At 44.6% G+C, this 123,943-nt stretch overlaps 2 protein-coding genes across 3 annotated transcripts; one reads left to right on the forward strand and one right to left on the reverse strand.

The window, feature by feature from the left end:
- Positions 1-14,027: 14,027 nt before the first annotated feature.
- Positions 14,028-38,223, forward strand: CIART (circadian associated repressor of transcription). 2 transcript variants are annotated; one of them, XM_068253524.1, is made up of 6 exons: positions 14,028-14,751; positions 25,791-26,291; positions 29,031-29,106; positions 32,905-32,983; positions 35,229-35,373; positions 37,207-38,223. In XM_068253524.1, exons 2-6 carry the CDS (start codon positions 25,806-25,808, stop codon positions 37,744-37,746), a joined length of 1,326 nt encoding a protein of 441 aa, XP_068109625.1. In that variant the 5' UTR covers positions 14,028-14,751; positions 25,791-25,805; the 3' UTR covers positions 37,747-38,223. The 2 variants fall into 2 exon arrangements, with proteins under 2 accessions (XP_068109625.1, XP_068109626.1); XM_068253525.1 differs by lacking the exon at positions 14,028-14,751 and adding an exon at positions 22,025-22,614.
- Positions 38,224-79,367: 41,144 nt separating this feature from the next.
- Positions 79,368-119,340, reverse strand: RAB25 (RAB25, member RAS oncogene family). Its single transcript, XM_068253526.1, has 5 exons — positions 119,082-119,340; positions 101,979-102,174; positions 98,856-99,052; positions 93,414-93,494; positions 79,368-79,963 (listed from the first exon to the last, which is right to left on the reverse strand). The coding sequence occupies exons 1-5, from the start codon at positions 119,116-119,118 to the stop codon at positions 79,827-79,829; spliced, it is 648 nt and encodes a 215-aa protein (XP_068109627.1). The 5' UTR covers positions 119,119-119,340; the 3' UTR covers positions 79,368-79,826.
- Positions 119,341-123,943: the final 4,603 nt, after the last annotated feature.

The raw sequence follows: 123,943 nt of genomic DNA on the forward strand, positions 1-123,943 counted from the left end.
GCCACTGTGCCTTCCACTTAGGCGCAAAAGTAATGGGACAATTGGCTTCTCAGCTGTTCTATGGCCAGGTGTGTGTTATTCCCTCATTGTCACAATTACAATGAGTGGATAAAAGGTCCAGAGTTGATTTCAAGTGTGCTATTTGCATTTTGAATCTGTCGCTGTCAACTCTCAAGATGAGATCCAAAGAGCTGTCACTATCAGTGAAGCAAGCCATCACTAAGCTGAAAAACAAGAAAATCCAGTCAGTCCCAGTACTTCGGAACTTATTTTTCTTTCCTGTAGGCAAGGAAACCCCTCCTGTTCTTCTCGTTTCTGGTAGGGTAGTCCTAGGAGTCTTGACCTGGTGAGCACCAGGCAGCAATGTAGTCTGCCACCATTAGGGGTGATGGCCCATCATCCCTTGCGGGATGAGCTGTTGAAGAACCGTGCTCACGTAAGACTCCATGCCCTGGGAGTACCCATATCTATTACCAGTGCCGAGATCAATAGGACCCTTACTGCCAAACATTAACCCTGTCGGGGAGGAGAACCCCATTGAACACTTGTACAATGTGGTCTCCAACCTCCATTCCATGACCCAGAATCAGCAGCAGAAGATCCTCCTGCTGGAGGAACACCTTCCAGTTTTGTCTGTTTCCCCAGAACTAACGTCTCCCCCAGTTCCTGTGCCTGAACCTAGGGTGCCTCTTCCAGATCGGTTCTTGGATAATCACTACAAATTGCCTCTGCTTGTCACTTATACTTTTCTATGTTACCTAGGACTTTCTCAAGTGAGAAACTAAAAGTGGATATGATTTTCCTCTCACAAGTAGAGCATCAAGGTTGGGCCCTTCGTCTATGAGTTCAGAACCATTTAGCAGTTCAGTCGGTAACCACCTTATTGACAGACATGGCCTAGCTTTATCATGACCCTGGATGTACAGCATCCACAGAAACTGCTCTGTGATCCCTCTGGCAAAGGTATACCTGAGCCAATCCGTGCCTGTGCTGTTACAGCCCCGTCAGCAATCATTCTCTAAAAATGCATACAGGAAGTACATAGCTTTCTGTAATGATCGTGCGTGCGCACGTGCATGTGACCCACTCCCCCCTTACTGTAGCAGTGATATGTCAAAGGGATCATGTGATCCTTTGACCCTTGGGGCTGCAGTGATTGGCACAAGGAATCGTGTGTTCCCTTAGCCAATCAGTGTCCTTTCAGTCCCTCAATGATCCCTATTACTGCTGGTAGATCGCAGTACCGTGCATGCACGCTTTAATCGCGCATGCGCAGTACTTTCACGCCGGCCGCCGTAATGACGCGAGGCGGCCGGCGTGTGGCGTCAGCCGCGTCATACACGGAAGGAGCAGCCCGACACTCGGCCGAGTGTCGCCCGGGCTGCAGCCGGTCAGCCATTCCGGAGCGGGGAGTAGGAGAGGAGCCAGGATGCCGTCGTGGGACCTCCCGACCAGCACTGGGCTGGAAAAAGCACCGGGTGAGTACAACTTTTATTTTTTAGATGAGCTCGGAGTCCCTTTAACAAGCTACATTCTTTGCAATTAAAGTATACCAGAGATCAAAAATAATAAAAGATTTATACATACCTGGGGCTTCCACCAGCCCCATGCGCACGGATTGCTCCCATGCTGCCATCCTCTGCTGCCTGCAGCTTCGGTATCGGGTTCGTTACTTCGCCCAGTCATGGCTGAATTGGCCCAATAGGCTGCCTGTCAAGTTTTCTGTCAAGTGACAGGCAGCCTATTGGGCTAATCAAAGTGTGGGGATAATGATTGGACCCGCAGGGGCTCAGGGCAGGAAGAGTGGAGCTCTCGTCATTGCCAATTAGCAGGCATAAGTTTGTAGCACTCGCTATGCTACTCTGATAAGGCACGTTAACTCTGATAAGGCACACTAAGCATGCAGTAAGGGGAGAAAAAGGAGATAGCAAGCGTTACAGGAGGTAACGCTTGCTATTTTTGTTATAGTGAATGAACCCCATAGATTGTTACCTTAGGGACTTTTTAAATATGTATGCCATAAAGGGTATATTACTGTTATTTTTGCAAATAAGGGCTTGCAATTATTGCTAGGGTACATTGAGAAAACAAAAATCACAATATAGAAAAAATAAACCTTTATTTCCAGATAATATATTATCCCCATATATTGCACTAGGGACATCATTTAAATGTTGGGATGACACGGATACATTGGCAAATAAATGTGTGGGTTTTTAAAATGCATAGAAAATAAAATAATTATTTAAAAAAAATCACCTCCAAAAAGCCTAATTTGGGGCGAAAAAAATAAGATATAGATCATTTAGGTGTGATAAGTAAGTTATTGACGAATGAATAGGATCAAAATTGGGGGAAAGAGGTGCCCTGGTAGATAAAAGCTTTTAAAAGTAGTTTAAAATTAAAAAGGGAAACGAGGTAGCTTACCTCAATGACAAAATGTTTGTATTAACAAAAGATTTTATTTAGCACAGACAACGCGTTTCGCGGGTCTAAGCTCGCTTCCTCAGGCCAATAACAGTGCCAACTAATAAAATCAATCCAGCATAGGGAGCCTCTCTCTGCTGGATTGATTTTATCAGTTGGCACTGTTATTGGCCTGAGGAAGCGGGCTTAGACCTGCGGAACACGTTGCCTGTGCTAAATAAAATCTTTTGTTGATACAAAGATTTTGTCAATGATGTAAGCTACCTCGTTTCCCTTTTCAATTTTAAACTGCTTTTAAAAGCTTTTATCTATAAGGGTGCCTCTTTCCACCAATTGTGCATACTAAACCCCTGTACATATCCTGTTCGAGGGGTGGTGACAGAACACATGGTGGACATCTGTCCCCTGTAATGATCTGCTCTGCTTTTTGACCATTTGTTAGGTCTGAGTGCTTCAGGTCCCTGGAAAAGAGACCTGTCTCCACTCTGCAAGCGGCAGAGTTGCTGTTCTGGTGAGGAATTTGCATCCACTTGTCATGCAAATTGCTTCGCTGCTTCCTCTGATGGCTTGCAGTATAAATACCATTTCCTCCCAGAATTCCTTGCTGGTCATGATGATTTGTTCCTGCTAACTTACCTGGAGTCTCAGCCCTTTGCTTACTGTTTGCTAATATTGCTATCTTAGAGTAGTTCCTTGGGAATGCCCTAGCATTCCTGTTAGCATAGTCAGGTTGTTTGTTACCTGTATTGCTTTGTACTGTCTATCTGTTGCGATTGTCTTGTCGCCAGCGGCGGTCGACAAGAAATCGTTCTGTCTGTTGGAATCGCATTCGCCCTAGCGGTAGAGGCGGTGGTTCTTTCTGTACTCTGTCTGGGAGTGTAGCCAGAGCAGCGGTTGCTACTGGCTGCCCCATCTGTCTGTCTGTAACGAACGCTTGCTGTCATCTCGGTGAGGTAACCGTTTAGCAAGCGTTCGAGTTCTCTTTTGTTTTCGTGCTTCTTTGGTTAGTCAGGGTTGGTACGCTTTGTCGCTATTGCGCTTCTCGTGTGGCGACCGTGCCGTGCACGCGCTTTGTCGCTATTGCGCTTAACGTGTGGTGACCGAGTGTAGTTAGTACTGTCTGCTCCTGTGTGTTGGATTACTGTTTGTTATCAGTCCTGTCTTTATTCTGTTCCTTTGCTCTGTATTACTCAGTCTGGTGTCGCTATTAGCAATCGCCATTCTTGCGATTGCGTTCCCACTTGGTTTTCGTTGTTGTGTGTTCACCGTCGCCGGGTGGCGACTAGATTGGTGGACACACATACATTCTGTCTCTGTGCTCTCTCTCTCTCTCTCCAAGGGCTATCTTGCCCTATATTGCTTCACCTCGTACAATTTCCACCTGGCATCTGTGGCAGTGCAGAGGGTTTATTCCTCTGCACTCCACAGCTCCATCTGCCGGTGGGAATTTCCCTCTACAGGTGCATAGCACCATAGCTGGGTTCTGTTATTTTATACGCTTGTGGAGGATTTCCGCAGTGTCAGCGCGCATCTTGTGCGCTGACCACGGAAATAATTCCCCAATCGTTACAGTATGACCAGCCAAACCGAAATTCCCAGTGTAGAGGGAATTTCCGATTTGTATGATTTTTCTCAGGTTTCATTGCCCCAAGCAAAAGCATATGTGGATCCTATGATAGGCAGAATTATACACTATATTAAAGCAGTAAGAAAATCTATGCATGTTCCTGATCCCAACCCGTATGAGTGTTTCCTTGATAGAGGGTTGTTTGAGCCTCCATTCGCTCCGTGGGAGATTGGGGCTTTGATAGAGGAGTTCGAGTTTGATTGGAGGGCGTTTTGCGATTTTTACATCGCAGAAGGCGAAGAGATTCTTAATGCTTGTATCGATTCTGTGTACACTTTGATTGAATCTGATGAGTGTGACGAGTGTGTTGTGGATCTGGTGATTTGTGTGTGGCAGACGATTTTGGATAAATTGCACACACATCAACCAATTGACTCCAATGAAGAGACACCGTTATCGGATGATTGTTCCTGCCTTTCTGGGGTAAAGCAAGTGAGTTTAGACACTGTGCGATCTGAAATGAATGAAACTATGATGTCCACTTGCACTGACATTTGTGACTCCCTTTCTTGCTCTGAAGAAAGTACTGACTCCCCACCCTGTACTCTGGATGAATCAATTTTGCCTTGCATAAAATCTCCTGCAGTAAACCTAGAGGCCCGTTTGTGTATTGCAACTACTCTCACCTGTCCTTCTGCCAGTGTAGAATTGCAGTCTAGTTTACCTGCTCTGCAGGATTTTGCGTGCAGTGAGATTAGAGTCAGGGAGTCAGTGTTTGTTCCTGTAGATATTCCTGTGCATCCTGTTCTTGATGATGAAATTCAGTCTCAGCATACTGTAGAACCATCCCTGGGACATTTGTCCAGTCTGCAAGATGTATTTGATGTTTTGCCCTGTATCATGGATAGTTCAGAATCCTTGATGACTTTGTCAGAGAACTTGGGAAATGATGCTCCTGAGGTTTTGTTTGATGTTCTGGAGGTCTCCAAATTCCTCCAAAAGGGTGCAGAACTTCTGGGAGATGCCTCCTGCCCCCCGGGTTCTTCTGAGGTAATGCCCACTTTGGTGGGCATTGCTGTTGTGCTGACTACCTTTGCAGCTCTTGTGGAGCTTCAGTCATGCGTAGTCAATGATGAGTTTTTGGTAGATACAATTACAGTCACATAGACTTCTGAGTCTGAGTCCAAGTCTTCTTTTGAAAGACCAGTACTTGTGACCACTGCTCATGATGATCTTCTGCCCGGTCCTGGTTTTGGTCTTGTCGTGACGGACTCTGACGTTTGCAGTTCCTCGACATGTCCTGAGGTTTCTCTTGTGCTAGTGTACCCCGATGCGCTCTGTGAGCCAGAATGCCCAAGTGTGTCTCAGTTACCAGCATGCTCAGATGCTTCCTTGGTGGAGACATGTTCTGATATTGCCTGCCTGCCTGCATGCCCAGAAGGGGTCCCTGAAAGCCCTGATTTTGATGCTTGTCCTGGTAATCCTGAATCCAGAATTGTCATGGGTTCCATAGGGGTTCTTGATAGTTCTCCATGTGAACCTAATGAGCATTCTGGCCTTTTGGGATCTCTACGGAGCTTCAAAGTGTTCTGGGAGATTCTGGGAGAAATTTTTTTGGGTGCCTTGGATGGGATCAACAGTGGCTTCTGTCTTGATAGGGACACTTCGAATAAGTATTGTGGAAGGTTTGGTATTTTTGGACGGTCCCTGGAAGGTGGTGGGCATTGCTCGGAGAGTTTCGATGGGTTCTTTACTGGCACTCGCAGTTCTGATGGGTGTTACGCTGAGGCTTGTAGTACTGATGGGCATGTTTCGATGGCTTCTGCTTCCGATGAGTTCGGTTTCGGGAGGATTGACTTTGGAATTGGGCCTTGTCGGGCTGACCCGACCTTCATGAGTGTTCAGTCAGTCTGTTTTGTTGAAAATATCAGTTTTGAGGGACGTCTGGAAGCCGTCCCTAGAGGGGGGGGGGTACTGTAATGATCTGCTCTGCTGTCTGCACAGGCAGACAGCTTTTTGACCATTTGTTAGATCTGAGTGCAGCAGGTCCCTGGAAAAGAGACCTGTCTCCACTCTGCAAGCTGCAGAGTTGCTGTTCTGGTGAGGAATTTGGATCCACTTGTCATGCAAATTGCTTCGCTGCTTCCTCTGATGGCTTGCAGTATAAATACCATTTCCTCCCAGAATTCCTTGCTGGTCATGATGGTTTGTTCCTGCTAACTTACCTGGAGTCTCAGCCCTTTGCTTACTGTTTGCTAATATTGCTATCTTAGAGTAGTTCCTTGGGAGTGCCCTAGCATTCCTGTTAGCAAAGTCAGATTGTTTGTTACCTGTATTGCTTTGTACTGTCTATCTGTTGCGATTCTCTTGTCACCAGCGGTCGACAAGAAATCGTTCTGTCTGTTGGGATCGCATTCGCCCTAGCGGTAGAGGCGGTGGTTCTTTCTGTACTCTGGGAGTGTAGCCAGAGCAGCTGTTGCTACCGGTTGCTCCATCTGTCTGTCTGTTTGGATCGCATTCGCCCTAGCAGTAGAGGCAGTGGTTCCTTCTGTATTCTGCCTTAGGAGTGTAGCCAGAGCAGCGGTTGCTACTGGCTGCTCCATCTGTCTGTCTGTCTGAACGAACGCTTGCTGTCGTCTCGGTGAGGTAACCGTTTAGCAAGCTTTCGCGTTCTCTTTTGTTTTCGTGCTTCTTTGGTTAGTCAGGGTTGGTACGCTTTGTCGCTATTGGGCTTCTCGTGTGGCGACCGTGATAGCACGCGCTTTGTCGCTATTTCGCTTAACGTGTGGTGACCGCGTGTAGTTAGTCCTTTCTGCTCCTGTGTGTTGAATTACTGTTTGTTATCAGTCCTGTCTTTATTCTGTTCCTTTTGCTCTGTATTACTCAGTCTGGTGTCGCTATTAGCAATCGCCATTCTTGCGATTGCGTTCCCACTTGGTTTTCGTTGTTGTGTGTTCACTGTCAACGGGTGGCGATTAGATTGGTGGACACACATACATTCTGTCTCTGTGCTCTCTCTCTCTCTCTCTCTCCAAGGGCTATCTTGCCCTATATTGCTTCACTTCGTACAATTTCGATCTGACATCTGTGGCAGTGCAGAGGGTTTATTCCTCTGCACTCCACAGCTCCATCTGCCGGTGGGAATTTCCCTCTACAGGTGCATAGCACCATAGCTGGGTTCTGTTATTTTATACGCTTGTGGAGGATTTCCGCAGTGTCAGCGCGCATCTTGTGCGCTGACCACGGAAATAATTCCCCAATCGTTACATCCCCTTTTTTTCCAGGAGAGCGACTGCATCCAGGTCCCTTACGGACCCAAGTGGAGTCGGTTTTATAGTCTCCACCTGCTTCCTGTGGTCTGTTGCCCCCTTGCAACCCTCTTTTGTGAATAGTTGTCACAGGGCCCCTAGTGGCTGGACCGCAAAATGCCTTCCATTCGGTTTCAGCACACAGACCATGCCAGCTGTGGTCGCAAACCGCTGGAATTTTGGCAGAAGACCAACTGGAAGGGAGCCTGGGAGTTACGGTAATACAATTTACACACTATTTCAGGGTATAACTGCCACCACCTCTGTTACCATGGGACAGAGGAGCCCACTGACTGGCTGATTCTAGACCTGCAAATAAAACGGTTAAACACACTCTATTCTGTCTAGCTAGCAACAATAGTAGCAACTCTTCAGAAGCCCGGGTATAGTTTGTGCGGCTGAATAATAGGGTAGCTGAACAAATAAAGGACGTTAGCGTTGTTTATTAAAAACACAATATAAATAATTAATGTATACAGAAATTCTTTAAAATCGACAATTATAGAAACATTAAAAGCCAGTATGAAAATAAAAGGAAGGTGTAACGATTGGTGTCAGCACGCAGAGAGAATCTGATTATTGGTGATCTGCAGTATCACCAAGAATGCAGATATATACCTGATTGTTGATGATCTGCAGTATCACCGATAATCAGATATATTGCTAACCTCTGGACACCTAAGGATAAGTGAGTGTTTGGTGTAACAGTAATACTTTGAGTAATGTACCTGCTGAGCAGGTGGTATACAATATAGCGACACAGCTCTGGGAGAACAGGAACTTTCCAGCAGCCTGAGGCTCTTCGGGGGGGAGGAGTCAGGCTGGAGACGGGAAGGACATAGTAGTGAGTGACACCTAAGATGGATGTCACTATCTGATCTGGAGACTATCTCTTTTAAGGGGAGAGATAGCTCTCGAGGTCGGGCACGCCGGGTCGGCAACACACTGACAGATAAAGTACAAAGACAGAAGGCTGATTCGGTGTACAAGTCAAGCAGGGTCTTGCAACGGAATATCAGATATATGAGGTACCGAATCAGAAGACAGAGGAGTAGTCAGAAAAGCTATAAGTCATAACATATATCAAACAATGCCTATTCTGGGTGCGAGGTCCTTGGTCCCAGCACCCCAGAACTAGTCTGAAGAATACACAGATGATAATACAGTATTCCCTAGACTGGGTGCGAGGTCCGTAGTCTCAGCACCCTGGAACTAGTCTGAAGTATAACACAGATGATAACACAGTTCCCTAAGCTGGGTGTGAGGTCCTTGGTCTCTACACCCTGGAACTAGTTTAAACATAAACAGAATACAATTCAAATAATCTGGCTAAGTGTGTATTCCCAGGTCCACCTGGTTCAAACACACTGAGGATCTGACTAGGTCTGAGTGCTTCCACGTAGTGATTGCAACGGCAGACAACTTGCAAGTGACCAGCAGGAACTATATATGGAGTAGTGCTCTCCAGCACCACCCCTAATTGCTCAACCAATAGTATCCCGCTCAGGAGTCAGCTGATCGGCGTGGTCAGCTGACTCTTCCTGCTTAGTATAAGAATTCTGCCTCTCAGCGCGTGCGCGTGTATTCCTAAGTCTATGTGCACTAACAGACTCAGCCACACCAGACACACGCTGCCGCGTGCAAACCGCCACGCTGGACGCGGAACCAGCCGCCTTACTGTTGTTGCGTGCAGCGGCTTTTCCGCGTTCTGCCCTGCTACCAAACACACGCTTCCGCGTGCAAACCGCCGCACTGGACGCGGAATCAGCCGCCTGCTCAGTAGCACATGTGGCGGCTTTTCCGCGATCTCTCACAGAAGGAGAAAATACTTAGGTTTGTGGAAATATGTCCTTTCTGGGAAAGAAATGCTAAGTCCTTAGTTTCAGAGTGGAGGACTCAGTGTCAAAGTCCAAATAAGTCAGATGCCAGCATGTCCTCAAGCTGGCAAGGATTTAATCAGGATGATGTTTCAAAGTAGAGGACATTGATTTTGGGTCCTCTGCCATTCGTATACCCCTGATCCAGTAGGAGGGAGTGAGGGCGGGAATCCCACACCCCCTTAGAACATAAGATGAGTCCTCCCCTTCTGCTGGGGAACAAAAATCATATCTAACCATTTTTGGGCTCTATCTCACAGAACCGTACAGGTCAGGGCAGATTTACTAACATTTTCAGATCTGTCTCGATTTACCCAGCACCCTGATACCAAACATGAGTGGTAGGACCCCTGTGGTATCACCAGGGCACTTTTGAACTGCCTAACTGACAGCCCTTACCTCAGAATGTTCTGAAACTTTCTCAGTAACAGCGCCAGGCAAAGCCCTGCACGCGCTTTGAGTTTGGAGGGCCTACCAGCCTTGTAACACAGGAAATATGACAAATATAGCAGTTTATAAATTATTATAGACATCTACGAATTACAGCAGGTCAGTTCTAGGTGAAGGGCTCTTTGAAGCTAGGACAGCAGGCTATGTGTCGGCTTCCCTGATGAGATCGGGGCCGAGGAGTCTCACTCTCTCTCCTCTAAATTGGTTCTGTCAGGCTACTTATCTGACTTCATCTGATGGATGGGCCTTAGCACAGCTGGGTGCCTGGGACAGTCCCTGCTGAAAGCTTACTGCCATTTGGTAAAAGAAAAAAAAACTGTCTTTTAAAAGAAGGAATGTCATTCTGTTCGCTGCAATGACTGCCCAAATCTAACCAGGAAGCGATCAGAAAATTGACTGCGCGAATCCTCTCGATTCGCCTGCGTTTCTCACGGCTGTTCCGTGACAGTAGTGTCTTACTTACTTTTTGTCACGTTTACATTAACCTCCCCAGCGTTCAATTTCCCCAGGATTTCTGTGCAAACAGTGATAAAATTTATTTTTACAACTTTTTTTTCTCTGTAACTTGCCAAAATGTGTCAAGCAAGGGTCTAGTATACAGTGCAGGAGAGTATTGATGTGTATGCATGTTTACACTGTTCACAGCATGTTTTTTTTGAACTGACATTTCTGTCCATACCGCTAGGGAGGTTAAACATACTACACTATTGGGCTCCTGTCTTTTGTCTCCTGTGCCTTTTCCTACAAGGTGTCAAGACACCCCCACCACACTATATAAATTAATGGGAGTGCTGAAATGTGAAAATAACTTGCGACTGTAAGATGAAAACAATCCGTGAGCTGAAGTGATTAACTGCTAAAGTTGGCACCATTGACTTCAATGCAATTCACCCCAAAATCTGCCAGTGAATTCACAATAATGTAAAAGGAGAATTTTAAAGCAAAATAGGTGGCAATTCGGCAAATACGTTCGGTAAATGAAAATGGCCCAATTTCCTGCAAGATCAAACTTCTAAAAATATGCCAGCTGAACCCTAGCTGCACACAGTAACGCTAAATTAGCTATTTGTTCAGCTAACAGCAAACCAGCAGATATCTGTCTCTCACTAACCTCTGAAAACACACACAGTTCTAGCTATCTAAACCTGCACACAAACAATCCGGGCTGTTTTCCACTACATGTGATTTTGCATTGTAAAATAGCATCAACATTTCCTATTACATTTTGTAGTGTAGCTATTCGTTTGTTGCATCGCATACAGTGAAGTACACTGAAGCATACAGTCAATGAAAAGTATTCTTTACTGTCAATGCACCTGTTTTTAGTTAATGCAGTGCATTGAGATACTACACGCCATTATACTGCAACACACCCGCCGCACTGTAATCGTCGCACAGGTGGTGCATTGCATTGCGTCAAGCCTCTTTACAAAATAGCTGTTATGCTGCAGCGCAACACATCACAGTGAACGTAACCTAAAACTAGCTATACAATACAGCTAACAAACTATCTGCCCATGCAGCTGAATCAATTTCTCTCTGTCTCTCTATCTAGATTTTAAAACAGTGAAAAACAAAGCATGGGATAAAAACCCCTCCCTATCCCCTCATTTAAATGGCTGTGATGGGATCTTTTCGGATTATCTGCTGGGACTTTCTGTGCATGCTGTAAGCAAATGATTTGCCCAGCAGATGCTCATTCCACACTTCCTGCTGAAATTTTCCCGATATCCTGTCTCCTGGGCTGTGCCAACCATCATTAGGCAAAAAAGTGACCACGTGGCAAATCTTATGGTCGATCTTGCCACAATGTTCAGTAAGCAAAAATGGCCCAATTCGCCATGAGATTGAACTTTATAATCTTGCTTCCTCATCCCTAGTGCTTACAGCTGGCTGCAAGCATCTAGCATGGTGGTGGCCAAACTATGGCCTGCGGCCCCTATAGGTTTTCCATCCGGCCTGCTGATGCAGGGCCAGATTTACTCTCCTCTTTTTCTTCCTCCCTGCAGAGTTGTCAGCGCTCCGCTGTGATTGGAAGACAGGAACACTCATCCCATCGTAGCTTCCAGGCCGCTCCTCCCCTCGTCAGTCATTGGCTGCTCCCCACTGTCCGTCAGTCCAGCTTTACTTGGCACCAAGCCCCTCTCTCACTGAAGTCGCAGAGGGGGCGCTGAGAAAAAAAAAGTTCAGGGCCGTCATGTTGGTTTGGCGACAGCGGCTGAATGGGACAGAGAGGAGGTGATGGAGAGTCTGGCCAGTGCTGCTGACCAGCACAGATTCCCCTGCACTGGCCACCAGTGTACAATCACTTCCCCTAGCTGCACTAGGAGTCTGTGTACAGCCGCTTTCCATGTAATGGGAGTCTGTGCACAGCCACTTTCCATGCACAGGGAACCTGTGTACAGGGAGCTCCTCATTCCATGGGGCCCTCCTACCTGCTGCTGCTCACCTTGCAGCCTGCCGGGGGTCCCCCGCCGCAGGTGACCCACAGCTCCCCACCCCCCTACTTCAAGAGACCCGAGCACTTCATTTTTAAAAAGATTTAAAATGATCCTTCCTCTAAAGATGGCCATAAACTATACAATACTCCAGATTGTAATATCGATTGGAAAGTTTTGTTCAGGCCCACTAAAGGAATGAAAGCTGTTGTCCAATTGGATCAGACAGATGGAACCAATCTAAAAGATGTATTGATTTAATTAATCTCATCTAATTGGATAGCAGCTTTCCTTCCGTTATTGGGCCTGAATAGTCTGGAGAATTGTGTTGTCATTGGCCCGCTTTAGGAGAAAGAATAGTCCGGAGGATTGTGTTGTCATTGGCCAGCTTTAGGAGAAAGGATAGTCTGGAGAATTGTGTCGTTATTGGCCTCCTTTAGGAGGAAGTTTGTTTAAAATCTTTTTTAAAAAATTAGGCGCTCAGATCGCTTTCACTTCGTACCATGTGCGGAGTTACAGGATACATAGGTGCAGCCAACAAGCTGGCCTTCACCCAGTTCTTCATATTCTGCTCGTAAGCATCCCCCATCCCAGCCTCACTATCAGCTGTCCCTGGAAATGTCCCCTGCCACCGTATTCCCCTTCCCATGCCTAGCTAAACTTCAGCTGTGCCTTGCAATGTCCCCTGCCCTGCCACCGTACTCCTCTTCCCATGCCTGGCTAACCATAAGCTGTCCCTTGAAATCCCTGCCCTGTTAATATATTTTTCTCAACCCATGCCTGGCTAACCATTTGCTGTACCATGAAACGTCCCCTGCCGTGCCACTGTATTCCTCATTCCATGCCTGGCCCTAGTGTATTCCTGGAAATGTACCCTGTCCTGCTACCGTATTCCCCATGCCATGCCTGTCACCTATGACTGATCTACCAATTGCCCTTGGATTTGTCCTTGGAGAGATGTCCCCTAGCCAAATGTTCCCCTGAAGACTAGGGGCACATTTGGTTTTGGGAAAAAGATTGGGGAGGGAGCAATGTCTGCTAACTATACTGGTCCGGCCTCTTTGTCAAATTTAAGATCGCTTTCTGGCCCATGAGTCAAAGACGTTTGCCCAACCCTGATATAGCACTAAAGCCACGTTCGCAATGGCCATTGCATTCCTCATGACAGCAGGAACGCAACACAATGTTAAGCTTGCGTTGTGTCGGGTACAGTGTAGCATACAATGAAAAGTATGCTTCACTTCTACTGTTAACACACATGCAATGTGTTACCATACCGCAACCTGGTATACTGCAACGCTCCCGCCACCCTCTGAGGGTCACATAGGTGGTGCATTGCGGTGTGTCACATCAGGGCGCAGTTACACCACATTGCACCACTGTGAATGTGGCTTAAAGCATCTAGCCCTATCAACGGTATCAAGCATACACATCCGAGCTGGCGACAGCAGCCATCTGCTAAACAACATGAGGCATTTTTTCACAGGACAGTAACCACGCTGCATATCAGGCGATAATAAATGCTCTCACTTGGTACTTTATGTTGCAACCAAAAGGGATGCTCACTCATGTCAATTCATCGCCTAAATAGTTTTGCCATCCATCTGAAAGGGGTCTTATTGAATAAGAAGGCATGGATTCTCTATGAAAACACACATTTGCTTGATACTATCTCTGGCGCTTGTAATCTCGTCATCCTTTCGTTTCCTGCCTATGATTGGTCTTTCCCTCCTAGCCTTGCCAGTATCCCCACCCCTCACATTGCACTGGAGTACACACAGTGCTGCCGTGTGAGTCCACATGTATGGGAGTGGCAGACACTGGGCCTTCCAACCTATCGCATCGGTTTGCCACTTACTGGTAACGCCCCTCTCCATGCTTAGCCTTTCTGCTGGCCGCAGCGTGTTTTTTCCAGCAGAGTAGGCGGAGACAAGCGACCAATGAACGTCCAGACACGAGTATACAGGGGGAGGCACGTGCCAGCCCGCACGTGTATGTGTGTGAGTGATCGCAATGCTGCCTGAGACACTGGCGCTTGATACGCAGAGACAGCAGCCAGCACCAAGAGACGAGAAGGTAGTTCAGCGCTAGCAGAAGCGTCTGTTGATGCTGAGACAGAGAGAGACCATCAGAGACATTCCTTGATTTTGGCAGAAGGGCATCTTACGCATATTGACTGTTAGAAATAGCCAGTGATTGCTTGAGATTTATATTGCTAGGCAGCTTGCGAGACATCCATCACTGACACCGAGAACACTTTGGTTTCTTATTAGACATTCGCCTACAAATATATCTGTCAGGTGCAGAGAACTGCCACTGCTGAGACGCCTGCAGGTCCAGGCAACTTAGCTTTAGGAGACCTACACACATTAATAGACAAGAGACAGCTACATTCTCTAGAGACCACTCCTGCAAAATTCTGCATTCTCCTCTAAGAGACACTCAGCTTCAGAGATGAGAGTCCTAGAGACCGAATAGCGATTCTACACAGCAAATACGAAGAGAAAAGGTGCAAGCATCTCTTGAAAGAGACAGCCCAGGCACCTGCGAGACATCCATTGACTGGGAGGAGACAGTAGAAGGAGATACAGCACAGGACACCACCCAAAATAGTGACAGACAGAACAAAGAAGCTCCAGACATCCCGCAGACAGGCGGCGGAGAGCAGACAGACATAACTTGAGGTAAGTGCACCCTGTACACCTGCAGAACAAAGAAATAGCCTTAACATTCCATCACATTTTCATTGTTGGTACCTGATTCAGAATTGCATTAGATACTCCCTGTTTCTTGTTTTTTCCTCTCTATAGCAGCCATGTTTAACTCATTCAGGCTTATTTAGCAGAGCAGTCATAAATTGGTCATATTTTATCTGTTTTATTACTGAATTATTTTTTTATTGGCACAGGACAAATTACTGTAATGTTAAGGGCGAAGATAGCCTGACCAGTTTCAAAGCATGCAGACAATTTTGAATGCAGGCCTATAAATGTCCAGATAACACCGTGTTAATTAAATCAGCCCCTAGAATATTGATTCAATTTAATGTTATCCGTTTCTTTGTGCATACACAAAAATATAATGGAAAGTCGCATTATATGTTATCGATGCGACACATACAGTACAGAATACAGTTGATAGATTTGTACTTGCAGCGAACCCAGAACCACTTGCGTCACCCGGTAACATGCTGCCCTCTATCCCTAGGGAATGTGTTGCACCTCGAACAAGCCAGCCATTGAAATATAATTGTATCACATTTCAATGCAACTACATTTGTCGGTTGAGCTGTGACACAATGCTCATAGTGTGAAAGGGCCTAAGGTCCTTGTTGTCCAGATGTCAGGTTAGCAGTGCCTAGCAGGGACGGTCAATGAGATATAAACAGTTCAGAGTTGATGCAGGTTTATGCAGCTTGAAAATAAGCCAATAGAATTCCACATTGGCAGGATTCAATTGGTCCATTTCAAGCTATATAAATATTCGTACAGAATTTGCATGATCCTGAATTGCTTGGACTTCTTTTCACCTCATTGACCATCCTAGTGCCTAGGAACTAGTAGAGAACGTGACTGAATTCTCCTACGGAGGCATCAGCACCTAAAAAGCATATATTAAAATCCTAATACGTTGATCTGCTCAGCTGCAGGAATTAACAACAGGCTCTGATGCGATTGGTGCTACTTGACTCAGCATGGTAGCTGTCAAATCAGAGCCTTTAGCTGTAGCAGTCTGCCAGAGAAAATGGCTGTTGTTGGCATTTCTACACGCTATGGTCATACTTTGCCCGATGTACAGTTTTTCAGTATGGGCAAACAGACATGTCAGTGGATAATATGTTAAGTATAGTATCCCTTCATACACATTCACTGTGTTCATTGCAGTGATGCTACTGTCCTTCACGACTTTTCTGGAATCCAGACAGATATTAGGCATGTCATGGGTAGCATGCCATCATTGACATGGCCATTATAGTGGATACCAACAGACATAAGGAAAATGAGGGTTTGCATACTAGATTGTACATTGAATACGCTGTGACCGTCCACTCATTGGATCCAGAGCGAATGTGAATATCATACTGTCAATTGAAAGTGAGGTTAAAGCTCATATCGATGGATAGAATTACACTTGACATAGCCATGAAGAAAAATTCTCATGATTTTTAACACTGATTTTAATACATTATTTCAATCCTTTTGGCTTCCTGAGTCCTGGTATTTTTCCAGGCATGCTTCTACACATATCATAAGTGGCCCACTGGCTATGAACTATATATGTTATGATTGCACTACATCAGGTATTTGTTCAAAAATGTTTATCTTGCTTAATAAGTAAACAGGAGTACCATCTTATTTTTGCATCAATCTTGCTCCATATTTGGTACCTTCACATGCAAAACTGCAGTCTAAGATTAGATTTGCACTGGTGACAGTTACCGCATTGCGCACAAAAATGGACACTATAGTAATGTTTCTCTGTTTGATGGACACATTTTTCGTATGGTGGTTTCCTCTTCCATGAAACTCCCTTTTTGCCGAAGTGACTGACCAAAAAATGGCAGAGGAATGTTGTAGGCAGCATCCACCACATGTGACTTGGTTAAACATCAGTGTTAATCCTGTCATAGAAAATGTGAATCCTGCCATAGAAAATGCATTTTTTTTCACCATCATTCACACTGCATCAGTTGCATTGCAGAATAATTCTGCATGTCACCTTGCTGCCCATACAATTCTATTCTACTAACCTTTTGTTCTACTGGCAACAAGAGTGACAGGAAAATGCCTGGATTTAAAGCTAGTGTGAATCCAGTCTAAGGAAATCATAAACGGTCTTCACTTGCACAGCATTTGGGGTATGTTCGCTTCAAAAAAAGTTTCTGTATTGTGTTAGCCAATAAAATTGTGTAGGTAGAAAAAAAAGCAGATCTGCTTATCTGGGGCTTCCTCCAGCTCCTGGCAGCTTATGTGTCCCTCGCCACAGCTCCGCTCCCATCCGGTGGCCTGGCGTCCCCTCCGTAGCAGCAGCCGACCTGGCAAGGTTGGCAGCCTTTGCGCCTGCGCAAGCATGCAGCTTTGCTGATCGCGATCCTGCTTACGTATACGAGAGCATTCTGCACAGGTGTAGAAGTACTGTGCCTGCACAGAGGTTGCCGAACTCACTAGGTCGGCTGCTGCAACGGATGGGCCACTGGCTGGGAGCGGAGTTACGAGGAGGGAAACATAAGCAGCCAGGAGCTGGAGGAAGCACCAAATAAGTAGATCTGCATTTTTTTTTTTAAACACGGATGTATCCTTTAAAGGGAACATTAACTCTAAAAAAAAAAAAAAAGAGTTTTACTTACCTGGGGCATCTACCAGCCCCCTGCAGCCATCCTGTGCCCTCGCAGTCACTCATGGCTCTTCTGGTCCCCCGCTGCCAGCTAGTTTCATTTTTTTGCCGACTGGGAGTCGGCTGGCCGCCATGCGTACGTTTTTACGCATTCCTGCTGGTGCAGGAAGCTATTGCAGACATCAACAAGTACATTTTTACGCGTTACGGGTGTAATGCGTAAAATGGTCCCCTGCATTACACCCGTAACGTGCAAAAATGTATGCAATAGCTTACTGCACCAGCAGGAATGCGTAAAAACGTACGCATGGCAGCCGGCCGACTCTTAGTCGGCAAAAACGAAACTAGCTGGCAGCGGGGGACCAGAGGAGCCATGAGTGACTGCGAGGGCACAGGATGGCTGCAGGGGGCTGGTAGATGCCCCAGGTAAGAAAAACTTATTTTTGGGGGGGGAGTTAAGGTTCCCTTTAAGTTATGCAAACTTTTAGGAAACGGGTCCCCTTCTTCAGGCAGATTTCCAGATGTTGGCTGAAGTAAAACACTGTATGTGTACACAAATGGTAAACACGTAGATTACATCTTGTTCACTATTTAACTTTATACAGTGTTTTACTTCAGGTAACATCTTAAAATCTGCCTGAAGAAGGGGGCTAGTTCCCTGAAAGTTTGCATAACTTAACTTTATCAGTTAGCCATTAAAAGTGGATAAAGCTATTACTTTTACAAAACTTTTTCTCAGGGCTGTGGAGTCGGGACAAAAATCTTCCGATTCCTCAGTTTATGAAACCACGACTCCGGGTACCCAAAATGGCTCCGACTCCTCGACTCAGACTCCTTAGTTTAATACTTAACTGGGCTGTGGATTTTGTACAAAAATCATCCGTCTCCCGACTCCTCAGTTTATGAAATCAACGACTCCGACTCCGGGTGCCCAAAATTGCTCCAACTCCGACTCCACAGCCCTGCTTTTTCTACCTGCAAGTCTAAGGGAAATCCTATTAATCAGAAAGTATGCAAGATAGGCTAGGGAATGCTCTGAATTGTGAATAAAGTACTGTGAAGTAGTTCACTTATATAGTTTGAGGTTCAGTATATATGTAGTTGTTGTAGAAGACACCATCCTTTTTTATCTTGGATCACCTGCAAACTACCTGAGCTAGGCAAATCCAGTGCTATCGAGTAAATCTGTTGGAAAAGTGACACAATCTGCTTGTCGAAGTAAGGGACATGCATATTACTGTATAGTATGTTTTAGCTTTCAGTGCTTTCCTTTATCTGAAATGCTGCCTGTTTATTTACATTGGGGCTGCCATCTTGTTTGTGATGTCAGCAGAATGCTTTGCAGCTTAGCAAATTCCTGTGCATGGTTTCCCTTTCTCTGTCCAGTGATTTGCTTTATCTGAAGTTATTCTGAAGACAGCCATACACTATGTTACAGTTTAACAGATTAGCTGTGTCATTAAAAAAAATCTATTGAAAGCTAGGGCTTTCTTGATTGATTTGAACTGAAAAAGCAATTGCTTATGGATCAGTACAGGCTGTTTATCTTCTATCTCATACTGGAGTATAGCAGAGGTTGCTGACAGGTTTGTAAACTAGTGGTTGTGCTTTTACACTGAGAATTTTAGGTTTAGTTTTTTTTTTAATCCAGGACAATTAGGCTTAATTACCCCCCCCCCCCCCCCCAACACTGGCCTGAGCCCTACCATTATCAAATTTTTGCCTAACTCTTCCCTTCTTACCGGTCACCATATAACCCGCACACCGACCCACCACCACCACTGTTCCTGAACACGGACCCGCCCCTACCAATTCATTGCCTGTTACTAACCTGACCCCCTCCTGTTACGTAATGTTACCCATAGTAACCTAATCATTCCCCCCTCCCCCACCTTATTACCTAACACTAACCTAACTCTCCAACCCCGTTACCTAACACCAACTTACTCCATCTCATTGCTTAACGCTAACTCGTGCTGTTGTATAACACTGACCTAAGCCTGCCCATTTCTTAATTCTCTCCTACGTCCCCCTCTTTTGTCGAACACTAATCTAACTCCTCTTGTTGCCTAACACTAGCTTATCTCCTCCCATTGCCAAAATCTTATGTGCTCTTCCTGTTGCCAGATTTACTCCTCCCATTGAACCATAACTCTATCCTGTTACCTAACATTAACAAACCCCTCCACCTGCCTAACCACCTCCTGTTTCCTAATCAAAAATGATCTTTGGGAAAATATTGAACACAGAGACCTTGTTTGACATCCGCAAACCTGATGTAGTTATAAGAAGGTATAAAAGAGGAAGATTGCCCTCATTACCCCTGCAGTCTAACGTCTTACTGCTTTCAGATGTACCTAGCTACAATGTTTCTAGATTTTTTTAATAGAAAAGATTTAAAAAGCCACAATGGCATAGGCTTAGCTATAGGAATTGGACCCAAACCGTCCTCATTCTTGTTGGCAGTGAAAGGCTTGGATGGCCAATAGGATAATGCATCAGCTTCCTAGCCAATAGCTATTTGGTTTATTGCTAATCATAAACTTATATAGATTTAAAACACGCTGATTTTTGCAAAAAAAAAAAAAGGTCCGGTACTCCACTTGGATCTGATGAGCTCAATGCCTTTTTAATGAGGTGCAGACATGTCAAATGGGCACAACGTTTCGGTCTTGTTGACCTTTTATCAGCACTTGATCAAGGTCAACAAGACCTAAATATTATGCCTGTTTGACATGTCTGCTGTAAAATTAACGAAAGCCTTGAGCTTATCAAATCTAGGTGGAGTTATGGACCTTCTTTTGCTTTGTGCACTGTGGGCTGCTGTATGGTGGCCAGAGTGGATAACTCCCTGGTGAATATGTATTAAATTGGGTTGTAGGGTCAGCCTCACCCTTGCCTGTTTGGATGCCTTCTTTCAATAATCATGAAAAATACATTCGCGTATTTAAAATATAGAAGTCTAAAGTACCAAGTCAGGAGTCAGTCTTAAGGATTTATGTACTGACGCCACAGCCCTGGCTACCCATCAACATTATTTGTGTATTACCCTACTCTAACATGCGTGGTACCTGGCCCTATATTTTATCTAATGTGATGTCCAAATATCACACTTTTGTCTCTGCATCCTCTGCTGGGTTATTTGCATATCCTTTGTGCCAAAAGAGTATGATTTGGCATAAAGGTGGATTAGGGCAGAGGAGTGTGCCAGTGCATTGAGGGCTACTAAACCTGGGAAGACCTGAGGTCCAGGAAGAGATACGGCACATCTATAGATCTGTTCAAGGATACTAAGCTTTAGTTGTGATTTTGGAATTGAACATGTCAGCACTATATAAATAAAGAATAACAATAACATTGTGTTAAGTTGTCCTTTTGTGCTGGAGAACTGGATGCAGCAGGTCTATCACTGCACTGTTTTTGAAATGGCAACATTTTATACATAGACTATGGGGTCTATTTATAATATATTTGTTATTTATACCAATATTCCTATTTATAAATCAGAAAAATACATAATTTATTGTTACATTGCATTGCTTTATCATGACAGCAGCTGGCATTGGTTTATAAATCGGTAGGGATTCTTTTCATTTCTGGGGCAGTTCTGCATTCATACCTGAGTGTAGCGATGTCAATGTTTTTTGTTTTGTTTTCTACTTCAGTTTCATTGGGAATGTTAAAGAATGTGAATGGCTTTTTGGTTTTGCAACATACAGTATCACAATTCTCATTCCATTATTTCCCTTTTATATAAATATGTAGCATCCGATGGCAATGTGCAGCACTGGGCAGTAAAATTGTAAAGGATCATGAGAAAAAGTGATGTACCTTGGGAAATAATGTTTCAGCTTAATGGGTGCTCTCTTATCACTGTATGCTTTTCGTACCACTGCTGTAGCATTTCAAAGCCAAGCATAAGTCTCTATGCACCCACTGAAAAATGCTTATTGACATATCTAGGGATGTACAACAAGCCGGACCAAACTCGTGTTACAGAACAGTGTAGTTACAGCACCAGAACAGGTTGTTTTAGGTTTCCAAGTGGGCTTAAAGCATGGATAGATTTCATCCCTACTTCTGTCCGCCCTCTGCTTATCTATAGGCAGCATTATAGTCTGCTTTTTGTTCCTGTGTTAGTATAAGCAGCTGCACCCTGCCAGGGAGAACAGTCTGGATTACATCACCACGGTATGTCACATGCTTGGAAAGGGCTCCACCAATCACTGATTTCACAGCATAGCACTGGCTGTTGACTTCTAGTTAATGATGAACTGCTGTTCTGTGGCTGGTGTGATGCAATTGTTGTATATCGGGCACGAGGCTGCTTGAATGACTTCATGTGAGTGTGCAAATGAACAGAAAAGACATTTCAATGGGTTTTATTCTCCTTGTGAAACAAAGGTTGCCATGACACAGGCTTTGCCAGCAACGTTGGCCAAAACTTTCCCTTTGCTTTTTACAGAGTGGAGTAATTTTAGGAGCCCTGTTAAGTGTTTAATGCTGTCTGTGTTCTGCTGTCATTGTAACTCCCCACAGTGAGCACCCTTTCTCATCGGTTTTATAAGCATAGTACTCTGGTTAATATCATGTGGTGAAATGCGGCCACTTCATCAGAAGCAGACCAGCTGAAGGAATGAACAGCAGGATCTGTAGGTTGTGCTCTGCATAATTTGGACTGAGCACACTGTATGGAATGTTTCACCAAAAAGGGATTGCAATTAGTGATTTTGGAGTGATTTTCACAGCGCTCTTGCTTTTCCATACTTTCTACAGAATTTCAATGACTACAAAAAATGCTAAATGCAGTGCTTTTGCTATTTAACACCCCCATTATGGGTGACTGGGATTGATATTCAGGAAAGTGGGTGGAGCCTACAACAGCCAATCAAAATTCACCTATTGATTTTCAAGGGAATATTTAAATTGCTGCCATTCTTTCACTGTTACTGGCAGAGGTCTCAAACCTGCTGCAATCGGTCATTGGGGGACTGGCAATCAAATTCAGAAAAAGGAGCGGAGCCACAAACAGCCTATCGGATTTATTTGATTGATACACTGCTTCTATTCTCACATTATTGATTCCAAGGACGAGATACATAGTCATTCCCATAGGCAGTAGTCATAAATCCCTATAGCGCTGTATGGAGCCTGGATTCCTGTCACATTTGTGAACATTACTACCCCCTGTTCCTCTTCTGCAACCCACGTTTGTGAGTATAACTACTCTTGTAATATTGAGCTAATTTTATCCTACGATACTGTGCTTCCTTTATAGTAACAGTCCCTACTTCTACACTGAAGACACAAAGGCTTGCCAGCTCAGGTCTTAAAACTTTTGGATTTTTCTAAAATTCATGACTTAAGGCATGACTTATAGAATTTCCACCTTTTATCAATTGCTAGATACCAAATTGAACAACTGTTACCTCTTCGACTAGCTACCAGAGATATACAGTGTCCATTGCTTCAAGGCCTTGTAATCCTGCAGAAACCCATCTTTTTTGCTGGGGGAATCTGTATGGCATGATGTCATTGTGCTATGTCCCCAAGGGCTGAATCTGTGCTGTAGGGATGATCAGATGCTGAGTTTTCCAACTAGATTAACATTTGTTGCCTTTAGCGTACATCTTAGAATTAGGTCAATCAAATGCTTTTGCTGCAGATTTCAGTTGGCCTGGTTCAAAGCTTTATACACATCACAGTCAAACATCTCAAAACAGCAGTTCTGTGTGATATCAGACTTTCCTTAGCATGTATTGTTCTATTTATGAGAATGACTGGTTTTGCTTAATTAAGAACAGTTCAAGCAGCACAATTATATCTGGTCTGTAAAACACAGAAAAGCAATAAATCTGAGAAAATGAAATACAGAGGTAAATAGTACACCAAAGATAGAAACTCAATTAAGCTGCAACATATGAGCTAGTGAAAAGGTTACTTTAGAAAGAATAAATACTGAATGTATCAATCAAGGGTTAGATCCTTTGTCTTGTGTATTTTTTTTCCTCATCGTTTTGCAAGATCCCACTTGCTTTCTATAGTGGTTAGAGTTGCTAGAGGATTCTCTGCCTCCAGAATCATTTTAATCCTGACCTTATGTTATACCTATCCCCTCCACACAATCTTTGTTACCTAATCTCATTCTGGCTATACTGCAGCGAATAGTAGCAGCTCTGACTCTAAGAAACGCTGAATATCTAATTAAATGGTTTTAAGTTACATTGTTGGCAGTGTTTCTCCTGCCGTAACATTGCTGTGGTTTTAGCCTGTGGACTTGGATCAGATTGAGGGTGTGGTGTGTGCCAATTCAATAATGTCGCTGCAACGCCCTACGCACATGTCCCAGTCAGGACTGTTGCAAAATCTCATCAGGTGTCCTCTACATGCCTCCCATCTGATCGGAGCAAAACCACACCTCCTGCTAAATTCACACCCTCTCTGGGCTGTCGTCCTCCCACTCTTTGAACGGCCCCTCCTGGAGGGATGTGGTCAGAGCTGCTGCATGGCATACACTCGAGTAATGTGATTGCTTGGTTACATAATGCAGATGTGTATTTGCTCGTGATGCATTGCTAAGCTGTGCTGTAATGGTGTGTCAGTTTCCATGTGTAGCACATGTTGGAACATTGTGTACTGCTGTTATGTCCACAGGAAGTGACTGTCGCTGAAGGGTAAATTATTACCAGCACAATCGGGAAGTGTCTGGATGTGATCCTGAGGCTGAGAGTATTTTTTTTCATCCCAGATCAACAGAGGGAATTTATAAAGATCAAATACATATTTTACAGTTTTTTTAATATGAAATCTTGTTTGCGATGATCTTTACTTTTACTACTTTTTCTTTTTTGACACAGACAGGTGATTGACTTCAAATAGCAAGGGTTAAGTTTTTCTTAAAGGGTTACTCTAGAACAAAAATCTATATAACATGTAATCACTAGACAAGTCATTTCTGTAAGCGAATGGCAGTTATTTTTCAAATTCGGTCTGCATCTTCGATAACGGTTTAGGGAAGTTTCATTGCAACGTTATACGGCTTGGTGTGAAAGTTACCCAGAAGCCTGTCTCAATCTGTCATAAGTCTGGAAAAAGCAAGACGTATACCACGTTGCACCTAAGTGACAAATGTTTTTAACAGGGAGGAGAGAGCCTGTGCTCCTGCAGGAATTGTGACCGGGGTGGGAAGATCATAAATTCCGTTTTTTCTAGATTTAGTATGACTTTGCTCAGCAATCATTATAGCTGAGTCATTATAGCACAGCCAAAAGGGGGCAGGCTTGGGCTTGAAAAGACATCAGAGAAGACAGACTCAGCTATAATGATTCCTGAGCAATGCTAGACTGAATGCTCAGTCAGGGATTTTATCAGGGCTGATAACAAGCAGGCTGAGCTGTGAAAGATGAAACAGAGAGCAGGGTAGGTGTTTTCTCTAATGTTCCCATTGATATATATGGTAAAATACATGATGGTACTTCGTCTCTGGTTCACTTTAAATAAGGAAAAAGCCTGTGCTGAGGGAAGTGGTCCATTTACATGCAAAGAATCATTAACCCTCTGCACTCAAAACATTCATAACCAGCTGGAACGCAAGTAGAAATTAAAACAACTAGGTTGTAAAAATTGAAGATCTTTGCTTCCAAAATGTACTGGACCAACTCCCCATGTTGAGATTCCCTGCTTACAAACTGGTCCTTACTATAGTCACTCAGCCCATTTATTTAATGGTGTGAGGGGCTCAATTTTGTTTCTCCCTAGAAAAAAAAGAGACTGATTTATGTGCATGCATGTGTTCCCTTTGTTGAAAGCTATAGAACCAGAAATTACCTCAGCTCAAGTTCAAGAGCTTGAGGTGTTTGCTTCCTTGCTCACTGGCCTTGGTAAAGTTTTCCTTTCTGGTTGAACTTGATGGACAGATGTCTTTTTTTTTATCAATTAAATTATGTTACTAAAGTAGGGACTAATTCCAAATGCATGTAAATGAGGAGGAAGACTTGCGGTGAATGATTGTAAGAACTCTATCTGCTTTTCAAATTAATTTTCTTCGATATTCAGTCTAGTTGTGTCTTAAGGGGGAGGGCCTTCCTACTGAGGGTTTTAACAGGAGCACCTCCCTCCCACCACCGACACAACACACACTGTGTATTTCGGGAAGAAAATATTGTTTTGATGTGCAGCTTTCTCTGTAAGCAACTTGTGAAGTACTTCATCTTCATATGCTCATCCAATACTGCCCATGATCACTTTTGGGGTCAGTTTCAAAAAACTAAATTTCTTTAACACAATTATAAGTATCTCATCACACATGTTTATGGAGATAAAAAGTGTATTAAATCCTGGTTGTATTTGTGCTCAATTGATAAACATATTTATTTATTTTAACCCCTAGGCTCCTGGTTTACACATGGATGACACAGAGTCCTCCGATTTCTTGTCTTCAGGCTCCCTCTATTCTGCAAGCACCAACTCTACTGATCAGGATAATCCAAACTATGTTGGATTTGAGGTCTTTCAGTCTGATTCTGTGAGCCAGACTGTCACAGTTGAGCAGGACTATGAAAATGTGAGGCTGATTCCAAACTCCAGGCTAAACAGTTCCAGTCATCCTGTCCTGGTGCGATTGGAGAACGAGTACCAAGCCAGGCGCTCCTTTTGGCAACAACATACAGCCCAGTACTGCAGATACTCCGCAGATGTGGAGGAAAGGACTTCATGTCCAAGTAAGAGTAACGAGGACAAGCAGTTAAAAGACTTGGTGTTTCCAGATGGGTCCCATCAAGGACTTAAGAGGCAGAGGAGAAAGGACAACAAGTCTCCAGAAGACTGGTGGAAGGAGAGGAAAGAGCAAAACCTGCCAGTTTCAGACGGAGACCGGATCTTTGCTCAGAAAGTAAGTCAAGAATGTCTTTGACCTAACATAAAGTAACATATCAATTCTGTAAATGGAACTTCAGAAAACGTTTATCTGATTGATTACTAGGGCATATAAATCTGCAGTTCTTTGATTCCTGATTATTCAATTTACCCTTTTGTGGCAAAAAGAATACAGATGATTTAAGTCTTCATATGACTTATTTTATTTGTGAGGATATCTTCCCCGGAGCTGAACAGAATGAGAATGTAACAGGGTTAGAATTGACCGAGTGGCTCGGAAGTGACATCACGTGGTAGCCGGGTTGGTGGGGATAAAATGCACTTGGCCTAATCAATCTGCCAGGCTGATTGCTGAACCGAGGGATGCTGGATGCTGCTGTACACTGGATTCTTGGCAGAGGGGGTAGTTATCGGCCTCAGGCAAGTTTCAACTAGCGTGTACACAGCTAAAGTCTGGAAGGAATTGATACGTTGCTGAAAGGAATAGAGAAAACTAGCACTGTCCCCAGCATTTCAGGAGATTTGGTAATTTGAAGAAGAAAAATGCACTGAAGAGCTGCATTGTTTTGTTCAAAGGGTGTAACCATAGCAAATTATATGACTGCTCTGTAGCCTCAGAACAAGAGGCTTTGATGTGCCTCGCTGTGTAGTTATTTCGAGTTCAGTACATTTTTATTGAGAAGACCACAAGAAGCGCTGCTGTCAATCAAGTCCACGTTGTCCGCAGCAGGTTTCTTCCAGAGTAAAATGAGGCATACATTACTTTTCTCCTATGTTCCTGTTGCTTACAGTGGGTAGTAGAGATCTGACAGAACCGATAGGTTTTGGACTAGCCCATCTCTCCATAGGGGATCCTCAACATGGCCTTTATTCTTTATAAAGACACTTTCAGAAAAAGATTTATACAGAGATGCTGGCCAGCCTCCCTGCCCGCTGCACACTTTTTTGGCAATTGGACGGGGCAACTGCCATTCACCAAGTGCTTTTGAAAAGAAGTAAAACCCTGAGAATCCCCATGAGGAGATTGGCCAGTCCAAAACCTGTCGGTCCTTTCAGATTTCTACTACTTACTGTAAGTGACAGCAACATAGAAGAAAAGTAATTTATGGCTCATTTTACTCTGGAAGAAAAGTACTTATTATTTGTATGTTTTATATGTATTTACATTTTTGCAATTTTCATGATAAATACATTTTAAAATGCAATTTAAGGAAACCAGAGACTAGTTTAACTAAAAGTTTTCTACATACCTGGTGCTTCCTCCAGCCCCATGTGCACGGATCGCTCCCACACAGCTGCCATAGAGATACGTAGAGGGCGCACTTCTTTTGCGCAGACTGGCCGCGACTGGCTGAAGTTACGGAACCCAATACCGAAGAGGGAGAAGACTGAGGGCAGCGGTGTGGGAGCTATCTATGCGCATGGGGCTGGAGGAAGTTCCAGGTATGTATAAAACTTTTAGTTAAACTCGTCTCTGGTACACTTTAGGATTGCAGTTAAAGTTTTAAATTATGGTTTTTGATAGAAAGGGCTGCGAAATTATATTTGTCTTTGTCTTCTGACCAGATAAGAAACAAATAGTTCTTAGTGACCTAGTGAATGAACGTTGATGCAGCTTAGGCTGCAGACCTGCTGTCATACACAGCAGGATTGTGCTCTATCCTCACAGCATTATATTAATCCTGGAGGTGCACAGTGTGTGCAGCGTGATACTTACGTACGTTTTCCATTCATGCAACAGAGGAATCAACAGCTTGTCACAAGCAAATACTTATAACAAAAGAGATATACTTATCTTGCAGTGCAGTTCTACCAGGAGGCAGGGAATGAAAGAAGGCAGCCATTCTAAGTGCTAGCACCCCTCTAATGGAAGTCCAAAAGTCATGTGAAGAGGTGCCTTGTTTTAAAGTTAACCTGAAGTGAAAATAAATTGAGAAAAACAATTTTATGTATAGTCCTAATTCTAAAAAGGATCCTGATCCCAAATTCCTGATCCTATAGTCTAACTTTGCATTTAAAGGTTAACATCAAAAACTACCTTTGTCTACCTGAGGCTTTAGATTATAACCAGCTCCCACACAGACAAATTTTGAACTGTTAAGGTGGCCATACATACATGATTTGGCGGCCAATCCACCATCCGATTTACTAATATCAAATCCGATGAAAATTGGTGCCGCCACAAGCATTCCCTATCAACAGTTTTAACAGTTTCGGTCCAAAATTGGTAGAATATTTTGATCGGACATGCTGGGAAATGTTGAGCCGATGCGAGCGATATTGCGAGGAATATGCAGCTTAACATATTACTGTCATGCTTTTAAAGGGCTATTTGCTTGGCTGTTTTGCAAACTCATGTTAGTTTAAAAATGCATTGCATGTGGTTTTTCCATAGAAAATTAGCTTTCAGACTTTTGCTTTTGAGTTTTTTTGTTGGTTTTTTTTTTTTTTGGCGCTATATTGCTTTTTTAAAAGAGGAGTATGCTTCATTTTTTGAGGAAATGGCTGCCTTATAGAAGTTGCATACCTGCACTGATGCGCATTAAAAAAAAGTTACATGGATATAAATGCATTTTAAAAACGTGAACAAACCCTAAGCCTTGTCTGTTCATACTTGATCCAGGTTTGATTCAGAGATCAAAATAAAAGCTTCAGTGTTTGTCTCACAAGTTCCTTCTAAATAAGAAGATGGTTTAAAAAGAAAAAGGGCTGGGGCACGCTTTACCTCATACTAATACTATTTTCTTTTTCTTAGTGTCGGGAACTCCAGGGCTTCGTAAAACCACTGACAGAGCTTCTGAACGGCCTGAAGAGGGGCAGATATGACCGAGGTGAGTGCTGAAAACGAGACTGTACTTGCAGTGGCCTAGCGTATTGACCACTGCACTCCAAAGACCTATTACAAGTGAATCTGTGTCCAAAAGTAAAACAAGCATGTGAAAATCTGATACATATTACCATCTTATGAATGCCCATGTTTGACTTCACTGTAATTGAGTCTTAGCAGTAAAATTGCTTTTTTCCCTCCTGTATTTGGAATAAGGGACACAGATGGCTGGCCTGGTTGCTATACGGTTCATGCATATCTACCAGGCAATGACTGCCACCTGGTAACTGTGTAATGCAAGCATTTGTAACCACATGTGTGTCAGTGGTTGACACATGGTATGGTCACTGAGCAGCTGAGCAGCAGGAAAGGGCTGCATGCCATGTCTATCAGGCAGCTGCTGTACACCCTGATATAGAGTACAAGGACCACCCCTCTGCTGCCCGCGAGTGCCAAGCAGAAAATGACTCATCACTGTCAGATGCCTATTTGAAAGAGGCCTAACTGGGTAGTGCCGAACTAGTCCTCAAGAATTTTTCTGTGAGTTTCTTCACTTTGGGTTTACCTGACATTAAAACAAACTTAACAGCTTGTTCACACTATAAGCGCTTGTGTAATCAATTCTAATGTGAGTGTTCTGACATGAGCGGTAAGCTCTCTTTCCAATCGCAAACGCGGGTCCTGAACCGTTTTCTGGGCGATGGCGCTTCAATGCAAGGTATAGGAATTAAATCAGAACAACGGTTTCGTGAGCGTGTTTCAAGCAAAGGTTCCAGTTCAAGATTGCAATTGCAAGATTGCGGTTCCTGCTGTCTGCTCAACGAAAATCGCAAAACAAAAGTGCTTACAAAATCGCTTCCAAAAATGCAAATCACACAAAAAACGCTGGTAAATGCTTTAAAATATCGCTCACAAAAACGCTTAGAGCTTGCGATTTGTTGTGTGAACTAGGCCTAACTGCTGTTTTTTCTGTGAGGAAAACATCCTGGCAGCTGTAATTGTGAAGAAAGTCTCATGATCAGCTGAGCAACCACTGGAAACAGTGATTAGAGATTACTCGTCTACAAATAGGAATGTAATATAAAAGAAATGCAATAGTAATTGTGTGGATAGTGCTAAAGGACTCCATTAGTATCTATCTACCTCTTCTATAGGTGCGAATACACCTGTCAGTGCAGGATTAGGTAGCTGTGGTGTGGAGGCCGATTCCATCTCTGAATATCACAGTGTACTTTGCATTGTAAATAGGTTGCGTAACAGGAGAGAGAGGAGTGTTCATTCACATGGCACTGCGGGAGACTTGCCTGAAAGAAAACAGCTCACCGCCCAGGATCAGGGAACACCTCCTCAGGTGCAGTGACATGCTCTGAACACAGGGAACACACACCTCAGCTGCTCTATTATCAGATGCAACTGCTCTATTACACTGAGTTTTATTAACACTGTTTAGCAGCATAACCACTACTTAATTTATATGGAAGTTTTGTAAAATTGTTTGCAAATCTGCTCCTCCTTCCTGCAAAAAAGAAGATATATTTATATGTGTATATACACATATTTATTATGTTTATTAATTAATGCAGCAGAAGGTATTCGTAAAGGGAATTGAGCACCTCAACTATAAAAATATTTAAACTGTCCCTCCTCTAATGGGGGAGCTTTACTGTAAGAGAAAATTAGAACATTGGAATTGGTTGTGACTCGGCTTTTGGGAATGTAATGTATACTGATGGCTGGATTTTAAGGTCCTAGTTTTTATGTCTACATAACATGCAAGTCATGCCTGGGCTGGTTCAGTGACCTCTGTTAGGCCTTGTTTGCACTTCTCAGCACTGATGGCCATGCGATTGCAACGCAATGCCCGCACCATCTGCACTGCTGATCCCATTTACTACTGTGAATGGGTCAGTGCTGCGCTTTGCCGACACAGCGCATGTATTCTGAACATGCAGTCTATGCATTTCTGATGTTCCTGTGTGTCGCACACTAAATGCACTAAATGTGCACGGCAATGCATATAGTGTGGCCTTAAACCTTGTACAGGGGCCAGCACTAGGTAAATATGTGAAATGCCTACTGTGTATGTTGCCCTTGTCATTTGTCACAGCTGCATCTCATCAGCTCATTCCTGGTGATACAGCACTCTGCACTGCACCATGGTCTGGGATTCAGGCAGCCCACAGGGGCCATCGATCACCGCAGCTGCAGGGGGCTTTCAAGTGTTTAAAGTAATAAAAGATGACTCGGCTCTAGATCAAAGGAAAACAAGGATACCGGCAAAATGAGAAAAAAATCCATGAGAGAAAATGGATTCGATGGGTAGATTAATAAGAACTACCGTAGTGTGCGGGATTATGTTCCTGCATATAAATAAACTATTATATAATACATCACAGAGCTGGGCATTTTTATGAGATGAACAGGATGGCTAATTTCTCCTTCCTGCTCACAAAATACAAAAATCTCCTCTGAATTTAGATTTTACAAACTTAAGTTGCTGATTTCATTGTAAGTAGCTGTTACACTTGAAAGCGTAAAGCACACAGGAAAAACGCATTCGTAATTCAGTCGGTTTGTGCAATTGCAAACTCACATTCAGTTTTAATGTATGGAGCATAAACGCAATTATGCAAACAAATGCAGCGTGTTTGCTGATTGCAGAAAATCAAACCACACTAGTGAAAATGCTGTGCTGCGATTTACATAACCTCACTGGCATTCTTTGAATCGTCAACTGCATGCATTCTGAAAATCATATCAATATGCGTGCAGTGTAAAAGAACCCTGTTAGATTTCTTTTTAAATGTTAGATAACTAGGGATTGAAATTGCTGTGAGATGGTTCACCAGCAGTAAACTTCAATGCCATAATGCCCAGCATGACCTTTGACCTGAAGTCTGCTAGCTTGTAGCAATAATTTTGTCATGTGGCTTTTTGCTGAAAGCATTCACTAGTTTTTTTTTATTGTTATATGGTCAGTTCATATCGCTCAGTTTTACTTCATGGACACTTTAAGGTACCATTTTCCAATCCCGCTGTCTTGCCTTCTGCCTGTCCTTACCTGACCCCTTAGAAGACTGCATGTGAATGTTCTTCCTGTACACGTGAATCTGAATTAATAGCTATTTTGCAGATCTTCTGTGTACTATTACCCAATTAGTAATCTTATTTTAAATTGCTTTATTATTGCCTACTAATGAATTCTGTAATTGGAGTTATGCCGCAGTTTCCCCCAGGGTATCTACAAAATGTGTTCCCAGAATAAGTTGTAGGGAAAAGTTGTAGAAGGCAGCTGTGTTTCTTTCTTTTCTTTTTTTTCTTTTTTTTTTTTAATAAGAAAAGTTTTTTTTTTTTTTTTTTAAGTTTTCTATGTACAGTATGATATCATCATCATCATCATCTGTTGGTAAAGTGCCCAATCTTAGTATTACAACTGTATCTCCGGTCACAGAAAGAGGACAGTATTGCTTTCCATATGGTTGAAATAACTTATAATTATTTGAAATAGTTTTCATTGTATTATGATTTTTTTCTGGTCTATACCCCAAACTTAGAATAAACTTAACTAAATGCATGACCACCAAAAACTGTGCCTATACCAAACAAAAGGGCTAGCTGTGACTGTTCAGGAATGTATAAAGGAGTTCCTAACAATTGCTGTGCTATTAGTGATGGCTTGAGTGCTAACGTGCCAGGCTCCTGGGGACGTATATAAAGTATGGAGGGGAGGTTTTTTATTTATTTTTTATTTGTATTACGGACGGCTGTAATTGACATTATATATTTTATCCTGTGGTTTCAGGCCTGAGCAGTTTCCAGCAGAGTGTGGCAATGGACCGCATACAGAGAATTGTTGGAGTTCTACAGAAACCCGAAATGGGGTGAGTGTTACTGATGAAAGCCTTGTGCCATTGTCACTAGCCATAACTGATCACAACCCACATCTACAACACAGCTGTGAATCTGGACAATGGCCTCAATTCACTAAGATCATGCAGGAGATAATAAGGCAAGAGTAAACTTGCCACAGCACAGTGAGAGAGTTATCTTATATCTTTATTCCTTAAGGGTGCCCATACACTCGTCAGATTGGCAGCAGACAGATAAGAAATGCATCTGATGATCTATCTGATGCGTTTTTAGAACATTTTTTACCAGGATAGAATTCCAATAGATTTCAGTTTGAAATCTGTTGAAATTCGATCTGATGGCATTTTTTTGCCATCAGATTTCCATTAAGGCCAATGCAAACTGATAAGCAATCTCATCAGATCGACCTAAATTTTCCACCCTGCTAGTTCGATGGAAATCCATCGAAATCGATCGAAATCGGCCGTCGATCGGTCGATTGGCCAACCGATTTGCGATCGATCGATCGATCGATCGATCGCGATCGATCGGTCGGCCAGAAAATCGGCTGAGTGTATGGGCTGCTTAAGTTACCTCCTCTGTAGATAAGTTTCCTCCTATGTAGTTATTTTCACACACAGTTAATTAACAGCCTGTTTTTAACTTAAGAATTCTGGAGTAATTTTGAGGATTGAAGCGTTAACTTAAAGACAGAAGAGTTAACTTTAGGCTTGCCTGAGGTAAAATGTTTCCTGAATACTACATGCCTCATCACCATGGTGATAACTCTAGAAACGTTATTAAAGACAGGAGATAAGCTTAGTGAATTGAGGCCAATTGTTTCCAGTTTTATCATGCTTACTTGGATATGCTATCAACTGAACTTCTCACTGTGTCAGTATCCTATACACTGTATGTTAAGTAGAAAGAACAGGGTAGTATGATCAGCACAGTTCATAACTTGTCACGGGAGAAAAACACATAGTGGGGCAACAACCATGACAAGTTATTAACTGCTACATTGCTTGGCTAACAAAGTACGGTGATAGAGGTATTCTGCAGCAGTTGTTTTGGCAAGACCAAAAACAAAAAAGGTTTCAGGTAGGACTCAAACAGAGAAGGAAGGGCTGTCTAAAGGTAGGTGTGGCTACATACCTAGTGCATTGTAGCTTTCTAGCACAGTTCAGGTTTTTTAGTGCACCAAAAGTGCATCCCACTGTCTCAGATTCCTAATGTCTTTAACTGGAGTGCTTGAATTTGTAGTGTCCCCTGTAGTGTCTGCCCCACTTTTTATCGTCCTCCCCCACACTTTCCAATGATGTCTATAGCTTTACAGTGCTTTAAGCATCTGCAGCTCCACTCCGGTAACTGACCTGCAGTGTTTGGCAGGGAAGTGTTCTCTGTGCAGTTGACAAGATAACATGCTCTTCCTTTGACAGCCAGCAGTACAGCCACTACCCCACATCCTTTCGCCACAACTCAAGCTTATTTATACTGTACATGTATAATATTTAAAGACTGGACTGGATCTTATTTTTCATTGCAAACTCCACTGCAATTTGCAGTGGGGTTTCCCTACTTCCTCCTGACCCTTGATTTGAACCAGCAGGTCAAACGATGAACAAGTTGTGTCGCTCAGTAATGTGACAGTGTACCAAAGCCCTTAGACTGTACGTTGCTTTACCATCGCCATTCATATATCCATCCTCATCACTACCTGCATTTTCTACATACGATTTCTAAAATTATTATGGTCCCACGGTTTCCTCCCAGTCCACTCCATTGTGCCGCTGTGCACCTTCAAAAGCTGGCCGCCTGGACCAGTTGTGGGCTACTGCAGAAACATGGCCAGATCCACCCATGCACAGTAGCCTGCAACGGGCAATATACTGGAGCACAGCAGCATGGCAGACTGAGAGGAAACCAAGGGACCTGTCAGGCTAAGGGGGCTGGAAGAAGCCCCAGGTAAGTAAAATAGAATTCCACCTCAGGTTTACTTTAGCTTTTATACTTTTTTAGTCAAAGAAGCATTCTATGGTGTTTTATTGGTTTGGCCATTGCATAAGAATAACTTTTGTCATTTAGATCTTTTTCAAATATTTTTCCCTTACATAGCTCAGTTAACTAGACTGGGAATATTAAGAATTTCTGTATCTGATAACGTTCACACTTGTTCCCCTGACATTATTTGTAAACCCTGTGCAAATATTATGTACCTATCACCACTTTTGTGTCTCTGTGTAACAATTTTCCCATTCCAATTTATCTAATTTCTAGAGAGCGTTACTTGGGCACCTTACTTCAAGTGGAAATGATGTTGAAAATTTGGTTTCCTGGTGTCGCCAGCTCTGCTTCTGCTTCTTCATCTTCTTCTTCCTCTTCAGATTTTGAAATGGAGGAACCTCAAAGTAAAATTGCCAAGGTAAGGACAACTCTTTTAGCTCAGGCGACTCAGATCTTTATTTTATTTTTTTGCTCTGTTTGTAAAAGATCTTTATACTAAAACACCTTGCGCTGCTTTACAGTCCACTATATCACATAGCACATAGTCCAGATACTACTTGTATCCGCACGGTTTTCAGGACGAAGTCTCTTGACATAAGCCCTCAAAGTAAAAAGAAGAAGTTTTCATTGCATAGGCCATCAAAACATATGGCTCCTTCACCATACAAAAACGTTCCCCTGTGCGGTTTTACTGATAACCACCACGGCACTCGTGTCCACGGATCTAGACCAAGTTGCGCCTGGGGCAAGGTCAGGTTTTGGCGCCTTAACTGCCATTCCCCATCCAAATTTTGCCGCCTTTTTAAGAATTCAACAAACTGCGCCTGGGGCAAGATACCCGTTTGCCCCCCCCCCCCTAGATCCATCCCAGTGTCCACCACCTTCAGGGACCGCCCTCATATTAGTACGTCGCTGCCCCGGCCTACAGACAGCAACCACAGCACATGATATAGATCCTGCGATTTTTCTCCTCCGCCCAGTCTCACTCCCTTGAACTCATAAAACAGAAAATACACAAATCATTGCGCAGACTGCTATTTGCTTGTGATTCCCCAGAACCTCAGGTCTAAGGGTGTCACCCTGTGTGTCTTTTAGTCGGGTCACCCTACAATCCTTGTGATCTACACACCTACAGGGACTGTGCTCACCTTACACATTGGCTGCCCAGACCAACAGGCAGCAACACAGCATGGGTACACAGTCCTGGATCAGTTCATCCCTTGCGTGCCTCTTGCAAAAAAAAAACGAGGTTCCCGCAGATGCAAACTGTAATGCTAAACAAAGACGCTCATCTCCTAAAACCATTTATTAAAGTATAAAAATTGGTAGCACTACTCACAAACATTCGAAGTAAAACAGCATGTAACAGAGGACATCTCCTCTTTGCACTAAATCCTCTCCTGCCCGTGTAGCCAAGCCCTACGCGTTTCGTCTAATGACTCATCAGGTGATACAAGTAGTATCTGGACTATGTGATATAGTGGACTGTAAGGCAGCGCAAGAGGTTTCGTACATCCATTTTATTGTTTGATGTTATTTTTTATGACATTTTAACCTGTGCAGCATACCTTCAGTAGGTGTAGGTTTAGAATTAGAGGGGGGAGCGCACCTTTTGCTATTTATATAATATCTGTTTGTAAAAGATCACTTAGTTTCCTTACCACTGGTGTACAGAAATCTCTATTCCACATGAGTGTGTATTGTATTTACAATTGTCCTGACATTTATTTTTTTCAATTTTGCTATAAATATCTTTTAAATGAAATATTAAAGAGTACTTGAGGTTTAAATGACAGACTCAGAATGAGCACAGATGGGGGGGGGGGGGGGGGGGGGGGTTACGGGGTGAACTATGTACCTGTCCTGGTGCCTTTGGGGCAAAGGTGACACTAGCACCCCACTTCAGCAGTGTTTCCAAAAACTGATGAAGGTCTTCAGAAACCTCTTCCTGCGTGGCCGTGGCACTCAGGTGGACGTTGGTTGAGCTTGGAGGCGATTTCGAAAAACAAAAATCGACAAGGGCATGTTCTGACGGAGTGGAGCGATCACCTGCCTGAAAGGAACTCATCAGGACAAATGGGTATTTAACCCTGCGACCCCCTCAATCATTCAGACAGTGCCTGTAATTACAGGGTCTATCAGTGTAGTTTTAGGTACTCTTTAAAGCTTGAACTGCTGAATTTTAACCATCAACTCATTGTAATTACCCTTGAAATCCCTCATCTTGTCTATCTCTTTTTCACATTTTCAGCATCCAGAAGTTGGAGCCACAGAGCAGAAAAGTTGCCAGCTAAGACAACCTGCTAATTTGAACATTCCAGTGACAAGTAAACAATCACAGTGTCATGCTATGGCCCCGGCACATACAGACTGTCCTTGCTGCAAGGAGAGGATTCAAGTCCTGGCAGAGTGGCCAACCATGAACTTGACGTGGATGCACACAGCTCCCATCTCCAACCCTGCTTTAAGCCAGATAGATCTCCATCGTCTAAACACAGCTTTAGTTCAAGACTTTTGGCCTAATGGAAACAACTGTGGCATCATTTTCTTGGTTCCTAACAGTCAGGCTTCTATGTCGTCTACATCAGAATCTGTAGTCAAAGGAGAAACTCCTTTAGACCTTTGGCAAAGCAGAGAAGAGACACAAGATCAAAGCCCTGTTCGCAGCCACAGTGCTCCAGCTGTATTTGTCTTGGGTGATAAACCAGATCTTGAGCAAATGAAAAGTCACTCACATTCACTCCCTCACCTTCCAACGTATACGCAGACCTCTGGTGGAGAAAAAACCTAAACTGTCCCGTTACTTTGTCTCCAAGTCAATAGAAAGATCATCTGTGATCCAGTCTTGGAAGTTGGGGGTACCAAGTGTTCACTATGGGGGAAAACAAATGACTGGACGTGTTGCCTTTCACTGTTCTGTGTGAGGCCACATCTGAGGCTTTATGTTTTTGTTCGGTTATACTGAGCTGAATTCCAAAGAGATGCTTGAAGCAAGATGGACCTCCTGTGGCCAAAATAGACATTTCAAAGGGAATCCAACAGCAATAGTTCATTTATTTCTAAGCCTACGGTCTTCAAAAAAGCTTTTTTCAATCTGTTATCTAGACAGTTTTAGAACTATAATGCGGCCAAAATTTCAAAAACCTCCCTCTTTTTTATAACTGTTACAAATAATGGTGTGTTATCAGAGGAAACTTTGATGCATGTTCTGGCGATATGTAGGCTGATAATATGTGAGTTTGAATAAAGTGTACAGTCTTTGCTTGTCCATCACGATGGGAAATTTCTGTGTTGATAATACAAAAATGGCAGCTCCCCAAGTCCCATCTTTTTACTTTCATTCTGAAGATGTTAAACGTAAAAAAAAAAAATTGCATGGAAAACCATAGTCAAACAAACTGCTTGAATATCTTAGCTAATGCTACACCGTACGATTACGCCAGACAAAGTGACCTTTGTTAAATATTATTTATGCAAACCAGAATGCATCAAAATTGGCATCACCTGTCCATTGGCCAGGCTGCCATTTTTTTCTGCATAGTTAGCTATGAATATGCAGGCTGATCCCCAGACCGTATTGGTTGAGTATTTTGGGTAAAATGTGGCTGTGTCTACAAAAGTAGCTTCAGCTGTTTAACAGCTAGGCAGGCCACCAGTCATACTTTCTGCCAAATCTTATCAATGACTGTTTTGTGTCCACAATTCCCAATACTGTAAGCAATATAAGATGCCCAATGCATAGCTTCCATCTCCTGCCCATGCCAGAATTATCATAAGAATGTTAATTAGAAGATTGCTTCTTACCTTTGAGGACTAAGGAAGTGGTTACCTTTTTATAATTAGCAGTGCTCTGTGTTCTCCAATCCCCCACCCAAAGAGGTGTATGGAGTACTGTTTTCTTTTCCATAAGATGGAGCCCCCCACCTGAAAACTAAAGAAGCTGGAGGCATGAGAGCCACATGACCACTTCTTGAAGACACAGTATGTTTCTACTAAGCATATTCATTTTGAAAACCCCCTTGCCCAGTCTCTGCCCTGGTAGTGCTGCACTAGGCTACTGTGTAATGTTGGGATCTCATGATACAACAATGTGTGTTGAGCTGAGGACAGAACAGAAGAAACAGATGTTGTGCAACCATCTATCTCTATATCTGATCTATGAGCAGATAAAGATGAGAATTTTAAGTGACCCATTAGTGACAGGAATAGGAAGGCTGCCATATTTATTTCCTTTTAAACTCTGCCGGTAGCCTAATTGTTCTGCTGATCCTTTACCGCTGATACTTTAGTCCACTGATTTAGAACCAGTGTGAACTCAGCATCTGCTAAAGTTTGACCACAGTAACCGTATGTTTATGTCAGGTGTGTGATTCAGATTTTAGCCAAGATTGATCACAGCACAGACAAAGAACAAGAATTGTTTAAAATAAAGCAAATATGGCAGCTTCCTTATCCCTTTCAGTACAAGGTCACTTTAACCAATAATATTGCCTTTGTAAAAAGGATGCCTAAAAGTTAATAATGTACAGAAGTTAGGGTGACCAGCTGCCCTCAGCTATAGGCTATGCTGCTTATGCAGAAACCTGCCCCTGAAAAGCCCCAGGGAGTTAACCATTTTTTTTAGCTTATTGACTGGTAGAACTGACTGACTGTGCTAAGTTTCAGTCTGTTAGGGCAGGTTATGGTTAGGTGGGTTAGTGTCAGGATCTCAAAGATGGGTGAACTATAGCCATGAAAAAATGAAGATGTATATGGAGGGTAATACATTTGCATTACTTTCACATTCAGTTGCTTCATTTGCACATACTTGGAAAACATGCAGGTCATTTAGGGCAGTGGGCACAAATAGATAACTAGCTATAAGGGATGTTTCACACTGCACCCAATTTTATGCATTTTGTGATCCATTTTTAACCATTGGTGAATGGCAAAATGCAAGGACACTACAGTAGTTGTATAACCTAAATCACTCGGTGACTGTGATGCAATTTTGCCTGATTGCAAACGTCAGTACTGCTGGATTTTTTGAGCATTTGCACTTATGTACTAAGTATAGGAGCACAGGAAAATCGCATTGCAAATTATGGTGCCATAAGATTTTTCTTGTGATCTCGCAATTTAAAAATTCATTTGTGTAGCGCAACCCATCAAATGCACACTAATTGCATTATTACGCCCGCATTCTAAATAGAGAAAATCAGAATCACAATCGCAGCATGTTTGGGGTGATTTCCAGTATGGAATGGCATAATTATGTTTTATAACATGCAAGTCTGTAAGAGTGGACTTGTTAATGTTCTAAAGGCAGCTATTGACGTCCCTTTGTCTCACAGGCCCATTGAGAAGGTGAGCAAATAAAACCTTAAGTGCTAGTTTAGATACAACTGTTATGCTGGGAATACACGTTTCGTTTTTGCCTTCGTTTAAACCTTCGTTTCGATTGTGCCTTTTGTCCTTCTCGATCCCGAAATAATCGATCATACGGTTAATATCACCACCCACGGTTTCGTTTTTTTTTTTTTTCGATTCTGATGGTTTCGTTTTTCCAATGATCGAAGGCTGCAAAGAAACGAAACGAAAATCCCTTTTTACAGGGACGGACTAACATAAACGAATATATGATCGATCTGAACAGCCATCAAGCCTACCAATGGCTCGATTAGATGGATAAAGAGTGATAATATCAAACATGTTCGATCACTAGTCGTTCGTTTTTGGGGTCTATTAATCGAAACTATAATGAGATTATGACTATTTTCACATACGTTTTCAACACTCAATTCGTTTACCGAACGAATCGAAGGCTAAAACGAAGGCCAAAACAAAACGTGTATTCCCAGCATTACACTGAAAGAGGTTTTCTACTCTAAGTAAAAAAACAGATTAGCATGTCCTTACTAAATAGAGGAGTGACTTATTAGCCATGCAAGATTTTTGGCAAACTTTATGCTTTACAGTTAGGTGCAATTTAAAGGGTTATGGCTTGGGTGGCTGGACAGTTTTATTGTGCAGCTGTGAAGGAAATGGTTAATGTTGGAAGTCTAGGAGGGCTTATTCGGGATAGGCTCAGGGATTCCAACACAAACTATACACATTGTATGGCACCAAAATAGTTGTCAAGTACTGGGCATTTGAATGACATACATGCCTGACTAAGAATGGGGCGCTCCATGTTCACAGCTTCACTGCTAAAATGTATATTTATATCCTTAGTGCTTGAAATCACAGCCCCCTGGCCCTTTAATGACAGAGTTCACTAATGGAATTGCCTGTCTTGGGTGTTAGTATTTTATTATACAGTACGATGTAATGAGTCAGGTGTTTGAAGAAAACCATGCATGTGTTATTTGCAGAGGAAAGCATGTGGTTTTTGCTTTCAGCCTAGAAAGTATAAATCCAAAGTTGAAAGCTGGCCTTGAGGCTCTTTGTTATACTGCACAAAACTCTGCCGGCTAATTGTAAGATGTATTTTAGTGATGACTTTGTCACATTTGACAAAGGGGCACTAAAAGGGGTAATTCAGGTCAGCAAATTGAATGAAAATACGAAACACTTTATTTTTAAAAGTGTAATTCCACCTCAGTTGAAAGCAAAGCAATCCCCTCATCTCCTCAGTTCAACTCTACTTAGCAAAGATTTCTGAAGCAGAAAATGCTTGATGTTTATCTATGTCTAGTTTACTTAAAGCACACCTGTAGTGAGAGGGATATGGAGGCTGACATATTTATTTCCATTTAAACAATGCACATGACTTAGCTGTCCGGCCAATCATCTGCTTCTAATACTTTTAGCCACGGACCCTGAACAAGCATGCAGATCTGGTGCCCTGGCTGAAGTCTGACTGGATTGTTGGCTGCTTGTTTTAGGAGTGTGAGTCGTACACTCACTACTGCAGCCAAACAGATTAACGGGACTGCCAGGCAACTGGTATTGTTTAAGAGGAAATAAATATGGCAGCGTCCGTATCCCTCGCGCTTCAGGTGGCCTTTAAATGTCTGCAAAAATAGAGAAAGTTCTCACTATGGGCTTGATTCACTAAGACAAATAGCATGCCTTATCAAAGTGAACACGCCTTATCAGAGTAGTATAGCGAGCGCTACGAACCGGCAGGGACTCGGCAGGACGTGTGGAGATCTTGTCAATGCCAATTAGCAGGCATAAGTTCGCTATGCTACTCTGATAAGGCGTGTTATTTTTGATAAGGCGTATTATTTCTGATAAGGCATGCTATTTGTCTTAGTGAATCAAGCCCTATGGGAGTTGGGTAATGGCTGTGCTCAGGCATAATGAAACACACACTGCACATTATTGTTATGATCTTGTTAGTGCCCACGTTATCCAGAAATGCACTGTAGAAAGTGCATCTGGACAATGGAGTCCATTATATTGCTGAGATGTGAACATGATCATGCAATCGTATGGACATCACAGTTTTAATTCAAATAAAGGGTGAAGGGCTAAACCTTCTTTAAGAAGAATCTCCCCCTGGTCTGGTGACACCTTCTGATGTGTAATGTCAGCCCCTGGTGTTATTGATATAAGAGTTGGGACATCCGTATACGTACTGGGCGTCACTGAGACAGGAAATGACTTCTGTCTCCTTCTCTACCAATATTTATTTCCGCCTGTAATTTAAAGAGACTTAGTTCTACATTCTGTTCTTCTGGAGTAGAGAGGAAGCAAGGAACATCAATGGGGACACAACAGTTGACCTAAAAGGGCACTAACTCTTAGGATTAGGGATTGCATCAAGCTGCGGGTAACTTCCGGTGGTCTTCTGGAAATCCGGATGTGGCCGTCTCTTACTGCCTAGGGGAATCGCATGCATGCTCTGGAAATCTGCAGCATGCATCCGATTATTTTCCCGGGTCGCATCTCAAAATTCACATGCAATGGAAACTACTCCATGGACATGCATTGGCTTCTAGTTTGATGCGATGCAAATTTGTTGCTAGTGGAAACAGGCTCTTACCATGAACCTTCTCATTCTTTATGGCAGTCATTTGAATGGGGTATTGTAGTTGCTAGTCAAAACATGCAACTGTCCCTTTGCTGTGTTAGAACTATTTAAGGCAAAACAAAACAAAATTAATGATTCTCTATGTTAGACCTGGTTTACATCAAATCATTTGCAGTGAGCTTTAACACAATGGACAAATAACTGATGCGCAGGTGAAGGACATTTCCAATAGCCCCAAGAGTCAGTTTACATCTATGCATTTTAACTGAAAGCTCATTGCTGAATTTTTTTGTTAGTTGTAGACCCAAAACAACATCTGAAAATGCACAATAAGGGCTTGTTCACACTAAGGGCGCTTTCAGGTTTTTTTAAGCGCCAGCAATTTTCAAAATCACCCTAAAAGTGCTTGTGCAATGATTCCCTATGAGGGTGTTCACATCTGAGCGGTTCGATTCCGATCCGCTCAACAAAGCGCTGCCTGTACCATTTTTGTGGCGATTTTACTATAATGGAAGGCATAGGGAAAGCGCTTGAAAAAGCGTTTTGTATAGCGATTTCCCCAGCGCTTTTTAGAATAAATAAATTGTATTTATTCTTTTACTGGGTCAAAGACTTCACTTCCTGACTGGCGTCAGGAAGTGAAAAAACGAATCGCTCTTCAAAAGCGCTTTACTAAAAATCTCTAACGCGCAGGTAAGCGCCTCCCTGCTTTAAAAAAAAAAATCGCCTACAAAATAGCAAAACGCTGACGTCAGCGATTGCGAATTATGATGGGAACAAGGCCTAACCGGAAGCAAAAGTACAGAACTAATCCGTGTAAACCTAGCACTAGCTACACTACAGGGTTCCAAATACTGGTATACTCAAATTAATTTATCCAACTTTTGCCAAGCAATCCATAGCCTTTTAAAAATATTAAAGCCAGGCATACACATGCTGATCAATCTCTCCTCGATTGTATAGTGAGCAATTCTGACTCCACATGGCTAACTCCTTTTCATTATATTTCAGAGAAATTGAACTGCAAATGTTATATTGGCCAATGCAGTGCAATGCTATCCTCCACCACTCCTATATACACACACACGCTTACATTTTCCAAACGGAAATCGATATTATATGTTGGGAGCGACAGATATCCAATAGATTCGGTCAAAGTAATCAGGTCGGCAAAAAAAAAATCAGTATGTGTGTAGCCAGCAGATATGTGCTAATACCAGATTGTTTTTTATCCACTTATGATACAATCTTGATTGTACAAGCTTACCAAATCTATGTAGTAGAAGGGTAAACTAAGTGAATATGCTTTGAAAGGATGCTTTAGGAAGTTTCTCATATTACATAGAAGTGGTAAGATCGATTGGTGTACAATCAAGATTGTTTAATTAATGGGAACCTTAAATTTGATAATACAAAAAAAGAATAAGTCTACAATCCAAAGTTTATTTCTAAATGTTGTCCCAATCCTCATCAAGGAACCAGCTTATTTAAGCCTTACCAACTATAATGTTCACAAGACCTATATTACTGGCTACTAACGATGGTAGATGAGAAGCAAATCTTTCCATTTGCATGGAGTTTGCATGCAGCTTGGAATTGGGCAGCCAAGTGGCGCTGCAGTCAAGTCTTGGTTGGTCCAAGTGCAAGCTGCATGCAATTTGCACATTGGTGAAGAAAAAAGTTATCATTGGCCATCTCTAGTGGTTAGGAGAGATTATATAATTTAGATGAATGCTTTCTCACATTTGTGGAATAAGGCACAGCTATATTTATTACAGTAGAAAGCCAGATAAAATGCAAAGCATAATAAAGACATTCTGTTCCCTATATTACAAGGTTAACATAAGCCGTAATATACATTCTAGACACAGCTGTCAGTCTGATTACTAGACCTCAGTTTGTACTAACAAAGCAAGTCTGACACTGTAATAGTGTGCCCTTTTTGTTCTTAGGCAAATATTCTGCCATTTTAAAATTGCCTTTGCTGGTAAAATGGTTAAACAAGTCTCTAATTGGTGGACGTGTAGTCCAACTTCATTTATTTATTGCTGTCTTTATCCCTGTTAGGGACATAGCCCTTAGGGTTCTGTGCCAATACCACTTGGCTATATATAATGTAAGGTGACCTTACAGCTGTTTTCTTTATTGTAGCAGGGTGAACTAGACCATTAAAAGCACTCCAGAAGATAACAGCGTGAAGAAGAATCTCATTTGGAACACTACTAATAGGCAATTTCCTTTGTCTCTGAATTCTATACCATGGTTTAATTAACTTGTCCACACAATTAGCAGTGCAGAGGCCCGCACACAGTAGGAGCTGCCCATATCCACTGCTTCACAATGCATCCACAGACTGCTGGAACTGCTGTGCATGCAATAAGAATACCACCATATGAATGAAGAGGGAAGCTCTGCACACATATATTCCCCAAAAACTTGCACCAAAAACCGATACCTCTTCACTTACAGATGAAACTTTTATAAAATATTTGCCACAGTATAACAGTAAAGGGAGAAATTGATCTTAATGGGTTTGTGAGGTATCTTGCACTAGTTTTCAAGAGAATCTGAGAGAAAAATAGGGGCTCAGTCACACTATAAGCGCTTTTCTGAGCGCTTTTTTGGCCATCTGAGCTTTCTGAGAGCTTTTTAAAAAACGCTCCCATTGACTTACATTAAAATCGCAGTAAGATTGCAGTAAAATGGTGCGATTTTACAGCGATAGTGATTTTACAGCAAATTTAATGGGAGTGTTTTTTAAAAAGCTCTCAGAAAGCTCTGATGGCCAAAAAACGCTCAGAAACGTGCTTATAGTGTGACTGAGCCCTAATGGTTTGTATAACGGAATGTCTACTTACTCAGGTAGACATTGGCTAGGCCTGTGTCCATCGTCCTGAAGGGCCATGTTATATTGAAGCCTGTGTGGAGTTATAACTAAATACACAGAACTGATTTTTAAACTAAACACAATTTAGACCCTGTTTAGAGACCCAAGTAAAACTTAACCTTTATTTCATTTTAATAAAATCATTGCTATTGATTTGTAATATTATTGTTTGATTACTTCTAATTGACCGAGAAAATACATGCAAAATTCTTACCCTCTATCTATCAGACACTGCCATGGCATTACAATTTTTACTTTTTAGATTTTTTTTTTTTTTTAGATTTATGCCAACTCAGTTTCAAAATGGTCTCGTGACTGATTTTGTTTTTAAGATCTTCTTTGGCTGCTTATTGTTTATCAACATTTCCCATAACCAGCAGTGTGTACATGTACATTAGCACGATGATATATTGCTATGTGCTCTGCCCACTGGTCTTACATTTTCCTCTGCTTCTCCCTGCTGTTTGTACTTCTGCCTATGGCTCTGTGTGACCAGGATTACTCACATATCTGTAATGTTATCTGCATATCAAGTCCCATGGTCCTTCATCTAAACACAGACTGGATAGGAATAAATAGCAATAATCTGACTCGGACTGGTTAGTGGGGAAGCATACTGTATGTAAACTGTAGGAACTCAAGGGGTTTTCAGATCAGAATCCGCAATAGACTATAAATGCATTTCTGATCAGGGGGCAGTTTGGGTTTGGTTTAGCATATGTCATAATTACACTAAACCCTCTAAGTGACCCTGTAGTGAGCAGGATACGAAGGCTGTCGTATTAACTGTATTTTAAACTTTAGATTACTCTTCTCTTTGGTTTCTGCAGTGTCTGAATCACACCACTGTAATCAAAGCATGCGGAATATGTGGTCATACTTTGGTCACAGGACCTGCTCTGCATACTCTAGGCCAGTGGCGAGACACAAGATCGGCAGGACACTCAGCCACTGGCATTGTTTAAAAGAAATACCGTAAATATGGCAGCCTCTGTATCCGTTTCATTAAGATACATTGCCACATTATATTTTGCTAGGAGTTAAATATTGCTGACCGTGCGGAATGTAGCTGGGGTGGATGGAGTTCCTCTATGCACTGAATAGCTCTATGCAGATTTATGTAAAGTTGTGGACAGGTAGTAGTAGAACACAGTAAGCTATTGTAAAAATGACATCTCACTGGTTTGAAACATTTTCTGTTTTGTATTAATGATAATAAAATAAATTTTGCCAATGAATCAAAAGAATGTGTTTTTTTTTTTTCAATTTTGTCATGTTGAATTGATTTTGCTCATATAGTATACCTCTCCAAAATGTTCTTCTTGGATTTTGATAGGTCAAGGAAGTTCAGCTACGTACACACATTCAGTAATTGCACAAAATGATTGTCCCTGATGTCTGTTTAAAGGTGCCCATACATTAGAACGAATATGGGCAGATTCGACCAAGAGACAAATTTATCTAATCGAATCTGCACATACACTACAGGTCAATTTCCGTCCAATTTCAGCATGAAATTATCAGGGAATCGGCTGAACCGTCGCATCCCCCTCGCCGCTGCCCCCAAAATGTATAAATGTATGTTGTGTAGTGCATTTATACATTACCTGTCTTGTAGCAGCTCGCCGGGTCCATCCGTCCATCTCGCATGCACACTAGCGGTGTAATAAATATTTGTTGGTTGCTATGGGCAACAACACTACCGTTCGGCACCATATCGCAGGAAGTGTGATAACTTGACACTCATCACAGCAAACAGCGTAGGAGATAGAACTTCTTAAGGGGCCCATACACCTAACGATTTTCCCGACGATATACGGCCGATTCGATCACAGTGATCGAATCGGCTGTGAAATCGCCGCGCACACCGCTGACAGAATGATCGATCCGTCAGTGCGGAAGATTTTCTCGATCGCCGGCGGGTCGGGAGTGCGTCGATAGCGGCGTTCAAATGCCCGACGACCGACGCAATACAGCGGGTATACATTACCTGTTCCGGCCGGCGCGAGTTCCCGCTGTCACCGCTGCTTCTTCTCCGCGCTGGGCTCCAGGGCTGCAGCTACACAGAACTTCCTGTCCCGGCAGGAAGTTTAAACAGTAGAGCGCCCTCTACTGTTTAAACTTCCCCTGCACAGGAAGTTCAGTAGCTGCAGGAACGGTCTGGAGCCCGGAGCGGAGAAGAAGAAGCAGGGGACACGCGTCGGCCAGAACAGGTAATGTATGCAGGGGGGTGGGGGGGGGGGCGGCAGCAGCGGCAGCTCCACAGATTGTGATCAGTTTCAGGCTGAAATCGATTCACAATCTGTTTGCAGTAAAGGTGGCCATACGATCCCTCTCTGATCAGATTCGATCAGAGAGGGATCTATCTGTTGGTCGAATCTGATGGCAAAACGACCAGTGTATGGCCACCTTTAGACGTCGTCAAAGATTCAAGAGTTTACCGTATTTGTAAAACAATTATGCAGATGTGTTCATCAGCAATCTTATATCTTCGTTACATGTTAACCTCGGCAAAGCAAACAGTCTGTAGAATCTTGCGTTCCATGCAGACTTGGTCTATCCCTAGTGACGAGAGACCTGGCGGCTTTTTTTGTTACACCTATGCTAGTTGCACTTAGGCCCCGTTCACACTTGCGTTTGTGCACAAACGGACCGGATAGCCGGACCGTATCCGGAACGGATACACATCGGATCCGCATGGGAACCATACAGGTCCTATCCGGATCCGATGCGGATCCGGTCCGTTTGTTTGCGTATTTTCATCCGGCGTGAACACGGCTGCCATGCGGATCCGTTGATTTAAAGAGATAAAACACTATAAACATTCCAGGGGTGTGGGAGGTCAGCAGAAGCGCTGGGATCATTGTTGGAGAGAGCTTGAGGTGTGCAGATCATCCCTTGTCTACAGAGACTGCAGTTTGGACCATGGATCCAGTGGTTGTGTACTCATTTTACCTGGGAATTGTCTCCTTTTTGATTTTCACCTACTATTATGTGGGGAGAAGGCGTGCTCCTCGCAGGAGATGGTGGGTGCATCCGCTACTAGCCAGGAGGCAGAGGAAGGGAGAGTTCCAGACCCTCTACCGGGACCTGAGACGACACCCAGAGAAGTTCTACAGCTATACCCGGATGTCCATACCCCTGTAAGTATCCCGACCTAAACACACCATCCCTACCCCACAACACCTCACCCCTGTATACCTAAACAACCCACCCTCACACCCCTGTATACCAAAAGAACCCACCCTCACCCCCACACCCCTGTATACCTAGCTAAACAACCCACCCCCACACCCCTGTATACCTAGCTAAACACACCAGCCCCACCCTCCACAAAACCCCTAAACACACCTCCACCATCCTCCACCCAACACCTTGTCCCACAGCAAACTTTACAGCTTCTTCCTTTCCATCTCCTGTCAGGTTTGATACCCTCTTGGAGATGGTGAAGGATGACCCCAAGAACAAGGATACCACGTTCAGGAGAGCAGTCACACCACAAGAACAACTACTGATCACGCTGCGGTATGTAAAACCAAATTTTTTTTATTAAAAAAAACAACAACTTTTCAACATGGAAGCATTCTTCCAACATGGAAGACAAAATATAAAAAACATTTGTATGACATTAGCAGTATTGTGACCCAGGTATAGTGCGTTTGGGGGACACCAGGCCCTAAATTTAAGTACTTTAAAAACCAAACCACTTGCACGCAGTCCTCTGAACCTTGGATGAAGGAGACAAGGCCGGAAAAGGCTTGCCTCTTCCCTGTCCAGGTCTCCTTCGTTCAAGGTTCCAGGGTCACGTGCAAGGGTGAGGAACAACTAGAGGGTGAGGAACAAGAACAACAAACGGCAGAGGTGCAGGACATAACTTGTGCAGAGGTGCAGGGCATACCTGCCCGAAAGGCACTCTTGTGATCCAGGTATAGTGTCTTTGGGGGACATCAGGCCCTAAATGTAAGTACTTTAAAAACCGAACCACTTGCACGCGGTCCTCTGAACCTTGGATGAAGGAGACAGGGCAGGAAAAGGCTTGCCTCTTCCAAGTCCAGGTCTCCTTCGTCCAAGGTTCCAAGGGTCACGTGCAGGGTGAGGAACAACTAGAGGGTGCGGAACAACAAACGGCAGAGGTGCAGACATAAAGAGGTGCAGGGCAAAGCTGCCCTAAATGCACTCTTGTGACCCAGGTATAGTGTCTTTGGGGAACACCAGGCCCTAAATTTAAGTACATTAAAAACATAACCACTTGCACGCGGTCCTCTGAACCTTGGATGAAGGAGACAGGGCAGGAAAAGGCTTGCCTCTTCCAAGTCCAGGTCTCCTTCGTCCAAGGTTCCAAGGGTCACGTGCAGGGTGAGGAACAACTAGAGGGTGCGGAACAACAACAAACGGCAGAGGTGCAGGCATAAAGAGGTGCAGGGCAAAGCTGCCCTAAAGGCACTCTTGTGACCCAGGTATAGTGTCTTTGGGGGACACCAGGCCCTAAATTTAAGTACATTAAAAACATAACCACTTGCACGCGGCCCTCTGAACCTTGGATGAAGGAGACAGGGCAGGAAAAGGCTTGCCTCTTCCAAGTCCAGGTCTCCTTCGTCCAAGGGTCACGTGCAAGAACAACCAACGGCAGAGGTGCAGGACATAGCTTGTGCAGAGGTGCAGGGCATAGCTGCCAAAGGTGTCTTTTGGGGACACCAGGCCCTACGGTTGAAGGACTTTGAAAACCTAACTACTTGGACATGGTCATCGGAACCCCTCTGAACCTTGTTTGATTGAGACGGGGCAGGGAAAAGGTTTGGATAAAGCCCTGTGCTAGTCTCCTTCCTCCAAAGTTCAGAGGGATTCAGAGGACCATGTCAAGGAACAAGAGGAAATTTGGTCAAATGTCAGGGTCTACAGCAGTTGAGAAAATGGGAGGTGGTGTCTGTAACTCGGGACTGTCTTGGGTGCTGGCCGTGGAGGTGCTGGACCCTGACAGCAGCGGTGTGTATTGACTTCCTCGGAAGCCAGTGTACGACTGGGATGAAGATTGCCAGTGGGGCACCAATGCAGGTTGAGAATGTCTAAAGATTGGCGGTAGGATCAATGGCGTCTCCATGTGTTGTTTTATAGCATCGAGCACACTTGAATGGCATGCCATCATGTTGTTGCTTGGCACCTTTTCAAAGAACGGTAGGAGAGACATGGCTGTGTGGAATGCTGGGTGAGCCTGCAGTTTAAAAAATTCACTACTGTGCTGATGCATCTGCTGCATCATCTGCTGCAGCTGTGCCACCGCTTGGTGATGTTCCGCACGCAGCTAGTCAAACTGTGCACTGTACACCTCGTGCTTTATTTTTATTTCTTCCCGGTGCTCCTCGTGCCTCATTTTTATTTCCTCACGGTAGTGATCGTGCACCAATTGTAGCTCATTTTGCAGTGAATCAATGTGTCTCTTGTACTGTTCTATTAAATGACCCCTGTCCCCATCCTGCAGCTGCCTGGTAATGAGTGCCTCGTTGCTCTGCAGGATGCCGAGAAGTCCGGAGACAGCACCGGACATCTCGGCTTCCGTCTCCCTTCTGGTTGGAGGGTGGACAGGGGCCACTCGACGCCTCACGGTGGGGGTAGCCTCATCACCCCGGCCTCTGACTTGCGTAGGCTTTGCCCTGCGTGGCGGTTGCTCCTGCCTTTCCTCTGCCGTTTGTTGTTCTGGTTCTGTTGTCGGAGCTGGAGGAGATTCATCAGCAGGAGCTGGGGCACTCGCTCCTGCCACCTCATCTTCCAGGTCTTCTCCCAAATAGAGGTCAGTCGGGTCCATTTCTTCCGCATGTAATGACTGCCTCCTCCTCCTTCTCCTATCTGGAATATAATTGGCATCCATAGTCTCGTCATCAAAGTCCTCGCTGGTGTCCGCTGCCTCTGCCTCTTCATGTTCTTGTGCCTCAAAATTGTCTTGAGTCCTGTCGATGACAAAAACGATATATTGGTTTGCGAAACATCACATACAATGTGGCCTAAATTCACAGAGCTTTGTCATACATTTATCAAACACTTTATCAAACTACATTAGTTTAATTAGCAAATGTTTGAGAAAGTTTTCGATAAATAATTGATAAAACCCTGTAAATTGAGGCCCGTTTTGTCAATACATAATCAAAGTCATGCTAGTTGTGAAAGTCATGCTAGTTGTGAAAGTCATGCTAGTTGTGAAAGTCATGCTAGTTGTCAAAGTCATGCTAGTTGTCAAAGTCATGCTAGTTGTCAAAGTCATGCTATGCTAGTTGTCAAAGTCATGCTAGTTGTCAAAGTCATGCTAGTTGTCAAAGTCATGCTAGTTGTCAAAGTCATGCTAGTTGTCTGTCAACGTCATACACAATGCCTTCTCAGTTCATGTTCACAATAGTGGTACTTACTCTCGAGGTTCCACACTTGCATTTAGGAACGAAAGTTGTTGTGCAAATTGGTAATCCTTTCTTTTGGAGGCCCCACTGCCACTTCTTTGTTCCTCTGCTTTGCGCCGAAGAAATTTGACATAGGCGTCCCGGATACTGCGCCATCTTAACTTGTACTTTTCACCTACAAAGACATAAAAATTGATTTTGATTATTTCTCTTGTAGGTACATCTCAACTGGATAAACGTATGCATCGCTACACGTCACATTTCGGATTGGGAAGAGCACGGTGTCAGGCATCGTGGTGAGGACCTCAAGGATCATTTGGCGAAGACTGAGGTCCACATACATGCCAGTGCCAGACAACCAGAAATGGCAGGAGATCGCCCAGCGCTTCTGGACCCAGTGCAAGTTTCCGAATTGTGTTGGTGCGATGGACGGCAAACACATCCGGATCCAGAAACCCGTGGGGAGTGGAAGCCATTACTTCAATTACAAAAAATACTTCAGCATTGTGCTGATGGCAGTGGCGGATGCGGACTACAACTTTGTCTACGTGGATGTGAGGTCGTACGGAAGTTCAAATGACTCTGGAATCTTCCAGCGTACGGCCCTTTACAAGCATATGGAGCAAGGCACACTGCATCTCCCTGGTGACAGACCATGGCCTGGGACAAGGGCACCGGCCTACCCCTATGTGTTTGTGGAGGACGAGGCCTTCGCCTTGTCCAGCCATGTGATGCGGCCGTACCCAGACAGGGGCCTTGATGCCAGGCAGCTCCACTTTAACGCTCGGTTGAGCCGAGCTCGGAGAATGGTGGAATGCACATTTGGGATCCTGGTGTCAAAGTGGAGGGTGTTCCACACGCCGATGCTGTTAAAGCCGGCCAACGCAGTCAACGTGGTGAAGGCAGCGTGCATCCTCCACAACTTTGTGCGCCAGGAGGAAAATGACACTCCGGAACCCCTAAATGTGCTTCCACTACTGGCGTTGAGGAGGTATGCCACCAGGCCAAGGGCAGTGTCCCTCCGCAACAGGGACCTACTGAAAGACTATTTCCATACCCCGCCTGGACGACCCTGAGTAATGTTTTTTTTAATGTACTTTGTGTTTTTTCCATTATTTAGTTTTTACATTTTTATATTTGTTCTTTTTATATGTTTTTCATTTAATATTTTTAAATGTTTTTAACATGTGCAATAAAAATTTGGTTTACATTTTTCATTGGTTCACCTGAATGTTTTTTTGCACTCAGGAGCATGCATGTCTAGGCCACAGGATAGCACTTGCGGCCCAGGCACGCATGCTACAAGGGTGTGGCAGGGCCACAGTTGGCAGGGCAACAGGTGGGTAGGCCACGGCACAGGTGGGTAGGCCACAAGTGGGTGGGACACAGGTGGGTAGGCCACGTGACAGGTGGGTAGGCCACGTGACAGGTGGGTAGGCCACAAGTGGGTGGGACACAGGTGGGTAGGCCACGTGACAGGTGGGTAGGCCACGTGACAGGTGGGTAGGCCACAAGTGGGTGGGACACAGGTGGGTAGGCCACTGTAATGATCTGCTCAGCTGCCTGTGCAGGCAAGAAGCTTTTTGACCATTGTTTAGGTTTGCATGCTGCAGGACTCTGGAAAGGAGAGCTTCTGTCAGTTTTGCAGCTTGTGCTTGCTGAGGAATTTGCATGCGTTGTCATGCAAATTGCCTGGCCACATTCATTGGAGGCGTGTACTATAAGTACTATGTGTTTCCCACAATGCTTGGCTGGTCATAAGGATTCCTTCCTGTGAAACACTCCTGGAGGAGTGTCAGCCTTGCTCTCTGTTTGAAGATCAGCTTAGAGTAATTCCTGGAAACTGCACTAGGCAGGTTTCCTTAGTGCAGTTAGGATTCCTTATCTGTTTTGTTTGTTCTGTTGCGATTGTCCTGTCCCAGCGGTGGTCGACAGGAAATCGTTCTGATCTCTGTTCTTGGAGTATAGCTGGTGCAGCGGTTGCTACCAGCTATCTCTTCTGATCTGTCTCACTTGGATCGCACTAGCATCTTGCGCTAGCGCTGTGGATCCTTCTGTTCTGTCTCCTTGGATCGCGCTAGCCTCTTTTCGCTAGTGCTGTGGATCCTTCTGTTCTGCTACTCTGTCTGCCTGGATCGCACTCGCCTAGTGCTAGTGCTGTGGATCCTTCTGTTCTGCTACTCTGTCTGCCTGGATCGCACTCGCCTAGTGCTAGTGCTGTGGATCCTATCTCTCGCTTGTCCCTGTTTTCGTGTGTCTGTCTTGTCTGCTACGAATGCTTGCTGGAGGCTCGGTGAGGTAACCGTTAAGTGCTCGCGTCCTCTGTTACATGTTTGTCTGTCGATGGTTAGTTAGGTGTGCTTGTCTCTATTGTGCTTATCACGTGGAGACCGCGCATGAACGCGTGCACTGTTGCGAATGAGTGCGGTGTTCACGTTCAGTTAGCGTTTGTTATTTTCCGTATCTCCTCATTGTATGATTTGCTGTGCCTTTGCTATCCTCGTATTTTGTTCTGATCTGCCTTGTGTCACTTTTGGCAATCGCCTTTCTTGCGGTTGCGTTTCTGTTTCGTATCTGCTGTTGTGTGTGCGCTGTCGCGGGGTGGCGACTAGATTGGCGCACACACATACAACCTGTCCCTTTGCTCGTTCTCATTCGCAATCGCTTCTCTTGCGATTGCGTTCTGCGTTTCGTACAATTCCTGTCTGGCATTTGTGGAGGTACAGAGGATTGGTTCCTCTGCACTCCTCAGCGCCATCTGCCAACAGGAATTTCCCTCTACAGGTGCGTAGCACCTTTTGCTGGGTTCCTTTCAATTATACGCTTGTGGAGGATTTCCGCCGTATCAGCGCACGCGTTGTGCGCTGATCACGGAGAAAGTTCCACAATCGTTACAGCCACATGACAGGTGGGTAGGCCACGTGACAGGTGGGTAGGCCACGTGACAGGTGGGTAGGCCACGAGTGGGTGGGACACAGGTGGGTAGGCCACGTGACAGGTGGTAGGCCACGTGACAGGTGGGTAGGCCACGTGACAGGTGGGTAGGCCACAAGTGGGTGGGACACAGGTGGGTAGGCAGCGTGACAGGTGGGTAGGCCACGTGACAGGTGGGTAGGCCACGTGACAGGTGGGTAGGCCACGTGACAGGTGGGTAGGCCACAAGTGGGTGGGACACAGGTGGGTAGGCCACGTGACAGGTGGGTAGGCCACAAGTGGGTGGGACACAGGTGGGTAGGCCACGTGACAGGTGGGTAGGCCACGTGACAGGTGGGTGGTACATGGCACAGGTGGGATACAGGTGGCAGGGCAACAGGTGGGTGGTCAACACGTGGGTAGGTGACACATCAATAGCAAAAGTGGAAAACATAAAAATCAAACAAAACACATATGAAAAGACAAAAGCCCCCCCAAAAGAAAACTTGTAGTCGACATACCCTCTGCCGTTTGCGGTTCAGGTTGTCAAAACCCTCCACGTACAGTTTTGCAATCTTCATCCACCTCTTTCGGCAAATCCGCACATTGCATTTATCCTTGTCCCCCTTGTCCCACAGGGCAGGTATCAGCTGCACCTGTAGAATCAGGTCTTCAGCTGTGAAGGGCCTCACCTCCACCTCAGACATACTGTCAAACAGCTCCAGACGAAAATCACTGCTGCTCCACTCCAGAAATGATGGGCCCATGTGTCCACATCCAAAATGGTCGCTGGTACCAGAGAAAAAGCATAGGAAGTGGGGTAGAACATCCTGTTTTTATACCCAGTGTGTTCTGTCTTTCCGTTTCCCATTGGTTTCTATTTCCGGATGCTGCAGTCAGGCTCCAGTCCGGCTCCGGTCCGGGTACGTTGGCCGGAGATCCGGAGCCAAAAAATAGCGCATGTTGGAAAAGAGTCCAGAGTCCGGATCCGATCCCGCTCCGATACGTACGGAACGGACGCGTGTGATCGTCCGCATAGACTTTGCATTGCTATGCGGAACGTACATTCCGTTTGTACAGTATGTGGTCCGGATCAGATCTGGAAAATCCGGATAGCGAACGCTAATGTGAACCAGGCCTAAGGCATATATACAGCATACAGTTACGGAAAGTTACAAGAAGGAAGTCAGCAGAAGTAAAGAGAAGTGCCCCCGGGAGCCCATGCTGACTATTCTTATACTAACCTCTAAAGAGTTAAATGTGACATCATCCCGCTGGGATGAAATAGTACCCATCGCATGCAATTGGCTGATAATAGCATGTGATGGATGAGCCTATCTGCGCCTGCTCCAATGGGACAAGCCAAATATGGCGTGTCCTTTTATTACCCAGAAATGAAAGAAAATGTTCCCTGGCTATTGTTTACCTTTAGGAAATATAAAAACACTAGATGTTTACAGTAAAGATGACTGGCAGTCTCTACATCGTAGACAGATAAGCACTCTGGGCTGGCCTTGTGTGAGACACAAGACCATGTTCCACGGTGCTTCTAGAAATGCTCCTTAAAGGGAGACTCTCTGCAAATCAAGTCTTTTAACTAAACTCAGTTAAAGTAACTGAGGCCTATGAATTCAAGCATATCATACTTAAATGCTAACAGCCCCCCTGAAGAGGCTTGATCCACAGATTCCTTCTCCTGGTTCAGAGAGTACCCATGATTCTTTTCTTTATGTTTCACTTTTCAATGCTCGTGCTCACACACTTTCACTGCTCTAGGTGGTTATCCCTGGTAGAGAGAGCAAGACTCTTGACCTCTTTTTAACCAAGCTCTCTGGGGATGCCCTACTTCAAGGTCCCTATTGACCAAACTCTCAACATTTGCGTCACATCCCTTACAAACTTGCATGTTCATGGAAAAGTGAAACTTGTTTGTCTATTAAGCAACGGAGCAGTGCCAGGTGTCTTCTAAAAAAAACGCCTTCAAACAATCAGCTACATTATCATAGGTACTGCTGAAAGCTAGAAACCTAACCTTGTATGTCACTTAGCTTGGAAATATTGGCTTATGAGATTGTTTATCTGACACCAATCTCTTAACCATATTGATTTGTTTGCGTAATTTCACACACAAACTCACCTGTGTAATGATGCGCAAGATGGTCATCCCCATCATTATGACCAGTGGGTGTAGAAAGAAGTTTTGAACTGCAGAGGCCCAGTCCGAGTATCCCTGGAACATCACCAGAAACCTTTTCGACCAGGTCAGACTGGAACTCACCTGATTATATTTGTGTTCAACCTCTTTAAGATCCCCTTGATCATGGTGAAATATCACCTCTAGTTTAGTGTTCTGTTTGTTTAACTGTTGTAACAAAGTGTGGTCTTGTGTCAAAACCTGTACTCATTTGTCCCATGGCGTGTTATCTCTCAGGATGGGCACTTCCTGTGGAGCTTTGAACTTTAGAGTTCTCTTAACAATTTGAGGAATAACATAGTCAAACCTTACACAATAAGTTCCTCTTGGGAGATCAACCTTGTCAGAACAATTATGAAAATGTACTATGAATGTGTCAGTAGACATCATGTTTAAAATACAAACTTTTCCTTCAGCCACCGGAGATATTGGTTTGGCTTTAGGATTGATCTTTTGAATGGCAGCTGCGCATTCTGTGCTATTGAGCCAACAGGCTTCCTCACTAAATCTGACTTGCCCCGGCAAACACAGGTACTTCTCTGAGAATTGCCAGCATGACGACAAATCTACTTGTTCCACCTCTCCGTCTAGCGCCAAGAAATATTGACCTCTCAGGTCATGGTGTAAGACGTGTGGATGAAACAGGTGTCCCCAGTGTTACTACTGGAAAAACTACCTGGGTTTTTCCATCGGTAGGAAGTAGCGGTGCATAAAGAATTGTTGCACCCTTTCCACCTGCTTACCCAGACATCTCGGTGCCTCCGTGCAAAAGATCCTTCCCCAGGAAAAATCGATAAATCTCTCCTTGTCAAGTCTCAGTTGTAAAGGCGTTTTACCTTCTGATAAGGCTTGAGCCATTATCTTAAAATCTGCTGTTAACTCGGTCTGCATAGACAGGCATGCTGTTTCCCATACAGTACCCTTATCATGTGCAATCATCTTCTGAAGAATTATTTGAATGTGCCTTTGAGTGTACACCTGAACTTTATAGGTGTTGTGCGTTAACTGTTCCAAAACCAAGTTCAGATGATGTTGAGTACCCACATTCTGTCGTCCCAATGTGCCTAATTGTTGAATAACCTCTGTCATAACTTCTATGTCTACACTGTTTGCTACCCCCATTCCATCGAGAAGAAGGTGTAGGCAGCACTTCCAAATACAGAAAGCTGCACCTGAATTGATTTAGCTGCAAAGAAGTGCAGAGCTCCAATGGACCATATTACACAACATGTATTCAAACAGGTACAGCAATGGAGGGCGTTAGCTTCAGCAAATAATGTGTGCACAAATCATTTCCTACTAGACTTTCCTACTAGACCCTCGAGGCCCTCGAGGGTCTAGTAGGAAAGTCTAGTAGGAAATTATTTGTGCTCACATTATTTGCTGAAGCTAACGCCCTCCATTGCTGTACCTGTTTGAATGCATGTTGTGTAATATGGTCCATTGGAGCTCTGCACTTCTTTGCAGCTAAATCAATTCAGGTGTAGCCTTCTGTATTTGGAAGCGCTGCCTACACCTTCTTCTCTATGTAAAATGTTCTAAGTATACTTGTGGTAGCCTGCATCCAAATTTTAGATTAGGGACTGGCACATAAATTTAAACTGAATTTTCATAATTTTGCATCTGATTTGGATTCAAGGCGTGTATTTAGCCCCTGGGGGTCTGTACACGCCCCTTGATGGTTTATAAGCCAGTTGCAGCCTGTGAGCGCTGTCATTTTTGTTTGTCTACCCCCATTCTATCGCCCATGCCTCCCAAGATTGTATCTGCTAAATCCCAGGACCTTCTTCTGGCTACACTATTGTCACGGACGGTTGCGGGGCCGCAGGCGCGTCCTGTAACCGCCCGTGAAGAAAAGCGATCGCACTCGATTCTCTGCATCGATTGCACTTCAAATCGATACAATCTGGGTTGAGTGTGTAGGGGCAGCTGAAGTCTTTTCTCAGCAGAGAGATAGCACCAGCCCAACTGCTGGATGGCTCTTTTGATATGCTAATGAGCCTGGGCCCAGAGAGTCCCTGGCTTCAAGCTGTGCTGATGGCCCATCCATCAGGTATAGACCATGACAGAAGCAATCTAGTTGGGAGAAAAGCCAGACCCTCCGGCTCCCTCCCAGCAGGGGAGCTGACACCTAGCTAGCTGCCCCAAACTTCAAAGAGCCTTTGCCTGGGAATGACCTGCTATCAATCCCAAATGTAGATCATATTCCATAAACGGCTATATGTATCATATTTTCTGTGTTGCCAGGCTGGCAGACCCTCCAAACTAACAGAGCATGTAGGGCCCGGTCTGGCGTTGGTTCTGAGAACATTTCAGAACCTTCTGAGGTAAAGACTGCCCGTTAGGCAGTTCAACAGTGCCCTAATGATACCACAGGGGTCCCACCCCTCATGTTTGGTATCAGGCTGCTGGGTACATCGAGGCAGACCTGAAAATATTAGTAAATCTGCCCTGACCTGTACGGTTCTGTGAGATAGAACCCATATATGGTTAAGGCATGATTTCTGGTCCCCCAGGACAAGGGGAGGACTCATCTCATGTTCTAAGGGGGTGTGTGGGCCCGCCCTCACTCCCTCCTACTGAATCAGGGGCATAAGAATGGCAGAGGAGCCAAACTCAGTGTCCTCCACCCTGAAAACATCTTGAACTCATCGGTGCGAGCTTGAGGATATGCTGGCATCCACCTGGTCTGAACTCTGAACTTTGATTGAAACCCAGAACTCTGATTTTTTCCACAAAAAGGACATCTTTCCAGGAACTAAGTATTTTTCTCCCTTCTTTTATTTTTATACTGGCTATTGCTGTTTTAATAATTGTTGATTTTAATAATTGTCTGTATATATTAATTATTTATATTGCGTGAATAAACGACTTTCTCCAAGTCATTCACTGTCCGCTACCCTGCCTATCAGCACACACAGAACTGATCCCGGGTCTCTGAAGATACGCTACTGTTTGTTTGTTGTTGGCTAGACAGAATACCGTGTGTTTAACCGTTTTATTCGCAGGACTAGTCAGTCAGTAAATCGGGTCCACTGGCCCATACCAGTGGTGGTGGCAGATACCGTGGAATCGTGTGTACGTTGTAATTACCCGTATCTCACAGGCTCCCTTCTGGTTTGTCTGCGGTTAATTCTTAGCGGTTCCTGCGCATTGACTGCGACCAGAGTTCGCACGATCTGTGCGCTGGCACCGTTTAGAAGGCTAAGTGCGGTCAGACCACTAGGGCTCCTGTGACAGTGTTAGGCAGCGGTTGGGATCTGTGTTGTGCTGAAAGTATCTAAGATAGCGCTAGCGCTATCAAGAAACGAACTAATTCGTTGGTGTAGCTGGAAGGCAATATATTTTTTATATATACAGAGAGACTGTGTAGCCAGTACCCCTCCCCAAAAGTTTTATTTTATTTGGCGTGGAAATGTCCGGGAACTACAAGAAAATGTGCCTGGCGGACCTGCAAAATCTTTGCCAAGAGAGAGGCATTGATGTCGGCCGCAAGAAACAAGGGGACCTGGTAACGGAATTGTTTGAATGGGATACCCAGCAACTGCGGGAGCCGGGAGTGTCCGCTGAAGTGGATACTAGCCCATCTGACAATCGAGGGGAACCAGAGACTGAGACTCCTGACCGTACAGAGGTTGTGCATCCTGAGGGCCCTGCATCAACAGTTACGCAGGAGAATGTCAGTGTGGACCCCAATCCCAGAGTTTCTGACAGTACTCGCCCGGAACTGGCCAGTACTGGACTGTCCATGGGTGCTGACCCGGTAATGCAGCAGGCATTACAAAAGCTGATGGAGACTGACCTGGAAAAGTACATGCAGTACATGGAAGCCCGCGAGGAGCGGGAACGCCAATCTGCAGAACGCCACGCGGAGAGGGATGCCGCAGAGGCGCGGGAGAGACGACAGCATGAGCTCAACATGGCAAAGGTTCAACAAGCCAGCCGGAGTTCACCGCCCAGCCTCCCTGCTGAAGGAGCTGCACCACCCGTAAGTGCAAAATTTAAATTTGCTAATATTGAAAAAGACAGACATTGACTTGTTTTTGCGGTCTTTTGAAAAAGCATGCCGTCAGTATCGTCTGTCCCAAGACCAGTGGGCCAGACATCTGACACCTTTGCTGCGCTACAAAGCGCTTGATGCCTTCGCAGAATTGCCTGCGGAGAAGGATAATGATTATGCTGCTATAAAAGACGCTATCATTACTAAGTACCAGCTGACGCCAGAAGCCTATCGGAAAAAGTTCAGGGCCTGGCAGAAAAAGTCTTCTGATTCGTACCGAGATGTGGTCAGCAGCTTGCTCACCACACTCCGCCAGTGGACTCTAGGCCTCACCAAAGGGTCTTATGGCATCCTGGAGGACTTGATAGTCCTCGAACAATTTCTGAACATTTGCCCTGCTGATGTACGACAGTTTGTGTTAGAACGCAGGCCGGCTTCAGCCACTGTTGCTGCAGACCTTGCTGAGACTTTTGCAACTACCCGGGTGGCTGATACACGCAGAACTGTCCCATCCAGCTGGAGAGGAGGTCAGCCCAATACCTCGGCAGACTCCCCTGCCCCTGTGAGCCGTCAGCCACAGAGGCCACCCAGCACAGCTTCTGCACCCAGGTCTGCAGCCTCTGGAGAGGTCACCTGTCACTACTGCCACAAGACGGGACACATGAAGTTCACCTGTCCGGAGCGGAGGCAGACCACCCCAGCACCTGGACCACCCGCCAGTGTACCCCAACCAGGAGCCGCATCCAACCTGATGTTTGCCAAGGGGGCAGGGAACTCCCCCATCACAAGCAATCACCAGCTGGTTACTGTGAATGACCAGCTTGTCACGGGTTTCCGTGACACCGGAGCAGATGTCACTCTGGTGCGTGCACACCTTGTCCCCGCAGAGGCCATCATTCCTGACCAGTACCTCACCCTCACTGGAGTGGGGGGGCACTCTTTCTCACATTCCCCAAGCTCGGGTGTCCATCGACTGGGGGGTGGGGGTCCACGAGAAGGTTGTTGGGATCCTGGACCAGCTGCCGGTCCCTGTTTTGCTGGGGACTGATTTGGGCACGCTGGTGTCGTACTATGAACCTGCACCAAGCCCTGTGGAATGCCAGGACAGAGACGGACTCTCTGCCCACACCCAGGTACTTTGCACCCAGGGGCAAGAACAGGGGGGAGGTGGGTTGAACGTGCCCAGTTCACGGGTACCTGTGTTTGATGTACAAACTGTCTGTGATGAAAATGTTCCTGTTACTGTTATTAATGCTTGTGACAATGATGTAGGTAATGCCAATATGTGCCATTCTGAAGGGAAACCTGTGCTAGCGGTAACACGCAGCCATACTGCTCAGAACCTGAGCTCAGAACAGGTGGAGGAGGTTCCGGCCTCCTCCCCCTCCTCTGACCACAGGGATGGTACCATTCAGCCACTAACCTCATACGCCACGGGCCAGCTGGCTGAGAGTGAGAGTGCTGCATTTGTGCAAGCACTCCAGACTGACCCTAACCTCGAGGCCCTCAGAAAACAGGCTTCTGAGCCCCTCACAGACGAGGCTACGTTCAAGGTATACTGGGAAGGTGGGAAGTTGTACAGTGAGCCTGTACACCCCACCGAAGGTGAAATGGGGATGGGTACCAAGTTGCTTGTGGTACCTAGTGCCTTCCGGGGGCATGTGCTGAAGTCCGCACATGACATTCCCCTGGCCGGGCACTTGGGGATCCACAGGACCCTTGATCGTATCCGGGGACATTTCTACTGGCCTCAAATGCGGATAGATGTGACGAACTACTGCCGCTCATGTACCATTTGCCAAAAGGTAAAAAGGGCTGGGAATCCCCGCAAAGCTCCCTTGTGTCCACTGCCAATCATAGGTGAGCCCTTTCACAGAGTGGCAGTCGACATAATTGGACCGTTGCCCACTCCCAGCAGCAGTGGCAAAAGGTACATCCTGACGGTGGTGGATTACGCCACCCGCTATCCTGAGGCCATGGCACTTTCCTCCCTGAGGGCGGACAAGGTAGCCGACGCGCTACTTAACATTTTCTCCCGAGTCGGGTTCCCTGCGGAGATGCTCTCTGATCAGGGAACCCAGTTTATGTCCGGACTCATGGAGGCCCTGTGCAAAAAGATACAGATGACGCACATTGTCTCCAGTCCCTACCACCCGCAGACCAATGGATTGTGTGAAAGGTTCAACGGGTCGCTGAAGCAAATGCTGACCACGTTTGTTGAGTCGCAAGGTGGGGACTGGGAACGATACCTGCCTCATCTGTTGTTTGCATACAGGGAGGTGCCGCAGGAATCTACCGGGTTCTCCCCGTTCGAGCTCCTGTATGGTAGGAATGTCCGAGGACCCCTACAATTGATGCGGGAGACGTGGGAGGGCAAGGGGGACCCCACAGATGTCTCTGTAGTTGATTATGTCCTCAAGTTCAGGGACAAGATGGAGTCCCTCACAGAAATGGTAACGGAAAACATGGCCCAGGCTCAGGCCAAACAAAAACTCTGGTATGATCGCACTGCTGGAGAGAGGTCATTTGAAGTAGGTGACAAAGTGTATGCCCTTCTTCCAGTGAGGCAGAACAAGCTGCAAGCGACCTGGGAGGGACCCTACACTATAGTGCAACGGTTAAACCCTCTGACATACCTGGTGAACATGGGAGGCAGGAAACAGAAAAGCTTTCATGTCAACATTCTGAAGGCCCACCATGACAGGACCAAGTATGTGCTGCCAGTGTGCAGCCGGTTAGAGCAGGGAGAGGCAGACCCCGTTAGACCTGCTTGCTGACATACGAGATGTGGACAGCGACCTAAGCGTCAACCCACAACTCTCCTCGTCCCAGCAAGAGCAGTTGCAGGAGGTGCTGGGTCCGTACCAGCACACCTTCTCCGGTGTCCCGGAGCGGACCAGTCTGGCAGTGCATAGGGTAGATACGGGCACCCATCCCCCCATCAGGCAATCCGCTTACCGCGTCTCCCCTGAGGTGCAAGCGGACATGCAGAAAGAGGTGAGGGAGATGCTGGAGCTAGGGGTGGTTCAAAAGTCCTGTAGTGCCTGGGCAGCCCCTGTTGTCCTGGTCCCCAAGAAGGACCAGACAACTCGGTTCTGCGTGTACTACAGGAAGTTGAACGCCATCACCACTACAGACGCCTACCCCATGCCTCGCATCGATGAGTTGTTGGATACGCTGGCGTCCGCCAGGTACCTATCAATCATGGATCTGAGCCGGGGGTACTGGCAGATACCACTTGCACCTGACGCGAGGCAGAAGTCGGCCTTCATCACCCCTTTTGGCCTCTTCGAGTTCATGATGATGCCCTTTGGGATGAAGAACGCTCCTGCCACGTTTCAGCGGGCCGTAAACGACCTGCTGGAGGGACTGCAAGCGTTCGCTGTAGCGTACTTGGATGAAATTGCGGTGTTCAGCCCCACCTGGGAGGAACACCTCAAACACCTGTCCCAGGTACTAGAGAGGCTGGCCGCAGCCAATCTGACAGTTAAGCCGAGTAAGTGTCAGATTGGTATGACCGAGGTGCAGTACTTAGGTCACCGGGTGGGGGGTAACACCCTGAAACCTGACACGGGAAAGGTTGACGCTATCCTGGCATGGCCTCGGCCTATCACGAAAAAGCAGGTCCAGGCGTTCCTGGGGACCGCCGGCTACTATAGGAAATTTGTTCCAGCCTATAGTACCCTGGCGAAGCCCCTGACCGATGCCACTAGCAAGAAACACCCCAAGGTTGTTAGCTGGACCCCCGCTTGCGAGAACGCCTTCCAAGCGTTGAAGCAGGCACTCACGAGTGCCCCTGTGCTTCAAGCCCCGGACTTCAGTCGTCGGTTTGTTGTGCAAACCGATGCCTCTGACTACGGTCTCGGCGCAGTCCTCAGCCAGGTGGATGGAAAGGGAGATGAACACCCTATCCTCTACCTGAGGCGGAAGCTCCTGCCCCGAGAGGTAGCCTACTCCACAACTGAAAAGGAGTGCCTAGCGATCGTGTGGGCCCTACAGAAACTACAATCGTATCTGTACGGCCGCTCCTTCACGATCATTACCGACCATAATCCCCTGAGTTGGCTGAACCGCACTGCTGGGACCAATGGCAAGCTCTTACGTTGGAGCCTGTCATTACAGCAGTATGACTTCACGATTCAACACAAGGCAGGCAGCCGACACCAGAACGCCGACGGGCTATCCCGTTGCAACGGGGAACTAGATCAGATATCGCAGGTTAGCGGCAACGACACACATCTTGCTGATGCATGTCTATCTGCCTTCTCCCCAGGGGGGGCTGTCACGGACGGTTGCGGGGCCGCAGGCGCGTCCTGTAACCGCCCGTGAAGAAAAACGATCGCACTCGATTCTCTGCATCGATTGCGCTTCAAATCGATACAATCTGGGTTGAGTGTGTAGGGGCAGCTGAAGTCTTTTCTCAGCAGAGAGATAGCACCAGCCCAACTGCTGGATGGCTCTTTTGATATGCTAATGAGCCTGGGCCCAGAGAGTCCCTGGCTTCAAGCTGTGCTGATGGCCCATCCATCAGGCATAGACCATGACAGAAGCAATCTAGTTGGGAGAAAAGCCAGACCCTCCGGCTCCCTCCCAGCAGGGGAGCTGACACCTAGCTAGCTGCCCCAAACTTCAAAGAGCCTTTGCCTGGGAATGACCTGCTATCAATCCCAAATGTAGATCATATTCCATAAACGGCTATATGTATCATCCTCCAAACTAACAGAGCATGTAGGGCCCGGTCTGGCGTTGGTTCTGAGAACATTTCAGAACCTTCTGAGGTAAAGACTGCCCGTTAGGCAGTTCAACAGTGCCCTAATGATACCACAGGGGTCCCACCCCTCATGTTTGGTATCAGGCTGCTGGGTACATCGAGGCAGACCTGAAAATATTAGTAAATCTGCCCTGACCTGTATGGTTCTGTGAGATAGAGCCCATATATGGTTAAGGCATGATTTCTGGTCCCCCAGGACAAGGGGAGGACTCATCTCATGTTCTAAGGGGGGGTGTGGGCCCGCCCCCACTCCCTCCTACTGAATCAGGGGCATAAGAATGGCAGAGGAGCTAAACTCAGTGTCCTCCACCCTGAAAACATCTTGAACTCATCGGTGCCAGCTTGAGGATATGCTGGCATCCACCTGGTCTGAACTCTGAACTTTGATTGAAACCCAGAACTCTGATTTTTCCCACAAAAAGGACATCTTTCCAGGAACTAAGTATTTTTCTCCCTTCTTTTATTTTTATACTGGTTATTACTGTTTTAATAATTGTTGATTTTAATAATTGTCTGTATATATTAATTATGTATATTGCGTGAATAAACGACTTTCTCCAAGTCATTCACTGTCCGCTACCCTGCTTATCAGCACACACAGAACTAATCCCGGGTCTCTGAAGATACGCTACTGTTTGTTTGTTGTTGGCTAGACAGAATACCGTGTGTTTAACCGTTTTATTCGCAGGACTAGTCAGTCAGTAAATCGGGTCCACTGGCCCATACCAGTGGTGGTGGCAGATACCGTGGAATCGTGTGTACGTTGTAATTACCCGTATCTCACAGGCTCCCTTCTGGTTTGTCTGCGGTTAATTCTTAGCGGTTCCTGCGCATTGACTGCGACCAGAGTTCGCACGATCTGTGCGCTGGCACCGTTTAGAAGGCTAAGTGCGGTCAGACCACTAGGGCTCCTGTGACAACTATTCCCTGTGGAATGTGCCCATGACATAATGCCCATGACATGTACCAGGGTGGCAGTGACAGTGTTGCAGTTAGGGTAGATATTAGATATTACCCACTCTTCTAAGTGAATCTGCCAAGTGATCAATTGGAGCTGGGCCTCCATGATAACTGGAGTCGCCCTCAGTTGATTTAGCTGAAAAGGGCCACTTTTTCCCACTTGATGTGTATCACATGATGGTAGTTTGGGTTCCTGGGTAGTCACTGGCAGGGCGACTACCTGAGCTTTAGGAGTCGTGGGAACCCCCACTTTTACCATCATAGTTTCCTTTCTTATTATGCAAGATCTATTTGGACCCATAAACTCTAGGGACTGTGGGGTGCAAAAACCGTATGTCCATGGTCCTTCATCCTCTTGGACTAAGGGCGCCATTTTTAAACTCCCTCATTTTAGTCCCATCACCCTTCCATCATAGAGAGTCCCCGGGGTGCTATCTGATGTATCCCAGGATTCTACCTCTTTACTCCAAAAAGTCCCCTGATCCTTTAAACTCACGTCCAATGCTAACCCTTGTGGCCCTCCCCCAAAGAATACTGTTGCTACTCTTTCTTCTGGGAAATTGATTAGCATCGCAAGGACAAAAGATGTTCCCAACTGTTCTGATTGGACCTTTGACCCCCTTATGTCGTGAGGCAAAATGCGTACTTTAGGTCGGGAAGAATGTACTCTCTGCAATCTTTCAATTAAGAGTCCCTCCTCACTTACCCATCTAGAATGAGGATAAGTGGCTGAATATGGATTGTGTATATATAGTTGTTTCAGGAATACCCTCTGTTGGCCACTCCAGGCTGTGGTGCGGTTCCTCGCTTCACTTCTGGAGGAGAAGGGACGTCAACATTTACTGCCCGTTCCTCTTCAGTCTAGAAGAACCTTACTCTGGAGCACCAAGACAAGGTAATCCTGAACAACACACTCCACCTTTTGCATGTACCCATTGTACTACAACTAAGGGCAGATGGTAGGCCCGATACGCGTTAGTTGATCCTGTGATTTTATTGCCTTGTCTGTGGATTTTTCAAATAAACATTTCAGCCTTTTTTACCTCATCCTGTTCTGGTTTGCGGATCCTTCTTTGTACTACCCATTGTACTGCAATGTACCTTTTAACAAGACTTGAAATCTCGTGCGTTGGTTCCGGGAGTGTGACATTCCAGGGCAGATTTAAGCTGCCGTTCACATCACACTTCCAACACACTTGACCCTTCATACCTTTCACCAATATTGTGCCATGAAATTTGTTTCCACCTGGCACTAGTGATCTTTTCCTCCTTCCCTGTTCGGTCCATTCAGACCAATCAGAGGGAAGTGCAAAAGGATCAGTACCTTTTTCTCCAAACATTAACATGCTTGGGCCTTGTGTTCTCATTAACCCCTTATTGTTCATGAGAATGTCCTCTCCTCGGTCTCCTAGGATGAAATGGCAACCTAGGATCACCATCAGCACGGTACTCTTCATTATAAGAGCACCTCCTTGGGAAAGAAAAACATTAGCAAATTGCATTATGCTTTGTTCAGTCAGGTTTTTTAGTCTCTTTCCGATCTCGGAAATCTCGCTGTTCTTCAAAACCGGATTGGCCTCTGGAAACTTTCGCTTACCTGACTGACATGTTTGTCTCTGCTGCCAGCACCTCAGCTTTCTCGATTCCATATTGCCAAACCTGAAACCGAAATACAAACAAATCAATTCTTATTAATGATTTGGGTTTCGCCCTGCGGGCTTTTACTCTGTACACCTTAGATTGATCAATGTATACCATAATTGATCTCGTTTCTTTATAGTTCTCTTTAACTCTGTTTACTCTTTTTGGTAGAATGGAGCTACACTCCTCTCCACTACCTTATGTACAATGTCATAAGTACTTACCTTTTTAAAATATGCTCCCACGTACTTCACTTTTGGAAGCTCTTTCCTCATCCCCCCCTGTACATAGTCGGCCACAGTATGTACTGAGTACGGATGCCACACACTTGTTGCTGCTACCTGCAGGCTGCTTTTCAGCTGAGCTTGCAATGCTCTTACCCATTTTCGTTTACTTACCTAAAACTTCATCGATCGCAACCAGCTCTGCTAGAAATCCTGTTTGTTATAACCTCTGATCAATGTTTGCCAATACTACTACCTGTATGCTTGCCCAAAAAATAACTACCTCCCTGTAGGAAGGTGTGGTTTGCACTTTAACTACCCAGGGTTCAGGGCTACACATGCCAGCTTCATATGCCTGCATGAGAATCACTGAATGCCCACTAGGTAGGTAGTCCTATGGCAAACATTCTACTGATACACTGTCACTCTGTAAATGGCAACTCCTTGCATCTTTTTAATTGCCCTTTGAACTCCTTTCAGTTTTGTTCTTTGTGCTAAACTTGGTAGGAGCTGGAAAAAAATATATTTGACCAATCAGTGGACAAGAAAAAACACACAAACAGCCCAGCATCGACCTCTTTGTCAATCTCTGGCACCGTCCACGACAAAACCCCCCAAAAAAACGCTCTGCAGCCGCCGCGACGGACACCTGGATTGGTCAACTCCTTTCTTTTCTACCTCCTGTACATCCTTATGTACTGTTTCCCCTCTTTTCTATTGTGAACTTATGTTGCACCACTGTTTATGGTGCTTCACTTAAAGGAATAACCCCTTAAATAACCCTCTCCAGATACCACGCTGATCCCCTCTTGCAAATCATTCTCAGGAAAATATCTGACATCTATGTGTCTCCATGTACCTTGCTTAAAGACACTTCCTGTGATTCAGTAACTATGACTGTCTCATAGCAACTGCCTGTTTCACATATTCTGTCATTTTTTTCCCCGTGACCAGATTCTGGGAAAATAATCTGGAATCAGATACTCTGTAGAGTGTCTTTGTCACCTCTATGGATCTCCAGATCAGCTGCTCCGTGCAAGGTGCACCATTTGCACAGCACTGATCCCTGGCCCCCACCCTCGCACATGATGCTAGCTTGCCAGCTTCTATGGGCATTGAGGGGGTGCCTTTCAGTGGGCTCTTCCAGCATCCCCCTCCACCTACGTGAGCTTTACATGTCACAAATGTTGGGGCAGCCCTTCCCTGAACTGTGTCACCATGTTGGAAACTGGAACCTGCCAGACATTGGTCTTAATGCAAACTCTTGACAAAAAACAATGCAAACACATTGACATTTTTAAAACATGATTTACCCTGCAGGACATCTTGCAATCCCACACCACATTCAGAAAAATTCTGCATCTTTAAACTTCGCTCAAACTCACGAACAGATACACATACGTAATCCTGTGTCATTCATCATAGAGCTGCAAACAGAAACAAAAAGTATCTTTTAACATTTTAAAAATGCAGAAGTCAGCCTTGCAGAGTGGCAGTATGTCCAAGGTGGCATCCTCCCCGGTGAAGCACAGGCTTCTTCCTTGGTTTTGTCAGATATAATCTGTCCAGAGGCTCTGTAGCAGAGCGCCTCCAAGTCATGCCTAAAACAGAACACGTGAGTAATAGTGAAGGACATTCACTATTACTTTATTTGCTGTCACGGCAGAAAGGAAGAACGCTCAGTACACACGCTAGACCATGGTCATTGGAAACAAACAACAAGTCAGTTGAGAATCATTTAAAAAAAGTGTCCTAACAAAGGAAACAGTGATTACCATCCATGTAGACCAATCCGTCCTGGCGGACCGATGCAGACAATAATCACTGTTAGTCATTAGTACCGAATGATAACAATCCAATCAAAGCACTAGAGGCAAATTTTGCACTTCTCATTTTTGCTCTTCATCGTGACACGCCGGGAGCCACGCACGGACACCAGAAAGCCACAAGGCCACAAGGAGCAAGAGGAAGGCTGTAAGACGTCGCTGGAGGCTCCTGAGTATTTACAGTGGGTTGCAAAAGTATTCAGCCCCCTTGAAGTTTTCCAAATTTTGTCATATTACTGCCACAAACCTGAATCAATTTTATTGGAATTCCACATGAAAGACCAACACAAAGTGGTGTACACATGAGAAGTGGAACGAAAATCATACATGATTCCAAACATTTTTTACAAATAAATAACTGCAAAGTGGTGTGTGCATAATTATTCGGCCCCCTTTGATCTGAGTGCAGTCAGTTGCCTATAGACATTGCCTGATGAGTGCTAATGACTAAATAGAGTGCACCTGTGTGTGTAATCTAATGTCAGTACAAATACAGCTGCTCTGTGAGGGCCTCAGAGGTTGTCTAAGAGAATATTGGGAGCAACAACACCGTAAAGTCCAAAGAACACACAAGACAGGTCAGGGATCAAGTTATTGAGAAATTTAAAGCAGACTTAGGCTACAAAAAGATTTCCAAAGCCTTGAACATCCCACAGAGCACTGTTCAAGTGATCATGCAGAAATGGAAGGAGTATGGCACAACTGTAAACCTACCAAGACAAGGCCATCCACCTAAACCCACAGGCCAAACAAGGAGAGCGCTGATCAGAAATGCAGTCAAGAGGCCCATGGTGACTCTGGACAAGCTGCAGAGATCTACAGCTCAGGTGGGGGAATCTGTCCATAGGACAAGTATTAGTCATGCACTGTACAAAGTTGGACTTTATGGAAGAGTGGCAAGAAGAAAGGCATTGTTTACAGAAAGCATAAGAAGTCCCGTTTGCAGTTTGCCACAAGCCATGTGGGGGACACAGCAACCATGTGGAAGAAGGTGCTGTGGTCAGATGAGACCAAAATGGAACTTTTTGGCCAAAATGCAAAACGCTATGTGTGGCGGAAAACTAACACTGCACATCACTCTGAACACACTATCCCCACTGTCAAATATGGTGGTGGCAGCATCATGCTCTGGGGGTGCATCTCTTCAGCAGGGACAGGGAAGCTGGTCAGAGTTGATGGGAAGATGGATGGAGCCAAATACAGGGCAAACTTGGAAGAAAACCTCTTGGAGACTGCAAAAGACTTGAGACTGGGACGAATGTTCACCTTCCAGCAGGACAATGACCCTAAACATAAAGCCAGGGCAACAATGGAATGGTTTAAAACAAAACATATCTATGTGTTAGAATGGCCCAGTCAAAGTCCAGATCTAAATCCAATCGAGAATCTGTGGCAAGATCTGAAAACTGCTGTTCACTAACGCTGTCCATCTAATCTGACTGAGCTGGAGCTGTTTTGCAAAGAAGAATGGGCAAGGATTTCAGTCTCTAGATGTGCAAAGCTGGTAGAGACATACCCTAAAAGACTGGCAGCTGTAATTGCAGCATAAGGTGGTTCTACAAAGTATTGACTCAGGGGGCCGAATAATTACGCACACCCCACTTTGCAGTTATTTGTAAAAAATGTTTGGAATGATGTATAATTTTCGATCCACTTCTCACATGTACACCCCTTTGTATTGGTCTAACATGTGGAATTCCAATAAAATTGATGCACGTTTGTGGCAGTAATGTGACAAAATGTGGAAACCGTCAAGGGGGCTGAATACTTTTGCAACCCACTGTAAAAGGCAGCAAACACCCCAAAAAAACAAAGTCATTATCCCACAGGCATGCCGGTTAGTTGAGACTTCTAGTTGCCCGAGTTCCAGATAATAGGGACTTTGCTGTAAAACCAATTTAGGAAATCTGCAGAGAAAGCAGTGACACCAGGGGCAGGCGCGGAGCTAGGGGGGGTCAGGGTAGGACAAGTGCCCCGGGGCGCCTGGTCCCCAAGGGCGCCCTCCGCCTGGCTGAGCTGCGGGTTTTTTTTTTATTTGTTTTTTTTTTTATTTGTTTTTTTTTTTTGGGGGCGGCGGAGGGGAGCAGCGCAGAGAAGAGAGAGAGCTGTGCGGACGGTGGGGAAGGGGGGCCATATCCCCCCTCCTTCCCTCACCTTAGGTGCTCTCTCCCTCCCTCGCTGTCCCCTCCAATGTCCGGGTGGCTCTTGGCTGGCAGCGGCGGGCGGAACTCACCTCCGTCTTGCTCCAGCGCCGGGCGGAAGTTCGGGTGCGCAGCCGCTGCTCTGGTCTGGACCAGACCAGAGTAGTGGCAGATCCATCCGGCGCTGCGACGAGACGGAGGTAAGTTCCGCCCGCCGCTGCCAGCCACCCGGACATTGGAGGGGACAGCGAGGAAGGGAGAGCAGCTCTTCTCTGCGCTGCTCCCCTCCTGCTGGGGAGGGGGACACCTGACCTGGCTACCTACTCTGGGCACATATACCCCTGCCTACATATACTGGACTTATATCCCTGGCTACCTACTCTGGGCACATATACCCCTGGCTACCTACTCTGGGCACATATACCCCTGGCTACCTACTTTGGGCACATATACCCCTGGCTACCTACTCTGGGCACATATACCCCTGCCTACATATACTGGACTTATATCCCTGGCTACCTACTCTGGGCACATATACCCCTGGCTACCTACTCTGGGCACATATACCCCTGGCTACCTACTTTGGGCACATATACCCCTGGCTACCTACTCTGGGCACATATACCCCTGGCTACCTACTCTGGGCACATATACCCCTGGCTACCTACTCTGGGCATATATACCTCTGGCTACCTACTCTGGGCACATATACCCCTGGCTACCTACTCTGGGCACATATACCCCTGGCTACCTACTCTGGGCATATATACCCCTGGCTACCTACTCTGGGCACATATACCCCTGGCTACCTACTCTGGGCATATATACCTCTGGCTACCTACTCTGGGCACATATACCCCTGGCTACCTACTCTGGGCACATATACCCCTGGCTACCTACTCTGGGCATATATACCCCTGGCTACCTACTCTGGGCACATATACCCCTGGCTACCTACTCTGGGCATATATACCCCTGGCTACCTACTCTGGGCACATATACCCCTGGCTACCTACTCTGGGCATATATACCCCTGGCTACATATACTGGGCATATACCCCTGGCTACCTACTCTGGGCACATATACCCCTGGCTACCTACTCTGGGCACATATACCCCTGGCTACCTACTCTGGGCACATATACCCCTGGCTACCTACTCTTGGCACATATACCCCTGCCTACATATACTGGGCATATACCCCTGGCTACCTACTCTGGGCACATATACCCCTGGCTACCTACTCTGGGCACATATACCCCTGGCTACCTACTCTGGGCACATATACCCCTGGCTACCTACTCTGGGCACATATACCCCTGGCTACCTACTCTGGGCACATATACCCCTGGCTACCTACTCTGGGCACATATACCCCTGGCTACCTACTCTGGGCATATATACCCCTGGCTACCTACTCTGGGCACATATACCCCTGGCTACCTGTTCTGTGGACATCTCTACCCCTGGCTACCTGTTCTGGGGACATCTATACTGCTGGCCACCTATTCTGGGGACACCTATAGACCTGGGGCTGCCTATTTTTGGGGAAGCACTGCTGTCAGATTGAGTGTATTTTGGGGAACTGCTGCCAGGTGAGAGGTGTCTACCATATTAAGGGGGCATTCTGCCTATTTATGTGAAATGCTGTCTATTTATGTGCCTCATGACTGCTGAATTTGTCTTGTTGGGGGCCTCATGGTTACTGAATTTGTCTTGTTGGGGGCCTCATGATTTGTTGGGGGCCTCAAGATCGCTGAATTTGTCTTGTTAGGGGCCTCATGATTGCTGAATTTGTCTTGTTAGGGGCCTCATGATTGCTGAATTTGTCTTGTTGGGGGCCTCAGGATTGCTAAATTTGTCTTGTTGGGGGCCTCATGATTGCTGAGTTGGTCATGTTGGGGGCCTCATGTTTACTCATGATTGCGGAATTTGTCTTGATGGGGGGGGGGGGCTCATGATTGCTGAATTTGTCTTGGAACATGCTGGAAGGTACATACTGAGGGAGGGTGGATGAGCGTGAGCCTGCTAACCTCCATGTACATTTGAAGGGGCGTGACCAAATGTGGAGCACCCATAACCACGCCCACATTTGGTCACGACCCTTCACCTTAGGGGGCGCATTAATAGTCTTTGTCCCCGGGCGCTGAAAACCCTAGCTACGCCTCTGACCAGGGGCTTGAGGATGACTGAGCATTTTTGTTGAGTCACTGGTTGGTTAAATAGAGTAGAGCAGTTATGGAAAAATATACAATTGGAGCAAACTTTTGAAGGACGCAGAAGTTCACATAAAGCTGAACACAAGAAAAACCCAATAAAGTTTGCACACTGGAGAACTGAGATGGGTTTTAAAAACATTTATTTGTTTCTGCCCCATACCCACTTTAATAACATGGATATATAAATAAGTAAAAGATTTTACACAAATTCATTCAAACAGACTTAAAATGAAGACATTGCTCTGCAAAGCACAGTGTACTTCCTGTCCAATATTAAAGAATACAGTACTCTGATCTGAATGAACATAAAAAGGACAAACAAACCCAAAATTGCCTTCTGATTAATAACACCATCCCTCTCCCTAAAAAAATGTGTAGCTCCTAAGCTACCTATTTATATGCTCTTACCTTTTACCAGCAGTCTGTATCACAGCAGTATTCCACTACTTGTGCTCTCAGCAAACTCTTCTAGTGTTTCAGAAAATGTGTGATATCACTTACATAACTGATATGTTATACCCATGTTTTAGAGAGGACAGGACTGGGACGTCACAAGTGCTGGATGAAATGCTTTAGGGCTCGTTCCCACTATTGCGGTGCGGAAATCGCCTGGATTCCACTGCTGATGAAATCGCATGCGGATGCGATTCCCCATGTGTTTTTTGCCGCGAATTCGCATAGGTGAGGGTATATGCGATTTTAACCATGTCACTGCCTGTGTGAATTTACATTGGTACCTATGCGAATTCGCATGTGAAAAACGCATGGGGAAACCGCATGCGATTTCCCTATTAAATACATTGCATGCAATTCGCATGCATTCCACTCGCAGGCGAATTCTGCGGCTCTTTTGTGCATTTTTTCACCGCTGAAAAAAAACACACCTCAACAACGCTACAGTGGAAACAGGCCCATCCACTTGCATTACATGTGCGAATCCGCATGCATTGGACGCATGCGGATTCACGATAGTGGAAACGAGCCCTTACTGGTCTTACGGAAGTGAGATGTATATGGAAGTTGACATGCATTTCCTTTTAAACAATGCAAATTGCCTGACTGTCCTGATGATCATCTGCCTCTAATACTTTTAGTCATAGACCCTGAACAAGCATGCAGATAACAGGTTTCTGACTGACGTCTGGGCATTTTCAACACACAATTTCGGATGCAGAATTGCAGCCTATTGAAATCAATAGGCTGCATCCGAATCACTGGTGGAAAAAAAAATGATGCATGCTGCAGTTTTCCGCAGCTCACATTTGAATCCTCATAGCCGTGCATAGCATGGCAAAGTGATTCAGATGTGAATTTGCATCAGCACAGTTGCCACATTTGTTTTGGAAATGGACATGGCATCCCAGTGCAAATGCAGCTTTTCAACCACATGTATTGCATGCAGCAAGCACTCCAGCAGAGCTACCCTGGGCATGCAGGAAAAGTGCAAAGGCTGCTGTCCCTGGGACATCACTGGCTTCACACACCTTTAGGCCCCCTGCACACTGCAAATCCAATTTGCAATTCTGATTTGTGATTCCCATTTTCCCTTCATGCTATCAAAAGAGGAAAAACGCAGAAAAAACACAGCATGCAGTACTGATTGAAAATCACAAATCGGAATCACATGTAAAATCACGTTAAAATCGCAAATCGAAATCGCATGTAGTGTGCAAGAGGCCTTAGGGCCTATTCACACTAAACGCTGAAAAACTGATACATTTTAACTGATCAGTTGTTGCATAGCAGTGCATTGTAAAAAAGCTTCAGTTAAAACGCATCTAATGTGAACTGAGCCATAGGGAAATATGGACATTACCTTGCTAATCAGTTGTCCGTTCAGTTATAATTAACAGCAACTGATTCAGTGTGAATGGACCCTCAGGCCCCGTTCACACTTAATCAGTTGCTTTCAGTTATAACTGAAAGGTCAACTGATTTTCAAAGTAAGTCCCATGTTTTCCTATGGCACCTTTCACACTTAACGCGTTTTAACTGAAATCTTTTTCACAATGCACTGCTATGGAGAAGGGGGAAAAAAATGCGTACCAACTGATTAAGTGTAAACGGGGCCTGAGGGCCTTTTTCCACTTGCTAAATCTTTTTCCAGCGATTGCGATGTGAACCATCGGGACTGAAACGTAATCGCACCTATAATCATGCAGCCCCATGATTGCGATTTGTGAAAACCAAAACTCACCCATGGAAAATTGCATCGCAATTTACATGTAAAACATGGTGCACTAGCAATCAGCAAAACATAGGTGATCCGCTTTTTTAGGGGGACGTCGGCTAGTGGAAAATGGACCTTAAAGAGAACCTGTACTGAGTAAAAATATTTAAAATAAACACGAGGTAACTTCAAGTGAACATTACAGAGTTACCTTGCCATCAGTTCCTCTCAGAAGCTCACCATTTTCTTCTGACAATAATTCCATCCAGTTCTGACAATATTTTGTCAGATCTGAAATATATCAGTTGCTGTCAGTAAAATATCAGTTGCTGTCAGTTATAGCTGAGAGGAAAACTGATGTACCAGGTAATGTTCATGTTTCCCTATAGCTCAAGGGGGCGATGTTACAGTTTAACTGTGTGCTGACCAGAAAGCTGTTATGGGGTAATGGCTATTTTCAAAATGGAGGACGGAAAATTCCCTTGATCATAGTGAACAAATAGGTCACGGGACAGGAGAAAGACACTGAGGAGTAGACTACATGGAAGGTAAGTATGACTTGTGTATGCTTATTTTGACTTTTATTTTCAGTACAGGTTTTCTTTAAAGTAGATGCAACAAGCATAGCAATGTTGTGCACTTGAGAATGAATATTTATGTTTGGATATCAAAAACAGCAAATTGTGCTGCAGTCTGTCATACTCCTCTCTGAAGATCGATCTTGCTTGTTTTGTACTAAAGATTTTGTGAGTACCTCTATTGGAGTCAAAGGAGGTACAACCAGCACGAAGGGTAAATAAAATTATTTCATTATTACTTCCACGATCTAGTGTTTCGTAACCCTTTTATCAAGTTAAGAAATCAATAAAGCCTTAGGAGCTCCCCCACTTGTGTGATCGCGGTGTGTAGTCCTTGTGCCTGCTGGCATAATGTTATAACCATTCACACAGATAAACACGAGTAGTCATGGTTACCAGTCAGCAAAGAGGTAGTGAAATAACTGAAGCTATAAAGTCTGTGTGAATAAGCAGGGGGGAGTGAACTAGGACATCTCTCTGTAATTCATTACCAATCTGTCCTTTAGATCACAATTATATATTGGATCTAAGGTAAGAAAAACTAAAGCCTTTAGCCTTAAAGGGACTCTGAGCAGTGAAAAAAAAAGGAAATCTGGACTTACCTGGGGCTTCCTCCAGCCCCCCGTAGTCTGCAAAGTCCCCCCGGCATCCTCTAGTTCCCTTCCGTGGTCCCGCTGGCGGCTCCGGTAATCTGGCGACTTCGGATGAAATCACGCGCGAGCGCCCCCGGCTCGTCATCACGGCAATCGCCATTAAGTTCCTGCGCATGCACGGTTCAGTCTTTAGAGCCAAAGTCGCCTGATTAGCAGAGCCACAGTAGGGAGCAAGGATGCCAGGGTACCTCGTGGGCTACGGGGAGTAGCCGGCATCCTCTTCCTCCTTCTTGCTGGAGGAAGCCCCAGGGAAGTCCAGATTTATTTCTTTTTTTCGCACTGCTCAGGTTCCCTTTTTAAAAGAGTCCAGTCCAATTTATTTTTTTTATTGCTTTTTTTTATCTGGCGGCTGTACTGATCCTCAGCTTAAATCTTGGCCAAAAGCAATCATCCAGATCAGGTATTCTGACTGCATATACCCTGCAGGTACAAGATTTGTACACAAGACAACACAAAACATGACAGCAATAGGTCAGCCTCCATATTCCTTTCCTTCATGTTCCATTTATGGTCTGAGGGGACAAAACAGGAAGTAAATAGACACGACAGAAAGGAGGTATCAGACTTCAGTGTAGAGACAACAGATAAAAGATGAGCGTCAGGCAAGTACACACACGGGATTAGCTGTGAGGTTGCAGGAGAGGTAGGGAAAGCTGTCAGACCAGCAGGCAGCACTAGAATAAAACCACAGAGAGTTTTCAGATCTATTGAGGAGAAGAAGAAAAAAAAAAAAAAATGTAGGCAAGCATTAAATTTGCATTTCTGAAAAGAGGGCAGCTTTGGATATTTAGCCTTGTTATACTGAAAGTGCACATTTTGTCAGTTGATTATCAGATATCTTAATTTCTGTGCAAGTCTTAGAACTTTTAGATCCATGTGTGAACAACATCAGTAAATCTTTCAGATTCATTTTTTATTTCATTTTCTGCAGCTAACACCGGGTTTTGGAAGAGGGCATCATAGAGAACAATATCTCAAGGAAGATACAGGAAATCTGAGCTCTGAGACAAACATTTTCCCATCTTTGATAATAATTACTTTGGTTTTTGCTTGGCAAACTTTCCTTTTGTGGTTGGTTTAAGAGCTGACAGGTTCTCATTCCACCCAGTTACCATTATTCCAATTTTAGCACAATCTTGCTTTTAAAGCTGCTTCCACTAAAAAAAAGATCCGCCTTTGGTTTAAAAAAGTTGGTAAAAGGTCACCCCAAGTATTACTGACATTGGTAGATTAGCAGCACCCAAGTAGAACTTAACTCAGATACAGTTATCTTGTGACCAGAAAAAGTCAGAATGAATATGTAGGTGGTCCTTAGTAGGCTGCTATCTTCTTGGAGGATGCATTAGTGGAATCAGACGTTTCTGCAACAAGGTCTCCTTTCTTCCATTGCTTGGGCTTCGGACTCTGATGTAGGAACCTGGCTGGTTAACGTCACAGTGTTGTCTCTTGGGGATCCACCTTTGCTCTTTAAAACCCTCTTATGAATATCTGGGGGAAAAAAAAACAGTAAAACACCTTGACTATAATCAGTTTATCCACAGGAAATTTTCAGCCCAACTTAAAGAGGAACTCCAGTGAAAATAATGTAATAAAAAGTGCTTAATTTTTACAATAATTATGTATAAATGATTTAGTCATTGTTTGCCCATTGTGAAATCTTTTAAATCCCTGATTTACATTCTGACATTTATTACATGGTGACATGATTACTATTGGCAGGTGATGTAGCTGCTGCATGCTTTTTTGGCAGTTGGAAACAGCTGTTTCCACAATGCAACAAGGTTCACAGACAGGAAACTGCCAGGAGTACCAAGGTCCTCAGAGTTTCTTGTGGGAGGGGTTTCACCACAATATCAGTCATACAGTGCCCCCTGATGGTCTGTTTGTGAAAAGGAATAGATTCCTCATGTAAAAAGGGGGTATCAGCTACTGATTGGGATAAAGTTAAACTATTGGTCGGAGTTTCTCTTTAAGGTTAACATATTTTAGGCTTTAATAGTGTGAAAATGATTAGAACCTCTTGTATATTCTTGCTCTCTGTCATCCCTCTGAAAATTTTCACTTACTTTTTGTCATGACAGAAAGTTGGAAAAGTCACAATAACAATAATGGAGACTACAGGAGATACTTCTTGTAAAGTGGAAAAGCATGGATTTACTCCTATCCCTTGGTGTCCTGGTTTTCATGACTGTGGGGCATCAATCATCATGAGCAACTGCCAGTGAAGGTTTTCATGACGACTGATGTCATTGCAGCTACTAGAAATCAGGAGGCTGAAGAGGAAGACAGATCTCGCTTCCTTCTCCTGTTGCCAGATGGTGGGTCACTTACATCTCACTCTGCTGCACTCTCTGAATGATGGTGGTCTCTTCTGGCAACCTACGATGGAGGGATGCGTCTGGCTAGCCATATTGCGGGGAAGCTACATCTGGCTACCTATACTGGGGGAGGGGGCTATGTCTGGCTTCCCTATTCTTGGGGGCTGCATCTGGCTACCTATACCGGAGGAGGCTGCACCTGAATACCTAATACTTGGGGCTCCTATGGCTATCTATACTGGAGGGGGGGGGGGGGGGGAGGAGGAGGCTGCATCTGAATACCTAATACTTGGGGCTCCTATGGCTATCTATACTGGAGGGGGGGGGGGGGGGAGGAGGCTGCATCTGACTACCTAATACTGGGGGCTGCTCTGACTACCAATACTGGGTGTCACATCTGACTACTCATTCTGGGTGGCTACCTCTGGCTTTCCAATACTGGGGGGCACTGGGGTACTGCCTATAGCATCACAACAGTGTGCTTGAGTCTTCAGGTGGGGTTTACTCCCTCCCTCTAAGAGATACATAGCCTAGAAACTGTCCTTTCCTGAAGTAACAAAATATTTTTAACATCAGCTTCTTACAAATTTAGGTAAGATCTGAACCCATTCTCTAATTTATAACACAGTCACTCACTCACTAACCACTTTTCACTTTCATCTTTAAAAACATTGCCAACATCCATGCCAGGCACAATACTCCTAATGCTGGGAATACACAATGAGATTTTTCAGTCGATTTACTGACCGATCTTATTTTCGATTGATTTTCCCATCAATTTTCTTATCTTTTCTTATCAATTTCCATTCACTTCTGTGAGAAATCGATCAGAAAAATGATTGAAAATAAGATCGGACATTCCGGAAATTATCTATCGAACCATCTATCTGCTGAAAAAAAACGTATGGGGCTTGATTCACAAAAGCGTGCTAACTATTAGCACGCCAGTAAAAAGCTGCTTATCACGTGCAAACTGTCTCTTTGCGTGCTAATGCGCGCGTAATAGTTTGTGCGCGTAAAGGTTAGTGCGCATAAAGTTTTGCGCGCGTAAAGTTTTATGCGCCCATTAAACCCTATGCGACTTATCGCGCACACCGGACTTTGCGCACACAATACTTTGCGCCCGAGGTTATTCCAGTGCTAACCTACTTAGTGCAATGGTTATCACGCCCAAAAGTCTTTAGGCGTGCTAAGTAGGTTAGCACCGCTTTGTAAATCAAGCCCAAGGTGTATTCCCAGCATAATGCTAGGTAGACACTGAGATTTTCTGGCAAATTTACTGCCAGATCGATTATTTCCAACATCTGATTCCCGATCGATTTCTAATAGAGGTGAATAGAAAACAGTTGGAAATCGATCAGAAAATGAAATCGGACATGTTGGAAATAATCGATCTGACAGTAAATCTGCCATAAAATCTCAGTGTTTCTTTCCTTTTTTTTTTTTCAATCACTTCCAGACATACAGTACGTAGTTGGAATCTATGTTCTGCTGATGGCTGTGCAGCTCTGACAGGACGTAGACTCCAACTGTTCACCGCCACGCACTCACAGCGTTCATGCAGCTGTTCCATCACTGCACCCGCTTGCTCTGCTGTCTCAGTGACAGCAGAGCTTCCGCATCTCCTGACCGCATGATTAACCAATCACAGTAATCACAGGGCACAATAGGACAGCTCTGATGGCCAGAGTGGTCCAGTCCCAAAAGGGTTAACAGAATTTGTTATATCTTTTGCAGGCTTGAAGAGCCAAAGAGAATCACAACAGGATAAAAACATAGTATATCCAGCAGTTCAACCCCATGAGCCCAATCAATTCACAAACGTGCAAAAGTTATTTTCAACAGAAGATGAAAAGTATTATCACTTAGGAGAAAACGTAAATTGGATCAGCTCCATATACCGGTATATTACATTTTCAGAAAGAAGAAAGCAGTCACATAATAAAGTACAGTAAATAAAATATTACAATAGTCCAGCTGAATGAGTTCTCTCAGCAGCAAAAAGGCAATTACATTACTTCAGGTAAACCTAGTGATTACATAAATCATTGATATTATTACAAGTATAACTCTGTAACAGGGAAATTAATATCCTAATTAAGAATAAGAGAAGCTGCACATTTTGTTGAAATTTTGGGTTTTATAATTGACATCTAACCTGATAGATGAATTTATAGAGCGAGAGGTTAGTGTTCACCAGTTTTCCAAACATTCAAACATGTCACATTATGCGATTTCCATTTCAATAGAAGCAATTTCTCCATTTAGAAGCACAGAATTGTAATCAACTTCTTTATGCGTACTACAAGACACATCTGACAATACCCCAAGCAAACTGTGAGAAAACGCGGAAAAGCCGCCGCGAGTACTCAAGGTAAGGCGGCTGATTCCGTGTTCAACATGGCAGTTTGCGTGCAGGAGCGCGGAGAAACCGCCGCATGCTCAGTAAACAAAGCGGCGGATTCCGCATCCGATGCAGCGGTGTGCACGCATAGGCCTACATCGGTCTGCATGGCGGAACGCGGAGAAACCGCCGCGTGCTCGGATAGCGGTGCGGCCGGTTCCGCATCCTGCACAGCGGATACATAGCAAAACAGGTCTGGTGTGGCTGGGACTGATAGTCCACACAGGTTCAGAAGGACGCGCGCGCGTTGAGAGGCAGAGCTTTTATGACAGCCAGAAGGGTGTCAGCTGACCAAGCCGGTCAGCTGACAATTTTACCACTTCCTATTGGTCCAGCACTTAGGGGAGGCGCTGGAGAGCGCTAGGGTATATATACTAGGTGCTGGTCATTTCTCTGGTGTCTGCCGTTGTGATCACTACGTGGTAGCACTCAGACCTTTTGCTAAAATCTGTGTTATATCTCTGTTATACTTCAGACTAGTTCCAGGGTGTTGATGATCAAGGAACTCACACCCAAGACTAGGGAACTGTATTATCATTCTGTTATACTTCAGACTAGTTCCAGGGTGTTGATGATTAAGGAACTCACACCCAAGACTAGGGAACTGTATTATCATTCTGTTATACTTCAGACTAGTTCCAGGGTGTTGATGATCAAGGAACTCACACCCAAGACTAGGGAACTGTATTACTATCCTGTTGTACTTCAGACTAGTTCCAGGGTGTTGATGATCACGGAGCTCACACCTAAAGAATAGGCATTGTTATGTTATGACTTCCTGCTTTCCTGACCATTCTCTTGATCTCTGAATTGGTAGTTCGCTATATCTGATACTCTGTTGCCGAACTCTGCTTGTCCTTGGATTCCGATTCTGTCTCCTGTCTTTGTACCTGATCTGTCTGTCTGTTGCCGACCTGGCCTGTCCGACCTCGAGAACTATTTCCCCTGTTGGGAGATAGTTCACAGACCTGTCAGTGACACTTCACCCTTGGTGTCACTCACACTCTGGTCCTTCCTACTCTCAGCCTGGCTCCGCCCCTTGGGGAGCCTCAGGCCATTGGAAGGAATCTGTTCTTTAGGCAGTACCTCCTATTGCCTTGCACTCTCTGTACGGGTGCTCTCCTCAAAGTATTACTGTTGCACCAAACACTCAGATATTACTCAGGTGTCCAGAGGTTAGAGATATATCTGATTATCGGTGATACTGCAGATCATCTATAATCGGGTATATATCTGTATTCTCGGTGATACTCCAGATCACCAGTAATCAGACCCTCTCTGTGTTACACCGATCGTTACACAAACACTGGTAAATCAATACGCTTGTATAATCATGGAGATATTGATGAAGAGCATGTGATTGGCGGTGATGTTTTTTTGAATATAGGTTAACGTGATGGATAGGGGATAGGAAAGGTGGTAAATTGACTTAAAGGGTTTTATTTTTGTTTTTTATGTTTGTTTCTAATTTTGGGTGAGTGGTGTGATGTGAAAATTCATACTGACTTAAATATAGATACACATATTAAAGTTCCATTCATGAAAAAAAAACACAGTTTTAAACACTATGAACTTAACTTTGCCCCCATTTATATGTGGAGGGGCGGATCTGATAAGGGTATATATGAAGTAATGATGGCTGGCTGCTCTATACGTTAAAATCCTCCTGAAGAAGGCCAACGATTATTGTCTGAAACGCGTTGAGGTTACAAGTTTTTCCAGTGGCAATTAGCGATCTAGGTCTTGAACTGGGCGAGCCGTGGGAGCAGAGCCGGCCTTTGGGGGTGGCAAGTGGGGCAATCGCCCCAGGTCCCGCGCCTGAGGAGGCCCGCACCCTCTGCAGTGCTGGGGAGAGCGGGCATAGTAACAACTCACGTGTCTTCACTGATGCTCCCAGTTACCATCTATTTCCTCTCCCAGCATCTGTGTATTGGTAACAGCGCCCTCTATGATGACGTGACCGCATGTCACCACAGGGGGGCACTGTTACCAATACACAGATGCCGGGAGAGGAAATAGATGGTAGCTTAGCTGGGAGAATCGGTGAAGACACGTGAGTTTTAACAACTATGCCCGCTCTCCCCAGCACTGTAGCCACCTTATCTAACCTGTACTGCGGGGCACCTACCTATCTAACCTATACTGCAGGCTGGCACCTATCTAACCTATACGGCAGGCTGGCACCTATCTAATATATACTGCAGGCACCTATCTAACCTATACTGCAGGCTGGCACCTACCTAATTTAACCTATACTGCAGGCTGGCACCTATTTAACCTATACTGCAGGCTGGCACCTATCTGACCTATACTGCAGGTTGGCACCTATCTAACCTATACTGCAGGCTGGCACCTATCTAACCTATACTGCAGGCTGGCACCTATCTAACCTATACTGCAGGCTGGCACCTATCTAACCTATACTGCAGGCTGGAACCTATCCAGTGGCGGCTCCAGGAATTTTTTTTAGGGGGTGCTATGTAGGTGCTGGACCAATTTGCGGGGGAGCTGATGACCTGCGACGCGCGAAGCGCGCCGCGGCAAAAAATGGGCGTGGCTACAACCTGCGGCGCGCGAAGCGCGCTGCGGCGAAAAAATGGGCGTGGTCATGACCGGATGAGGGCGGGGCTAACTGTAATTTAAAGTGAACCCAGGGTGAGAGTGATATGGTGGTTGCCATATTTATTTCCTTTTAAACAATTCTAGTTGCCTGGCAGCCCTGCTGATCTATTTGGCTGTAGTAGTGAACTGAATTACACCAGAAACAAGCATGCAGCTAATCTTGTCAGTTCTGACAATATTGTCAGAAACCCCTGACCTGCTGCATGCTTGTTCAGGGTCTATGGTTGAAAGAATTAGAGGCAGAGGACCAACACGGCAGCCAGGCAGCTGGTATTACTTAAAAGGAGATAAATATGGCAGCCTCAATATTATTCTCACCTCGGGTTCCCTTTAAAAGTGCAACGCAAAGACAGAGGGCCCAAGTTTTGGTGACCCTTTCTCCAGAAAATTCACATAATTGTGCAGGTTTTCTCAAGAAAATACACGTAATGTGAGCAGATTTTAACAAAAAACACGTCCAATGACCCCAATATGCACAATCGTTATCAGATATGACCCCAATATGCACAATCGTTATCAGATATGACCCCAATATGCACAATCGGTAGCAGATATGACCCCAATATGCACAATCGGTAGCAGATATGACCCCAATATGCACAATCGGTAGCAGATATGACCCCAATATGCACAATCCGTAGCAGAAATGACCCCAATATGCACAATCGGTAGCAGATATGACCCCAATATGCACAATCCGTAGCAGAAATGACCCCAATATGCACAATCCGTAGCAGATATGACCCCAATATGCACAATCCGTAGCAGATATGACCCCAATATGCACCACCTGAAAAAGAAAAGAAAAACCCATTTACTCACCTACAGCCAGAAGACCTTCTTTCCCGACCTCCTGTCCCGACCTCCTTGTGGCGCGCAGCGCCCGCGCGCCCACGATCCTCTTCCTTCCCGACGTCACGACGAGACTTCCTGCATGCAGAGAGCAGGGCTACGGGAAAATGGCCGCCCGAAGCCATGCACTGCAGACTCGAAGTCTGCAGAGCAGGGCTCCGGGCGGCCATCTTACCGTAGCCCTGCCTGCTGCTCCGTGCTGCCGCTGTGTGAACTGACTTGGCGTCTTTTAGACGCCTGAAGTCAGTTCACTCCAGGGGGTGCTTTGGGGGTGCTTGGACAATTCTAGGGGGTGCTCGAGCACCCCCTTGCACCCCCCTGGCGCCGCCCCTGAACCTATCTAACCTATACTGCAGGCTGGAACCTATCTAACCTATACTGCAGGCTGGCACCTATCTAACCTATACTGCAGGCTGGCACCTATCTAACCTATACTGCAGGCTGGCACCTATCTAACCTATACTGCAGGCACCTATCTAATCTATACTGCAGGGCACCTATCTAATCTATACTGCAGGGCACCTATCTAATCTATACTGCAGGGCACCTATCTAATCTATACTGCAGGGCACCTATCTAATCTATACTGCAGGGCACCACCCTACCTAATCTATACTGCAGGCACCTATCTAATATATACTGCGGGGTACCTACCTAACTAATCTATACTGCAGGCACCTTCCTATCTAATATGTACTGCAGGGCACCTACCTACCTATCTAATCTGTACTGCAGGGCACCTACCTGTCTAATCTATACTGCAGGCACCTATCTAATCTATACTGCAGGCACCTATCTAATATATACTGCAGGGCACCACCCTATCTAATCTATACTGCAGGCACCTATCTAATATGTACTGTGGGGTACCTACCTATCTAATCTATACTGCATGGTACCTACCTACCTACCTACCTACCTAATCTATACTGCAGGCACCTATCTAATTTATACTGCAGGCACCTATCTAATCTATACTGCAGGGCACCACCCTATCTAATCTATAATGCAGGCACCTATCTATTCTATACTGCAGGGTACCTACCTACCTATCTAATCTGTACTGCAGGGCACCTACCTGTCTAATCTATACTGCAGGCACCTATCTAATCTATACTGCAGGACACCTACCTATCTAATGTATACTGCGGGGCACCTACCTATCTAACCTATATTGGAGGCACCTACCTATCTAACCTATACAGAGTGTGCGCTTCCACAACATGTGTATCCACAGCATATGTCTCTAGGCCCCACATATGACACTCGCCCCAGGCCCCGCATACTCTAAGGCCACCTCTGCATGAGAGCGTGCAGCGGCCGCCCGTCAACAAAGTTCCAAAGACCTATACGAGGTGACGTCACCCAGAGGAGCAATTCCAAGTGAAGCCCAGCCGGGCGGAAGTGCAGTGAGTGGCCCGCTGAGTCTAACAAGCGGAAGTGACGTAGGCTGTACGAGGATGCCAGTGTGGGGGAAGTGCTTGGAAGGTTTGCCGATGGATTACACCCGGATTTGGAGTGGAAGCAATCTATGGGGGAAGGAACTGAGCATACTGCACTTTGAAAAATCTTTGCTAATAACGCTGACATTAAGGAACAGTTGTTGCTAAAGGAACTATTGGTGTCTTCTCTTTGAAGAAAGAGGAAAAAAAACAGACCTTTTATTAACTATTTTTAACTATCACCTTTTACTTTATATTAAAAAAAAAATTTTTTGCGGAGATATGCAAATTAAAGCGGTTTAACACCCAGCATTACAACTTTGCTTTAAAAGATTGCTTACAGCTTAGAAATTATTATGCCAGATTTTTTTTTAAGCAGAAATTCACTGAATGGGTTAAACGTGACATTTTAGTGTTGGATTTTACTAGGAATCCGCATCCGTTCTTATCTTTAGTTACAAATGTATCAATGTTTGGAATGCAAATAGACCTCTGAAAAGCCTGCCAGGGAAGCCCTCTTTGTTCTTTTAGAGAGGTGTTTGTTTATTACATTGTAAATAGATACATTTGTAACTAAACCTAAGCACGGAGGAGGAGTTCTAGCTAAATGCAGCACTAAAATGTCATGTTTAATCCATTCAGTGAATTTCTGCTAAAAAAAAAAATCTGGCATAATCGTTTCTAAGCTGTAAGCAATATTTTAAAGCAAAGTTGAAATGCTGGGTGTTAGACCACTTTAAGGAAACCGAGGGTCCCTTCGAGTAAGTTGTATATGTGGTATGAGTGAGTGAGTGAATGAAATTCATTAAAAACTTTGAATACATTTAAGAATAACAGCGCGTTAGATCGAAATAAATAAGCTCACAGCAAAGCACGTTAACCCCCTTCCTGATGCAAACCTCCCCTCCTGTTAATCCAATCCAGATACCCAACTTTACCTTGTAACCCTAACATATAAATCTAACCTCTCACTACCTTATCCTGAGTCCCTTCACAGACACTCACCATTTGACTTTTCCGTTAGTGCAAAACCCACTTCCTGTCTTTACAGTTAGCATTTCAGCTGTACATTAGCCAATGCCAACACTAGTGGTTGTAAGTAACTACACCTTTATCCCGGCACCAGAAACTCATTAGTAAGAGCTGCAAACACGACTCATCACAGCAACAGCATCAGACGTCTTCAGAGTTAGGAGTTTATTCAGTCAACAAATATACAATACAGTTCGTTACATCTTAGCAAAGCAGATTATTCTGTAGTAAGTCTTTTGCGTTACAGCTTCTTGTTTCCCTTGCCTGGAATTAGGTTACTTCTTATGTCTATCCTACGTTACATCTAACTACCAAGCCCGGAGGCTTACTATGTACAGCATACAGTTAGGTAAATTGACAAGACATAAATAAATAAGTAAAGGGTTCAAGCCAGCAAAGAGAAGAGGAGCCTCTCTGTAAACCGGCTGTTGGTTTTATACGAACCAGAAAGAGTTAAAATGTGACCTCATCTGAGCCATCCCCCCAAAACCTACAATTGGCTCAGACCCCTCGTGGTGTCATAATACCCACCTACTTGATTAATATTCTATGAGCCCCTTGTCCTACATACAAGAATGTTATATTTAGTAAATATTGGCCTCAGTTTTCCCAGTCTGAAAGTCTGTACAATTGAACAGATAGTGTTCCTGTCCTTCAGACGAGGACAATCTGCTTCTGGTAAAGGTCTTCATAATTTCTCTCCGATAAATTATGCTTAAAGAGACCCTGTGCAAATCAAGCCTTTCAACTAACTCAGTTCAAATAACTGAGTCCTACATATAATACTTAAATTATAACAATCCCCCTAAAAGGCTTGATCGGCAGATTCCTGCTTCTGAACCCAGCAGTACCTGGTTTCTTTTCTTTAGGTTTCACTTTTCGATGCTCGTGCTCACACACCTTCTCTGCACTAGGTGGTTATCCCTGGAAAAAAGGGCAAGACCTCTTGCCCTTCCTGTAACCAGGCTCTCTGGGAATGCCCTACTTCTAAGTCCCTCTATACAACATTCTCAGCATTTGCGTCACTTGCGTATCACTTACAAACTTGCATGATCACAGAAAAGTGAAACTTGTTTGTCTGTTAAGCATCGGAGCAGTGCCAGGTGTCTTCTAAAAGAACACCTTTATACAATCAGCTCCCTCATAGGTACTGCTACAACTTATACCCGTAACCCTGTATATCCCTTAATTTGGAAATATTGGTTCATGAGATTGTTGATGAGGCACCAATCTCTTAACCATGTTAATTTGTTTGCGTAATTTCACACATAAACCTCACCTGTGTAATGATGCCCAAAGTTGTCATCCTCATCACGACGACCAGTGGGTGTAGGAAGAAATTTTGAACTGCAGAGGCCCAGTCCGAGTGTCCCTGGAACATTGCCGGAAACAGATTCCACCAGGTCAGACTGGAACTGACCTGCTTATATCTGTGTTCAACCTCACCAAGATCACCTTTATCATGGTGAAATCTTACCTCTAACTTAGGGTTCTGTTTGTATAACCAGTTCGGCCTATCTGGACGAGCTTTCTCGTCCAGATAGGCACTGCATCTTCCCCTGCGTGGTGCGCGCGATCGGGCGCGCGCCCGCGCGCGTACCCGCCGCCCCCCGCTAGCCCCCCGATCAGTGAATGGGAATATAATTCCCATTCACCGATCTAACCTCCCCGCAGAAATACCGACGCTTTCTCTCCAGAGAGCGTGGTATTTCTGCCCCCAGGAAACAACTCCTCTGATCTTTAGTTCCTAGATGCGAAATCGTTCGCATCTAGGAATTTTTTCACTGTGGCCATCTTGTGGCCAAATAGTAAACTGCACCCACATACATTTTTAATTAAAGAAAACTATTATTTTACATGTAAAACAAACAGTTTCCCTCCCACACCAAAAATTACCCACATACATTTTTTATTAAAAAATAAATAAAAAAAAATACAATAAAAAAAAAACAAAAACAACATAAATAGTTACCCAAGGGTCTGAACTTTTTAAATATGCACGTCAAGAGAGTATGTTATTATATTATTTAAAATTATAAGCTTATAAATAGTGATGGACGCAAATTGAAAAAATGCACCTTTATTTCTAAATGAAATATCGGCACCATAAATTGTGATAGGGACATCGTTTAAATGGTGTAATAACCGGGACAGATAGGCATATAAAATACATGAGTTTTAATTACGGTAGCGTATATTAATTTCAAACTATAATGGCCTAAAACTGAGAAATAATGAATTTTTTTCATTTCTTTCTTAATCTTCCTGTTAAAATGGATTTAGAAAAAAATAATTCTTAGCAAAATGTAGCACCCAAAGAAAGCCTAATTAGTGCCGGAAAAAACAAGATCTAGATCAATTAATTGTGATAAGTAGCAATAAAGTTATAGGCGAATGAATGGGAGGTGAACGTTGCTCGGATGCATGAGATTTTCGGACTGCGGTGCTGAACCGGTTAACCGTTGTAACAAAGTGTGGTCGTCTTGTGTCAAAACCTGTACCCATTTGTCCCAAATGTACAGTATGAACGTCTGTACATTTGAACAGATAGTGTTCCTGTCCTTCGGACGAGGACAATCTGCTTCTGGTAAAGGTCTTCATAATTTCTCTCTGAGAAATTATGCTTAAAGAGACCCTGTGCAAATCAAGCCTTTCAACTAACTCAGTTCAAATAACTGAGGCCTATATATAATACTTGAATTATAACAGTGGTGAGCACTACAAGTAGCTACGAGTACGTAGTGGCTCAAAATCGAAATTTAAAATTAGATAGTGCTGCCTGTACCAGAGGAAGGATAACTTACCTACTCTGCCCCCTATAGCTGATGCGTTCCATTCACAGTCCACGTAACTCCCCTTCTTACAGGTTTAACCACTTAAGCCCAACTGGACGAGATTTCTCGTTCAGTTGGGCTGCGCGCACTCCCGTGGGTCGCGCGCGCCCCCGCTGCTGGCCGCTAGCCCACCGATCAGTGAAAGGGATTATAAATCCCTTTCGCTGATCGGACCCCACCGGAGAAAAGCCGACAGCGTCTCTTCAGACGCTGCGGCTTTTCTGAGCTCTGGTCTCCTTTCTTCTGCCTGGGAGCGAGATCGATCGCTCCCAGGACTTTTTGATTCTGGCCATCTTGTGGCCAAATAGCAAATTACACCTAAAATAAAAAGTTTTACAAGTAAACATATAAATATATAAAAAAAAAACCCTGTTTACCTCCCACACCAAAAAATACCCACATACAAGTTTAAATAAAAAAATAAATAAAATTACAATAATTAAAAAAAAAAAAAACATAAATAGTTACCTAAGGGTCTGAACTTTTGAAATATGCACGTCAAAGGAGTATATCAATATGATTTAATAAATTATGGGCTTCTAAACAGTGATGGACGCAAAACGGAAAAAATGCACCTTTATTTCCAAATAAAATATTGTCGCCATACATTGTGATAGGGACATAATTTTAACGGTGAAATACCCGGGGCATATGGGCAAATACAATACGTGAGTTTTAATTATGGAGGCATGTATTATTTTAAAACTATAATGGCTAAAAAAAATGAGAAATAATGAATTTTTTCCATTTTTTTCTCATTCTTCCTGTTAAAATGCATTTACAGTAAAGTGGCTCTTAGCAAAATATACCACCCACAGAAAGCCTAATTGGTGGCGGAAAAAACAAGATATAGATCAATGAATTGTGATGAGTAGTGATAAAGTTATTGGCAAATGAATGGGGGGTGAAAGTTGCTCGGATTGAAAAAAAATTTCAACCCTTCGGGCTTAAGTGGTTAAAGGAGGAAGTGGTGCAGTTATGTGAACTGCAAGTGGAATGCATCGGCTAAAGGTGGTGGCATAGGTAAGTTAACCCCCCCCCCCCCCCCCCCTCTGCCACAGTCAGCACTATGTAATTTAAATTTTAATTACGAGTAGCTACATGCTCACCGCTAGCTGTCACCACCAAATTAAAACCAACCAATTATGTGCCACCCTCTTTACCTCAAATGTAAGATACCAAATCTTTAGCACCAACACTTTGGCTGTGTAATAAGCCAAACACCAGTGTTTAACCCCCATTAGCAGAATCCACACCTGATTCCTTCAGTGCCAGCATTTTAGCTGTGTAATAGCCAGTGCCAAAGTGAACTGCTTGCTCCACTTACTGGATCTGATCATTTACTATTCCAAAATGTGACCTCCTACAGGAAAAAAGTTGATCATCCCATCACCCTGTTAAATCATAATTTCAGGGGGAACAGAGTGCTCTCACCTCTGAGAATGGTTTCAAAAGCCAGCTCCACATTGGTGGAATCCAGTGCAGATGTCTCTATAAACAGCAGTCCATTACTGTCTGGAAAACAGAAAAACATTAAAATGGGAGTACCTGTTTTTTTTGACATGCTCTTAAAGTAAACCTGAAGTGTAAATAAACTTATGAAATGATGATTTGTATGTGTAGTACAACTAATAGAACATAAATGAGTATCATGTTTTTCAGTACAGGTAAAGATAAGAAACTTCAGTTATCTGTGCAAAACAAAAACCGACAAACAAACACAGAACATTTATATTGCGCTTTTCTCCTGGCGGACTCAAAATCACCAGAGCTGCAGCCACTAGGACGCGCTCTATAGGCAGTAGCAGTGTTAAAGTGAACCGAGCATCATTTTTAACACCCAGGGCAGCTCTATAGCAAATAAAAAAATGCATTCTAAAAATGTGGTTTATTATTAAAAAAAAACAAACTTTAATTTTACCTTATTTTTTTACATCTAAGAGTTAAATTAGCCACTTTGTCCGACCGCAAAGGACCTGCGGTCCCTGAGCAGGAGATGGTGAAAACAGATAAGAAATTACCTCTTTAGACTTAATTGACCACAAACAAACCCCCATTGTACTTCAAACAGAAAACATCAGTTACAGTTGAAGAATGTCACACCTAGCCTGGATAACAGCACTTGTAAAACAGCAGGGGTTGAGCTTCTGAACAATGGCAGCCCTTGCAGCTATGTGAAGCCAAGAGCTGCTTGGATCCCTTTAAAGGGGATCCAAGCAGCTCTTGGCTTCACATAGCTGCAAGGGCTGCCATTGTTCAGAAGCTCAACCCCTGCTGTTTTACAACTGCTGTTGTCCAGGCTAGGTGTGACATTCTTCAACTGTAACTGATGTTTTCTGTTTGAAGTACAATGGGGGTTTGTTTGTGGTCAATTAAGTCTAAAGAGGTAATTTCTTATCTGTTTTCACCATCTCCTGCTCAGGGACCGCAGGTCCTTTGCGGTCTGACAAAGTGGCTAATTTAACTCTTAGATGTAAAAAAATGAGGTAAAATTAAAGTTTTTTTAATAATAAACCACATTTTTAGAATGCATTTTTTATTTGCTATAGAGCTGCCCTGGGTGTTAAAAATCATGCTCGGTTCACTTTAAGGAGACTAGCCAAAGGTCTCCTACTGAATAGGTGCTGGTTTACTGAACAGACAGAGCCGAGATTTGAACCCAGGTCTCCTGTGTCAGAGGCAGAGCCCTTAAAGAGAGTCTGAAGCACGAATTAATCTCGCTTCAGTGCTTATATTCTAAAACGCCGCTATCCCGCGGCTAAACGGGGGTCCCTTACCTCCCAAATCCCCTCTGTCTTTGCCGGGGATCTCTTCCGCATTGAGGCATGGCTAATGGCCGCAGCCCTGCCTCCACGCGCATCTGTCAGCGCGTATCTCCACCTCTCCCCCGCCCCTCTCAGTCTTCCTGAGGCGGCGATGCGCCGCTGATAGACGGCGCTGAGAGGCAGGGCTGCAGCCGTTAGCCCTGCCTCAACAGCAGCAAAATCTACGACCAAGTTGATCGTAGATTTTGCAGGGGGGGGGGGGGGGGGAGATTTGGGGGGGTAAGGGACCCCAGTTTAGCCGCGGGATAGCGGCGTTATAGCGGGGGCACACATGCCCCTGCTGAATATAAGCACTGAAGCGAGATTTATTCTCGCTTCAGTGTCTTTAACCACTACACTATCCAGCCACAGTTTCTAAGAGCTCTTGGACCCAACTTAGGTTGAAGGCAGTCCTGTTTTCTTAAAGGAATCATCAGGCAAAAAAAAAGAAAAAGGAGTTTCACTTACCTGGGGCCTCTACCAGCCCCATCCTGTGCCCTTGTACTCACTCACTGCTGCTCCAGTCCCCCGCTGCCAGCTAGTTTCGTTTTTGCCGACCTCAGGGTTGGCGGGCTGCCATGCGTACATTTGCATGCATTCCCACTGGTGCATGAACATTAACACATACATTTTACACATTAGTGGTACACATAAAATGTATGTGTTCATGTTCATGCACTAGCGGGAATGCATTCAAATTGTACACGTGGCGGCCCGCCAACGCCGAGGTTGGCAAAAATGAAACTAGCTGGCGGCGGGGGACCGGAGCAGCAGTGAGTGACTGCGAGGAAACAGGATGGCTGTATGGGGCTGGTAGAAGCCCCAGGTAAGTGAAACACTTTTTTTTTTTCCCCGATGACTCCTTTAAAGGAATACTAATCGATTCACATATTTTTTTTTCAATTGACACAGGAATTGTTTGGGAAGTGCTGCTAAGTACTGGTGTATACATTTTAGTAGCAACTGCTTTGTTTACTGTTATCAAAATACTTTCAAACTTTACTGACGCCAAAATGGACGGCAGGCAGCCATGAGGAGAGGGGAAATTCCCCTCACACTTGATCAGTTAACTCTATGGGCCTGATTCACAAAGCGATGCTAACAGTTAGCACGCTAGTGAAAAGACCTTTATCACACCTAAACTCAGTTTAGGCGTGAGAAGTTTAGGCGTGAGAAGTTTAGGCGTGAGAAGTTTAGGCGTGAGAAGTTTAGGCGTGAGAAGTTTAGGCGTGAGAAGTTTAGGCGTGAGAAGTTTAGGCGTGAGAAGTTTAAGTTCCAACTGCGTTAGCACCGCAGTGCACAGCTGATCAAAAGTTTTGCGCTAGCAAAGTCTGGTGCACTTCGCATAGAGTTTAATGGCGCTGCTTTGCGTGCAGGACTTTGCGCGCTATCTACACTTATCTAGACTTATCACGCCTAAACTGGCTTTTCACCAGCGTGGTGCAATGGTTATCACGCCTAAAGTCTCTAACTGGGTTAGCACCGCTTTGTGAATCGAGCCCAATGTGTAGCTCTGTGTGTGACAGAGAGAACAGCTGCAGCTTCTGTGTCCTGTGTTTCTGACTGAAGTGTCTGAAGAGAGCAGAGGAAATGTAACTAATTGTCACAGCTTTTCATACTGTTTTTGCTTTCAGAGTTTGATATTTTTGATATTTGATTTCTGTAGTCTGATATGCAACTCTGGCTGTGCATTGAAGCAGACACCCCTTCTGCAATTGATTTGTCCCAATATAGCTAAATCCTACCCTCAATGAATTACAGCTTTTGCCTCTGATATTTAACATGAAAAGTAGGAAAATGTTTACACAGCTACTTAGACATTATTTGTACATTGTCATTTTAGAACACTTGGGTATCGATAGTATTCCTTTAAGCACTTATCTAAATCTGTCTCTCACTGTGTCTTTGATGTATAAGGTTTTACTGTAGGGACATTCAAAATGCTCATTAGCTCTGCTCTGTTTTATAGTTTCAAAGTACAGAGTGTGGTTTGTAAATTGCAAATATGACATAATGATGCAAGGTAAAAAAAAAAAAAGCTATACATCTGAAAATAAAAAATATAGGAGTCTCTTTTCTTTGCGACTAATGCTCTATTAATTATCCATACTACACTTACAATTCATTATATCAAAGTTTATTTTCCGTGTCAGTGCCACTTTAAAGAGAATCTGAAGTGAAAATAAACTTATGAGATAATGAATTGTATGCGTAGTACAGCTAAGAAATAGTACATTAATAGCAAAGAAACAAGTCATAAATTGATTCCAGTACAGGAAGGGAAAATTCAGTTGTCTATACTTCTCGGAGCTCCAGGACCCAAATTAGGTCCCTGTTTTCTGGAGCACATACATCAAAAAACAGTGACAGACAGCTTCAGATAAGGTCTTTACTTCAGAAAAGTCCAAAGGGTCATACTCTGCAAACCGCAATCTGTATTTTGAACTATAAAACAGAGCAAACTACAAATATGACAATATAATGCAATGCTATAAAAAAGCAATAGAACTGAAAATAAAAACATGACTCATTTCTTTGCTACAAATGTTCTATTCTTATCTGTACTACACATACAATTCATCAGAAGTGTTTTTTTCACTTGTGTCACTTTAAGACAAAGACAATCAAAAATTACATTATTGTAGTAAATCACTGCAGAATCAGATAATTTCCTTACTTCAAGTGTCCCATCAGTCCCTAGTTCATAGCAACCACTAAGATCCATGTGATCCCTTTGCCTTGACTGCAGGTCATAAGAGTGCAACACGAAGACGTTTCGAATAGGAGTATACGTCGCATCACACACTATGAAGTGGGAGTGACCAGCCGATCAATGGCTCCCACTGCTGGAACACTGGGAAGATGCACAGGCAGACCAGATCATGCCAAGTGAGATACAAATGCTATTGCCCGACAACCGTAACTACTCAAGCCACCATTAAAGGGGAGACCGCTCCAGATTTTTTGATCACTCTGTCACATTGTAAGTGTGCGCTTTTAATGTCTCCCTTTCAGCTTTACTGCTGAATTAGATCATCTCCCTACTTTTAAGTGTACCTGAGATGAGCAGTAAAAAAAAAAAAAAAATTCATATATACCTGGGGCGTCACCCAGCCCCCTTCAGCCTGGTCGCTCCCTCGCCACCTTCTGGATGCTCCATTATCTGTCCCCAGTTGGGCCAGTCGGCGCATACGCAGTGCAGCCATGCATGCTCCCCGTTGCTCTCCCGCGGTCCGGAATGCTCAGTGCCAGCACAGAATGCTCCCTGTGATGGGAGCGTGGGGGGCCGTGCATGCACAATAAGCCCGCCTCCTAAAGTTACCAGGAGCGATAACAGAGCATACAGATGGTGGAGGACATAGGCGAGGGACGGATCAGTTCGAAGGGGGCAAGAGGAAACCCTAGGTATGTATGATTTTTCTTTTACTGTTCATCTCAGGTTCTCTTTAAGTGCCCCTTCAATACCTAGTTCATAGCAACCACTAAGTTTCTGATAGCAAAGGTTCATGTGATGCTTTTGTCTTGGCTGCAGGTCACAAGAGGGCAATACGAAGAAGTTTTGTATACGTCACATCACACTTGTAACAAATAATGCAACTTTTCAACACCCTTGTGTTGTGATCCTGTTTTTAGGAGGCGCACAGTACACAGTGGTAAAGTAGCCTAATGGTCAGACTCCATAAATAGCCTGAGAGGGACACCTGACTAGGCTTCCAGGAATGTTACTACAATGCATAACTATCGAAATACAACATTTAAGGAAAAAAAAATGTTTTAAGGTTGCATTCACAGTGCCACATTGCGGAGCTGCGTTATAAAGTCTTATAACGCAGCTTACTGCACTGCAATGATAATCCTATGGGCCGTTCACAGTGCGGCGTTATCGTCCTATTGAAAATGTTGCATTGTGCTAACTCACTGCTTGCAGTGCTTTACCTCTAAACGCAGACACGTTGCGACTTTAACGTTGCATTAAAATGCAACGCCCCATAATGAATATGCCCTAAAACTAAAAAGTCAGGATTACGCAACCATCACCCTTCAGAAATCCTGGTCAGCCGTTAGTGGTTACCTGCATACATCTTGGCTTCTTCCGCGGGCACCTCACGGGCTTCATCTGACAGGTCACATTTATTGCCCACTAGCATGACAATGATGCTGGCATCTGCGTGGTCATACAACTCCTTCAGCCAGCGTTCTATGCTGTCATAGGAGCCATGCTTGGTGATGTCATATACTAAAAGCGCACCAACTGCACCCCTATAGTAACTAGAGATGAATCAAGTATTAATGTGGAGCTCCATACAGCTGAATAAAATTCATGGAAAATAAATAAAGTGTGAAGATATAAGATAGAGGGCTACAGATTTATAACATGCAACTCAAATGGGGTTGTGAGACTAGTTAATTGTATGTAATTCTGCCTGCTAATGGCGACGTGGTGCTAATGCATAGGTTAGTTCCTACACATACCTAGGACGTCCGTAGAATTAAACAAATCTTCTGATTGGCTAGTAAGGATGTAACCACAGGCAACAACTGGTCAGTAGAGATGAGCGATTAATTTAACTAAAACTACGGGTATTTTTGTTTATTAATCGGACACAATCAGCAGGGCTGAAGGAGAATTATGCATGCAGCTGAACTGATTTGGGAGCTGCCGATTAATTTACCAGCAGTTTGGTTTGTTAACTAAACCAAGCTCCCAAATCATACAAGTAATTTTGACTTGAATGCAAATTTCATGCAGCTTGGAATTAGGCCAAGGGTGGGCAAAGATCTTTTGGGATTGCAGCCCACTGCATGCATGAGTCCTTGTCTCCCTCCCTCCGGACTTCTGTGGCCAGGAATAAGTGGGTGTAACTCACCCAATGGCTCGTTCCATCGGCAATCTACATGGTGACGGCAACGTCATGTGACACGCTGGTACGTATTGACGGCAGGTCACATGATGCCACTGCTGCCATGGAGATCGCCCCTGGAAAGAGAGATTGGGAGAGTTACTTCTTGTATGTGTACTGCACGTCATTTTTAAGGAAAGGCGGGAGGGAGAAGGGGAAAGGAGAGGAGTACCCGTGGGCCAAAGTTTGCCCAGGCCGAAAATAGACCAATCAAATGCACTTTCCCTCAATCCCAAATTGCATTCAAATTTATATGCAAGCTGGAATTATTTGCATCTCTACTGATGATTAGCCCCATGAAAAGTTCCAGGCCAGCCATGCTAATTCAGTTTCCAAGTAACTGGAAAAAAACAACAATTTATTCAAATTGACATTCTCCTTAAAAGGTGGACAGATTAGTCAGCACCAGCCAAAGCATGACCACAAGCTGAAGCTGCAGTGCTTTTTCCCAACTGTATCAGCCAGCTCATATTCATCAGGACTGTTCACAACCTTTCAATCTACCCGTTTAGGCAGGTTGACAGCACCTACGCTTTCTGCTTCCTCTAGGCAGGATGACACCGGGGAGCTACCATTCAACAGAATCCAGCGCACACTCCTGTGCATGTTTTTACTGTGGGAGTCACATTATCACTGAGTCTGCGCAGTGATCACATGGATTGTATAAATCAACGTATTCACAGCACCTTTGTTCCTGGTCCTTAATATGGATGCTCTGTGAGATGCAAATAATGCAGGATCGTGCAAAGTTATGCAGCTTGAGAATAGATTAACCAGATTTTGCCAAGGTCTCTCGCCAAATAAATCTGTGGTCATTTAGTGTGGGATTCACAGTTTTTGTTGAAAAAGTATAATGAAAACTGTATTATATATGGGGTTTATTTTAATTTTTACAAATTTTCCCCCTTTATAAACCTACAAAAATAAAATATTTATTTATATATACGACAACAAAATAAAGCTTCATCTGTCCCCAAAAAAGCAGCTCAAAATGTAGTTTGGCCATTTTTCACTGCTCTCACTCATCAGTATTTGCCGCCAGCAGTTAAGGTGCATACACACATCAGACTATAGTCTTTGGAAAATGAAAGATCACAGACCAATCTTACCACCCTTCATGTAGTATGAGAGCCATACTCTACACAGTCTTTTCTATGGAGCGGAACTCCACATCAGAAACAAATCTTTGCAAGATGCTGCACACACAGATGCTGTACAGACACAAAAGATCAGTATCTGCAAAAGATCTGTTCCTGCCAAAAATCCATTCCTGCAAATTGCAATGATAGTCTATGAGATCTGCAGATCAGCATACACACATGATTTAACTGACATTCATCTGCACATCAAGCAATCATCCACAGATCTGAAAATCCATCCTGGTGGATCTGTTCTGCAGATGAATGTCAGTTAAATCATGTGTGTATGCTGATCTGCAGATCTCATAGACTATCATTGCAATTTGCAGGAATAGATTTTTGGCAGGAACAGATCTTTTGCAGCTACAGATCTTTTGAGTGCGTGCAGCATGTTTGTGTGCAGCATCTTGCAAAGATTTTTTTCTGATGGGGAGTTCAGTTCCATAGAATAGACTGTGTAGAGTATGGCTCTCATACTACATGAAGGGTGGTAAGATTGGTCTGTGAGCTTTCATTTTCCAAAGACTATAGTCTGATTATGTGTCTGTACTGTGGTAGAGTGGCATCATGTGTAGGATGAGAATGCAAACATGCAGCTAAAGATCTTCAGATGAAGTTAAAGAGGTTCGTTTAAAGCTGAGTACACACGTACGATAACGATCGTTCGAAAACGACCGATAACGACAATCGGACCGATAATCGTGCATTCCAAATTTTCCAACGATCGTTTTTTTGGACGATAACGACCGTTATCGTTCAATCCGACCGATCCAACCCGGCGGATTTTTTCGAAAGATAAATCGTTCAATCGTTGCAGTGTGTACAAAGATCGTCCGATAATCATTATCTGTGGAGTAGTACGCATGTTCTTATTGCCTGTCATAACGTCACTTCCGTTTGCGCATACATTTTTTTTTCGTTCGTTGTTCAGTACTTTATACTTATATCGTTCACGTGTGTACACAATCGTTCATTACGAACGATCTTTTCGGTCTAATTTGAATATCGTGTAAACGTCACGAATCGTTCGTAACGAACGATCTTTATCGGACGTGTATACGAACCTTTACACTGATCATTTCACTCATCTCAGCAGTCCTCATATCGGCAGGCAAGCTTCCCATGAAATCACTGTGAAGCTCAGTGTCTACTTACGCAGATGTGATTGCTCTATAACGCTCCAGTCCTGCCGTGTCCCAGATCTGCGCCTTCACCAGCTGTCCATCCAACGTCATTGTGCGAGTGGAGAACTCCACCCCGATAGTGGTGCGACTGTCATGGTTGAACTCATTCCTGGTGAAGCGGGAGAGCAAGTTGGTCTTACCTACTCCAGACTCGCCAATCAACACCACTGCCGGAAATGAAAAAAAAATTGTAATGACATGATTATTTGTGGGAGCAGTATATACTGTACTGTGCAAAATTCAGCTGTGCTCATTAAAAAAAACAACTTTGTACCTGAATTGAAAGTAATATTACTTATCAAGAAACATTCCGGACACTGAAGGCAACAAAATTAAATTAGAATTTAGTTTCTGCAGCACTTGAGGACGGTTTGACACCTAAAACTATTTGTGTGCTGTATGCCAATGTGGATACAGTTCACGGCCAAGCCAGAGAGTTGTCTTTGTCTTTTTTGCTAGAACTTGGGGTCATCATCATCATCCTATACCTTTAAAGCAAACCTGTGAGGTTTGCAAACAAAAAAAAAATTGTTTGATACCCCAGTAGAGGGATGTCTCTGCATCCTCCAGAGGATTCCCCGTCCTCTTCCGCCAGGCTGTTTCAGGGTTGAGACCACCAAAGCTCACAGGAGCGCAACCACACTCTGCCTGTTCAGCAGAATGGACTAACTCGGGCTTCAACGGAATTGGGTCCTTGCTACTGGGCATGTGCAAGCCATGGACAAGAGCTTGTCAATGGTCTTTGGGGGGAGGGGGGTGCAACGCTGGAACAGCCTGTTGGAGGAGGATGGTTCTAGATGGCTGAGCAGGATTGGGGGGGGGGGGGGGCAAGCCTTTTTAGGATTTAGGCTTCCCCCTCATGAAGGTAAGAACTCCCCAGGGGCTCATTTTTTTATTGTTACAGATTCTCCAGCAGTGGCTGGATAGTGTGCTGGTTAGGGGCTCTGCCTCTGACACAGCAGATCAGGGTTTGAATACTTCTCTTCCTGTTCAGTAAGCCAGCACCTATTCAGTAGGAGACTTTGGGCAAGACTCCTTAACACTGCTACTGCCTTTAGAGTGCACCGTAGTGCCTGAAGCTCTGGCACTTTGAGTCCGCCAGGAGAAAAGCACAATATAAATGTTGTTATTTGTCTTTAACGCAATAAAGCGTTACTTCTCCCAAAGGCAATTAAATAGGTTTCTAGACCACTGCTAGCCACAATATACTGTAGATTTAAAACAGTTACCCTTCATAGCAATAATTATAACACTTACAACAGAATATGTTTATGTAAACATATATTCCTTTAGTGATATACAAAAATTGCATATAACAGTTATAATAAGCAATCAAGTAAAAATATCAAGAAACATAAGAAAATAATTTGCTGTCAAAATTACATTAGCAGAATTATAATATTTAATACTGCCAGCCCCTCTGTTCCTCTCTCTCTCTCAGTCTCTCGGGAAGTAAGATCTGTTTTTTCGTCAAATTATGCCATAGTTCCATTTTACAGGGGCAGGAAAGGAGTGGTGGAAAATCTATGGGGAACCATACAGATCTATCACAAAATGCATTCTAGTTTTGCTGCAAAGAGGAAACACAAAAGGTAAAAGTTCATCTTATCTGAAAATATAGCAGCAAGACAAACTACAGGTCAAACTGAGTTTGTGGGTAAATATTTCTGGAGATAAATATCAGCCTATTGTTGACTCTGAGGCCTGGACAGAAAGATTGTGCCTGGGTACGGCTAGGGATTCTGAAACCCGGTCTACACGTCTCGCACTATTTCTACAAGAAACCAGTTAATACTGTGGTTTCTGCATTACAATCCGCCCTGCCCATTCCCATGACTCCTGGGCAGGTACGTCGCCTCACAGTACAAACAGGCCCGACTTAGGTGTGGACATCTGAGGCAAAGATCAAAAATGTCAATCCAGCTACTGCAGTACATGAAGCTGTGGGTGTAACATGATTCCTGCTATTAAAATGTGATTGAGCTTGAGCAGAGTGAGCATTGCTAGAAAAGAGTCATGAGATTTAACAGCTAGATTTAGAAAAAAAAAAAAAAAAAAAAAAATAAACTTAATCCATATTCCAAATCTGGTCATTTCTGGTTATGATATTAAACAGGGAATTGATTTATTTTTTTTCTAAACTCACAACACACTTTGTACTAAAGAGAAAAGATACCCCTATACACAGCACCACTGCAGACCATATGTATCAAACAAAAAAATATATTTTTATTACAAGCTTTGCAAACACATATCAATGATACACAAAAATTTAAAAACATCTAAAAACAGCATAATATTGTATTTCCAGCCATATTCAACATAATGGGCCTGCTAGATATAATAATCTATTATGTTCAGTCTCAGTGGATGTATAACCTGTAACCACTGGAGGCTCAGAGAATGAGCCCCCTCGTGGATGAACCCGGGTTCAGTAAGAATTATAAAGTGCAAAAAATTGGAACCATGAAAGTGCATATAGTGCTACACAAACAAACAATCATTCAACATATGCAATAACTGTGCAACCTATCAGACTAAAAGTGCAGTTTAAATACTGTCAGAGTCACTAATGACCAAGTGGAAGCAGCCTATTCGGATCTGCAAAGAAGTGAATAAGTAAAAGATACTTAGCCGGGTATGAAAAGAAAGGCAGGTAGACTGGCATGGAAAGACGGAAGTATCCCCTCAGGACATAGCCCACACGCTCCGCGGTCGTCACTCCGCTTTGAAAGGTGAGGTAGATAGCCGTCTATCTACCTCACCTTTCAAAGCGGAGTGACGACCGCGGAGCATGTGGGCTATGTCCTGAGGGGATACTTCCGTCTTTCCATGCCAGTCTGCCTGCCTTTCTTTTCATACCCGGCTAAGTATCTTTTACTTATTCACTTCTTTGCAGATCCTAAATAGGCTGCTTCCACTTGGTCATTAGTGACTCTGACAGTATTTAAACTGCACTTTTAGTCTGATAGGTTGCACAGTTATTGCATATGTTGAATGATTGTTTGTTTGTGTAGCACTATATGCACTTTCATGGTTCCAAATTTTTGCACTTTATAATTCTTACTGAACCCGGGTTCATCCACGAGGGGGCTCATTCTCTGAGCCTCCAGTGGTTACAGGTTATACATCCACTGAGACTGAACATAATAGATTATTATATCTAGCAGGCCCATTAAGTTGAATATGGCTGGAAATACAATATTATGCTGTTTTTAGATGTTTTTAAATTTTTGTGTATCATTGATATGTGTTTGCAAAGCTTGTAATAAAAATATATTTTTTTGATTGATTGGTCTGCAATGGTGCTGTGTATAGGGGTATCTTTTCTCTTTAGTACTATGTATACATGCTCTACCCCAGCACACGCAGTCATTATTACTTGGGGTGCTGACAAACTCTTTTGTGTCACAACACACTTTGGCTCGTATTGAAATAGAGAGTCTTGAGCATGTGTAGAATATCATAATCCTGAAGTGGCAAGTATTTGATGGCTGAGATCCAAATTGCCTTTTAATGTTTGGAAAGAGTCAGTTATCTGGTTGTCATCCTCATTTCCCATCTACAGAGAATGTGTATATCAGTCTGTCTAGCAGGAGTTTGGATCATAGCAGTACTGGTCAGTCTCGGTTAACAGCAGGAGCGTTGCTAGGGTCCTAAGAGATCCAGGGCACTTTTGGCACTCCAGTCATGGGTGGAGCCAAATGTACATGAACTTAAAGGATACCCGAAGTGACATGTGACATGATGAGATAGACATGGGTATGTACAGTGCCTACCACACAAATAACTATGCTGTGTTCCTTTTTTCCCTTTCTCTGTTTGAAAGAGTTAAATATCAAGTATGTAAGTGGCTGACTCAGTCCTGACTCAGACAGGAAGTGACTACAGTGTTACCCTCACTAATAAGAAATTCCAACTATAAAACAATTTCCTAGCAGAAAATGGCTTCTGAGAGCCAGAAAGAGATAAAAAGGGGAATTTCTTATCAGTGAGGGTCGCACTGTAGTCACTTCCTGTCTGAGTCAGGACTGAGTCAGCCACTTACACACCTGATATTTAACTCTTTCAGGCAGAGAAAGAAAAAAAAAGGAACACAGCACAGTTATTTGTGTGCTAGGCACTGTACATACACATGTCTATCTCATCATGTCACAGGTCACTTCGGGTATCCTTTAAAGCGATCTAAGTAGGCCTGCTTAGCAAAATGTTGGATGAAGCCCCCCTCTCCATTAATACAAAGAATGCAACATATCACATAAATAGGCAGAGTTACCTGGCTTGCTGTTGGGGGGGCTGGCCTGATGCCAGGTTGTCTGGCAGTCCCCCACAGCATTCCCTCATCTTCTTGTGGACCCCCTCCCACGGGCCTCCCATTGAGGCACCACAACTCCCAGCATAGAAGAACTACAGACAGCTCCGTGCATGTCCCCATAAAGGAACCACAGCCTCCATAGACGCACCACAGCACCCAAAATGCCCCACTGATGCACCACAGCTCCCAGCATGCCCCCATAGAGACACCACAGTGGCTAGAGGTGAGTACTGCCACCTTCCTATGCCTGGGGGACATCTGGGGCACCCCGGAATAGATCCGTGGCACGTGGCACGTGCCACTGATCTTTGGGGCTAGCAACGCCCCTGGTTAACAGCAACGTGGGATACAGCAATTTGGGGAATAGTCTTTATAACCGCAGTGCTGGTGATAGCATTATGGAGCACAGTCCCGCCGGACGGCAGTGAATGAGATGGGAGGCAGGAGAGCAGCAGTGTTTCATTTGACTTGCACAGCAGAAGGGAGGAGGTGACACTGCTGCCCTGACTGAGGAGGGGACGCATCCTCACTAGTTTGCCTCAGGCCATGGGCATAGCAATCGCTCCTGCAACCTCTGCCATCACAAGGGGGCCCAAAGGCTTTGGGGGCACCTCCCTCTCCCCAATCGCAAGTGCAGCCAATTTGCAAAATAACCCTCCTCATTCACTCACAAAAACCATGTGCAGGTGCATGTGTACTTTTTTGCTGGTTCCAGAGGCTGCTTCACAGCAGAACACTCTGCTTCCTTTTGCTTGCTTCCAATCCTGTGGGGTCCCACCACAAAGGGGGCCCCATGCTATATTTTGCGCAAGGGGGCCCTATTAAGTCTAGTTAAGTCCCTGCCTCAGGCAGCAAAAAAAAAAAGTCTAGAACCAGCCCTGAGCACAGTCAATGTAACAGGAGTCTGCAGCACACTGCCTGCTGTAATGTGACATAGTTTAAAACAAAAGCACCCAGATACAGGTCTCATATACAATGGATAAACAAGTTTTAGCATAAAAATGCTCATATAAAATGATGCAATTAATTCACTACTAAAAAAGCTGGCAAGCAGTGTCATACACCAAACACAGTCCGTTAATTAACAGTCCTAGGTGGAGCGCTATTCCATGATGCGTGCACCATTAAACAAATAAATAGTTAGTAGGTGAGCGCTTCAGGCAGTGCTTGCTCTATATGTCACAGTCCACACAGTGGGCTCTATTCATAAAAATGTTGTGGCGAAAAAACTCCTGGAGGGAAAATACCGCAGCGGTATATTAGACTTCTGGGTGGTCATTCATAAAAATCTTGCCAGCTGCGATGCAAGTGCGGAGATCTCCCGCTGAAGGCTGGCGGTAAGCTATCGGAAGGCATGCGGAAACACTTCAGCCGGCAGAGTCCCTCCGTGCACTGCTCTCTCTGGGAGGTCTGTCCCATTCACTTGTATGTAATCCGCAAAATCAGAGGAAGCGGTATTTCCCGTCCACATACCGCTTCCTCTAAACTTTATGAATGGCCATTTTGTTACTTTTTTCTAGATAAATCTAGAAAACCACTGGAGAAGGCGGAAATGTCTCGCTCTGCTGGGGGATTGTAGATTTTTATGCGGGAACAGCTTTTATGAATGCCCACTTTGCTAAATGGACGGGAAAATCCGCTGTTTTGGGCGGAAAACTTGCGGTAACCTTTTATGAATAGAGCCCAGTGGGCGCCCCACCTTTTTGTAAGGACTCACCAGATGTTGCGGTCGTTAGGGCCCATGTACGCTTCTGGGGTATTGGCCACCCCACAGCCTCTCTGACAATCCACTCCCATCACCTCCGTGGCTGTGTGCACAGTAATTACACAGTAATATACCCTCTTGACATACAGATTAAAAAAAAGTTCAGTCCCTATAGTAAATTACATTTTTATTTTTTTTTTAATGTAAAAAATTTTTTTAATACAAAAAACAAAAACAAAACCTGGGTACTATGGGAAAGTGTGGGAGGGAAATAGTTAATTGTAAATGTATGACTTTTTATTAAAAAAAAATTGTAGGTAATCCTTTGAATATTAGGAAATATTCGGGATTCGTGGATTCAATTCCAGACGTCATTTACCGCTCGCCGAATCCCGACACTGCATCCCCGTGCATCCGCCGCTCGCCCTCCTCCATCCCGCCGCATAGGTAAAAAGAATCCGCTCACCTATCCAGAGTTTGGAGCGGCAGACCTCACACTGACTTCCCTGTTCCCCCTCGGCTTTTACTATTACGTCATCAGTAAAAGCCGTTCCGGCCACTAGGGGGAACAGGGAAGTAAGGAAGAGGTCTGCCACTCTGCGCTCCACAGGGAAGTCAATAAAAGTGCCTGCAGATATTCAGTCAAAATCATGGGCGCCCCCCAAAACACAGCCTCTCTCGTACTGAGTGAGGCTGTAATGTAAATAAGCTTCTTAATTAGATTAACTAGGCTCCGGCAACACAGGTCACCTGATGCAAAACTAAATGACTAAAACTGAGCCAGCAGAATATGCAGTGGGTTGCTAGAATTGCAAAAAATGCACAATATTATAATGTCAATAGAGGTGTACATTGGTCTATGGCTTTTTCGACTGCGTTACATAGTATGCCACAAATGCAAATACTTTTGTTGCATGATGTGCATGTCTAACGTAACACCCCAGTGTGAAACTTGCCTAAAAGGTATATTTCACTTAAAACGAAAGACGACTACATTGAAAAAGAAAACAAAAAAGGAAAAAAAAAATGTGTCTATCAAGTTAAAACATTTTAGACCTGACTGGATCAAGGTCTGAGCTTTCCACACCCAGCAATCAAAGCTGTGGAAGACTTCAAAGTAAAGAAAGCATCTAAGCACCTTTTAATTTCTGTCAAAGAATTTGCTATAACTACTTCCCTGTGGCAAGATATAGCACATCTTAACCATGTCTGTCAAGGACCGCAGGGGTTGATCCTTGACTGGGTTAATCGCTCAGTCAGAAACTCTGTCTCGCTGTTACTTTGCACATAGTCCCTATGTGGACAGCAATTTATGAAATTGCTTACGTTAAAGGATTCACCACACACATACAATTAAAATGCTTGCCCCCACGTGCTAGTTACGGAGCACGACCGTAACTATAACAACACACTGAGAACATTTAATTAACCCTTATGTATGCAGGGTTCGGCGCCAGATCTTTCTATCTGTTCCCGATTCAAGCATACGGGTTGTACATGCAAAATACTATAGAACACAAGTTAACACTTTCAGAGGAGCAAGTACGACTGTGTATGTTCAGGAACAGGTCATAACTGTTAAAACGTTTAAGATCGTTTTAATAACAAAAATGCGTTACACACATTTACATAAACTAATGGACATATGCGCACAAAGCTTAAAATAAAAAAAGAGGGTAACTGTGAAAGGTTTTACTTAGCTTAGCAGTCCTTGTGGGAATGAATGAAATAAAGTCCAGTTCAAATGCAGGCAGTGGTTTCAGAGACCTTGAAACAAAGCAAATTATGGAGGTCCATGTGCCCTGATCTCCTGGAGGACATGTGTGTGAGGAGTTGGGAATTTTGGAGACCACCTGGTCGCTGAGGAACCAGACTTATATAGAATCTTACTTGGTGAGCTGTCTGTTCCTCAAAAACTGGGTGTGTATACCCCCTGGTGAGTGAGGTAGGCATATTTTTTTCAAGCACAGAATGACACGGTTTAACAAGAACTTTCTCCATTTCTGTATGGATTGGCCTACAGCGAATCCGAGGGAAGATTTGTAACCTGCTTCCAATGCCGACTCAAATGACACTAAATATCCATGGGTTAATATGTCTGGTCAGCAAACACTGAATAACTCAGTTTCCATAGCCACTAGAATGCTTTAAGTTATCCCGAGTTATTTAATTTTTTTAAACCAGAAAATAGATTTGTTTTCTGTCTGTGATAACCCCATCTCGAATTATTAATAAATGGGATTTTGGCATTGTTCTAATTCAGCGTTTTGGAGGGAAGTTTTCAAACTGCATTTGGGGACAGTCCAGGGCCGTGCCGAGGCAGAGGCGAGAGAGGCTCCAGCCTCAGGGCGCAGTGTAGGAGAGGGCGCACAATTCCCTCCGCTATCATTACCATATTGGCCTCTATTAATAAAGCATTCCCGCATGTGGTAATGCTAAAAACAGCTGACTTTCCCGACCATTTAGCAAAGTGTCCATTCATAAAAGCTGTTTCCGCATGAAAAGTTACAATTACTGAGCAGTGCGGGAAATTACCACCTTGTGCAGAGATTATCACAACATGTCACTGAAGGTTAATTCATAAAGATTAGAGCAAGTGGAATGGGAACAGAGAACACCAACTGTTTAGAAAAGGAGATAAGCCAGCGATAACAGGAAAAATAACAGGCAAGCTAATGTAGACAGACCTCCCAGGCAGCTGCAGTGAGAGCAGAACAAAAAAGGCATCCTGGAATACCAAGACTGTTTTTTAACCCCTTGGGTACCTGTTTTCAGATATATTTCACATCAGAAAGCCTGCATGTGTAACATTTCTTGAAGTTCTTCTAAGCTGCAGCAATTAAATAGATTGTTTAGAAAGACTAATAGACAGATTCAACGCAGATTCAGGGAAAGGAGAGGCAATTTAAAAAAAAAATGCACATGTAAAGGGATGCTAGGGCTGCCTCTTTTATAGTAACTGTCTCTGCGGAGAAAATGTATCAACTCAGCCAGCCAACTTTTTTATGAATTAGCACACAAAAGTCTGATATCGATGCAGCATTTTCCCTTCAAGATTTTTTTTCCCCCGCAAATGTTTTATGAATTAGCCCATTATGTTTGATACAGAGAAAAGTAAGTAAAGGGGATACATGGCAGTGACTGCAAGACAGCTAAGTAGAGGATAAGGTGAGTGTGTGTGTGTGTGGGGGGGGGGGCTCCACTATTGCGTTGCGGAATCGCCTGCGAAATCGCTTGCGGGTGCGTTTTCCCCATGCGTTTTTTGCTGCGATTTCGCATAGGTTAGGGTAATGCAATTTTAACCATGTCACTGCCTGTGTGAATTAACATGGGTACCTATGCGAAATTGCATGTGAATTCGCGGCAAAAAACGCATGGGGAAAACGCATGCGATTTCCCTATTAAATACATTGCGTGCGATTCGCCTGCATTCCACACGCAAGCGAATTCTGAGGGCTCTGCCGTGCAGAAAAATCCTGCACAGAAAAACGCACAGCAAAACTGACAAGTGGAAACAGTCCCATTCACTTGTATTGGCTGTGCGAATCTGCATGCGGCCAACGCATGCGGATTCGCGATAGTGGAAACGGGCCCTCAGGTGTGAAGGAGGTGGGGGGCTCTGCTCTCATTCAGAGTGGGTGATGGGGGAAAGGAAAAACAAGAGAATTCTAAGTACATTTAAAAGTGAAACTGACAGTCTGCTGTGCTGGACGATATGAAATCGATTTTGCGCATGATTTTTCGTATCATTCATGACTGTCTACTAGACTTTAGTTTACTCTTTAGCAAGTAAAATAAGACTAGTTTGTCTAATCTGTTTATGGGGAGATCTTCCGTCCCTCTGATAAATTTAGTTTCCCATTTTCGTTTGTGTTCTAAAATTGCGATGTACCTTCCTGTACTTTGGTGCCCAAAACTTTATCCCATACTTGTGGCCTGTGATTTCCCCCTCCAGTCTGCATGTGCTGCTCGCTCCCCTCCAGACTGCATGTGTGCTGCTCGCTGCCCTCCAGCCTTCCTGTGTGCTGCTCGCTGCCCTCCAGCCTTCCTGTGTGCTGCTCACTCCTCTCCAATCTGCCTGTGTGTCGTTCGCTCCCTCCCCTCCAGCCTGCCTGTGTGCCGCTCGCTCCCCTCCAGCTTGCATGAGTGCTGCTCGCTCCAATGCAACCCGCATGAGTAATGCTCGCTCCCCTCCAGCCTGCCTGAGTGCTGCTCGCACCCCTAGTCTGCCTGAGTGCTGCCCTCCAGCCCGCATGGGTGCTGCTCGCTCCCCTCCAGCCCGCATGGGTGCTGCTCGCTCCCCTCCAGCCCGCATGGGTGCTGCTCGCTCCCCTCCAGCCCGCATGGGTGCTGCTCGCTCCCCTCCAGCCCGCATGGGTGCTGCTCGCTCCCCTCCAGCCCGCATGGGTGCTGCTCGCTCCCCTCCAGCCCGCATGGGTGCTGCTCGCTCCCCTCCAGCCCGCATGGGTGCTGCTCGCTCCCCTCCAGCCCGCATGGGTGCTGCTCGCTCCTCTCCAGCCCGCATGGGTGCTGCTCGCTTTTCTCCAGCCTGCATGTGTGCCACCAGGCCCGCCATCAGGGGGGGATACAACTGTGACTTCCGTCACGGGCCCGCAGCCTCGGGCCCCCCCAGGCATTAACCTCCTGACTGTCCTTTAACGCCCCCCCTCATTCCCCCAGCGGCCGCCGCCGCCGCTGTTAATACTCTCCCCTCTTTGGCGTGTGTACTTATTGCAGCAGCATCTCCCGGCTGCTGTGTGTGATGTGCAGGAAGCAGGGCTCGGTTCCCATAGTAACGGCGATACACTACAGGAAGCCGCTGCCCTGCTTCCTGCCGCATCACACACAGCAGCCGGGAGATGCTGCTGGAATAAGTACACGCGCCGGAGAGGGGAGAGCAGCCGCTGTTAAGGCGGGGACGAGCGGGGGACACCACCTACCCATACTGGGGCACTATACTAGCTATACTGGGGAACTATACTGGTGCGCTATACTGGGGCACTGTACTGGCTATACAGGGACACTATACTGGCTATACTGGGGCACTATACTGGCTATACTGGGGCACTATACTAGCTATACTGGGGCACTGTACTGGGGCACTGTACTGGCTATACTGGGGCACTATACTGGCTATACTGGGGCACTATACTGGCTATACTGGGGTGGCTAGAGGGCATGCACAGCAGTCTGTAGGGGGGCCCAGGCTTGATGTGTGAGGGGCCCCAAAATTTCTGATGGCGGCCCTGTGTGCCACTCACTCCCCTCCAGTCTGCATATGTGCCACTCGCTGCCCTCCAGTCTTCATGTGTACCGCTCACTCCCCTCCAGCCTGCCTGAGTGCCGCTCGCTCCCCTCCAGCCTGCTTGAGTGCTGCTTGCTCCCCTTCAGCCTGCTTGAGTGCTGCTTGCTCTCCTAGCCTGCTTGAGTGCTGCTTGCTCCCCTTCAGCCTGCTTGAGTGCTGCTTGCTCCCCTAGCCTGCTTGAGTGCTGCTTGCTCCCCTAGCCTGCCTGAGTGCTGCTTGCTCCCCTAGCCTGCCTGAGTGCTGCTTGCTCCCCTAGCCTGCCTGAGTGCTGCTTGCTCCCCTAGCCTGCCTGAGTGCTGCTTGCTCCCCTAGCCTGCCTGAGTGCTGCTTGCTCCCCTAGCCTGCCTGAGTGCTGCTTGCTCCCCTAGCCTGCCTGAGTGCTGCTTGCTCCCCTAGCCTGCTTGAGTGCTGCTTGCTCCCCTAGCCTGCTTGAGTGCTGCTTGCTCCCCTAGCCTGCTTGAGTGCTGCTTGCTCCCCTAGCCTGCTTGAGTGCTGCTTGCTCCCCTCCAACCGTCATGTTTGGGGGGTATCTTGCATGTACAGCCCATGACAAGTCACTGCACAGCATCTTAATGGGGTTAAGATCTGGGCTTTAACTCTGCCACTCTAGGATTTACTGTAATGTTTTGGGTCATTGTCATGTTACAGGATGCAGTTCAGTCAGCAACACATTATCCATGTATCCTTCCATTTCCTTTCGTAGCGATGCATTCTATATGGACTCAGCAGAGAACCATCAAATCAGAAAGGCAAATGGCAGAAGAAAACGAGACATCCTGTACAAGAAGAGTCAAGACAGCAATAGAACCTTTCATTAAACTAATTTTAAGATTCATTGAAAGAGGAACTGTAACCAAGGATGGAACATCAACCCATTCAGTAGTTGATACCTCCTTCCCCACGAGAAATCTTTACCTTTTCTTGAATAGATCATCAGTGTTCTGTATGGCTGATATTGTGGTGAAACCCCTCCCACAGTGTGATGTCAGGACCTGAGTCCTGACATCACACTGTGGGAGCCTTGCTGCATTGTGTGAAATAACAGCCATTTCCAACTGCCAAGAAAACCATTATCTCCCTCTGTGCATATATATATTTTTATAAGAAAAAAAACTTCTAGCCTATCACATTGTTAGTGGGTGTGGTTAAAAATAATGGCAGTTGGTACTGTCTACTTTTTTCATGTCTTCCAGTAGTAAAAATGATTACATGCAGGCTGATTGTGGATCAAACAACATAAATGAATTACATGGCGAATATCAATTTTCCCCTTTTCGCTAAAGTTCCTCCTTATATTGGAAATTTCAAACATCAGACAGCTGTTCTAAATCTACTTATGACACAAATTTCAACAGGGTTAACAAATGTGTTTGCTTGAGATTGCAAATTTTAATACTTATATGAATTCTCAAATAGCCCCTTATAAAAAGAGGGGCATATTCTATTGCTGAACTTGCCAGCGCTTTCTAATGGGAGGATCGCCTAATCCAGTGATCTGCAAACTTGGCTCTCCAGCTGTTAAGGAACTACAAGTCCCATAATGCATTGCAGAAGTCTGACAGCCACAGTCATGATTCATAAAGTGTTACAAACACTACCGTTCAGCTGCATTTTAATTGGCACCTGAATGGCGCTCATGGTCAGCAGACAGGAGGCTTAACTTCCCAGCATGCACAAAGTGCAGCCTCCCATGTAAAAAATGCCTAAAGGTGGCTATACATTTATCGATTTTGCAGCCTGATCGACCATCTGATTTGATACTTTTATCGAATAGGATGAAAAATCAGTGCCGCAACTTGTCCTCCTATTCAATGTAGCAATCAATTTTGGGCCCAAAACAGTTAAGGCTGTCACTTCCTGCATTGGGGTATGCGGAAGTGCACAGAAACGTATTGTAAAAATACGCTTCTGCCTTCCACGCATGCGTGCTGCCACGTCAACTTAAAAAAAAAAATAAATAAATAAATAACACGTCACCATAGACTAACATGACTTCCAGGCTGATGCAGATCGCCGCAGATCTCGCACGGTAACATAGTTCTGTGCTAGCGTTAGATTAGGGACTTCCGGCACAGCGTACCACAATGTGGGAACTATGAACTTCCTCATAGGGTTGCAATAGGCTGCAGTAGCAGTGCGTCAATTTGACGCACCACACCGCCCCAGTGTGAAAGGGCCCTAATGCATTGATCGGACATGACGGCGTGCAATATCGCAATGACCAATGTACATTATGGACCCCTGGCTGCTGTCCCCCAAGTGTTATATGTCCCCCATTACATATTTGAAACAAGTATGTAGGCTGTGTTGATTTTATTTAAGTAGTTGACATTGCAAAATGATAGTGGAGGGTTAATCAGTGTCCCATAACAACATGGAAAGATAATTACAAAGACTTTAGGCTGCAAGCTACTTTCAAGTCACTCCTGATGTAAACACTTTTAAGCGGTCTATAAAACACTGTGGTAAAAAAAAAAAAAAAAAGTTAACTGGGTTAAGCAGCTAATGCCCAACTAAGTAAAGTAAATTCTGTATTAGCAGATCACTTACTTATGTTATTTATTATGTTACTTATGTTAGGCCTTGTCCATATAAATCGCAATAGCTAACGCCAGCATTTTTAGCACAATTTTTTTAACGTCTCCCAGCGCTTACCTGTGCATTAGGGATTTTTTTGTAAAGCGCTTTTCTAAGCACTTTTGCAGAGCGATTTGTTTTTTCACTTCCTGATGTTAGTCAGGAAGTGAACTCTTTCACCCGGAAATGAATAAATACAATGTATTTATTCAGGAAAGCTCTGGGGAAATTGCAATACAAAATGCTTTCTCTAGCGCTTTGCGATTTCCTTATTCCTTCCATTGAGGCAAATCGCCCCGAAAATGGTACAGGCAGCACTTTGGTGAGCGGATCGGAATCGAAGCGCTCGTATGTGAACACTCTCATAGGGAGTCATTGCACAAGCGCTTTTAGGGCGATTTTAAAAATCGCCGGCGCTTGAAAAAACCTGAAAGCACCCTTAGTGTGAACAAGCCCTGAGCAGAAACTCCTTCATTTGCTGATCACGCTTAAGCTGTACTGACCACCAAAACAATTGACAATTATCATTCTGGGCGATGTGGTCTGTCTATAAGCCAGTGGGCTGAAACTCCACAAGGACTGTGGCAAGTCACAGCACTCAGCATGAATGGGGCACAGTTACTATATGGTGCTTATGGTGTTTACTTACAGGACATATTGGTAAGCGGTGCCAATGGATATTTTGATTTGCTATGTGCAGGGCTACCATCATCAATTTCTGGACCCCATATTGGGCAAACCTACTGCCCCCTCACAGAATTAGCCAACCACAAATCGATTAGCCGATCTGTAAAATAAGCAGACTGATGCACAACGGCAAGCAATGTGAACGACACAGTGCGGACATGCAGCGGAACCTAGATGGATACGCTGTGAATGCGCCATTGTGCATCCGGTCTGAGTGTGAATCAGCCCAGCTGGTGTTCCCCCATAAATTTGGCTAGTTTCCCACACAAAATGACACATTTGTCTCATTCCCCCTCATTCACACTCTGACTGGCTCATTAGTTTATTCATATTACAGAAGCCGTTGTAATTGGTTACCTTTTTGGCTGTAGATAGGGAAATTGTGCTCCTGTGCTTGTTCTAGAATATAAAATAGAAGCAGCCACCCAACAGCTAATCCAGTCTAACATCTTATCTGCATGCTTGTTCAGAGTCTATGGCTAAGGGCTCTTTCACATTAGGGCAGATTTTCTGCGTTTTAACGCAACGGGTAAAGTTTGCGTTACCCAAGGTGGAATGAAAGTCCATAGACTTTCATTTTAGCTTTCACATATAACGCAGCCTTTTTGTGCGTTGCGTTACACTGCACCCAGGCGCAGTTTTTCGGCTGACGCTAGCTTTATGCGTTACGATGTTAGTCAATGTAAAACGCACACTATGCGCGTTTTTAATCCGTTGACGCAGGCAATCAGTCCCAGAATGCAACAGAGGAACAATGTGGAAAGTTGAAAACTAAAAGAAAAAAAATTACCTGCGTTTTCCTATGTCCTGTAACGCATTGAAAACGGATTAAAAACGCACACTCACTGCAACGCATATCAAAACGCCTTAAAACGCATACAACAAAACGTATGCTTTGAGCGTTCTCTAACGCAAGCTCTGATGTGAAAGAGCCCTAAACGTATTAGAGGCAGAGTATCAGCAGGGCTGCCAGGCAATGTGTATTGTTGAAAATGAAATATACTGGAGTTAAATTTTTTAATTTCAAGCAATTTATCTTGCTTAGGTAGTCCATGCCTAGCACAGTATTGCACACAGAGCCAGAAAAGCTTCATTTTTAGGGCCCTTTCACATTGAGTATTTTGTGCTGCGATGGGATTGCAGCATCGTTGTGACAATACAGTGCAATGAAAGTATGCCTCACATGCTGTGCGTTACTGCATCAGAACCTGGCCCACCGCACTTGTAAAAGCTCCATCGGAATAGCATAGGAATCATAGGAATATCATTGCATTGAGTTGAGATGCAGTGATATTGTCCATTGCAATGCAACAGGCTTGGTGTGAAAGCGTCAGTAATGGCAGCCTTCCTCTTTCTCCTACTGCAAGGCTTTAGGCCTTGTTCACACTAGCATTTTGAGAGACAAGTGTCTCTGCAGGCTGTTAAGTGCCAAGGTGCATTTTCCTGGCTGTGTTTAATGTCTGTGGGAACAATTTTCAAAATTACTATAGGTATTCTCAAAGCCTTTTACAGGTGTGTCCAGTGAGAAGTTACACATCACTGTGCTGGAACGTACTTGCACAGTGTTTGCTTTACGTTGGCTGGGAATTCCCTCTCTGCTACCGTACATAAGCAAGGTACTGCTTGGTTTCAGGTTGCTTACAGCTTCACCCTCATTGTATACAGTCTGGCAATTCACTAACAATTAACAAGCTGCCACAAATGCCAGGAAAGAAAAATTAAAGTGTTTATTCAAGTGTTGGTCAGGGTGAAATGAGCACCATTCTGAACATTCTAAAAGCAAACTAGTCATCAGAGGTGCGATTAGGCTGTAATTTAGAAAAACAATTCTCAGCTCAAACCATAACCTATTTCCATGGAAACAAGGTTAAACTATTCCCAGGGATACAACTCTTATTACGTGACTTTTGAGTGTCAGGGAATGTCAGTTTTCCAGAGCCTAATCATACAAATTAACTTCCCGATTGAATGCAGCTAGTCATATGAACCCCTACACGACAATATACGGGACTGCAGAAGAGACTACCCAGTGTACCATCGTCTCTATTCCCTTTTAAAAACACCAGTTTCCTGGCTGTCATGCTGATATTTTGACTTTAGTTGGTTATGCTGTGATACAAGAGGAACAAGTATGCAGACAGTGCTCTATAAGTATACTCTGAGGCAGAAACTATGTGAAGCAGAGAATCAGCTTTATTGGCTGGCACCACCCAAATTCCACCGAGGCTATACAAGCAAGATTTATCGATTGAGAGCAAGTGATTTATCACCTTGCATACATTTGCAATATAGTGATTCTAAATAAGGCTGCTATTAATAAGGAGCTTTAACTCTTGATCTCAAGTGATTAATCTCACTAGTGTAGCCTTAGCTTCATGTAGGAGTTTACCAGGTAGCCGTGTTATCATGGCTGTCAGAGTTGTGATCCTGCAGGAAAAAAAGGGTTAACAGCCACTGTGCAAAGAGCAAGATAGGCAGACTTTACCTTTGAACACAAAGTTATACTCGTCATCTTCCTTCATGGCTCCGGCCGAGCATTGATCCCTGCTCCTAGTTTCTGGCTGAAGGCTGGCAGTACCAGGTGTCTGGGTTTAATGCTGGCAAGCGGTGGTGTAGCTGCGGATGACAGAGGGGATTGCTGGCATACCTGGGCCCCTGGTGCAGACGCAGGTGGAGACAGGTGCAGTGATGTGACTCAGTGGGAGTAGACAAGCTTTCTTCCTTCCTAGGCTGCTGCTACTGCTGAGGTGTCACCTTACAGGCTGGACAGGTAAAACACGCCTCTCCAGGCTTGTCCTTACCTGTGTGAGGCAATCGCCCAGACAGTAACTAATTCACTGCTGTAGATAACTACACCACTGCAATTGAGTCCTAAGTTGTGTGTTTATAAATCCCAGGTGATGGAGTGCCTACTATATGCATGCAGTTTCCATTGTTTGCCGGTTACTATTATGCTGGGTACACAAAATGCTATTTCCTGTCTTATCGATGGGAATTGGACAAATACTTCTATCATGTCTGATCTGCTCACATTCAATCCCATATTTTTCAAAGTTATCACAGGAAAATCGACCCTGTTATTGATCGGGAGCAGTTTGGATATGTACACATGATGCAACTTCCTGTCAGACAAGAAGTTGAATTGTGTGTACCCAGCATTAGGGCTTATTTTCACTATGCCCAATTCTGCAGTGTTTCCCTGCACTTTAGTGCGAATCTGGACTCCATGCTGCAGATTTCTGCATGGCATGGCTTAGCGATTCAGGCTGCGGCTATGCAGCAGAATGGGAGTCGATGCTGAATCGGAAACAAATGCACTTCTCAGCCTCCCTCCCAACTCCTCACCACCCCCGCCGGGGTGCAGCTGCGGGGTCTCTAAGCAGTGAGAGGGCTTGGAGTTCTGTGCATGCGGCGGGCCTCCTCGCGGCACTCCTGGTAAAATGCTAAATGTTGCACTGACTAATCCCCACAAGGCATAGTTTTGCGGCGTGATTAGTTAAAAGACCCTTCATATTCTGGCATGCGAAAGCAAATGCAAATTTGCATGAACAATGTCTCTTGATTAAGGGCTGGTTCAGACGGACGTTTGCGGAGCGTTTACCGCAAGCGTTCGGAACGTCGCGGTAAACGCTCCCATTTAAGTGAATGGGAGCGTTTACATCGAGCTTCTGCGCACATTTACACGATTGCGGCGTTCGGGTCCCGATTTTCGCTGGAGTTCGAGCTGCCCCTGGAAGCAACATTTTCACTTCCAGGGGGCGGCCAACTGCGACGGCTAATGTCCCCCTAGTGGAAGAAAAATGCGACCGCATCAGAACGCGATACGAAGGCTACTGGAAGCCTAACCGCGCAGCCGGCGCAACGCCCCCAAACGCGACGCCACGCAGACGTCCGTCTGAACCAGCCCTAAGCCAATTAGGCCAAGTTTGCAAAGCCATATATATCAAGTTCCACTTGGTTTGATGCACACTTTTCTCTTGTTGTAAATATGGTTCATTTCTATCCTTTGGAGGTGGATGGCCCTCTCAGGGGAAGCTGTCTGTGCCTGTCCTCCTCCTCCCCCCTTGGGGTGCGATGTGTAGGAGCCACCCCTGAGCTGCAACCAGCTTGGGGTGGCCCATGCTTCACTCCCTTTTCTGTGTGTTGTTCCCAAGTTGTGCTCATTTGGCAGACTTTGAATTACATACATGGACACATTGGGCTCTATTCTCAATGAGTTACGGCATGAGGTAAATTAGGTAGTGATAAACACCGACCAAAATATCTCCATTTTAAAATTCACAATTTTTTTCTCCCTAAATTACCTCATGCGGTAAAAGTGAGGTAAAAGTGTGGTAATTACTCAAAATTTATCTCCAATTTGAGATTCTCAATTGAAAAGTTGGTGTTAATTAAGGATAATTTTATCACCTACAAATGGTAGGTGATAATTTTCACTTCTCTGCTTTTGGCCTTCAGGATGGAGCCTTTTGAGCTTTGTTTGCTCGAGTTTATGTCAATTTTACATAGAAGGCAGAAAAGACGAGTGTGTCTAATCTCAAGGCGCACTCTCAGACCTTGTACAGATTTAATAGATGCCGAGGAGGAAATTCCTCTCTGCTCTAAAAGATAAGCAACAGCATAATTACCTTTAAAGAAAAACATTTCTTTGTTACAGCTGATACAAATTCAGCAAAAAATCTCCAGTGTATGTACTTACTGCTTTCATGGAAGCAGACATAGGGTTAACATCCTGTGTTTACACATTAGCTGCTCTGCTGAGGTAGCCAGCTGGCACAGCTGAGAGCTAAAATTACAGTTGTGATTATTCACAGATGAGGGGGAATTAGACAGGCTAAACTCCTTATATACATACAGGGTGCATTTCTATATGTTTTCCTTCTGTCCTGTGCAAGAGTTGAGGTCCCACTGTAAATGTGACAGGCTTTCCTGGGTCGTCTCTGTGTAATGGGTGGCAAGTATATGGGCTGCCCTACAGTGGTCAAAAAGCTTTATTTCCGTACATATTCTGACAGTTTTATCACCTGGTTTATCACCTGTTTTACCGCACTTTTATCAAACATTTATCACACGTGGTACATTTTTAGTGAGTACTCACTATTTTCACTATTTTTAGTGAATTATCACTGGAGGTAATTTTTCACCCAAAATAGAGTTACCGCACATGGTTTTGTGAATAGAGCCCAATGTGGTAAAAGTAGATCTATCCTTTTGGAGACGGGTGTGGACAGCTCCCCCAGCACTGGCCATGCTGTGGGGGTTCGGGGCCCTACCTGTGCCTCTCACTGGGTGCAGCTGCGAGGTCTCTGAGCGGTGAGAGGGCTTGGAGTTCTGCCCCGTTTCAAGGGGGCACGGGGAACTTCCTTGTGGCGCCCCTGGTAAGTTGCTAAATGTTGTGCTGACCAATCCCCGCAGTCGCAGAGCATAGTTTTGCGGCATAATTAGTTAAAATACCCTGCATATTCTGGCATGCGAAAGCAAATGCGCATGAGCAATGTCTCTTGATTAAGCCAATTAGACAAGACAAATAACATTTATATCGCGCTTTTCTCCTGGCGGACTCAAAGCGCCAGAGCTGCAGCCACTAGGATGCGCTCTATAGGTAGTAGCAGTGTTAGGGAGACTTGCCTAAGGTCTCCTACTGAATAGGTGCTGGCTTACTGAACAGGCAGAGCCGAGATTCGAACCTTGGTCTCCTGCGTCAGAGGCAAAACCCTTAATACCATCCAGCCATATAGATCAGGTTCCACTTGGTTTGATGCACACACTTTTCTCTTGTTGTGAATCAGAAATAAGCCCTAAATGTGACCAGCACAAGTTCTTAATGCACCTGTTCAACTGCAATGAGCACAGTTGTGCCTATGTGAGGCTTATTAGCCCTATGCAGTGAGTGTTTGTCAGGTGCATCTTGGTTAGATGCGACCATTTCATTGAATTTCTCCTCAAACAAAAGTGCGTGTGTGCGTGTGTACTAGGCTTTACAGTATGACCCTTAGCCCACATCCCCTGTATTTACCTATGGAGTTGGTGGACTCGTATAGCCCCGCATTTGGCCAAGATATTTGGAGTTGGAGAAGTTCTGACCATGCCTCCCCCACAAACCTCTGCCTTGTTCCCTGTACACTCACATCAGTGTGGCATTGCCACACCTCCTTACAAGCCACATCATACACACAGCCATTCCCCCACCGCTTGGAGGTCACCAAATGTAAAGGCCAGCCTCCCCTCCAATGGTTTGGTTGGCCCCTTCCAGAAAACACAGCGGGTGGCCAAGACACTGTGATGATCTGGTGGCCCACCTACAGAAGCCAACTGAGACCTGGTAGAAGATCAAGGGCAACATTATTACTTAATCTTCAGGGGTCTATACAAGTATAATGATGGGTTCTGGGGAGGGGGTGGTTCCATATTGTCAGCACAGGGAGGTTAAGAAAATTGTGTAGATAGGATTTAAAGTACTCCTGAACTGAGATGGATATGAAGGCTGCACTCCAAGAAAAAAAAGGATTCAGACCCTAGGGTCTGATATAATTAGCTACTCAAGGTATATAACTATTGGCTAGTAACTATCAGTTAAACTCAAGAAAGGTGCCAATCTAGGTAAAAAATGCATATCCAACAAATGATCATCGCTTCACACCCATATAATGCAAACATAAGAAATAAGCTTTATTCAACAATCCAATAAAACACAATAAAAACGGGTTAAAATCACTGATTCAAACCAATAGTCATTGGTATTCCAGCCCATATGAAAAATAAATTTTATATCATAAGTATGACAATCATGTATAGGAAGCATACACAGCAGGCTACAAAATTTAATATAGTGCAAAAAAAAGTGCAACAAGAAAGTAGTATACCAAAGTGATCTGGGTCTGTTGCACTTGTATGTGTATTAGATTGATAGTTTTTGCAGACCCAGATCACCAGGTGGGTCATAACTACGTTGTGTATGGTAAGATAGTTGTGGGTTTGCATTATAGTGATGACTGGAAGCAGGCAGGTGTGGTTGCTGGAAGTAGTTGTGCACATTTCTGCACGGCACTCAGAAATTACAAATTTACCCAGTGTCTCAGAGATGGTATGTCTGGCTGCCCATTGTTTATCAGGTGGCACTTTTTGTAATAATGGCACCAAACTTAACATATACTGTGTGCATGGCTATTTTAGTTGTTTAATTTCTTCCTCTCGCTTCTCCATATGATCCACAGCCTTTTCTATTGAACTAAACAGCTTTTGATCGTATTCAGCCCTGCTCATACCTCTTCCTATTCTCCTGCCTTGTGTAGCTACCCTCACACCTCTACTACACCTGAGAGCTGTGCGTGTCTGAATACTTGGTGG

This window comes from Hyperolius riggenbachi, chromosome 9, assembly GCF_040937935.1.
Source record: "Hyperolius riggenbachi isolate aHypRig1 chromosome 9, aHypRig1.pri, whole genome shotgun sequence".
NCBI lineage: Eukaryota > Metazoa > Chordata > Amphibia > Anura > Hyperoliidae > Hyperolius > Hyperolius riggenbachi.

What these genes read in the sequence shown, in the direction of transcription:
- CIART (XM_068253524.1), top strand. Translation starts at nt 25,806, where the DNA reads ATGGATGACACAGAGTCCTCCGATTTCTTGTCTTCAGGCTCCCTCTAT. An exon ending in ACCGGATCTTTGCTCAGAAA is followed by an intron (nt 26,292 to 29,030) that starts GTAAGTCAAGAA and finishes TCTTTTTCTTAG; the next exon opens with TGTCGGGAACTCCAGGGCTT. An exon ending in CTCAAAGTAAAATTGCCAAG is followed by an intron (nt 35,374 to 37,206) that starts GTAAGGACAACT and finishes TCACATTTTCAG; the next exon opens with CATCCAGAAGTTGGAGCCAC.
- RAB25 (XM_068253526.1), bottom strand. Translation starts at nt 119,118, where the DNA reads ATGAAGGAAGATGACGAGTATAACTTTGTGTTCAAAG. An exon ending in AGAAGCCAAGATGTATGCAG is followed by an intron (nt 93,495 to 98,855) that starts GTAACCACTAAC and finishes TCTGTTTTCCAG; the next exon opens with ACAGTAATGGACTGCTGTTT. An exon ending in TTTTGAAACCATTCTCAGAG is followed by an intron (nt 79,964 to 93,413) that starts GTGAGAGCACTC and finishes TTTTTCCCCCAG; the next exon opens with ATATTCATAAGAGGGTTTTA.